Consider the following 144,179-nt stretch of genomic DNA (forward strand, 5'->3'; position numbering starts at 1 on the left):
CCAACAATCTATTTATTTGATGACTCCTGGGTGGTGCCAAATCCAGTCTTCCTTGTTCCTGTTGCCAAATGTCTGAGTATTGGGATAAGTGGGAGTTCTCTTAAGGTTTCTTCATCATACCATGTTGTTTGTCTAAAGGTATAAACCGTTAGCTTTCTAATGTGTTTTGGAAGTGATGTTATGTATGTTATCCAGGTGTTAAAGATACCCTCATAATTTAAGTCTTTCAGACTCCAAGTCAAACATGCAGCAGAACTGTTCACTTGAAAAACGAGATCGGTGCTTGGGCCACAATGGTTCAAAAAACTGTCCATCCAACATGGGGGGGGATTTCATTTTCATTTGGAAGTGGGGCGCTATACATCTCACAGGTCTACCTTGAAGTGAAGGAGCCAAAAAGATTGAATAATCTGTAAAACACTCATAGGAAGCAGGGCCAGGCCTGACTGGGCGGGCGCCCCAGGCAACCTGGCCAGCCGCGTTGACCCTCCACTGAGTGTACAAATTTGCGCTGGCAGCCTAGTCACTGCGCATGCGCACTGCCAGCTGCATCGGTGTGCATGCATGCTCACAAACACGCCAAGACGCATGAGCGCTGATAGTCGTGTCACATGGCACGCCACCCTCCCCTAACAGGCGCGCGTATACACAAAAATAACATAGCTCCAGACCGGACTAGGGTAGGTAGCAGTTGAAGGTACGTGCCGGGTGCCCCCCAAGCCTTGCGCCCTAGGCACGTGCCTACTCTGCCTACCCCTAGTTCCAGCCCTGATAGGAAGAGAAGTTTCAAGCTGGGTAAAAATAACCGACAGTTAGGAAGTATTTAAAATGACCACTTTCCCTTTTCCGTCAGATTGGCAATTACAGACCAGTCTGTTATGATGGAGTTTGATTGAAGCCAATGCTGCAGAGCTCATGGTGTTCTGGAAAAGAAAAAAAATAATAAATAAGTGCCTTTGTGTCATCTCCAAGAAAGTGATGATACAGCCCATACTGGTCTGTTTCAGTACTTCTGTACTGAGTGCTGGACATGCCAGTGCTGTGAAAGGATACGTGCTTGTAAATGTTGTTTTTGCCTGAATCTATAAATTACCTAAATAGTCCATTTCATTGTGTTAATTTTGAATATTAAAGTTTTTACAAATGATTTAAGGTCCTTGAAATTGAGACCAGATTTTGCCTATGTGTCCTTGGAATTAACAGGTTTGAATAGCAATGTACAAATATATGCTGTCTCACAATACAAGAATAAAGGCTTGAAATGTATAATATATATTATAAAACATTTATTTCTAAACTAAGCCACTGACATTACCCTCCTGTAGCAAGCAGATGCTTGCTTTCATGTTTTTTGAGTTACTACAAAATCCCTCTCATATGAGCCAATCTTCTAAGTTTTCTAGGGTGGAGTGAGGCCTTCAAGCTGAATATTTTGCTGTATTCGTTTCCCATGGTTGTTTCTTGGAAAACCAGGAATTCAGAAAAAATCTCAACAAAAAAGTAACATCAAAGTCACTTGTAATTCATTCTTTCCTTTTTCCTAACTGCTCATAACATTGCAAGTTTTCATATTTTGTTGGACATCCACTTTAAATAATGTGCATTATTTGTATATCTAGTAGAAAAGTTATAAATAGAACTTTTTGTGCCTTTATATAGCTCCACATTTATTATTAATAAAAACAAATATTCTACCAAAAAGTTATTTGAAAGAATTATGGAAAGACCATTCCCCATAGACCCAATTTTATCCAAATAATCCAAATTTCTAAAAATGTATTTTATTTTTCTCTGTAATAACAAAACAGTACCTCGTACTTGATTCCAAACTAAGATATATTTAATCCTTATTGAAAGCAGACTAGGCCTATTGGGTTTATTTAATGTTTTCATGATTTTCTAGCAGACTTAAGGTATGAAGATGCATATTACGGAAAGATCCGTTATCCAGAAAGCCCCAGGTCCCGAGCATTCTGGATAACAGGTCCCATAGGTGTACATTGCTGTAAATATGGCTGCATATGAAGTTATGTTTTACTACTCTATAAGAAAAAAACATTAAAGCAAATGAGAAAACTGCTTGAAATATCTGTACAAATCATTACAGATTTATTTAATTTTTACAGAATTTACTGTACAAGTGATACATTTAGTGATTTACTTCCAAAACATATGACCAGAAATCATGCAGGGCACTGAATGCTTCTGAAAATGCACCACTTACCGGTATTAAATACATCTGATTAAGTGACCAGTGTAAGATTAACTTGTTAAATTAAGTAACTATTCTGTTTTTTCTGTTGTTCTCACACCATTCTGCAGCAATATGTGCAGCATTGGATGCATCATAGAAAGAAAATATTACTGTGCTTAATGGAAATCGTTTCATTTAGCCATTATTTTTTTACTAACGCAGGAAAATATTGCAATGATGAGTATTAACTGAAAGTATTAATATTCAAATGATCTTTGGTTACAATAAATGTTTAATTTAATATTTTGCTCAAAATATATAATCTCTTTAACATTATATATATATATATATATATATATATATATATATATATATATATATATGTGTGTGTGTGTGTGTGTGTGTGTGTATAAATGTACATGGGAAAGGCAAGGGTAAATTAAACTGAGTAATATAAGTAGAATTAGGAAATTATTATAGGCTCTCTGTCTTCTGAAATGTTCTTGTAATGAAATACTTATGCATTGTAATTGTTCTATGTATTATTTGTATACTTTATATCTATTATCCCCATGTATTTTCCTCTGGGATTTTATAGGAGACTCTATTGAACACTGCAAAATGAGATTTAAAAAAAAAAAAAAAATGTAGTTGAGTTTTCCTTAAACATACACAGCTATCAGTAAAGTTAATACTACAACATATAGAAACATTATCAGCAGTTATAAACAAAACTTAAGCTTGTTGCACTTTTTTTAGGAATACAATATAAAACTTGTGATCTTCAAGTTGGTTTTTCTCAATTGCTGTCATGTAAGCCACCAAAAATAAATATTTCCAGTTTACAATGTAAACTTGCTTTATCACTGAAAGGCTTAAAGGAATGACAGAGTAAGAACCGAGGTGGGTTGTGTCCTCTAGAAAAATAATTTGTTCATATCTTTCTTTTTGAAAAGCTTTCATGAAAAGTTGCTGCTTGATAAAAATGTTCGGAATGCTCCAAAACCTGTTCATGTGAGTTTTCTTCAGAAAATTCCCTCGATTGACAGTTCCTAGTGTTATTAGGCAGAAGTTGGTGTGTGAAAACTGTTTGGCAAAGTTTCATGGGTTGCAGCACTTTGTGTTCCATTAGCAGCAATTACAGGCACTGGGACATACTGAGGTGTTGCATTTTTATGTTTTTTGGCACGGCTTTCTTCATTTGTTGTTTCATATGGTCCTGCAACACCATTGTTTTTTAAGCCAATAACATCACAAACATTCAGTGGTAAATCCTGCAACAAAAAGCAAACCAGAACTTTTACCAGGAAAATTGTGGTCAGCAGGTAGGCATCTTTTTATGCAAAAACTTATGCTTTTAGCATGGAGGTGTAAATTCTCACATTATCAGTCCTCAAAAATGATAACTTGATTAATCTAGATGGAAAGGTAAATTCTCAGTTGCACGTCACAATCAAAGATTTATTTAAGCTGACTGGAATGAATGTATTGTAGAGCACATGCTAGGAATGCATACACCCAGGGTTCTGGCTATTATGTTAGACATCCAGTCACTCCAGCCTTTATACATTACATTTTTGGCTAACTAACTATACTAGAAGCATTTTTTATTTTGCACAGCCTATCTATTTACTCAGTTTTTTTTGTCACACTGAACTGTTCCTTTAAGCAACTATGTAATGTATGTCTATAAAAAAAAACTCAATTGTTATTGAGATATTTACCTGGGAAATTAGCATTTCTTTGTAGAGCTGGAGTAAGAAGAGGCACCAGGGGAGGTAGTCGCCGACCAGTGCATTGAAACTAACCTTACCACCGTGTACTGGCAGAAGGAGCTTCAAAACTGACTGCATGTTATCTCTTAATTTGCATAGCTGTCCTCCCTATTACAACCTATAGGAAGTAATTGTTCTTCCTATTTATAAACTAACTGTTCTCTGTATTGTTACGGATCAAGCTGCCGGCCTGTGGGAAGGCGAGAGAGACAGAGTGAAGGTGGGGAGGTGTCATGCTGGGGCGGAACATAATTTATAGTATTGTGAGTTGTGCTTACTGAAGAGGACAACCCCTTTAAAGGAGAAGATAAATCATTCTTAAAACCTGATATTACTGACTACTGTATAGTTTCAACATTACACTTTGATCAAGACATGCAGCTTGAATGTATTATCATATCTTAGAATATAACTTTTTTATATTTTAGCTCAAAACTAAAATAATAGCTTTTACATCAAAAACAATAAAGAACTGCCAGTCCTACCCCTCCAGAGTGGCAAAAATATGCAGCCTACATCAAATTACCTTGCACTTCATCATCTGCAAAGAAATTGCTTCAGCTTTACTCAGAACATCATTAACATCCAGCTTCATGGAAAGTTCATTGATGTGCTAAATAACAAAAATGACAATAAATAACCGCCGGAGTGAGAAGGCAACTAAGCAGTGATTTACAATGATCTTGTAGTCCCAGTAATTTAGAATAAACATTTCCAAGATTTTGAAAAACAGTGCTGATGTTGAATGTTCACAGTTAATAATGTCTTTTCATTCAAATATGTTTAAATTTTAAATGTATACTGATGATGTTTGAATGGATTGGCATATCATAACTATAGTGTGTTTTGTGAGGACTTTGTGTGCATATTAGACAGCAAGAAGCAAAAATAGGAAAGTGAAATACAGGTAAACCCGATTTAACTGAAGATCAAAATTATAATAAAGTTATTAAAATAAATATATATATTTAAGGTCTGGTGATAGGTAACACAAACTCAAGAATCCAATGCAATAAAACCATGTGAGGTAGTGATGTGCGAGTCGACAAATGGTCAGCTTGCACCCATCCCTAATGCATCCCTTCATTATCCGCACCTGATCAGATCCATAGGTCCACGTCTATTCCTATATCTGTGCTCGACTGCCCTGTCTCTGAAGTCACAGAGGGGGCTGGGTGGGGCAGGGTAGGCACATGTCAGCAAATAGATGCAGAGCACAGATAGGTCATGGGAATGGCAGAAAGAGCAGCAGAAAGAGCTTAGGCCGAACCCGCACACAGCGCAAATATCTTGAGTGTCGGCACAACCCGCAGGTAAATGACAGGTCCCACAGGCTTCGGCCAAGCCCACACATTCATAATGCTTTTGATTTTTTATTCAAATTTCAAATAAAATGTTGGCATTGGTGCAGCCCACAAAAACTATTTTTTATTCTAAGTTGATCATATACAAGTCAAGGATGGTCTAAAGCCATCCATTCTGTGGAAAGGTTATACTTGAAATATCTATGCAATATAGCAAAAGATATAGAATAGAATAAACTGCAGTTTCAACTTGGGTAGATCTGTAAATAATATTTTTTGGTGATCTATATTTCCATTTTTTTTGCTCAGATTTGATTATACGACTTTTAGCCACATACCAACTGGTAATTAATATTATTTAATTTTGATATAATTTGTCAAATAAATACAAAGACTTTAGAAAATGACGCCACATACCTTAAGAATTTCATTAAATCCAAAATGTTGCTCCATTATTATTTGTTTTTCTGATTCCAGGATAGCACAGCAAATAAGCAGATGAAAATTCTGACAAGGCAAATCTGTCCATATAACCTGTAAGACAGGTACAACCTTTCAATTGATTCAAACAAAAAACTTGAATCACTAATACGAGTATGTATTGAGCTATTTAAAAAAAATGCTAAAATGGGCCTGGCCATGGATTCCTTTTCTCTTCATTTGTGCTATTTCTAAAAAAAAGATTGAAATTAAAGGACTCACATTTCATTGGATTTGTTCAGTAACCAGAATGAAAAAAAAATTAAATACATATCTCTCTCGCACAAACATATAAATATGTCAAATAAAATATTCCGTTTCTTAAGGTCATAATTTAGAAAGCACTGGAATGCTGATCTGATTCAGCTATTACTGAAATTTCAAGCAATATGAATACTAAAGGGAAGTTTAGAAACACATTAAGATAGCAGACAAGAGTTATGGGCTATGACAGATGGATTGGATGCTCTCTTCAAGCATATGTCAATCTAGTAACTGCATGGCAAACGGCAGCCTGTTTGCATGAGAGATGCTACATGAGTGCCCTCATCTGGAGCCTAGCACTAAGGACATTTTATGCAAGCAGGAAAATTCATCCATTACATCCGAACCTGCTTCTTTTTACACAAAGTGAAACATTTACACATGTATTATACACAGGCAGCAATAAAGTTTTGCTTTCTGCTATTTGCATGCAAATAATGAGATAACAATTGCAACATTTTTGATATTGTTGCACATTGGTAAATAAAGCCACATTTCCATTTGTGATTCCCAGACATGACTAAAAGATATGGCTGCAAATTGCAACACAACATTTTGCAGATTTTGTGTTTTAAACTAAACTGCTTTAACCATTATTACCACTATTATTACCTTTTACAATTTAAATCTTTAAAACCCTTATAATATGGTATTTCATAACAAATGCAATGCAAAACTGTTTCTAGAAAACAGGCTTCTGCACTGAAATCCATTTTTCAAAAGAGTAAACAGATTTTTTTATATTCAAGTTTATCAGAGAACAAGTCACATGACTTGGGGCAGCTGGGAAATTGACAATATGTCTAGCCCCATGTCAGATTTCAAAATTGAATATAAAAAAATATGTTTGCTCTTTTGAGAAATGGATTCCAGTGCAGAATCAGCACTATTAACTGATTCATTTTGAATTTTTTTTTCCCCATGACAGTATCCCTTTAAGGTCCCCATAGTATACACCTGTATAGCTAATGGAGGAGTATTGAAAAATAAATGCTCAATTTATTAACACATCTGTACTGCTCAATTGGCTTTGTGTATAGTTATATAAACATGGTCAAAAGTTATGTCTCTCTACACATGTAATATTAACAAGACCTGATTAAAAGGAAATGTTGACTGCTTTTATGGAATTTCGGGATTTAAATGTGTTGGAAATGAAAGGATGCTCCTTAAAATGGGGCCCAAAGTTATTCTGCAGATGGAGGGATATGGTTTAGAGGTCATGGCTAGTGATGAGTGAAATTTTTTTTCTCCAAGTTTCTCCTCAATGATGCCCATAGACTTTAACTGGTGAAAAAAAATTGTTGCACATCAGAAATTTGTCTTGCTTCAAAAAAAAAAAAAAAATTGCGCCCATAGACTTCAATGCATTTCAGGCAAATTTTCGACAAAGCAAAATGTGTCAGATTCGCCCATCACAAGTCATGGCAGCATCTAGTGTAATGGCTGTACCTTGTACAAACACACACGTAGCAACAACGCCATCAACAGAGAGACCCCTCTCTAAATAAGTCTTGTATAGTCACATAATACAAAAGACCTCAGTCAAAAGCATACCTCCCAACATTTTGCAAATAAAAAGAGGGACAGAAAATTTGCCACACGTATCACGGTGAAAAATTTTTGTCCACGCCCATTGTGTGACCACAACCCCTTCTTACCATGTTCATTTTACGAAATTTGTAAGGTTATCTCTGTGTTTTTTTCCCCAGTTATTACAGTTTTCTTATATTGTTACAATTACTTATGTGCTTATCTCAACTTGTAACAAAAGTATCTTATATGCAGCTGTGGCTGTTCTGGGCTCTCCGCCAAAAGCCAATTGAGTTAGAAACTTTGTTTCTTTTTCTGGCTGTTCAGTGCAGAGAAAAACGGGACTTTCCAGTACAAATGAGGGACTGCAGGTTGAGCTGTCAAAAGAGGGACTGTCCCTCTAAAAATGGGACTGTTGGGAGGTATTTTAAGCCATTTTGGATAATTGCGTTGCATTTTACCATAATACTTTTGCATAAGTAAGTCCTCCGAACACAGAATCCTGAATAGGTTATTTTCATATTTTACTGCACAATTTATTAACTGAATTTACTGAATTTATTAAATGATAACCGAGGCTCACCTGTTGTGGTACAATATAGTTTATACTTTTCATGATAACATTGTTAAAGTAAAACTATTAAACTACAAGTAGTACAACTAACATTTGCTTGCTCCATGGGAAGTGATTTTCATGCTCCATGCTGTGCACCTGTAAGAGAGTGAATTGTGTTTGGGTGGGTGAAAGGGTTAAAATGTTATTTGTGAATTATGTGATGTTAATGAGAATTTGTATGTAACACTGTGTAAATGGTTATTTCAAAAAACCACTAGGTGGCAGTAGAGTGTTATAGTTAGAAGCAGTTCTGTGTTCCAACCCCTAGAGGGAATTTCCCCAAACTGAGTATAAAAGGGCAGCCACACCCATAGTCAGAGGCTTTTTGATGGGAGGAGGCGAAGTGATGCAAGGGTTCGCTGAGAAGAAGAACACCAGCCCGGAAACAGGTAGTTCACTAGACAGGAAGTTTCAGTAATAGCTGGCACTAGGTGTCAGAGATAGGGAGCAAGAAAGGGTAGTCTTTTGCCCCGACAAGGAGCATAGTCGGATTAGGATCCGGGGAATAATTCCCAAGATAGGGTAATAGTGGTGAGGTTGTTAGGCAGGAGAGGGTGGAAGTAGAAGACTTCAAGTCCAGGTGGCTGATACCCGCCGGAGTGGTCAAGGGGCACTGGTCGAGTGTCGGATGATCGAAGCGGGGGACTGGTGGAATGGTGAAGGGGTGTAGTGGTGCACCAGATCACCGAGCCAGACCGATGAGGACCAGCAGGTTGTGAGTAAAAAGTAATCCTATTCTAAACGCTGGGTAGTAATGCACAGACTACTAAGTCGGAAAGCAATTGAAAAGTTTAAAGTGGAAACGACTGTTGAAAGGTCTGTTGAGATTTGTATCTGACTGCCAGTGACGTACCAGAAAAATAAACAAAGTTTCATTTTTTAAGAATTGGTGTTTTCGACTTCTTATGTTGGGGGCAGCGCCGATTCTAATGAAGATGCCGCCTGAGGCGGCTCCTTAAATGCCGCCCCTCCCCTCGCAGAAACACTAGTGCGGAGAGCGCAACTGCGCTCTCTCGCACTAGTAAAGCCGAATTTCCGGTTTCAAAACAGGAAATTCGGCTCTTTAAAGTGACAGGAGCGGCTTTTTGCCGCCCATGGAAACTCATCTGGCGCTGCCGCCTGAGGCGAGCGCCTCAGCTCGCCTCATTGGCGGAGCGCACCTGGTTGGGGGTCTGTGTCAAGAAATTCCCCTTACACACTTACATTGTTATTTTCTATTTATCATTTCTACTCTTTTATAAACAGTGTAATATAAAACTGTGAAAGTCATGTTGCATTAAACATTCATGATACAGAAGGAATCATATTAAGTTACATCTCTAAGATGGTTAAGACTTATGCCATACAGTATATGTATATATGTATCAGGACTAATGGCAGTACTCTTCAAAAAGAAAGAGAGCACAGTCTATACGTAGTAGACACGAGTATCCCAGTCACATTCAGGGCTAAATTACTCAATGATGGCATAAGTATTAGCTAAGAAGTATCAGAAATACTTATAGAGGTTGCTCCGTTTTTACATTTAATAGGATTCAAACAGTGACTTTCTTAGACTAAGACTGATCTATACATCTTGATTAGAGGATGGCAGCATTTTCAGCCTGAGAATATAAAAGAGTGGATTAATGCTGAAAAACAAGTGGATTAATGCTGAAAAATAAAAAAATAAAAATTCCTGTTCATTTTCCTCCTTGCCATCCAAACCACTGCAAAAAAGTTAAATTAAAAATAAACAGTTGTGTCCTTCCAACTAGTTTGAAGTATCTTTGCAAATGTATGAGTCTATGGAAGCATGTGTCTCTAAACAGTGCTTCATCACTCTCTCCAGCACTAAATATATTTATATATACATGCATGCAAAAACACAGATTTAGTTAAAAAGGCTCTGTCATGTTTGCAGCAACAGTAGACTTACCTCCCACAATCGTAGAGTATCTTGAAAATTAAATTCCCTTTTAAATCTGATAAGAAGCCACCGGAAACAGAAATACAAGTATCCAGAGTCCTGAGATTCTAAAAAAAAAATGGATCAGATAGATAGTTGGACAAGTATTGCAAGACATCTGGCAATGTAATATATCAGTACAGAACATAATTACCATTAAAAGTATTATTGTCAATCCACTAGTATAGTCAAAGGTAAATACAAACTGGTTGAGGTTGCTCAGATGCTTTTCTAAACAGACAATCTTTTAACTTTTAGTTCTCCTGAACTGTAAAATGGAGAGAATAAGCCTAATAAGCACATGCAAGTCTCTTGAATGGCACTAATAATTCAGGTTAATTAATGAAAATTTTTATCCTTAGAATAAATTAAATCTAGAAACACTGCATCAAATGTATCAGTGTCAGATGACCTCCATTACAATAAACAGATTGCTTTGCATTGGGAACAAATATATTGTTTACCTGGCATCCTTGTGACAAAGGAAAAATGCAAAACAAAAGGACATTATGCTGACAAATTATGGATTTACAAAACATATTTTTTGTATCATTTATTTATGCTGAGAACAATAATGGCACTTCCGTTTTGAGAGATTTATTATTAAAAACATTAGCTTGGTAAGTTAGGAAATAGTAGACTGAAATCAAATACATATATGGGATCCGTTTTCAGGAAACCCATTATACAGAAAGCTCAGAATTAGGGGAAGGCCGTCTTCCATAGACTCAATTTTATCCAAATAATCAAAATTTTTAAAAAAGAATTCCTTCTTCTCTGTAATAATAAAACAGTACATTTAGAGGCAAAATAAGCCTATTGGGTTTATTTAATGTTTACACGATTCTCTAGTAGACTTAAGGTATAAAGATCCAAATTATGGAAAGATTCCTTATCTGGAAAACCCCAGGTCCCTACTATTCTGGATAACAGGTCCCATAACTATACTGCACAATAAAAGAGAAAAAAATATTTAGTATTAACCTTTAAAAATGGTATCCAGTTCACAAAGGGCTCCTTGTACTTTTAAGACTACTGAACTATACTCTTTATCCTAGCTCAGTACTATTTTTAGCTTTGTAGCGAGGAGTTTATGAAGCATTCAGAGGAAAACATGTATATGCCTTTGATGCTGGCAGCTGAAATTGTATTATCCCCTTGACTAGTTCCCTTGTGCATGACTCAAGATGCTTGTCACTCCATTTACAGTAAAAGCTCTTTGAATCCATACTTACCAAGGTAACTGCAGAAACCACTGTCCAGTAACCGCAGCAAAGTACTCAAATTAACTAGCTGCAGCTTCATTCCTTGCATCTGCTCCTCAAAATTCTGATGCTGGAAAGATATGTGAAGAAATGGGTTTGGATAAGATGTTTGCTGGTTTTATGGGAGCTTGTTTTTTTGTAACAAGCATTAACATTTGTGTGCCTGCAGATCACACAACTAATTGACCGTTATTTGGGTTAATAACAGATATTAGTTCAAGTTCAACCCTTAAAAGCACCCCAGCACTTTCCTGAAAGAGGTAAATACCAGTAGCATCTTACAGTAATACCGAAAGACAGAAGTAAATGTTGTACAACCAGAATATCTCCTGATTCAGTTATATTTCCTTGATAAAATAAATGCATCCCCAACAAAAAAAAATTTAAAATGATTTATGCTGTAATATTTTTAAACTATTTGGTACTTACCATTTGATCCATGTATGATACAAAGCACCAAAAGGCATCTACTTCATTCTCCATAACATAGAGAACAGGAGAAAGCAAGTCACTCATGCCTTGCACATATCCTAAAACATAACAAAAAAGCAAATAGCAACTAGAAGTAAATATATGCTGCTTAAAGATAACAAAAGTAAAAATATGACCATCAAGTCAGACAATGGCTTCACACAATATTAGAAATGATAATTGAAATCAAAGTACCAATTTCTACTACAAGCCATAGAATGCTTAAAATAATGTAATAAATTCTACATTTAAAAATGTTTCATTTGCTTTATCATGTAATAAGAATGCTGCCTGTTCCTGCTTAAAGACAGATTTTACTTATTGCCACCAACTATTCAGTAACAGGTTGCTCTCTTCCTTTTGCTGCCTACACATGTAATGGCATGAGGCACAACTCCTTCCTTTTGCTGACCATTCATTGTGCAAGCTAGTGATTTCTGGATCGACACAAATTTGACCCACACCCGACCCTAACCCATCAGCTCCCAACCCACACCGACCATAAACCAGCCAGTACCTCCATTTATAGGCCCGTGCCCAACCCATCCATCTCTGGCATTGCAAAAGGAGACAGGGCAGGCGTGCACCTATAAATGGAAGCTGCCAGAGCCGAAAAACCGGCACAGTAAGGTCACGGATGGGAAGAGCAGAATAAAAGTGCACCCGTACCCACCGGTGACCCGCAAAAATGTGTGTGGGAGTCTGTCCGAACCTGCTTGACCTGTGGTTTTCACGCCATTCTGCACAGCATTAGCACACACCAAGGATTTACAGGTACCACAATTTCTTTTATATTGCATAACTTTATTAAGGCAAACTTTGTAAGTCTTTTGGACAGTATAGTATGTTGAACAATGTATATGTTATATGTTATGGGCCTTCATTACCCAGCACTTGTTAGCCCACGTGGGAAGTGCCAGGGAATAAAAGCACAAAACGCAAGCTAGTGTGTCGCGTTCCACCAGTGTTCTTTAATATGTGATTGCCATGAGGCACTTGATGCATCTAATTCCATGGACCATATGAAATAAATTTAAAAAGGTAGTGCATGGTAATCAAACTTCAAGAAAAATTAGGGTCGAACTGAATCCAGGATTTCAGCTCAGAAGACTTTTTGCAGGATTCAAAAAAAAAATTTTGAAACAGCTTGACCATATCTAATTCAAATCCTTAGTGTTGTAAAGCTCTGGAAAAAAATGTTTCTTTACAAATAATGTACTTTTTAAATCAAATATAAATTCAAATTATGGTTTAGTTCAGAAATCACCCATTTTCCAGAGAATCCCATATTCTGCCAAATCAAAAACTTGGATTTAAAAAAAAAATAAATGGATTTATGACAGTGCTCCGTAAAAGTAGTTTTTTTCTGTACTTTCTGTACAACACTGTTTATAAGATTGCAGAGTGAAAAAAGCCTTAACAAAGACATGCAGGAAAACAGGGAAGAAAAAGTCAGCTGGTTACATGTATTTTGGTAGGATGATCCTGACAAATTTCATTGTACCATGGATACGAGCACATCGGGCAGGTTTTAAAATTCAGTTGGGGTAATTTAGGAGTACTAATATTATACATGAAATTTTAATCTGACTATGACAAATACTAAACCTTGTGATTCTAGCTTTGCTTGCTTTTTCTCTTAATGTTAATGTTACACAGTTTGCCTATCAAAGGACCTTTCCCACAGAAAAGATTAAAGTATGTACGTCTTTGGCCAATCCTATAAAGCAATCTTTAAAAGTGAATAAAAGTTAAATAAAAGAAAGTATGCTGCTGCTAGAAGATAGAAAAATCCTCAACAGCTATACTAATTAAGTTGGTATCAGTCAAGGTTTCTTTTTCTTTTAAACTGAAAAACACATAAGGGACTGTAAAATGTAAAATACTGAAAAAATTCTCTTATGTCTTGTCCAAAGTGTGGTATCTAATTGCTTTAAAAAGACAGAGAGGGAGAAAAGAAAATGAATATCCACTACTTACCAAGATCAAAATCATACATACAATATGTCATTAAAATGTCATGAAGTAAATTTAATCCTGGATTATCCGGACCCTCGTAAAACTTGTTTGTTCTATCTGTGCGGTTGACATCTTTTTCTAATGTAAGAGATAAAGAAAATGACATTAAATATTTGACAGGGGAAAGAGAAGCCCTGCTCATTTTCACTAGAACTAGATCTTCAACATTCAGTGTGCTAGCCTAAGTACATCCACTAATCTTTAAAGAGCTTAACATGACAGCTACAGCTCATGAATGCCAGACAGAAAAAAAATTACACCGTGTTTAGAATTTAAAAGGACATTACTGCTTAAAGGAGAAGGAAAGGCATCATGCACTTGGTGGGTGCCGAATGTTAGGCACGCCCAAGTGATTGTATTGACTTGAAACCCCAGGCCGGTGCTCCTATCAGCAGAAAACTGCACTGGGCCAGGGTTATACCAGTGAGAACCATGGAGTGATCCTCTTCCATCTTCCACTTTCTTCAAGCCGCTTCACATGCGCAGTAGAAGTCGGCTATTTCATTCAACTGCACATTTGTTTGCCCCGGGAAATTTGAAGCAAGAAGCCGCCGGAAGAGGATCGTTCTGTGGTGCTCACTAGTATAACCCCAGGCCGGTATAGTTTTATGCTGATAGGAGCACCGGCCCAGGGTTTCAGGTAAGTCAATACAATCACTTGGGGGTGCCTAACATTTGGTACCCCCAAGTGCAGGGCGCCTTTCCTTCTCCTTTAAAACAGATTTTTGCATAGCTTAATGGAGAAATCTTAATAAAAAGAAGCACGTTCATAAATGAAGCACTGAATTTTACACTTTTAATTTGTCTTTTTAAGTTGGATTTATAAAAGGAAAATATATTTTAGGACATCAAAAGCACAAAAACTTTGTGCAATAATTTTCCAAACAGGGTAGAGCACCGCTATATCATTTCCCTCAGCAACTGTGTGCAACATACATTTTTAAATGGATAGCCCTCGAACTTAACTTAGTATGTTATAGAATGTCCGATACATAGCCAATCGGACCCTAGCAAATAAATAGCTACTGAAATAAAAAACTGGCTGAACAAAAAGCTAAAGCATTAAAAAAAACAAATGAAGACCAACTGCAATTTGTTTTCTGAATATTATTATTACATTGTACTAAAAACAATTAGAAGGCAAACTACCCCTTCAAGACATCTTAAGAAATGCTTAATGGAATAATAGTTCTTAAAGGAGACCCTGTAGAAAAAAACCCTGTACCCCCACCCCATGTAGACCCCCTCCCTCCTCCCCCCAGGGAAATGCCCCATACTTTATACTTACCCTCAGCGTAGATTCTGGGAGCAGACTTCACGGCATCCATCTTCCGGGTCCTTGGTAAGCTGACTAGGAGATCGGTATGTTGGATGTGCAGTTGGAGCAATTTGCCGGTTTTCAACAACTGCGCATGTGCTGAAATTGACGGAGACTACCGATCTCCCAGTCAGGGTTTTTTTTCTACAGGGTTTCCTTCTCCTTTAATTGAATATTTTGGTTTCTTGGTAAACAAGTATACTTCTTTGAGTACCAGTTATCTTTAATTTATCAACACAATGTGTTGCCAGTAAAAATGTGGTGTAAAACAGATCAACTTAGAAATGGAGCCATTAGCTGCAGCGCAGTTAAAAACATCACTTAAAGGAAAACTATACCCTCCCAACAATGTAAGTGCCTATAAAAATATAAATATTATAATAATATACTTTTAATATACTTTTTACTAGTATGTGGATGATCCCAAATAGAAAATTGCTATTTTGAAAACCCCCCCCCCTGGATCCAAGCACACAAACAAACCATACATGTTAGGTCACATGAGCCGTCTCCCACTTATTTGCAGCTGGTGGCAGTCCAACGTTATATCACATTTGAGGGGGACTACCATACATCAGGCCCCGTAGTCTGGCCCACCCCACAGCTTTGGGGTCTGCTGTATGGTACTTATGCCACTGACCTGAACCCTTGTGGTAAGGTATTGTTTTTACATTTGCCTTCGCCTTAAATGTGTTTGCCTATCTGTACACCTTCAATTTTGCACCATAACTGTTATAATCTAAAAGTCTCTCTTTGTTTACTGTACAATAGAGCCGACTCTTAAAAAAGTATACAAATATATATATATAGAAAAAAGGGATATTTGTTATTTTTAATAGACACCCATTATCGTTGGGTTGTTACTGCTGTCATTTAACCAAACATCCTAGAATCATTCTCATACATTACAAAAATGTACACAAACTGCTACACAATAAGAAAGATTAGAAGAAAAAAACATACCTATTAAACTTCTATAATCTCGGAGTTTGGAATTTCGCTTCTCTTGTTCTTCACTGACTGACTTCCACTGAAGTTTCATTCGAAAATACTCGTCTCTAAAGTAAACAAAATACATTTTAAATTTAAAAAAAGGAAGGGAATCATTTATATAGCACCACAGGGGATCAAACCAGAGTTTCTTGCATGAGACCCCACATCACAAGCTGACTTAACATCCAGCTAACTACTGATGACATGACCATACTGTGTGTTGCTGTGAATGTAGCAGACGGAGACTACCGATCTCTACTTGTGAAGGGACTTATGGAAATGATAAACAATCTATGTAATTCACTGTTTAAATGTGTAGAATCCATATAAAAAGGGATAATAAATAAAAAGAATAAATACATTTACAGTATCCTACGTAATCCAACAGAAAAACAAAACATCACAAATATGAATACCATGGTCCTTCGGAATGCTTTGTAAAGATGCATATGATAGCTCAAACTATGTGAAATGCAAAGACACCAGTATAGGAACGGTGCATACATATTGCCTTTGTGCACCATTATGGCTGCTGGACAGTGACCACTGGCTTATTGATTCCCAGCTCTTTCATGTGGAACCCATCAGATCTGGTTCCCCAGATGCCTAGTGATTCATCCATTCATAGTACTGTCACACTATCACTACCAACAGACTGAATCAATTAGGGAAACAGAAAGTATAGTACCATACGTGGATCTGCATGCTCTATGGATTTACATGAATGAGATCTGATCTGATCCCATCTGATGATAGGTTGACGCCAACTGGAGGGAACACAAATGGTGTCCTTCATTTGACTCATGTATTAAAAAAAGCTGCAAAAAATAAGCTGCTTCACTTCAACCTTGACCTACAAAATTAGAGCTACAACTAGGCTATGGGGCCGATTCATTAAAGGTCGAAAAAGTGAGTGTTATTTATAGCATGACTTAAAAATGTTATCACTTCTTATATTTTTAGAATTAACAATTGATTCACTAAAAGTTCGCTTAAGAAGTGATATTTTTATGTTCATTTTAGCTGAATTGTGTGCAGAATTTTATAGCATGCATAATTTTGTGTGATATTTTTAAGCATTTGATATAGTCACACATTATTAGTGCAATCTATAGCATCTAAGACATGTGATATCACTGGCAGAGTAGAAGACTCTTTTTACAGTTTTCTAGTCATTCCTTTCCCTGGGAAACTTAATATAATTCCATGACACAGAAAGTAGTGCTTTCTGGGCCTGCCCAAGGTATCATGAAAATGTATTAGTGGCTGTAGGTAAGTCTCCAGTTCCTCATAAGGTCACACTGGGCGATTCGGGGAGATTTAGTCGCCTGGCGACTAATCACCTCGTCTTTGTGGTGACCAATCTCCCCGAATGTCTTACCTCTGTCTTGCGCCGGCTAAAATGAAAAATCGACTGCAGCATGGCAGACGCGTAACTTGGTATTCCGAAGTTGCCCGAAGTTTCCTCGCTTATCATTTTAGCCGGCGCAAGTCAGAGATAAGGCATTGGGGAAATTGGTCACCACAAAGACGAGGCGATTAGTCACCACGCGACTAAATCTCCCCGAATCGCTCAGTGTGACCTTAGCCTAAAGGTCTTTAATTGCTGCCCAAAGCTGATGTTGTTTAGTAACGCCTACTCCTAGAAGGTGTTAAATTTCACAGTAATTATTGTACTATTTTATGCTTTTATCAGTTAAAAGATGTTAGTGAATAATGCGTTAGGATTAATTCTATTCTATAAATATTGCATTGCCATTAGAATACCGCTGTGCAGAAATGTAGAATTAACGCTTGCGATGTCTATTAACGCATGTGAAAATACTTTGATGAATCTTTCCTTGAATAACGCACAAAACTGTGCTTTAAGGCCTATCAACCTTTTGTGAATCAGTCCCTTAATATCCTACTTTTGATTGTCAAAACGCAGTTTGCATAAATTTGATTTTGGTAACTGTCACTGTAAAACACTCATTTTCATGCATTTATCATTTGTACTTTGAAGTACTATGAATGTTTGTATATAAGGATCACTGCATTTAAATGTCAGTTAAAGTAAACTAATTGGGTATGATAGGTAGTAGAGCTGGGATAATAAACAGCCTGTTCACAGCCCTCAAGCAAACAAACTAAGCATGAATTATCTTGCAGAAATGAAAGCATTGTACACACAGCTCTTGGAGGGAATTGAAGCGCAAGGTAAGCTTAACAGCAACATAGCACAACTCATCCCAATGACTTTCTGAAGTGCATATGGAACAAAAAAAAAAAAACCTGTCACACAGGCAGAGGCTAGATTTTTTACAATCACAATTTTTGTTAATTTTTATGGATTATTTGATTTAAGAAACGTCAGATATCAATGCTACATAACAATAATTTTAAAATATCAAATAACCCTACCAGCAATTTTTATCATTATACTGACATTTTAATGAATACTTATTTCCAAACATAGGTGTAAAATTGCAACGGCAAATCTCAACTTTAGGGAACAAATTGCTTATTGGCAGCTACTGGTACCTGCACTGAAGGAATGGTTACCTAAAAATGAATTTTCCTTGGCAGCTCTTTCTTTCTATACTCCTTCTGTCAAGAGTTGAATTGAAAATTCAAATTTGAAATTTGAATTTTCGAGTTTATTTTATGGTCAAAACTGTCGAATGCGACTAGGGAGTTATTCAAATTCAATTCTTAGATTTTTGAGACATATCGTACACTGGCCCTTTAAGAACTCGAATTCGACTATTCGCCACCTAAAACCTGCTGAATTGCTGTTTAAATCAATGGGAGACTTTGAGGTTTTTTTCATAGTTTTTAAAATTAGAATTGAATTCGATTTGAGTTTTTTGGTCAATCCTATTTACCCGAGTTTAAAAAAAAAAGATTTTTTATAAAAATTTCGAGTTCATGGGAGTTGTAAAAATAAATTCGAAATGTGACCCTTGATAAATGTGCCTCTAGAAGTCAGAAAAAAGGACTGATTGTAAGGCTAGATTTTAGAAAATTTCAATGTAGTAAAAACACCACTGCCACCTGCCATTGACTTTAACGGCAATCACCTGTCACTGCTCTCATAGCAGATTTTGGCCCCAAAATGTTCAACTGTTCATTTTTGGGCAGTGATAAGCAGATGCCACTAGAGTTAATGGTAGACTGCACACACATCTCTCTTGACATTCAACTGTATGCAATCGGCCTTCAATATAGTATTGTAGTAGACATGGCCCTATTAATGTTTGCTGGTTATTAGAACAGGGGGTAAGGGAAAAGTTAAATTGTGACCACTTTAAGCAAGTAGGATGAACCTTTACACTGTTTCATGAACACTCTCAATAGGGTTAATTTACGATTGTTTAATGCACTGCAAAGTCTAAAAGGCATTCACTACAGTGTTTGCATTAATGTAGGCTTACTATAACTCTGGAGCTTTATTAGGAGTTTCACCATAATTTATCATATGTTTGTAATGTTATACATTGCAAATGATACATTTCAAATAAAGAACACTTTTTCTTTGCCAAATTATTGTCTACACCTACGTTTTTCTTTTATGCAATTGAGCTCGTTCCTCTCTTGTACTGTCCCATGGAAAGTAACCCAGAAGAAATTTCCAAACCTCTTTCCTTAAGGCATGACAAAGACCCTGAAGAAAATGATATCAAGGTAAAGGGAATTGTATTCAAATTCATAAATGAATCATTAACAAGGAAGCTATTACCATTGTAGTACGTACACCTCTGTTTAGCAATAATGATCTCTGGCATGGGTACAGTCCCACAGGGCAGGATTCAATTAAAAGGAGATTTATGTGCTTACTATTAAATTCTTTTATTCAGATATGAGGGGGACACATGGACCATGGGGTGAAGGGACCTGCCCATCATGAGGAAGGACACTGATGACATCAGATACCTGTATTAATGTGGCAGGTTTAAACCACCTTGGGCAATAAACAAGGGACAGTACGGAGCACTGCCCTATTTTCATGAAAGACCAGGAAGGGTTCAGAACAGGATAGTGCCCCAGGTATGACACAACCATCTGTCTAGCTGGCCAGAAACACAGTCCATGTGAAGAATCACAATCCCACCTCGTTTTGTGGTTTCAAAGGTGGAATCCAGAAGGGTGGTCAGAAGCAAATTCAGGTCCCACAGCAGGACTGCATGCCTGAACGGAGGTGAAACAAGGGGAACACTCTGAAGGAAGGTCCAGACATCATCCGAAAGATTATCCTCTCTTGGAAAAGGACAGAGAGGGCAGATACCTGGGCTTTCAGAGAACCCAGTCTAACCTTCTGGAGACCTGCTTCACAGTAATCTGAATTCCCCAAAGGGCACTTCTTCAGAACTGCACTACATATGGTAAGTCTCCCACACCCTATGAAATACCCTAGAGGTAACTGGTTTGTGAGCTTTGAACATAGTCAGGATTACGTAGAAAATCCCTTTCACCTTAGCACTGCCGCCACAAGCTCCATCCTGTTATGGCAAAGAGTTGAGGATTGTGGTGAAACACTGGGCCCTCATATAGCAGCTGAGGGAACGAAGGAAGTGCTACAGGGGGCTCCAATGACAGGTCGAGAAGGTTAGAATACCATGATCTCCTGGGCTACTGAAGAGCCACAAGGATTACTGTCACTAGTTCTCTTGAGATCTTTTGTAGCATGTGAGGTAGCATGGGTGGAGGTGGGAATACATACGCCAGTCGAAATCGCCAAGGCATTGTCATGGCATCCACACCTTCTGCTACTGGATCCCGATACTGTGTTAAGAATCTGGGTACATTCTGATTGTGCCTGATTGCTATTAGGTTGATCTCTGGCTCTCCCCACCACTGGGACCTGAAAAGAGTCCTGGCACAGTTCCCATTTTCCTGGGTCCAACTGGTGCCGACTGAAAAAGTCAGCCTCCACATTGGCCACTCCAGGGATGTGTATCGCAGATATCTGAATGTCAGTCTTTTCTACCCACTCTAGAATGAAAGGCACCTCTTGGTTTGCCAATAAGCTTCTTGTGGTGCCCTGCCGGTTGATGTACACAACTGCCATGGCATTATGCAATTGCATTTGAACAGCCTGATTTCCGACAGGTGCTACCACTACTGAAAAACCCTGAGAATGGCCTGAAGTTCCATGATGTTTATAAGCATGTTTGTTTCGCTTGTTGACCACCAACCCTGAGAGGAGAGCCTTGAAACGTCAATCCCCAACTGGTGAGTTTGGCATCCGTAGTCATGATTTGCCACACTGGTTTCTGGAATACCCTTCCCTGATTCAGGCATCCAGCTCTCATTCATTAGCAATCCAGCTCTGAGCGTTCCGTGCAGATCCTAGGAGGGCTATTCTCTGGTGTAGCGAAGTTCCTGATTTCGACTCGAGCTGCCAAAGACAGTCCAAAAGCTACATAATAAAAATGATAGTTGCAAAATGCAAACCTGAGGAATTGTTGGTGCAGAAGTAAGATGGGGACATCCAGATATACATCCTGGATGTCCAGAGATGCTAGGAAGTCTCCGTGTTCCAGAGCTCTAAAGATGGTGCTAACCAACTCCATCTTAATCATGTGGTATACCACCAATTTGTTCAGAAGTTTGAGCTCTAGGATGGGTCGAAAAGACCCGTCCTTCTTTGGCAGAATAAAACCGTTTGAGTGAAACTCTTGAAACCTTTTGTGCGGAGGAACGAGAACAATCACCCCCCCCCCCCCCGTCTTGAGAATATAGTCTATCATGGAGAGGAATGCTAACAGTTTTGCTGTTACTTGATGATACCAGGTTACAACTGCTCACTCACTAAGGCTGATGAAAGAAAGGGCAGAGCCAACCGAAATAATGTGAATCTTGAGGAAGGCCTCCAGTTTTTTATCAGTGGGGTTCTTGGATGCTGAGGAATCAGTAACTGGAAGGAAATAAGCCTTGGCGAGAGACAGGGGCATCCACCACAGGTGGTGTGCTTCACTTGTAGATGTATTCCGTTGGAAAGGGATATTGTCTTGAAAAATGTTTGTTAACCTGAAATTTCTTGTCCAGTTTGCCACTGCTCCTGAACAAGAGTCTGCAGTTGTTCGTGGGCAGGAAAGACTGCTGATAACTTACATTGTCTCTTGAAGGAAAACTATACCCCCCAAACAATGTAGGTCTCTATTAAAAGATACTGAGTAAAACAGCTCATGTGTAAAACCCTGCTTCATGTAAATGAACCATTATCATAATAATATACTTTTCTAGTAGTATGTGCCATTGGGTAATCATAAATAGAAAATTGCCATTTTAAAAAATAAGGGCCGCCCCCTGAGATCGTAAGATTCACTGTGTACACATACAAACCACATGTAAGGTCACATGAGCCAATTAACAGACAGAGTTCTGCCTTTTGCTTCCACACTTCTTCCTGTTACAGTTAGTGTTGTAGTATTTCTGGTCAGGTGATCTCTGAGGCAGCACAGATAGAGTCACGAAATGGTGGTTCAAGGCAAGAGATGTAAAAGGGCAATATTTATGTAAATATATATTCCAGTTTGGTAAGATTCTTTAATATGTCATTCAATTTGATATAAACTATCTGTTGCTTAAGTATTCATTTTGGGGGTATAGTTTTCCTTTAAACAGCAATGAGGATTTTTTCTGAGCTGTATCCTCATCTTGAACACGTAGGGTTTCTAGTACTGCCCTGATGAGACCTTCGAGCTGCATATACAGTGTCCATCTCTCCTGAATCGGAGGCCACAGAGGAAGAGACTATTTTGCCTTCGCTATCCTCCTTGTCAGAGGAGGGGAGTGTGGGAGAGCCCTTAAGAGGCATTTTCCTACTGCTATGTACCTATTTGTACTTGGTGGCAGCATTAGGGTTGGTGGTCATGTTTGCTTAAATCTTGTCTATGGATGAGGCCAGTTGTGGTATTCATTGCAGGTTAAAAAGTGACTGAGACAGTGACACAAGTGTCTCCCTTGGGAAAAGGTCCATGGGAAGGAGCAGCTGGGGCTGCCATCAGTTCGGAATCTGCTGGACGGGAAGCCTGTGTCTGGATTGGGCTGCAAGCAGAACAGAGCTGATCTACTTGGCCTCCTGAAATTTAGTGAGGCATTTTTAGCAAGCGAAAAATGTAACCATGTGTTTAAGAGTGTCTGCCCCCCTCGGAGAACAAATCCCCCCCTGCTGGGAGTCTGTCCTGTTTGATGTCTGAAAAGCAGGAGCTGCAGCCTGGATGCCAAGGGAGAGTCGCCTTGCTGATTGTAAGAGGAACAAGAGCCACATGTGTGCCAGAGGAGCTGCACGCTGGTGACATCGTAGAAGGTGTGAAGAGAACCCGCGGAAGAGGAAGTCACTTCTGCACACCGTCTGCGCTGGAAGAGAGAAGGACATGTTGGCTAAAAGTTCCCTTCCTCTGGAGGAAGGTATATGGGTGTTGTGGAATTTGAGTGTATGGTACCTGTGCAGGCAAGGCAGTTAGGGATCGCTCTGGGCAGATGCTTTAATTTAGTTATCCAGGGGGTGCGCTGATGCCAGGCATTCAACTCCTCCCTGTCGCAGCTGAAAGACCCCTTTTTCTAGTGCCTGTGGCTTACCATAGTACAGCCAGGGAATCCTGCATATGGGGCTACCCAGGAGTGAACATACAAGTGTCTGACACAGCCTCACTCGTGGTGATGATGCTATGCATCAACCGAGGTCTCCTTTAGTGGGGCCTGCCTAGAGGCCAGTCCAGCCTCCTGGTATGAAGGACACTGAAGAAACAGGAGCCCTTTGAGGATGGACAGGGGATGAAGGGAGAGTAGGAGGGTCTTCAGCTCTGATGTCATCAGTGTCCGTCCTCATGATAGGGGAGAGCCTTCACCCCACAGTCCATGTGTCCCCCTAGACGTGGGAGAAAACAATGTTTTGATGTGATTGAAAGCATTAAAATACATCAAAAACAAGATAAAAAGTCTGTGGAAATGCACCCGCAATAAAAAGAAATAAACTGAAAAATACATTTGGCGCATATGTTTCACTCAAATATAATTCCAATTTTTCAAGTTATTTTCTAGATTTAATATAACATAAGTGCTTAGGGTTATGGACACATATGCATTAATTATAAAGAGACACTTGTATATGCAGTACTGTACAATCACATAAAACATTAATAGACAGAGAATAGACAGGGGACAATAAAATAACAGAACCTAAATAACTATAGATATTTACCTTAAATGGGTGGTTCACATCAAATGAATTATTAGTATGATGCAGACAGTGATATTCTGCAACATCATGCAAGTGGTACTCCTTTTTTATTTTTTGTAGTTTTTGCATGATTTAACTTTTTGTTTAGCAGCTCTCCAGTCAGAAATTTCTGAAGCTATCTGGTTGCTAGGGTCTGAGTTACCGTAGCAAGCATGCAGCAGTTTCAATGAGAGACTGTAAGATGAATGGAAGAAAGCCTGAATAGAAAAATAAGTTATTCAAAGAAAATGCTAAAATAGTAGCCTCGCAGAGTAATCATGTTTGGCTACCTTAGTCACAGACCCCATTTGAGAGCTGAAAAGGGGCAGAAGAGACTAAACTGGGATTGAATTCTAGAAGTAAGTAGCAGCAAGAGATAATTTCTTAAAGTGGGATATAGCAGGTGAAGAGGGATGGTATGAAAAGGTGGTGACAGGGAGAGGATCCAATCCTTAAAGAAGAACTCCCCCCTCAAAGAGAAAGTCCCCATCCACTACACCTATAAGCTTCCCTCCCTGCATAGTCTGCATTATTCAAAAAATGTCCTTAAATTTCACACCGACCTCTTCATGCAGAGTAGCGAAGCGGAGATCAGGGGTGATAGAAAGGGGCTAGTGGATGGGCCTCTCTCTTTGGGGGGTCTAATTTTCCTTTAATTGGTAGCCATGATAAATATTTCAACAGAGGAGGAAACTGTTCTCTCCCTCATATGTCAGAAGGAAGCAGCAGAAGGAAGAATAATGGGAGTAATGCCAATTAGTAGCAAAATGGCATAGAACAGTGTGGAGAAAGTTAGCCACAGAGAAAAGATGGTTCAAAAGAAGTGAAGGCTTGACACAGGCCTCTCTGGGTCAAATTTACTTACCTTTGAAGTTGTGCCAGCGTTGGCTTCGCCACACTTTGCCAGGGCGCCTCTTATTCACTAAAATCTGAAGTTGCGCTCAGGGAGGCGAAAGGTAGCAAAGTTGCGCTAGCGTTAATTCGTCAAGCAAAGCGAAGTTACGCTATCGATGCCTAATTTGCATACAACGCTAAAGTACAATGGACGTATATGTAGCAGCAAATACATTACACTACACTACACAAGCCTGGGAAAGCTTCATAAAATAAAATAGAGTTATTTTGCCCTATTCATGTGCCCACTGTATAGTTTAGGTGCCATATGTTAGGAAATGTGGGGGGGGGGGGGGGTAACCCAAAAAATTTTACAATCTTTTTCAGCCTATCACCCTTAAAAACAACTTCGCCTGGCGCTTGAGTAGGTCCACTTCGCTAGCGTATTTACACCAGCGCCCGTTAGTAAATCGGCGAAGTAATGAAATGACGTCACGTTGGCGAATTTGCGCTAGCCACTTCGCCCTTTAGTAAATTTGCCCCTCTGAATGAGTGGGAATTCCAGTAGCTAGGATATCGTTTAATACATGGGTAAGAGCAGGAGAAGCATTTTTTTAAAATTACATTACCCCTTTAAAAATCATGTTCTTAATGTGATCCACATTACAAATTCTTCCTTCATGGTCTACATGGGCTTCCCATTCAGCTGTTGACAAAGGATTTGTTCGATGAACTTCTGGGCGTGTTCCAACATCAATCTAAAAAAGTGAAACTGTAATCACTAAAGGCATAGCCAAAATTGTCACATTCCCACAATGAAAAAGCACTTCAATTTATTCTAAGATGTATTCTAAGCTATGTCGAGAAAGAGCAAACAAGGCAGAGCACAAGAGGATTACTATTCCAAAAGAGTAGCAACTGGTTAAAAAGGGGAGAGAACTTTGTTTGGGAACACAAATGATACAGAAAAATTGTAAGTATTTATTTTAAAAAATATTACTAGCAACGTTCTAATATAATATATTCTTCTCTATTCTCTTTTTTGACTGGCCCTGCAGCACCCATTTGACTCTTGGCAAGATTATCAGTTCTTTCTGCCTTTCTGCTCCCTGCTTTGTATAATGTGTGCATCGGAAAAAATCTGATTAAAATCACCCTATGTGAGTCTAATCTGAATGTCCGATTTAATCTACGTGGGAACAGTATAAAATGGTAGCTTTGAGTGCATGGATTTGCTGCCGCTAACAATATCACACTCAGATCACAACCAGTTTGCCTGCAAGAAGGCTACAGAAATCCTTTTACTTCTTTAAGTTATTCTGATGGGCTTTAAAAAATGAGGTATGCTTTTCTAAGTATGAAGAGGCAAATTCAAAACATGAAAGCTTCCATCTAATTTACTGAATCTAAGGGTAATAAGGCTACATGAAAAATATGATTGCGTTCTTCAACAAAGAAGATATTAAAGACATATACTATTTGACAAGCTGCAACATAGCTACTGTTTAGGAGATTAAAAAATACCTTAAAATATCAAAAGATTAAATACATTATGCAAACTACTATTTTAAAACAACTTTTACTGGGTACTGTCTCACTAGTGCTATAAGGAAAATTAATAATATATCTAACAATTTATATTTTAAAATGTATGTATATACAGAAAAATGGGTCCCATAACCGATCATCTCTGTATATTATAAACCTGAACTAGAGCCGCCATAGTGCATAATTTTGCAAGGGAATTGTCACAGACTATTTGTCTACAGAAAGACAAAATATTAATATAAAAATATTGATGGCTCCATTAACCTGGTCTTTTTGCCATGAGAAGGCAAACAAAGTCTGCACATAATAAGTAAAGTTAAAGTACCACCAGTTTTCAGTTGTATTTACCATAAGAAGCAACACACTAATCTTACTTATCCTAAAGCTTAAAGGAAATGTCATCTATAAAATGCACTTCAAAAAAAAATTAGATGCATGAGAGGGACAAATACCGCTAGAAGTCCTCCATGTAAACAAATACCTTCCATCCCTCTGCTATGGCCTACTAGGTTTAAAGATAAGGAGCACGTTTTTATATCTAGTGCTTCTAGGTGGACTAGCAGAACAGACAGTAGAATGTGAATTTCAGATTTTGCCCTGAAATATTAAACACCAAAATATTTCTTCATTAACACAATAAGTAAAGGTAGATGGTTCCTTGATTCAATGAATCTGTTAATTATAAATCAGTGGCATACGTTTTATAAAGATCTGGGTGCTCCATAAATGTAACTAGAAAGCTTGTCAAAAAACTAAAAGCTTGGGTCAATATAATCAACTCTTGCTTCACAAATACAGATCATATTACTTGAAGGCAAAAAAGGCAATGGTGAGGCTACATAGGTATTGGGAAATGCCTCTCTGTTTATAATCAAAAATCATGATAACTTTTACAGGGCAATTCAATAAGACTATGTATAAACATACATATTCCTCAAAACTACTCTCAATACTAAGGATAATTCAATAGGGATAGTTTGTAGTTCAAAGTACCCTTAAAGGAAAACAATACCCAACAACAACGTAGGTCTCTATAAAAAAAAAATATATATATCGCATAAAACAGCCAATATACAAAACTGTGCTTCAGCTAAATGAACCATTTTCATTAGAAAAACTTTTAGTAGCAAGTGCCATTGTATAATCCTACATGGGCACACAAATGTTAGATCACAGAAAAAAGGGCAATATTTACTGATATCTATATTGCAGTTTGGTTAAGATTCTTTAATAGGCCAGTTAATATCATATATCTGTTGGTTAAGTATTCATTCTGGGGGGTATAGTTTTCCTTTAAGTTGCACACTGAAAGCAATAGCTGCCATAATATCATCTGGGCTCTTCCCAAACCTGAAGCATCATTCCTAAAGTCTACAAAAAAAATAGAAATTGGGTAAAACCTCTATGTTAAAACAAAAATTTTCTGTTTGCTAATTTTGAGTAGGACACCATTTTTTAACAAGTTTGGTACAAGTTGCCACAGGATAAACTTTCGGTCTGTGAAATGTTGGTGACGCATAGAACTCTCTAAGTTTTCTTTGTTGGGGCCACATTAAAAACAGGAGCAATAAAACGATCCACAACAGTCACATGCAGTGCATTAGGCTAAAGGAACAGGGAAGTAGTTTTATTTCCATTTCTACTTTCAGAAAAACAAATAATAGATAGGATACTGTAAAACTGAAAAGCAACAAAACACAAATAAAACACTATATTTTAGTATTAGTTGTATTACTTTATATTGCATAACTTTAAATTTTACTTCAAAAAATACATATTTTATTTACAGTATGTTGAAGGAGAGTTTGACTTTTTTGAAAAACATTTAAGAAGAGTGCAGGTCAGCAGTCTATATATATTTGAAATAATGTATTGAAATAAGTTCACTTTTATAAAATTTACATAGAGATACATTACCAGATTATTGAGAATTTCTGCGTAAATAAATTTGGTAAAACCCAATTCATGAATCCTTAAAAACATACATTTGCCTTTGTCATCTAAAGCATTTAGTGCATCCTGCTCAGGTCACACTGAATGGGTTAAATGCAGAATTGTTCAGGAGTTACTGCTATGATAGCAATACTTACACGAGTTATTACTTCAAATCCAGATTCTTCCTGTTGGTTTATTTTTAGATCTTGGATTGCATCACCCAAAAACTCTGCCATTTCCTGATGTGGCCTTTGTTGAGTAACAGGATCAGAACCTCGTATGGTGTCATACAAGTAGTTTGTAACTTTGGAAAAGCTAGCCATGGTTGCAGTATATGGGTCTTTCTTTAATTTCTGCAAAAAGTATAATAATATTTGCATCACAATAAGTATAAACTTACAAAACAGAAAATGAAACTGAAGGAATATGAACCTGACATGATACATGATATCAGTTTAGTGATACAAGCTAAAAAAACAAAGCAAATAAGCCATATTATTATTAGCTACCAAAAAGAAAGCACCAATAGAATAGATGCCTTAATTCACTGCAGGCTGATGTCTATTTCATTAAGAGTTTAAAGGACAGCAGATTAAAAGATATTTACTTTTGTGAGAATATAGGTGTGTCTAAGGGGCAGATTTATTAAAGGTTGAATTGACATTTTGTATTTTCAAATTGTTTTTATGGTCAAAACTGTCAAATTCGACAAGGGAGTTATCCAAATTCAATTAGAGTTTTTTTTATCATACTCTGGCCCTTTAAAAATTCAAATTTGACTATTCGCCACCTAAAACCTGCCGAATTACTGTATTAGTAAATGGGAGAGATACAGTGATTAATTTGGAGTTGTTTGTAGCCTTCCTGACAAAACTCGAATCGAGGTTGGTCGAATTCGATTTGAGTTTTCCAGTCTGTAAAATTTGTCCGAGGGACAGTTGTGCTCACCACTAATTTTTAAAACCATTAGGCGGGGTGCAATGAGGCTGTGACCACAAAATACATATAGACAAATACAAGAGTCCTCTGCACTCAACCCATTATCAATATATTGAAGACAGAGACATTTTGTGCATACTGCTACTGAAAAAAACACAACTTTCCCTTGTTTGTTATAGTTATACAGGAGCAGTGACCAGCTCCATGTTGTAGCTCCCACCCTCTCCAACTATAGTCAGGTGATCCCAATGGTGTCTAATAAAAGGGCAGCCAAGTTTGGGAGTTTTACTTTGAAAGCAGCTAGTAAGTTGCAGTTAAAGGAGAAGGAAAGCTACGGAGGCATTTTATTGCCAATAGATTAGCTGCAATAGTGCAAGCTAGAATGCTATATTTATTCTGTATAATGTTTTACCATACCTGAGTAAAAAGCTCTAGAAACTCTGTTTGTTTAGAATAGGAGCTGCAGTATTAACGTGGTGTGACATCACTTCCTGCCTGAGTCTCTCCCTGCTCTGGGCTCAGATTACAGTAGAGAAGGGAGGGGGGGGGGAAGAGGAGCAAACTGAGCATGCTCTTGCCCAGGGCAATGAGGTTTAAGCTGAAGGCAGGAAGTCTGATACAGAAGCCCATGTGTACACAATAGAAGGAAAGAAATGCAGTGTTTCTTTTGACAGGGGACTCAGAGCAGCACTACTTTGGGGGTTTACTGGTATATTTAGATGGACCTTTCTGATAAGGCTTACTTTGTTTTAACCTTTCCTTCTCCTTTAAAACTTAGTCCCTTTGTAAAATGTATAATGAAGCAATAGAATTCTTAATGAATCAGATAAAATTGAGCATAGGACTGGCCAGATATGGGATGACTTTGACGTAGTTGGCTAGTTAAAATATAATGCAATATATGGACAAACAATCCCTGTTTTGTTTAAAGGGTAAGGCATTTTTCAGTAGCAGTATGCACAAAATGTCTCTGTCTTAAATATATCGATAATGGGTTGAGTGCAGAGGACTCTTGTATTTGTCCATTTTAATGTCGGCAACATATACATTTAAATTATTTCCATAAACACAACTGATTTTCACAACCAGCATTTAATACTTACTTGATATAAATTATATGTTGACTCTTCCAGAAGGTTTTCAAAAGACTGAGAAAGGCTTTTGTTCTGGCAATTGACCAAAAGAATTCTGCCATCCTGCTCAGATCTGCAAAGAAAAATCAGATGAACCTTCTTACTAGTTATAAACACTTTGTTTGCAAATATTGTAATACAAGTTGAAAAAAAGTGGCGATATGATTATGAGGACAGCAGTAAACATAAAGGTGTTTCAGTCTGGCAGCTTAGTGATCCTGAACGGGTACAATTTGCTAAATTAGAAACAAGGTTGACTGTTACCTTTGAACTTGTAGCTTATATATATTTGTCATCTTCTTCCTTGTATTATACCTCCGCCACAGGTACAAATTCAACTGGAAGCAATAGTAGTAGTAGCAAGGAATAGCCTATGAGGCAGGTTAACTGCTCAAAGTGAATTTTATTGTTTGCACAACATGTCTCGAGCCTCCCGGCTCTCTGTCAAGTGTGCTAAATTAGGCAGGTTTATTTGCTAAAACTAAATTTTCTGAATTTATGGGGAAAAGAATTGACTAAACACGAATCCCTTTAATTTACCAATAAAACTTCTAGAAAAATGTAAAACTAAAAGCCGCAACAAAATAGAGGGTCAATTAGAATTGTCAACCCAAAAACTCAACTTCAATATTTCACAACCAGAAAATAGAAAAATTCTTTATTTCTGGTGAACTATCAAATAAACAACTGAACTGAATAATTTTGGAATGTCGAACAACCCTATAGCATATAAACAATCTTGTAAAACTTTACTTGTACTGAGAAATCTTCATCTTTTATTCAATGGATTCAAGTATGTATAAGAAAGCCATTTTTCAGTTTTTTTTAGAAAGCCAATATCTTCCCTTTCTTTTTTATCCTTGACCAAACCCTCACACTTGTAATTTACAATTATCACATGTAAGATTTGTAGAAGAATTTTGGTTGAAGAAAGTGAGAATTTTAGGACAGAAAACCATAAACAATGTTTACATGTAAGGTCTGAGACAAACATTTAAGACTTTTGTGACAGACAGGGATGGCCATGCAACGGTCATATTGTTACACAAGGTAATATAAAGTATTTTTTATCTGAGGATTGATAATGGTAATTCAATGTATTTTAATTATTCTTGCACAAACAAAAACAGATGGCATGGAGAATACATTATTGAACCAAAATTCTTACTAAGTAAGTCAAAAGACTGAAGGAGGCTGGGTTGGAAGTATACGGTACATGGAGTGTTTAAGCTAAAATTGCTGGACACAAGCAAAGCTCACAAAAAAAACATATAAAAAGGATGTGTTTTTTTATCCATTTACAAATGGACAAAATGATTACACATGTACTGGCACAACCAAACACATTTCAAACTGAATCATGTGTTTGCAAAGTAATGTGTACAGGCATTGGATCTATTATAACAGAATGTCTGGGACCTGGGCTTTTCTATATTTGGGTTACAGAATACGAATAACCTGAAGCCATCAAAAAAACATACAAATGTTAAAAAGCCCAACAGGGTTGTAACTTACAATTGTAGCAGGCTAACATACATTCTAACAAACATCCATTAGACAAAATGCAAGAAAAAAGCCAAACACACATGAATTCAAAAGCACCTATGTAAGGGGCTGGCCATAAGTGCTGCATCATAAATTTTGGCAGTGCAAAGGTCTGAAAGCTCTTCCATTTGGAATATGGATACACATGTCCCTTAGAAAGGTCACAATGTAGCTTTTTTAAGACCCGAGAGTGCGGACATTGTTGTTCGATTATTGTTTATTTTAAGACTGCACCCAGGCACTGGCGGCTAATTTTGATGTTATATTAAAAAAAAAAAAAAAAAATTAGCAGAACCAACCGTTTATAAGGATATAATTTACAAGATATTCATGGCTTTTGTGTATTATATATACACACACACACACACACACACACACACACACACACACACACACACACACCATACTGTACCCAAGGAGCTCACAAGAAGAATCTTTTTAACAGATGACGAACAGCAAATAAAATGTTAAATGGAATCTGTGTGCTTTATAGATCAATTTATATGAACTGATCAAAATAGTAAAATAAAATCATCTATAAATTAAGGAAACAAAGCAGTCAAAAATATTTTCCATTTGAAGGAACTCATTTGCGCCACTAAATCAAAGTTTGCCACCTTAGTTTTGAAATCTGCATTTTCCATTATTAGGCAATAAAATCCTAAAGAGATTTTAGCTGTGATTTTATTGCAGGATATAAAACCTGTTTCTAGACATGACGAGCATATAAACAAAAATGAAAAGGCAGATGAACATGCTGTTACTGCAGTGAAAAAAAACCTATAAAGCTTATTTTGTAGAAATTACTGGAGAATTATAAATGCCAGGAGAATTTAAATGCTTTAAGGAAACTAAAGAACATACTAAAACTTACACATATGTGAAATAACAATTTTAAAAATATAATAAACACTAAGCCCCTTTTAAATGTGCAATAAGCAGTACATATGCAACTGGTAGCTGCTCTTCCACACATAATTCATTAGTTTTGCCACAAAAAGTAAAGACAAGACAGATAACGGCAATATTAGAGAAAGACATGCTGACCTGCCTGCATTAGAGAATATGTTTATTTTGGTGCACAGCTCTATTCTAAGTCAAATATTACTCTCCTGAACTAAATGCAATCACACTGATATAATCAGCAATTTTTTTGCTTCGGGGATAGAATGGATTTTTCTATTTCGCTTGTACTTCTACTACCCGACTGTTATTAAAGATTGAGATATGATCTTTAATATGTTTTATCTATTAACTTTCAACACAACAAGATGGCATGGCATTATGAGGTGAGAGGAAATCAAACATGAGATTTTCATGAATAAAGTCAGCAGGCACATAGCAGCAGAGGGGTCAAAGAAAGCCTAAGTAAAAGCAGCAGGCATTTTTCATTGATACTAAGCAGAGTAAAATTTATGGCAGGTTTGTTCTGCTCGTCTTTTGGGCTCATCTCAATTATTATTATAATAATTAGTAAAGCAAAATCACGACTTAAAGGTAAAATAACAAAAGAATAATTTAGAAATGTAAATACAATTGCAATTCATAATTAGATGTTTAAAAGGAACTGTCTCAAAGGGATTCTGTGATGGGAAACCATGTTTAAAAAAAAAAATAGCACTCCGACAGAATCCTGCATTAAAATCTGTTTTTCAAAAAAGCAAACAGACTGATGGCTGAAGGTGCTCTCAGCCATGTGACTTGTGCTCTGATAAACTTCAGTCGCTCATTACTTTTGCAATTTGGATTGATATTACCCCCCTCACTTTCCCCTCCAGCAACTTATCAACAGAACAATGCCCCACCTAGTGGTAAATATGAGAATAGCACTGAAAAGTAAAACACCCAAGTTTGGCCATGACATTGAAGGGGTGGTTCACCTTTAAGTTAACTTTTTGAATGTTATAAAATTGACCAATTGTAAGCAATTTTGCAATTGGTCTTCATTATTTATTTTCTATAGTTTTCGAGTTATATGCCTTCTTCTTCTGACTCTTTCCAGCTTTGAAATGGGGGCCACTGATCCCCATCTAAAAAACAAGTGCTCTCTAAGGCTACAAATGTATTGTTATTTCTACTTTTTATTCCTCATCTTTCTATTCAGGCCTCTCCTATTCATATTTCAGTCTCTTATTTAAATCAATGCATGGTTGCTAGGGTCATTTGGACCCTAGCCACCAGATTGCTGAAATTGCAAACTGGAGAGCTGCTGAATAAAAAGCTAAATAACTCAAAAAACACAAATAATAAAAAATGAAAACTAATTGCAAATTGTTTCAGAATATCGCTCTCTACATCATACTAAGAGTTAACTCACAGGTGAACAACCCCTTTGAGTAGGAGAAACAGTAGCTTAGCTGAAAGCAGTTCCTTTGAACGGTGCTAGCACTTTCTGAAAAGCACAGGATCAGGCACAATTTAAATTTATTGGAACAAGAATACAATTTTAAATGGTTGAATAAGTTATTTGCAATAACCCCAGTGTAATTTAGTAATAAAATCCACAGCATAAAATCATAACAGAATTCCTTTAAGCGTAACTTATATGTATAAGATTGTTCAGAATTCTCCAAAATATTACTGTTTTCCACAGTGTCTAATGAAACAAACAATTCTTAAATTATTGACCACTTTGCTTCATCTCTGTAGGTGCATACCTCCCAACATTTTGGAAATAAAAAGAGGGTGGAAAAAAGTTTCAGCATGTTTCCAAATAATTTGTAATAGCAGCTCCATGTTGTTTCTGAACACTGCCACTGCAATTACTGTAATATTATTGTTCCTAGTCATTACACTATCCCTTTCATGGAAATAGCAAATGCCAACAAGGGCTATTTAGAAAACTCCCATTATAACAATTAGGACAAATCCTATAGCAACTCTGTATTTGCCTATAGCCACTCTGTATTTCACGTGTCTTGGTATGCTTCCTTGTCCTTTTTTTTTACTTTTACTTTATTATGTGATAAGTATCTTTCATCTTGAGTTTATTAATATGGTTCTGTTATAATGAATATAGCTACAAAACAAACATCAGCATCAGTTTCTGATCTTCCATAGACATGATCATTCCAAGTTCCTTTGCGAAGACAGAACCATAAGTGCAAACAAACGCACTTGCTTTAGAAAAATAACTCTAATCTGCAAGTGCTATATTTCTAAGACTGCATACATTTTTTTTGTACCAAGAATAACAAAACAGTTTATTTAATTTCTGAATATTATTAGTTTACAGTATTGATACCTACACCTGAATTGAAAAAATAAGTGCTTATTGTTATTTATAGTTTTATACCACATCTACAATTTTTGTAATAGAACAAAAGGCCTAGAGCTTCAGCTGATACTTACTCACAAAAGATGACATGCTTCGCTAGGCACTCAAGCAGAAGTTCGCTTCCTCCTTGATGGAAATGAAGAGCTGGAAGGACAACATCATCCTTCAAGCAGAAAACAAAATAAGACCACCCCATGCCTTCTTTGTTCTGTTTAATTGACTTCAAGTCTGCCAAGTTGAAGAGGAATGACCATTTGCTCTGGCTATTTAGGGGACTCTGAACACCTAAAGAACAAAAGAAAAACCACAACCTTATGATTAATATTATATATATATATATATATATATATATATATATATATATATATATATATATATATATATATATATATATATATATATATATATATATATCTATATCTATATCTATATCTATATCTATATATATATATCTATATCTATATATAGCATTTTTATAAGAAACCAGACTGTATGCAGTGAAATTCTCCCTTCATTTACTGCTGTGGATGGGAATTGTCAGATGGTCCCTAACTGCTCTGCAGGGAAAAAAAAAAATCACACTTCAGGAGGAGCCCCTGCCTTACTGTAGAGATTTGGATTGGATTTTATTTTTGCCTTTACATCTCTTTACTGTTTCCAGCTCCAGCGACAAAGATCATGGAGCCAGATTTAAACAAATAAACTGGGATTCTATTTGGAGGATTATTTTGCAGCAGCCACTGGTTCTGCAGCAAACGTTTGGAAAACGTTTGAATTAAACAATACAAAAACTATAAAATCCACATTAGATTACATGACTACACAGGACCCAGTGCAGTCTGTATATTCTGATTATTAATCAGTCTCGCTGTATCAGCTTCTGGCTTGTGATATTTTGATAATTTATGACGATCCCTAAGCAGACCACATTGAGCATGTGCACAGTCTTGGTCTTGCAAAGATTTTTAACAAGGTTACAAGATGGTGACCTCCTGTGGCCAACTTTGAAAGCATAAATCATCTGTTCGATTGGGCTTGTGGTTCTTTTTCAGAAGATATATATATATATATATATATATATATATATATATATATATAGTCCAAAAGGATGTATGAATGAAAGAAAACAAAGTTTTATTGCGACGTTTCGGCTCTGATACTAGAGCCTTCCTCAGGTCCTGAGGAAGGCTCTAGTATCAGAGCCGAAACGTCGCTTTCTTTCATTCATACAAGTCCTGTGTGTGCGGTTTTTCCAATCCTTGTACACATTTATCTTAAACCTGCACCCAGGCAGTTGGCCTCTGTTTGTATGAGTGCTCCAGTCCGAGGACGAATATATATAGTGAATATATATATATATAGTGAAAAAGGATTGCGGCACTCACAGGGTTTTAGTGAAAAAACAAAAAATGTTTTATTATTAAGCCTCAACGTTTCGATCCCCCACAGGGATCTTCGTCAGGAGCAAAAACAAACAAACATCCAGTACCCAGCACCCACAACCCCCCAGAGGTAAAGGTGCTGGATGTTTGTTTGTTTTTGCTCCTGACGAAGATCCCTGTGGGGGATCGAAACGTTGAGGCTTAATAATAAAACATTTTTTGTTTTTTCACTAAAACCCTGTGAGTGCCGCAATCCTTTTTCACTGCTTATTTCCCATGCTGGCACCCAATATATATATATATATATATATAGTCTCAGAGTATACCGGTACTCACCATATAGCAAATTGAATCCCAGGTGCTCCTCGTTATAATGTATAATAAGGAGAAATATCTAGGAGCACTCATGGATAAATTCAAGTGTCTTTATTCCTAACAATGGTTCAAGGTGAACCAAAATGCATAGATGTGGGGGATTTTGTGAATACCTGAATAAAGACACTTGAATTTATCCGTGAGTGCTCCTAAATACTTCTACTTATTTATTTATTTATATTAATATATAGGTATATGCATATATGTGCATTGGGGTTCAGTTGGAGGTTGAATTTGATGGACTGTTTTATAACTAACATTTTTTTTAACTATGTAAAAAATGGTCAGGTCTAACTACTTTTAATGGCTTTAAATACTCTAAGACCATGATTATAATTGCTGCTTCTATAATAGACAGATATTTCAGCACTTGTTTTAATTTATCGCTTTAACAAGCCTTAAAGTGATACTGACACGTTCCTATAAAAATCATAGAAACTTGTCAGTATGAAGTAAATGCTGCACAGGAAATATTTCCCCTCAAAGCCCCCGCAAAGCCTCCCCCAGCCCACGCAAACCCTCACTCACCTGACCCTACTAAAAGATCTCCTCAACCGTTTCATACATCTTCCGTTTTACTTCACTGACGCAGGGCTGGGGGCGGCGTGATCCTTCCATAGGCGGATTACTAATCAATACAGGACTTCAGCCTATGGAAGGATCGCTCCGCCCCCAGCCCCTGTTCTGCAGATACATTTTGATAGAATGTCTTCAGTGGCTAGGGAGATTTTTTTTCCAATTACAAAAAAATTAATATATAGGCCTATATATATATGAATAGGGCCCTGGCCTTGAACTTTCCCTCCACAATAATATCCACCTGACTACAGTTTTACAGTCTCAAAAGCATGACACTGTCCCAGAAACGATTCTGTAATTTTCCCCTACTTGTTACCATCACAGCAAAAAAAAAAAAAAAATGTAATTGGACCAACTTTAAGTTTTAAGCAGTGGATGAGCTCACCTGAGCTAAAGTGAGAATAAATATAACGCATTTTAGTTTCATGAACTAATGCATTTAATCAATAGTTACTTTCCTGTAATAACTGAAGATTGTAATAGACAAAGCCTTAGCGCCACTGATATCTAATATGAATGTGTTGCATGCTCGAGTGAGATTAAAAACCATGCTGGCATATCTAAGAAAATAACCTTTTGGCCTCTATCAAAACAAGCTTAAAAATTACTACAGCTTATGCCCAAGTGGCTTAATTAATAATCTTATATTTTCAGACAAATGCCAGCGAAGTAGTGAACAAGATTTGGAACAGCAATTTTCTTGTACAATAATTCAAGGTCTAGTACTGATTAATTTATGACTGGAGTAAAGTTGTTAAAGGGATACTGTCATGGGAAAAAAAAACATTTTCAAAATGAATCAGTTAATGGTGCTGCTCCAGCAGAATTCTGCACTGAAATCCATTTCTACAAAAGAGCAAACAGATTTTTTTATATTCAATTTTGAAATCTGACATGGGGCTAGACATATTGTCAATTTCCCAGCTGCCCCAAGTCATGTAACTTGTGCTCTAATAAACTTCAATCACTCTTTACTGCTGTACTGCAAGTTAGAGTGATATCACCCTCCTCCCTTTTTTCCCCCCAGCAGCCAAACAAAAGAACAATGGCAAATAACCACATAGCAGCTCCCTAGCACAAGATAACAGCTGCCTGGCAGATCTAAGAACAGCACTCAATAGTAAAAACCCATGTCCCACTGAGACACATTCAGTTACATTGAGAAGGAAAAACAGCAGCCTGCCAGAAAGCATTTCTCTCCTAAAGTGCAGGCACAAGTCACATGACTGGGGGCAGCTGGGAAATTGAAAAATGTCAGGTCTCAAAATTAGAATATAAAAAAATCTGTTTGCTCTTTTGAGAAATGGATTTCAGTGCAGAATTCTGCTGGAGTAGCACTATTAACTGATGTGTTTTGAAAAAAACATGTTTTCCGATGACAGGATCCCTTTAACATTTTATCATTGCTTCTCCGAGAGTTTCACATTGCTTCTCATAATGAAATATTACAATATGAACACATAGGTTGGTACAGACAAACAGTTACAAAGAAACTCTAAAGTGAATAAAGCTTCATTTAAGGTTAAAGAAGTATGCTATATGCCTCTAAGGAAAAACTTTGCCAAGTGAAAGAAGTCAACTGGAGCAAACCTGATTTTCAGATTTATTTTATATACCTTATAGAGGTATTCACATTTTTTTCAGATCATTTGGTCCTTTTTTCTATTCATACTTTTTACAATACGAAATTTTAATGAACTAAATGACAATTGTGGTTTTAGAGTTTGTGAGTTTAGTCATGGTTTCCAAAACCACTAAAATTCGACTTTTAATAAAAAGCATCCAGAACATTGGGGTGCCAGTGTATGTTATCTAATCTACAAAAGCATTTAACACAATACCACACAACATTTTGGTCTGGAACACAATATTTGTACAGAACTGGTTGAAGGATGGATAACAAAGAGGTTGTAAATGAAAACATTTTCTACTGGGACTAGTGTTGTAAGTGGTAGTGGAGGGGTTTGTCTCTATTGCTGCTGCTGCTGCTGCTGCTGCTGCTGCTACTACTACTACTACTACTACATTATTTCCATGCAGGATGCAGACACTTAAATCCTTATAAAGACCATTATCTTTTAGTCTGTTATTCTGCTAGATTAACACCTGAAAAATCAGAAATAATACATTTAGGGTAGGGGCAGACGGGCAGATTTAGTAATGTATAGTATTAGGTATTAGGTTTCTGCATACACAGGGGCTACTGTTTGAGAGAAAAGTAGGAGCCACTGCCTAAGCTCACTCCATAGGAGATAAAATACAACACATGAAAAACAAATAAATGCAATGGATTGTTTCTTTATACTGACCTCCATTTGTAAATTGCTTTTTCTTAAAAGACACTGTGTTGACCATATCCCACTCTGCTTCATAACTGTTCTGGTGATCCGTTAAATGCATTCCCCTCTCCTTTGTAGTTGGAGTCCACTCTACAACCGAGCTTGAATCCTAAAAAAGAAAAACCCAAAACATGCACTGTAGATATCAAATGAACTCTAAAACCAATTACTTACTGACCACCTACAGTACACAAACTCTTCTCTTTATCTCTGGAAACATTTCTATTCATATATCTATTCACATACCTGCCAGAGGACGGCTATTAGGATGCATTTAGTAAAAAAACAAGTTTTCCCATAATAGTATATGCTAAAAAATGTCAATAGGTATTTATTTGCACTGCATGCTGTCACTATATAAATGTGACCATCTGTATCTGTCATTACACACAAATTATTACAAAGAATGTATTTCTCCTCATTTTACTTCTAATGTTAAAAATATACACTGATTCAAATTATACCTTTACAGCACAAAGGATATTAGAGGAATCCAGTGTTTCTTCTAGTGGTCGCCAGTCTACTACAACTTCCTCATCCTGAAAAGAAGAAAGTATGACCAGTCACTTAGGGATAGATTTGTAAAGATTTGAGATTGTGTCTTTTCCCCATTCACAAAAAAAGTGGCAAATACACAAAGTAAATGAAAATTGTCTAACAATTTTACTTTATTTCCAAGCTTATTAAAACATTTGAGATTTCCTCATTGAAAAAGAATGGGACAATGTAATTATCTTTTGTGTGCAGTTTTTCTTCCACAAAAATTTAAAATGCACATGTGGAAGAAAAAACAAGACTGTGGTTTTTCCCCACAACCTTAAAAATTGGTAAATAGGCCTCTTATTGTTGCATTGAGAAAAGTCAATCGGATGGCTGGTGAAAAATCTTTATAAGAAATACACAGCAAGTCCAGTTGATTTGACTTATTACTACAGAAACACGAGTTTCATATTATATTACCTATATATATATAGTTTATATTATATTACCTCTTTCCACTGCTATACAACACTACCTCCTTGCCATTATTTACACCTCAAAGTATTACTGGTATAGGACCTGTTATCCAGAATGCTCGGGAACTGGGGTCTTCCAGATAATGGATCTTTCCATAATTTGGATCTTCATACCTTAAGCCTATTAGGAAATAATTTAAACATAAAATAAACCCAATAGGATGGTTTTGCTTCCAATAGCGACTAATTATATCTTAGTTTGGATCAAGTACAAGATACTGTTTTATTATTACAGAAAATATAAAAATAATTTTTTAAAATTTGGATTATTTGGATAAAATGGAGTCTATGGGAGATGGCCATTCCGTAATTCGGAGCTTTCTGGTTTCCAGATAACAGATCCTATACCTGTATTCGTTTTTGCATATTTAGCACGCACAATTTACAGGCTTAGTTAATTCTCTATGTTTATTTCACAGAGTTTAATATAGCCAAAGCTCTGTTTTGTTTTCAGAGGTTAGACCTGCAATGGCAACAAACATGAGTTCTAATGCATTTTAATCTCCCTCGCAGTGCAGGTGCCCAGAGGTCTGTGTCAGTCTCTCACATTCTAAAAACATACAAACAGGTTATATATTTGTGCTATGTGGGGTTGAGGTTTGCGCAGACACCAAAGTATATATATTAAAGCTGCACCACTGGTTTTTGTGGATCCACCTGTCCACTATGTTCAAATGTGAATATTTTAGGGTAGGGTGCGCTAATAAATGCTGAAGAGGTAGTTCACAGGAACCTGGATAGAGAGGCAATATATAGAGTAGTACTACTCTATATATTGTCTCTCTATCCAGGTTCCTGGGAACTACCTCTTCAGCATTTATTAGCGCACCCTACCCTAAAACAGGTTATATAGTTCCTGATAAAAATGTATGTTATTTGAATATGGCAGGAAATTGTAAGCACCACAATGGCAGGGATGTACATGAATAATTTGGACCTTACATAAAAAAATAAAAAAAAGAGAGAAAAATAATAATTGTAGGCTCTCAATTACTTATTTTTTTTTTTGCTAAATTTGAAAATGTTATTGGCAGTGTGGTTTATCATGATTATATAAAGATAAAACAATACCTTTTCTATTACACATAAAATTCCAGGGATTAAAGTGTCTTGCCCCTCGATCTTTCCACAAGATGAATGTATGAACACCCCTTCCTGATCATAAACAACCTAAAAGGGAGAAAAAAAATAAGACAATGGCATTTTCTGTTAAGCCATGGGTACCATTGGCCCCCATCTTGACCTCAACAAATATCTTCCTGTGTCTGGTTTGTGATACAACCCATATACTACTTCTATAATTCTAAGAAAAGCCACTCAAACAGCCAAGGCATTGCTATCCATATATAAAAAAATAATGAGCTGGGCATAGATATCAGATGAGCGGATGTAATGAGAAAGTAGTGGCTGCATACTTGATGATACATGATGTTTAGCTTCCCCTATAACTAATAGTATCCCTCAAAGGTCCCCATAAGTATTGTTTGGCTTGTTAGTGACTGCTGCCAAGTCTATTTCTTTGCTCTGTCTTAAAGGAGATCTATCTCAAAAATTCTAACTTAATATTAGCTTTAACTCACTGAAGTAAGAAGATGATAAAAATAAGTAAATCAAATTTCTTATGCAATGTTTTGGTGGTTCAGTGGATCATATAATATTCACAGACCTTAAATAATTTAAAAAATCCCTTCAAGTATTGACACTAACAACTATTTAGGTTTGAAAAAATATAAGAAAGTACATTTTGTCCCCCAGAAACAATCGACTTAAATACAATACTGTGGCTCTTTAACCCTTCCATTGAGATCAAGGGGCATAAATGAATCACGTGGCTCATTACTTGCACCAAGATCAGGAGGTGTTACTTAATCCTACACACACCAACTATATCACAGTAATTTATTTTTATATGAGCTGACCTCCTATCTTTAACTATATGAATTGTTTAAATGGAGGAGTCCCCCAACATTAAAAATATGCATACTTAAAACAAAATCAAGTTTGTACAAATCATGATTTTATGGGTTTTAAATTACTGCTGAATGATGAGCAGAAGTAGCAGAGTGGTTGAGACATAAAAGCTAAACAAAAGCTAACAACCCAAATTAAGTTTTGTTTTTGTTTTTTAATATGTATTTTTATAAAATCTGACATTTTTTAAGGAACAGACCAGCTCTGTATTAATGCATGTCACCAAGTAAGATTTGCAATAAAAATATAGAACTGCACATAAATATTAAAGACAATTAGGCAAGTATAGTGCCTACATGCTTTAATCTATCACCAACCCTCTGAATGAAATGCCAAGTATTTATGTATTATAGCAGCATCAAGTAAAACCTTGTCAAGTATCTAGAAAAAGGGATTCTGACAGCTTTCCCACTTAGAAGGGTGTGTCTCAGGAAATGCTGAAACGGTTTGTGAAATAAGGATATGGAGGTGAAATATAGAGCCATTTCTAAAAGTCCTTGACTTAAGCCTTTTTTAAGTATATTTCCAGGCTGGATATTTGATTTATCTCTACTCATTACACAAAAAAACCTTAAAGGGATACTGTCATGGGAAAAACCATTTTTTTTTCAAAATACATCAGTTAATAGTGCTGCTCCAGAAGAATTTTGCACTAAATTTTTTTATATTTAATTTTGAAATCGGACATGGGGCTAGACATATTGTCAGTTTCACAGCTGCCCTAAGTCATGTGACTTGTGCTCTGATAAACTTCAGTCACTCCTTACTACTGTACTGCAAGTTGGAGTGATATCACACCCTCCCTTTCCCCAGAGACAGCCTAATAACAGAACAATGGGGATGTAACTAGATAGCAGCCCCCTAACACAAGATAACAGCTGCCTGGTACAGTAGATATAAGAACAGCACTCATTAGAAAAAAACAGGTCTGACTGCATCACATTCAGTTACACTGAGTAGGAGAAACAACAGCCTGTAAGAAAGCAGTTCCATCCTAAAGTGCTGGCTCTTTCCGAAACACATGACCAGGTAAAATGACGTGAGATGGCTGCCTACACCAATATTACAACTTACAACACTTGCTTGTTCAGGAATGAAATTTTATATTGTATAGTGAATTATTTGCAGTGTAAACAGCGTAATTTAAAAATAAAAAATACATCATAAAAATCATGACAGAATCCCTTTCAGGATAATGATAAACCAACCAAGTAATTATGCCACTCTAAATTAGGCAAAATCTATTATATTCAATTGGAGATATATTCATGCCTGCCAACATCTGAAAAATGTAAAGAGAGACAAAAACCATCAGTGGTGCAGTGGGCAGCAAAAAATGTACCCATTAACGCCAGGGTACCCAAACTTTTTGCAACAAGGGCCAGATTTGGGGAGGTGAAAATGTGTGGGGGCCGACCATTCAGCCTGACATTCTTTGAACCATTTACATTAAATTACAGGAATCAAGTAATCGTAGCAGTAATATTTGGGCACATTAGGTGCTAACACCTTCAGCACACAGACAGCAGTATAGACCAAGTGGCAGATCATCTCACTAATGTGCTTTAGTATTAATGCTCTGGGATTCCTGATCGCACTGTGCTGGGGGCCTCATTATTATTAATTTCATGATGGAGGCTGAGGGCCGGTGTAAATTTTAAAAAGGGCCGCAATTGGCCCCCGGGCTGCACTTTTGACATGCATGCCCGAATTACCATGTCAATTTTACAAAATTTGGCAGGTTATAAATGTTTGAACACATTTATGGGAGTTTTAGGGTGACGTTTTATGTGTTTTAACAGTTTTGCTAATGCGGATGAAATTGCACTTTAAGCTGTGAGTCTCAGTTCACCCAAGAGACTTGTTTATCTTAAATAGTTACAATTGTATCTTTGCTTATCTTAAATTGTCACAAATGTATCAAAGTACAGCTACTCAGTGTTCTGGGCTCTCTGCTGAAAAAAAACCTCTTATTTAATTAATTAAGCTTCAGAAACTTTGATCGCCTGCACTGAAACCAAAAAAGACACAAAGTGAAACTCCAGACATTTCAGTAAGAAACCCAGGACTGTGGGCTGAGCTGTCAAAGAGGGATTGTCCTGCAGAGGTATGTATATTTGCTCCAGTGTCAGTCAGCACTCCTAACACTGAGAAACTTTTCAGATGAAAAGTTGCCAGTACAAATAGCTCTATAAAATCACCAGCATGAAAATGCTAGAAAATATCTCTACAAAAATGATTAACCATGTTTCGGGAGAGGAAAGTAAGGTAGAAATATGTGCTCTCTGGAGCAACCTGTAAAAATCACAAGCTGCCATGGATTAAGATCAAATTTAAATTTCTTAGTAAGGTTTGTGGTTTCCTCTTCCAAAAAAGAGACTGGGTTGCAATTAGCAGAAATCTTTTCTGTGGTATCAGAAAATAAATTCCACTTGAAAAATGTTATCTACTTCTGATTTAATTTGTTAGGCATGTGGCTGGGTTTTCCTAATTGTCCTGCAATGCTAGCTAGTATCAAAAAAGTACACAGTGTACCACCAGATGGTTTTTGAGGGAGATTTGAGAAAGAATACCATGGAATTTCATGTCATGATCTTTAAGGTTATTTCAGAAATCAAGGGGTCTATAATTGTTTGTCCAAAAAGTAACAGAAGCGGTCTGAAACATATTTATATATTTTGTTAAAGGAACATTAACACCTAAAATGTATTTTAAAGGAATGACTGTATAATGTACTGTTGCCCTGCAGTGGGAAAACTTGTGTGTTTGCTTTGGAAACACAACTATTAAACTCCTTCATGTAAATAAACCATTTTCATAATAATATACTTTTTTTAGTAGTATGTGCCATTGGGTAATCATAAATAGAAAACTGCCATTTTAAAAAGTAAGGACAGCCCCCTGGGATCATATGATTCACAGTACACACAAACATACCAAACAAATTACACTTGTTAGGGCACATGAGCCGAATAACAGACAGAGCTCTATCTTATGCTTCCACACTTCTTCCTGTTAGAGTTGTGGTATTTCTGGTCAGGTGATCTCTGAGGCAGCACACAGACCACCATGAGCACTGCTGTACTGGCAAACAATGGATTATGAAAATATGTTGGTGGCTTCTACACTAGGAAGAGTGTCTGCACTTGGAATACACTGCCCAGAGAATTTCTGCACTGTGTTGAAAGCTGTCTTCCTCAAATAAAACACAGCTCACCTCTTTAATCTGCCCCCTACAACATGCCAATAAACAGACTACTCAATTCAGGAATAAGGTTCAAGAATTTGTGGAAAAAGCTGACGTGTTTCGCCGTCTGGCTTCTTCCAATGAGCGATGTCCTTACTTCCGGATAGTTGCTTCTTTTACCCACAATGTTCCAAATCTGAAAACATTATTGTTCCCACAGCATCTTTCCCTCACAACATGTCTATCTCCTAGTAACATCCTGTATACATTGTTGCAACATAGTATCCTACATAAAATACATTGTAACCTGAAACCTCTCATGTTAGAAAGGCTCTAATAGTAAAATCAACGTTTAGGCCATGGACAAACTTGTTGTAATAAAAAAAAGAGGCTAAAGGACTCTGATCACCAGACGGATGCACTGCACTGATTTTAAAGCGGTTTTAAAGAAGAAACTTTTGAGTGTAATCTTAACTATTTATTAAAATTGTTTAAACGCTTCCACACGTCGCTTCATTTTACCCACTAAGGATTCGAGAAGATTAAAAGTGAACCGGAACGCTTACCTATCTCAAAGCCTGCCTTTAACTTACTTCTTGTAAGTATGATCACCTGCCAAACTCACTAGGAAACAGATTGTGGGCTCTTGTGCTTCAACTACAGCTAGACACCACAGGTGCAAATTTTAAACATCTAATGCCCTGTGTTTATAGGGGACTGTATTTCACAGGATAAATAAACCTTACGGTGGCACGCAACAGAATTTGGGTGTGAATTAGTAAAAGTTTTTAAAGTGTATTTGAACATTCCATTCATAAGTACTACACTATATTATTTTTCTGGTTTTTTTTTCCCCTCAATGGTTTTTTGAGATATACAGCAATCTCTCTTTGAAATGTATATTATAGTAATATAAGTATAGATATAACACAAAAGTATAAGGAACAAAAAAAAAAAAAAAAAAGAGCATTTCCTGATAAACGAAATGAAGCACTTCAGGGACTGCATTAATACTTAAAGGAAAACTATACCCCCCCTCAAATAATGTAGGTCTCTATAAAGATATTGCATAAAACAGCTCATATGTAAAACCCTGCTTCATGTAAATAAACCATTTTCAGAATAATATACTTGTTTAGTAGTATGTTCCGGGTAATCATAAATAGAAAAATTGCCATTTTAAAAAATAAGGGATTGTATGATTCACGGTGCACACAAACGTACCAAACAAACCATACATGTTAGGTCACATGAGCCAATTAACAGAGAGAGTTGTGTCCTTTGCTTCCACACTTCTTCCTATTACAGTTAGAGCTGCAGTATTTCTGGTCAGGTGATCTCTGAGGCAGCACACAGATCATTAGGAAATGGTGGTTCAAGGCAAGAGATGTAAAGGGGCAATATTTACTTAAATATATATGATTTAAACTATCTGTTGATTGTGTTCCTTTTGAGGGTATAGTTTTCATTTAAACACCAGGGCTAATTTTTGGACAACGATAAGGTATCGCTTTGCGTCCTCACGCTGTAAACTCTGTATTTAACGACGCATGTATAGTTTGTCCCTATTCCAATATCCAGATGTTAAACATCTAGTGTCTCTCTTCCATGTTGCTCACTGGCCTGTCAGAAAAACACACAACGCTGTTCAGCTTTTGAAATAATGTTTATGGGTAAACGCTGATCTCTCTCAAGTCGCTCCCCCCCTGATTCTATATCTTGGGTGCAAGGGGTAACTATGCTTCCCTGTTTTCCTTACCTTTCCTTGGCCAGGTGCCGCCATCTTTCCTACGAATGTTTATGATGACGTCGCGCCACTCACGTGCCTGCCAAACATTGGACCCAGACAGTAGAAAATACGCCTGCGCAGTGACATTTCGTGAGGCACGTGGGTAGCGTCAGCAGGTTAGAGTGAGTCAGGGGCGGTAGAGAGTTTGAATGAGCGAAATAGTTTGTACTGCGTTGGCGTAATGTCGCTTCTAAACTGTCTGCGTACTAGTTTAATCTAGCATTCTGCTATTAACGCTGGTTACAAGCAGAGAGTGCCTGTGTATCACGCACAGCACGTTTATGCTCACAATTCACCATACATACTTTTATTTGTGGCGTTTAAACCTTCTCAAAGGAGACCTTTAGTGTAAAACATAAGAACGTACCAGTGCATTATAAAAAAAAAAGGAAGAATTGTGTTTAATACAGTAGTGTTTCAGGCTGATTTATTGAATATTTCTGCAAAAACCCTAATAATCCCTCCCTTTTCTTCCACTTCCTGCTCCCTGAATTCCCAGGCTGTGCAGGGGAGCCGTTGGCTCTCAGCTCACTGCACTGTAGGACAGGAACCAATCAGCAGCTAGCAGGACCTGATAGGAAACTGAAGCCTGTCTGTGCTTGTGTGACTGCAGGGCTGTGATTGGCTGTCCCCCTCCTCTGTGCTTCTGGTTAGGACACACCCACCCCTCATTTAAAACACAGACAGGGACCAGAGAATATTTATAAGGAGCTCCAATAAAGGCTGAAAAAGATCGAATTTTTTTTGGGGCTACCCTCCTTCCCCCCTACATTTCCTAACTCATGGCACCTTAACTATACAGTGGGCACATGTGTAGGGCAAAATAAAAATTTTAATTGCTGTTTTGAAGGTTTCCCAGGCTTGTGTAGTTCTGCTACATATACCTCCATTATAACTTCAATGTGGCGCTGTATGCAAATTAAGCATCGCTAGCGTAACTTCGCTTTGCTTGGCGAATTAACGCTAGCGCAACTTTGCAACCTTACGCTTCCCCTGAGCGCAACTTTGGACTTTAGTGAATTTACGTAGAACGAAGTGTGGCGAATCGGACGCTGGCGCAACTACGAAGCTTAGTGAATTTGCCCCCATGAGTTAGGAAATGTAGGGGGGAAGGAGGGTAGCCCCAAAAAAAATTTCGATCTTTTTCAGCCTATCACCCATAAAAAAAGAAAAAACACCAGCGTTTTTTGGGACTGAAAAAATTTGAACTTTTTTTGAAGCAATCCCTATCTACTCTATTGCACTTCGCCTGGTCTGAGGTGGCGAAGGAAGTCTGATGTAAAAGGTAGGGTTCAGAATTCCTGCGTCAGTGAATTTGCGTAGTTACGTCCGTTGCGCAAATTCGCCAGGCATAAGGGTGCAAAGTAACACTAGCGAATTTACGCCAGCGTCCCTTAGTGAATCGGCGAATTAACAAAAATGCGCTACGCTAGGGAATTAACACTAGCGTTAGGCACTTCGTCGTTTAGTGAATTTGCCCCTTTATGTCAAGGTGTAAACAGACCTCTACAGAGTGATTTCAGTGCTTTGAAAAAGATGCTAAATAACCGATTTCATCACTATACACCAACTTGAACTTAGAATTTAGCAGGTGCATCATGGAACTGCATTCCCTCATTCCTCCGTGTAGACTTAGCAGGTTAAAATGAATGGCTGGAATTTGCTCAGTCCCCAAGTCTTGGGTAGTTTTGGCTTTAAGCTTGGGGATATTATTCTTATGGAAGACAGATCTCTCAAGGTTTCTTGCAGACTGCATAAGGTTTTCAGGATTTCACTGTATTTTGCTGCCTCTACTTTCACAAACCTTCTTAGGACTGATGCAAAGAAGCATGATGCTGACATTACCATGCTTCAAAGTGGGGATGTGTTTATGACAATGTCAGTGTTTGGCTTATACCAGCATTGCTTTTATTCTGATGGACATAAAGTTCAATTTTGGCCTCACCAGACCATAGCATCTTCTTCAAGGAGACTTGGAAGTCTACCAAATACCTTCTAGCAAATTGTAGGTGGATTTCCTGTTTCAGTCTGCCCAAGCTCTGCCATGGGGGTTTATAACTTTTTTCAGTTGTTGTAGGTCTCTTGGTGGCCTCTTGCTTGCTTACTCACTTTTGGTTGAGCATCCTCTGTTCTAGGCACTAGTGTCAAACTCTTTCCATTTTCTACTGCTTAGTGTAATGGTACTCTAAGGGGGTTATTTATCAAAATCCGAATTTATGTCATTTTCTTTCTCGGACCATATTCGCACATGTTATTTCTCCTTATCAATACATTTTCCTAAAAAGTTTGAGTGCAGGAAAAAAAAAAAAGTGAAATTGCACGAAAATTTGAATTGTGTGAATATTTCAGATTTTCCGGCCAAAATCCCCCCCCCCCCGCCCCGCTGTTAAGTATAGTAATTTCCCTGTTTCCTATCAGCAGTAGTCAGAGCAAGTAAAACGAATGGGGGAATTCACTGCATACAGTCAGGTTTCTTTTAAAACGGTACACAGTTTTTTTAATTAAAGTATATTGGAGATGGGTTTCTTTTTCATTAAATAAAGTAAAAATTTGATTTAATTTTTTATGCCTTTACATCTCCTTTAAGCCAGATAGTGTGCTTTGGGCTACTGTAACAAAGTCTCTACCTAACTACAAGAAAATTACCCAACTTTATGGCATAGCTCATGCATGACGCATTTTGATTGCACACAAAAAACACACACTCCCTTTCATTACAGTGAGGGTTATCACTCTGCTATGAATGATTTATTCTAGAACGAATAACAAGTACACTAGTGGTAGTAAGAAACCAGAACTTTGTTGTTTGCTATTTCCACAAAGTTATACGCCTGCAGATATTAATATACAAATTCCATAATGTGGAAGCAAGTGTGTGCTTACATCTAGGACAATAAAAAAAAAAATACAGAATGAAAAAAGGAGACTATAATTTCAGACTCACATTACAGAACATCTCTACACATGGAAAAGCAGATAAAATATTTAATACGTAATGTACAGTGCACATTTACGAGATCAGCTTACAGAAATGGATGAAGTATAATCAAAGTGTATAGTTAGGACTTGTGCAAACCTTGCAAATAAAAAAAAAAAAAAAAAAAAAATAGTATTATGGTATCTGCCAATAAAAAAAATATGAATTTTAGAAGGAATACAATTAGTTTTCAACAAAACACAAAGGCCTGCAAAAGTGCATACCATCCTAATGTGTATAAGTTATTAAATAAGGAACCGATTTAAAAAGAATATAAATGAAGCTTTAAGTAGGTCTTTTCTACATGCATATTATTCCTCATTAAAGAAAAATAAACATATGTAAAAAGGCCATTGGTAATTGGTCAGTAGAAAAACACCAATTCTCTGGTCACAAACTCTGCTTATTTAAGCACTTTGTTTTTGCTTTGTTATGGGTTTTTTTAAAACACTGTTGAATTCTATTATTCCAATGAAAAAAAGAATGTGACTTGGGATATGGCAATCTTCCTGATGGGGCAAATATCCACACAGTTTATGTAATTATCCAGAACAACATCCACCAGTGCTCTGTGCCTGTGGTTCGTCATCAACAATTTGTACTCCTCGTCTTGAAGTTCCTGACTGGGTTGGGCCATTGCCTTTTGCTCTTTCATCTGTTTGTGCTGTTTCAATCATTCCTAAGAAAGTGAAGCAGTACATGTAAGTAATTTTTAATAAAATGAAAATAGTAACGTATGCAGTGTATCAGTTGTAAGAGTAGTTTTATTACTCTATACTTCATAGCCACAACTACAATAGCTTGCATTGGTGAGCAATGGCACCCATAACATGGGAAGCAGTATGTGGACATGTCATAAGTATGCATTTGCAAAAGCAGCCTACACGTACTGCTTACTCAAGGCAGATGTAGATACTGGGATCCCTTGTGCCTCAGTCACAGTACAAGACACAACCAGTACAATGAGTGGCGGTGGAGGTCAAGAAAAAATATAAATTGACAGAACAAAGCAAGACAAGCAAATTAAAGAAAAAAGGTGCATTTTCTGAAACCTCAAATAGTTGGGACGTATTAAAGGGGAAAAAAAAAAAATCAGCAAAAAGCTGACGAGATTGTATAGAAGACAGTGGGACTATTCTCGAACAACTTTTTATTCATCAAGCTTACTAAAACATTCAAGTTTTTCAGCTAAATTGAAAATGATTCAGGTTCATTGAAAACTAATGGTACAATGTGATTTTTTCAGGAAGGCAAAAGCTGCATAGGAAGAAAACAAATACATTTGTATACCTACTTTTACAAAGATCAAGGAATAATTCTTCAATACCCTTATTCTGTTTGGCAGAAGTATGATAGTGCTTTGCTCCGACAGATTCCGCATATCTTTAGAGAAACAAAAGAAGCCTGTTTAAATTTAAGCATGTGAACTAATATGAACTGTACATGAACAACTAGATGCAAAAGAAACTTACGCTTCTGCTTCTTGAATGGAGACATGTCGCTCTTTTTCCAAATCTACTTTGTTACCTATTTAAAGAAACCCATATATAACAATCTTTGGCTTGGCCACAAAAACAGAAAACCATCACAATTTTGGATATTAGGCTTTCCTAGTAATTAGAATAACAATTATTTGTAAATATATTTGAACACAAGTTGCCTTTCTATAAGCAACAGCTGTGCAGCTTTCCATATCTGAAGAGATTACAGTTGTTGCTAGTGGAAAGTGGCCAATTCTACAGGCCGTTTCACCTCTAATTTTGTGGGATACTTTCTGCTGTGCTATTATCTTTTAAGTCCTTCACCAAAATAAAACCACTTTTTTCATAATGAAAGTTAATTTCCCCTATACATTCATTTAAAATGTTTAGTGGTTTTAAAAATGTACAGTAAATGCTATTGAACGCCGTGTTGTGTTTCCCTCTCTTCATTGGGTCTGACACTTAAAGGAGAAGGAAAGGTAATTTTTATTACCTATCTTAAACTGTTGCCTGATCACACCCCATATGAGCCGCTATAGTGTCACGAGCCAATTTGCTTTCCGGCACTTACACCGTGCCATAGAAGTTTTTCCCCCGTTACAAAGCTTGCGGCCATGTTGGCCATATAGGCGTCACATCCTTTGTCTCCTCGTTTAAAGTGCGCATAATTGATTCCTCCACCATGGCCTCTTGCGTCATGCATGCAACACAATCGAAGGCATATTGTTTTCAGTGCTGCAAGATATGCTCAGGCAAGATCACGTTGTTATAGCAACACATAGCAATCATTGCTATTGGCTGCAATAGCAGCACAGAGGGCTTTACCTGCTAAGCATCGCTCACATGGGGGAAGTAAGGCAATGATGTGCGCATGAGCAGGGCTTGCAGAATTTCTTCTGCGCATGTGCGAGCCCTGAAAGCGCCGGTCTTCTGTATTCCATGCACCTAGCAAAATTTTTTATATTGATCTCTGAATACAGGTAAAGGGAACGACATACAGAGCCACAATTATTGTAAGTAGTTTTCCTATTTGTGGCCAATATATAGAACTTTGGTTTTTACCTTTCCTTCTCCTTTAAAACAAGACTTCCCCTCCCCTTAAGCAGCAGGCATGCAATATTGTTACAGCAGTAGGAGTAAGAAATGCAGAGAATGAACCCGGCAGATGTATATTACTTGTAATAGCAATTATATCCTGAACCTTTTAACCACTAAAGAATGCAAATTAATGTATTTCAGAGAGTTGCCTAAAATAACATTTTCTTCCATCCTCCAAATATGGTGCTGATTGTACGTAATATGGGAAATTCTTCACTGGTCGCCTTTTTTAAAAAAAAAGTAGACCCATGCTCAAAGAGCATATTTAATATTATCTATACCACTTAATCTATATTTGCTTAATGACAACTAAGCATATTTCCCTCAGGTTCTTTAACATATATATATTTTTTTAATTTTAACTTTCCAGGCTTTAGCAATAACTTGATGTTGGCACAGAGTCCCTGCACAGCACATACAATTATGTAGCCACGACTGGCAATAGGGGTGTTTAATAAACTCTGTTTTATGTCAGACAGCATTTTCTACCATAACACACCATGTGCCATTAACACCCAGGTCTCAAGAGCAGGCTAACAACCAGACACAAAACATAAAAGAATGGGCCAGGGGTCTTGGGCCTGTTAAGATAGAATAAATTAAGTATATAACCAAATACCCAAAACTACCTCTCAAGAAATCCTTAGAGCAATTTTGCAGCCAAAAAGAATTTGAAGGATAACAGCATTTAAAGTAGCTTTTAAAAGAACAGTAACACCAAAAAAATTAAAGTGTCCTAAAGTAATACAAAATATAATGTACTATTGTGCTGCACTGGTAAATTTGGTGTGTTTGCTTCAGAAACACATTTATAGTTTATATAAACAAGCAGCTGTGTAGCCATGAGGGCAGCCATCCAAAGCTGAAAGGGGAGAAAGGGCACAGGAAAACCAGCCGATAACAGATCTCTGTAGTATACAATGGGATTCTTCAGAACTTATCTGTTATCTACGATGTGTCTTGTGCTTGAATGGCTGCCCCATGGCTACACAACAGCTTGTTTTAATAAACTAAAATTGTCTTTCTGAATCATCTAACACACCAGCTTTACCAGTGCCGGGCACCAGTGCATTATACGGTCTTTCCTTTCAAACATTTTCATTTTTTGTGTTAGTGTTCCTTTAACTGTAATGGAAAGTAATATGCACAATCTACTAACAATAAAAGTTAAGAATAGGTAAATTTACAACCTACCTACTATACACAAGCAGATCTCATTCCCCAGCATTTTCCTTAGCTCCTTCACCCAGTTTTTTACCTGGAAATATAAGTATCAATTAAAGCATTTCCAAAAACAGAGTGTGCATATCGAATTATTTAGTTGATGAAAAAGCATGTCTGGTTAATGAAAGAGTGTCTCCTCATATATTGTAGAAATAATTGCAACCACCTCATTTTACCAGAGCTAAGCCCACTGCCTGCAAAGAACAACAAAAAATGCTCTCATTTGAGGGGACTTCAGCCTGTCCTTAATGCTGCATCGTTAAAGAGTGTGCAACTGCCTACAATTAAGTTCTAGGTAAAAAAAAAAAAACAAACGAAAAATAAAATTGGAAGCAAGAACTGCACTTTATTTCTTTGAAGAATGACAATTGTTTACATAATCCAGGGCTTTGGAGCCTGTACATAAATCCTTGACTCAGACTCATTTGACAGAGGTACCTCTGTTTTTTCAAGGAACAGTAACAGCAAAAAAAAAAAAAAAACACCAAGGTGTATAAAAGCAATTAAAAGATAATGTACTCTTGCTCTGCACTGGTAAAGCTGTTGGTGTAGCCATTGGGGCAGCCAGTCAAGTTGTAAAAATGAGAAAAGGCACAGCTTACATAGTGCATAACAGATAAACCACTATTGTATTGGACTTATCTGTTATGTGCTGTGTCACCTGTGCCTTTTCTTATTTTTCCCAGCTTGAATGGCTGCCCTCATGGCTACACAGCAGCCTATTTATATAAACTATAGTAGTCTTAATGAAGCAAACACACAGCTTTAACCAGCACATGCTAACTATATATGTACTAATATATTTTCCATTCTAGCCAAAGTTCAAAAATATAAACCATATGTTTTGGTAATTCTATACCAAAATCAAAGTTAAACTACATATCCCAACAACTGGAAAACCAAGTGGCTTCTTCAGTTCAACTGAAGTGGTAGGGAAACACCCGGCATTTAAACTCCTGAGGGCAGTAAAGTCAGCAATATCCAATCAAAACGGTTCCATTGAACTTCAGTTGGTGAAACTCACAGTGATTTTCATTGAGAAAGGTGTTAATCTTCAATGTACAAGTGTGAATTGTTGCGAAGCCACCGGGGTAAGGATATCAAAGCAGCTTTGTACGTGGCTAACTAGTGGTGTTGCAGGTCCCCTCTTTTCAGGGATGATTTTTCAACTTTAACTTCTTTCACATCTCTTTCTGTCCTTTCTATCCAAAATGTGCACATTGTTGTCCTCAAAGGAGTGTCCCTTTTCGTTGAGATATAGATAGACTGCCGAGTCTAGTCCTGAGGAATTAGCCCTTATATGTTGGGCCATTCTCTTACAAAGCGGTTGTTTTGTCTCCGCAATGTATAGATCGGAGCACTCTTCCCTACACTGGGGAAGACTACAGTTTCAGCCCGTTGTGTAAAGTCCTTATAACCCCCTAGTTTATGTACCAAAGGGTGATGGGAATCAAACAAATACTGATAGGTGTGAGTGGGTTTCCTCTATGCTTCAATATCCAGGTTTTCCCTTTCATTGATAACCATTGCACAGTCCAAATATGCCAGTTTGTCGTCTTTCACATCTTCCCTGGTGAACTTGATGTTTCTGTCCACAGAGTTTATGTGTTGAGTGAAAGCTGGAACATCATGTGCTTTAATTTTGAACCAGGCGTCGTCCAAAAAATGAAAGCATTTTCAAGTTATTAACATATAATATACTGTTAGCATGCAATGGTAAAAGTTGTGTGTTTGCTTCAGAAAGGCTACAATAGTTATTAACAAGCTGCAACACAGCAGCTTGTTTATATAAACTATAGCTGTCTTTATGATGCAAATGTGCCAGTTTTACCAGTGCAGAGCTACAGTACATTACATTTTAATTGCCTTGATACACTTTCAGTTTTCGTGTTACAATTCCATTACAAACAGAGAAGTCGGAGTTGAAGGCTTTATATATCTTCTCCACACCCACAGCCCTGTTAAGCTGAAGTAGCAAACATTGTATAATCAATATGGTATGCTTTTTTTTTTTTTTTTTACACAGAGCAAAATACTGTGTCTCCAAATTAGCATAAACCATATTTATTTACTCAAAAAACTATTGGTGGTCAGATATGAAAGATTTACTCGTAAATACAAGTTTTTTTTTAGAAAGCATACATATTTGAAAAACAAACCTGCCTTTCTCGAAGGAGGAGGTTTTGTAGACGGAGTTGGATACTATATGAATAAATATTAATAGGTTGCTAAAGTATGTATATTAGTATGAAATATATTTCAATGGCAATTCATAGTACACAACCCTCCAAAATAGGCAAATTAATGGTTATCTAATAGACTTTTTGGGGGATGTGCGCTGTATAGTTTGCCAACAAAACAGTGCCAGGCTAAGTTAACTTGGCGTCCCAGGCAGACAGTGCGATCCTGCAAGGCCTGAACTAGGGGCGCACAGACAGAAGAGGTACAAGCCCACCAGCCCCACGCTATTGCACCCTAGGCACATGCCTCTTCTGCCTACCCCTACTTCCAGCCCTGCAACAGAAAAAAAAACAAATAAATAGATACCTTCTGGAAAGAGTCTTCATCTGTAATGTCATAAACTAATATAGCTCCATTAGAGTCTCTGTAGTAGATAGGACCAAGTGCATGGAATCTTTCTTGGCCTGCTGTATCCTATACATGGAAAATGAAAACTAAATATCAAATGGAAACAATATAGTTTTATCACTTCATTAAATTCTTAAAAAGTGGTTCTATACCAAAAATAAGTGAATATCATACTCATATTTTTTATTTTGATCATTATTTATTATTATTTGCATTATTTTACTGCGGCTTACTTTATTCTTCTTTAGTGCTTGCTAAGCCTGCATCATCATGTCTGGAGTTAGTTAAATAATGGTGCCCAGACATGGTAGGAGAGAGAATGTACTTGGATGATATAAGTGAAAAAATGCAAAAAAGTGGGTAATAAATCCCCCACTTTTAGCATAGATAGGAAGTAAAAAAAGATTCACCTAAAAAAAAAAAAAAACCCAAAACATACATACCCAAATTGCAAGATTCACTCTTTTTCCTCCAATATTTAGCTTCTTTGTTAGAAATGAAGCCTAGAACAAACAAGATAACTGTTAAAATAATTAACAAACCATACCAAGTTACACATTATTTTTCGAATTCAGCCAAATACTAAATCTTTTACTAGAGATTTGGATGAATACAAAATCAAATCCAAACCTTAATTTGCATAACTGTGAGAAAAATTGTATTGTTTAACTATCCTGCTGCACTAAAAATGCCTTACAACAGGGATTGTTTGTCCATATATTGCAAAATATATATATATATATATATATATATATATATATATATATATATATATATATATATATATATATATATATATATATATATATACACATATATACACACACACACACATATAGACTTTGACAAATTGCAAATATATTGCAATATATGAACAAACAATCCCTGTTTTGTTTAAAGGGTAAGACATTTTTAGTAGCTTAAGGCACAAAATGTTTCGATGTCCTAACACACACCCCACATAACTACAGTAGAAGCAGTAGCACTTGCAAAATGTTTAGGAGCAAGATTTTTTTATCTCAGCATTTATTAAAGTTATGCATGTTCTGCTGTTTAAAGTCCTTTTTGCTTTAGCACCGAGGCAGTTATGTGACGTTATCTAATCTTTTTGGCTACAGTATATCGAGATATGGGAGTGTCTGCAAGTTGCCAGAGCTAAATGTGTTGTTATTAACAGAGTTTCATGAGCCTTCATTATGGAGAATGATAAAAATGACTTCTTCTAGAAGCAGGCTGTCTTCTATTACAGGTATAGAGCCTGTTTTGCAGAATGCTCAGGACCTGGGGTTTTCCAGAGATCTTTCCATAATTTGGATCTACATACCATAACTGTTCTAATAATCACAAACACTAAAGAGCTTTGGTTCATACATACATATATTTGTTTCACAGTACAGTTATGTATCAATGCATATTTTAAAAGGAATGTCATTTTAACTTGGGGGTGCCAAAAGTTAAGCACCCCCAAGTGATTGTATTGACTTTCCCGACACCATGGGCCGGCGCTCCTATCAGCAGAAAACTGCACCAACCCGGGAGTTCTGCCAGCGAGCACCACGGAGTGATCGTCTTCGCTTCGTCATTCTTCAAATTTCCAGGGGCAGACGCATGTGCAGTAGAATGAAATAGCCGACTTTTTAGTTTAAGTTCGACTTTCCACTCTACTGCACATGCACAGCTGCAAGAAGAAGAAGCAGCAGGAAGAGGATTGCTCCATGGTGCTCGCTTGAATAACCAAGGGCTGCTGCAGTTTTCTGCCAATAAGAGCACCGGCCCGGGGTGTCCGGTAAGTAAATATAATCACTTGGGTGTTCCTAACTTTTGGCACCCCCAAGCAAAAAAATAAAATACTTTCCTTCTCCTTTAAAATAAGTGAAATACACCTATAAATGAATTACCCAATTCAAGATCAAGTTTTCCTAGTTTTACCAACTTCCTTGAATTGCCATAACAGACAGAATATTGAGCCTCGTTTTATAAGACCTAGTTATAAAGCTAAATTGTTCACACAAACATCCTGTGAATGTCATAACCCATCTATGCAAGAATCTGGCTCTCCTGATCTGTTATCAACGCCAGAACGTTTAGTATGCTCAGAGGAAACAGCTGCCAATATTCATTACTTTGCAATAAAGCTAATTGATACGATTGCTTTCAGAATACATACGTTTTTACAATGTCAAGTTTGTTTATTGCTACCTGTTGTATACCATGAACAGAAACTAATCACTACCCCCTACAGAGTTTATTATCTATGCTTATGTGATTTATAAGACAAACAGGACAATATGCCAAGGTCACAAGATAATAACACTGGACACTGTACTGTTCTAGAGCTTGGCATGTAGAGAGACAACTTACTAGTAGTGGATTAAAAATGCCATTACATATTTTCCATTAAAAGAAGTTGGATAACTTATGAGCTGTAGCTGTAATTTTGCATCAAACTGTCCATTAACCAGTAATATAAATATAATGTTGAATAAATAAATAGAATATGCTCTAACATTTTGGGACTTTATACCTTATGGAAAACAGGCTGCCATACAAACTATCAGCTATAATGCATTAAATGAAACCATTATGCTTTGGACACAACATATTAAAGACACGTGCCTGTTCTCCTTGTTTGCCAATGTTTGAAGGTTTCACAGAACTACAAACTTAAATGAATTACCCAAATCCTAAAGTCCCAAACTATGCGCATATTGATATGTGGCAGTTTTGATTAGGTAGATATTTCTACAGGAATAATGGAAGTGCTGTGGATTTTTTTTTTTTTTTTTCTGCAAGAAAGTATCAAATATATTCATTAGGCTACAACTATTTAAACTTCATAAATAATAATTTTAAATGGAAATTAAAAATAGAGAATAAAACACTGGAAATGAAGTGTTCCAGTTGGACTAAACTTAAATTAGAGATGCAAGCCACATGATAATCTGAAATACATAAGTGAAATTCGAGCCACATCACGTGAACTGCTAGTGTTCTTTACAGCATGACATTTCACCCTGCACCTTCCTGCCAGTCAGGGTTGCCAGGTTGGCAGTTTTCCAGCCAAATTGGGCTACTAATTTAAAGCCCAGGTGGGTTTTGAAAGTACAAACTAGCCAAGGTACAGGTTTGGGCTGCTTTTTGGGCCTTTGGTTGGTTTGTACTTTGGAAACCAGCCAAAGTTTTTCTTTGCCCTAATGTACCAAGCCTGCGTCTCCCAAAGCATGTTGGGTAATATTGTTTTTGTTTAACGACTGCCATGTTTAATGTAAAACTGAAATACCCAGCATGCAATGGGCCGACTTGTGTAGAAGTCAGGAGTTAGCAGATTTTGCATTCTCACATTTTCCGATGACTTTCCTCAATTTGCCAATTTTGGGGTAAACATCCGCTGTCAAGAGGTTGAGCTGTTTTATCAGTTTTTATTGAAATTGTATATGTATTAGGGCCTTATGGGGGCCCCTATACCTCCTAGGCCCCTCTGTGTAGTTAAGCACATGGTAACGGCAAATCTGTCCCATTTTGCTTCATGGAAAAATATGCAAAACAGTGAAAATTTGAAAAAGGCGTATTTTCACATATATTCATTAATTTTATTTTACACTTTTTTCCACTGCACATATTGTGCTATTTTCAGGTCACTTTTGAAGTGCCTCTTGGCTAGTTTTGAGCTGGTTTTGTAGCAGACTTTGGCTGGTTTTGAAAATTAGACCTGGCAACCCTGCTGCCTGTTGAAATAACGAAACTTACTATGATCTGTAAACGCAGGGCACTAGCAAGAGAACAGGAGGATCTTCTTCCATCCAGTCTCTTGACATTCAGCCTTAATCTTTTAATGTAACTGTACTCTGTATTTATTATTGTAATGACCCCCATTTGATCCATCAATCTACTGTTCTGCTGAACAGCGCTGTGTAGAGTTATTTAAATAAAGATATATACAACATGGTTACTGAACCACACCTGTTGTTACAGCAAGGCTGCATGTGTGTAAGTGCCATACAAATAAATTATTCACAGTAGTAAAATATACACACAGTATTAAATCCACAGACTGTTGTTGAACTAGTAGAGTTGTAGTTCAATAGTGCTGGTATTCTGTAGATAATGGTGCATCCCTGCTTTCCATCTCATTTCACCTGCACAGTAATACACTTGCACGACTTTTAGGGTAAGGCCAGACATGGAATTTTTACGCTGTTTTTAAAAAAGGTCCGTCTGAAAGCTACCACTGAAACGAATAGAAAACGCACTATGGCAATTCTCACAGAGCGCTTGCAAGCTGAAATCTGCCACAGGACGCCAGTATTGGTGTTTTTAAACAAACGCCACTACGTCAAGAAACTACCAAATCAATAGACTATGGAATCTGCAAGTATGAAAACACACTTTAAGTAAATACGCAGCGTATTTTAAATACGGCGTCCAAATTCTCGCGAGATGACGCGTATACGGTTTTACGGCCGGTTCCGTAATTACGTTGTGTATTGACGATCATTCCTGCTCCATTTTGCATGTAAATAGTTTTTCTATTCCCAGCCAGCGGAACGATGGGGAAGGAGAACAATGAGAAGTGCATGTTGGGAAAAGAAACCTATGAGCTGAAAACCGCATGTCGCGTGTGGTTTCAGCGGCGTATTTATGCCCGACTGAGCTTTTTTTAAAAACGCAACGTAAAAACATTGTCTGGCCTTGCCCTTACTCTCTCTCCAGAGGTAGATTTGTGACTACAAAACTTTCTGTGCAACGTTAACAGCAATATCCAAATGTTCTTCCTGCATGGTGTCGAACTACAACTATTGGTATTCTCAGCCACCAGCTGTCACTGGCTGCGTGAAGCTGAAACATCAGGAGAGTTGCATTTTGCACAACAACACTTTACTACTACTACTACTACACTAGGTCCCAACAAGCCCTTATTTATTTTCTATAGATAAAAGCAAGACATGACAGCACTAAAGTAACGCCTGGCGCTGGAGCATCAGAGAAACAAGTGCAATTGAGCCGTGTGTGAGCGCCTGACAAGCACGACAATGCCGCCGTCCATACCTGCAGGGTAGTGATGTGCTTGTCGTTGAACTTGTTCTCACAGTAACGCAGAACCAGCGAAGTCTTCCCCACGCAGCCTTCTCCGAGCAGCACCACCTTGAACGAATAAGTCTTACTGACCCCCGCACCTCCTCCTCCGCCAGCCGCCATGGACACAAACAACAAGGAGCCCAGGCCGCAACGAAGCAATCACGCAGCACCGGGCTCCCGCCGAGAGAAGCGCCCCTCTAGTTTAGACACGACTAACAATTGTCAGTGAGGCTTAACGTGTGTCAGGCCAAGTGATCAATATATTTCTATCCGCCTTATTAGTCTCTAATGGCGACTTCTTCCTCTTACGTCACTTATCACCACGTGATGTTGCTGTGATGCCGAATGTTGGAGTGTGACTGCCAGGAAGGCGTGTGTTCGCTTGACGCACTTCATGATTATTAATTGGCGGGATTTTGTATTCTAACACAGTTCTCTAATATCGTACTCACGAATGAGGGAACAATGCATATTATTAAAGTTACACCGGCTTTGTAGTCGTTTTTAGATTTAGTTAACATTTCCCAAATTCCCATGGTGTAGTAAATCCTGCCATTGTACCTTCTACACAGATAGATGGAGAACGCTGTACAGTGGTGGGGTTACTGGAGGCAGGGTTGCCAGGTCTAATTTTCAAAACCAGCCAAAGTCTGCTACAAAACCAGCTCAAAACTAGCCAAGAGGCACTTCAAAAGTAGCCTGAAAATAGCACAATATGTGCAGTGGAAAAAAGTGTAAAATAAAAAATTAATGAATATATGTGAAAATACGCCTTTTTCAAATTTTCACCGTTTTGCATATTTTTCCATGAAGCAAAATGGGACAGATTTGCCGTTACCATGTGCTTAACTACAGAGAGGGGCCTAGGAGGTATAGGGGCCCCCATAAGGCCCTAATACATATACAATTTCAATAAAAACTGATAAAACAGCTCAACCTCTTGACAGCAGATGTTTACCCCAAAATTGGCAAATTGAGGAAAGTCACCGGAAAATGTGAGAATGCAAAATCTGCTAACTCCTGACTTCTACACAAGTCAGCCCATTGCATGCTGGGTATTTCCGTTTTACATTAAACATGGCAGTCGTTAAACAAAAACAATATTACCCAACATGCTTTGGGAGACGCAGGCTTGGTACATTAGGGCAAAGAAAAACTTTGGCTGTTTTCCAAAGTACAAACCAACCAAAGGCCCAAAAAGCAGCCCAAACCTGTACCTTGGCTAGTTTGTACTTTCAAAACCCGCCTGGGCTTTAAATTAGTAGCCCAATTTGGCTGGAAAACTAGACAAGAGGCACTTCAAAAGTAGCCTGAAAATAGCACAATATGTGCACTGAAAATAAAGTCTAAAAATTAAATGAACATATGTGAAAATAGTCACTGTTTTACTAATTTTTCCATGAAGCAAAATGTCAGATTCGCCGGTCACCAGGGGTGTAACTACAGAGGGGGGCCCAGGAGGTATAAGGGCTCCATAAGACCCTAATACAGATACAATTTCAATACATATTGGGAAAACAGGTCAACCTCTAGACATTTTAGAGGCTAGCAGAGTTTTGACCCAAAATTGTCTAAAATTGAGGAAAGTCACAGGAAAATGCGAGAATGGGACTAGAGACTGGGGTACAGAGCCCAGAATCTGGTATCTCTCGACTTCTACACAAGTCAGTGCCATTGCATACTGGGTATTGTAGACTTACATTAAACTTGGCAGTTGGTAAATTGTTAAACAAAAACTACATTACTCAACGTGCATTGGGAGACACAGGCTTGGCACATTAGGGTAAAAAAAAAACCTTTGTCTGGTTTCTAAAATAAAAACCAGCCAAAAATTTAACTTTTGATCATTTTAAGTATGGTGTTTAAGGTATAAGGTAAAGAGACAGTACATGATAAATTTCGATATTCGAATTTTCGATTTTTTTTTTCAAATTTGAATCGAATTTGGACTATTTCCTAGTCGAAGTACAAAAAAAATAGCTCAAAATCCGAATTTTTTTAATTCGAAAATTCACCTTGACCTGTAGTATTTCTGGTCAGGTGATCTCTGAGGCAGCACAGAGACCATCACAAAATGGTGGTTCAAGGCAAGAGATGTAAAAGGGCAATATTTACTTAAATATATATACCAGTTTGATAAGATTCTTTAATGTGCCACTTAGGGGCAGATTTATCAAGGGTCAAAGTGAATTCGAGGGAATTTCCAAAGTAAAAAAATTTGAAATTCTAAGTAATTTTTTGGATACTTTGACCATCGAATAGGCTACCAGACTTCGAATTCGATTCAAAGTAAAAATACGTCAAATATTCGACCATTCGATAATTGAAGTACTGCCTCTTTAAAAAACTTCGACTTCAATACTTCGCCAAATTAAACCTGCCGATGTGCTATGTTAGCCTATGGGGATCTTCTAGAGCATTTTTCTAAGTTTTTTGAAGTCGAATAACAATCGTTCGATCGATAGATGGAATATTTTCTTCGATATTCGAAGTCAAAGTGAAGCCATTCGATAGTCAAATTTCGAAGTATTTATCACTTCAAAATTCGACCCTTGATAAATCTGCCCCTTAATATGAAGCAGAGCCGGGCCAACCCGGCCAGGCGCCCTAGGCAACCTGGCGGGCACGGCACCGGCTGTTCACGCATGCGCAGAGGCGCATTTTCGTGAAAGTTTCACTCGGCAGTCTGGGAGAGACAGGACCAGACACGGGGTAGGCGACAGAGCAGGTACGTGCCTGGCGCCCCCCCCAGCTTTGTGCCCTAGGCACGTGCCTACTCTGCCTACCCCTAGTTATGGCCCTGATATGAAGTAAGAAATATGTTGCTTAATTATTAATCTTGGGATTATAGTTTTCTTTTTATGGAACCATTGTGATTGGATATTTTTCAGTTGAGTTATTTTCAGATTGTTCACCATAAACAAAGACTTTTTTCAATTGCTTACCATTTTAACTTTTTACTGTTTTCCCAAAATTGAAGTTGAATGTTCCTGTCTCTGGTGTGTCAGTCTGGCAGTTCAGTGATTCAGGAGCATTCTGAACTGTTACTATTTGCTACATTTAATTAATACATTTAGTTTATATATTTCTCAACAGTATCTGTGGAATATTAGCAACTATTGTATCAATTCTAACAGCTGCCTTTAAAGGGGTTGTTCATCTTCCAAACACTTTTTTCAATTCAGTTGTTTTTAGATTACCCCCCAGAAATAAAGACTTTTTTCAATTACTTTCCATTATTTATTATTTACTGTTTTTCCAAAATCTAAGTTTAAAGGTGAATGTTCGTGTCTCTGGTCGCTCAGTAATTCCGGTGCAGACTCTAAACTGTTACAATTTTGCAATATTTAGTTGATACATTTCTCAGCAGCATCTCTGGAGTATTAGCAACTATTGTATCAATTCTAACAGCTGTCTGTAATGAAACCCAGAGATTCTGTTCAGCAGGGACAAAGATAAGAAATGTATCAATTAATGTTTCCACTTAGAACAGTTTACAGGGTCGGCAACCCCCTCCCAGAGCTGCTTCAAAAGGTTAAAATTGACACATTACACTTCAATATTAGAAAAATGGTCACACACAGAAAATAAAAAGTCATTGGAAAAAGTCGTTATTTCTGGTGATCTATCTGAAAACAACTAGTTGTTTGAAGTTGAACCACCCCTTTAATGAAACTTAGGGATTCTGCTCAGCAGGGACAAAGATAACAAATGTCTCAACTAAATATTTTAAAGAGACGGCAACGCCCCCCTCAAAAGAGCTGCTTTACAAGGTGAAGTGTTTTTATACTGAACTGTTCCTTTAATACAACATTGCAGACCAACTCATGCAGACCTGTCAACTTGCCCAGAGTTTTGCTCCAGACTGGGTTAGAGTTGGGTAGTAGCTGGGACTTTCATTTCTGTTTTCCGTTTAATGTCTCACTTCCACTTTCTGCTGTGGTCCCATCCTCCTTGTGCATTCTGCATCTCCACTTATCTTATTTGCTCTCTATAAAACCCATTTAGCATTTTTCTTCTTCTACTCTCCTCTTCACCCTTTTTCCAGTTCACATCTCATATATCTGAACTTGCTCACTTCTGCATTGTTTCCAGTCACCATAACCTCCAGTTTGCCTCCACCATTGCATGTGTTCTTATATTGCTCCCTGTTCACCATTGTTCTAAATGTTGCTGTACCTAAATGTTTCTTGAGGGTGGGTGCATATAATATAATACTAATTCTGCACTACACGTGTGTTGCTTTTTGCATTATGTGGATTCTGGACAGGGATTCAAGAAGGAGCATAACATGTAAGCTCCTGCAAGTTCCTCCAATAAGTAAGAAGCTTCCACATGCTGCACAAAGGGAAGGATGTTGTCACAAATTAATCAGTCGCAGAGAAATTACCCACAAGCAGCCCAGCTTAGAACAGGAAGCCAGAAGAGCATTTGATATTTTTTTTGCTATTAAAGGTAGGGGTAAATTATTTGCAAATCATTGTATTGTTTTTATTTATATTACATTTTTTAAATGGGGTTTTGCATACCTACATAAAGGAAAGCGCTCAAGATTTTGGGGCCTTGTACAAGTTACTTATTTGGGGGCCCCCTATGAACATGAGTGTGCAGTAACTACTTTTTGACAAGGCCCCTTGCATGCGCTACAGAAACAATCATTTGGCTGAAAAGCAGGGTGTAACTATAGATGAAGAAGAAACTGCTGGGGGGGGCAGGACCTATAGGGTACCCAGTGAGATTTTGACTGATAAGCAACTGTGATGTATGTTTATAGAAAATGGCATGTTCCAAAAGTGCAGGGGCACAATATCTAGTCTTTACACTGCTGAAAAAATAATCTATGAGATAGCTCATATAATAAAGGAAACAGATCGCAATATAAACAGTTGATGCTAGTCTATAATAAGTAGTTCATATAAATATTCCCAATAATTAATGGGTAAGAAGTCAGCCAGTGCATTAGTAGTCAGTGGCTTTTGCCCAAAGTTTAACCTTCCTGCCCCTGTCACACATCCCTGTATTGGCATTGCTTGATACAGAAGTTAAATGAACTTCTCTGAAAGTAATGCTATTTTTGCATAAGTTGCATAAATTCCTCATAGGGCACCTGCTGGGCAAAAATATTATCCCCAACCAAAGGTGTGGGCTAATAGAGCCCACACTCTGGTTGGGGGTAACAGTAGTTTTGTTTTTTTTAAAAAATTGCCCCCTGCCAGTGCTAGGTCACCCACACCAGGAGGCAGCTCTCAGTACGAATGGCCATGTTGAGGCACACACAGGTGCATAATGAGCAAATGCCGCAACTTGCTCATTATGTGCATGCTTGTGATACAGAAGTGCATTATAATCTTGCACTATGCAAGACATGGCCCCTGCTGTTACCCCCAAACTGAGTGTGGGCTCTATTAGCCTGCACCTTTGGTTGGGGATAATATTTTTGCAGGTACCCTTTAAGTTGTCAAGCAAGATCATGAGGTCCTGACATTCTGCCCACAATGCTCTGCCTTGACACTGCTTAAAAAGCTAGTTAAGTGAATTTTTCAGTTAATCGCTTAAGTTTTAACATAAAATTAACCACAATTTTATTCTTTGCACTATACAATCAGGCCCACTTTTGGCACAGAATCTGACTGAGCATAGGACAACAGTCACTGATGGGGTTCCTGCTTGCAGCACTAGGGTCTGCAAAAAAATGTTTGACCCTAAAATGGTCCCTGCTCTCCCTTAAATCAGGGCTGAATGCTGAGCTGTGTACAGGGTCGGACTGGCCCATCTGTATATCAGGAAAAACCCAGTAGGGTGGTCCCAGGTCATGCTGGGCCCTACTCACTACTCACAGCCTGCCTTCACCACTGCCACATGTTGCCCTGCTCGGCTCCCAACAGCGCACAGCCCACCTTCCTTCTGGCCCTGCCATTCCTTCACCCATCATCCTTAGGGGCCCCCTGCCACCCACTTAACCTGCTGGGCCCGCCGCTGGCTGCCTACCGTGGGACAGAGAATTCCTTTAGAAGGAAATAGAAAAATATGGATTCCACAGTGGAATGCGCAAACCCTTTACTCTGCTTGGCTGCCCGGTCATCACCCTGCTGGCCCACCCTGCCATGCGCATGTCACCTTGATAGGCCCACACACCCATCAATCTGCTTGTTCCCCTATGCATCATTCTATTGGGACACGTGCCTGTTGCACAGTGTGTGACTGCACACACAGCCATTTGCCATTTTTAATTCCTTTGCTGGAGGCAGAGGGGACAGGGAGTATGAGAAAGAAGAAATTAGTGCATTAGGTGATGCTTCCGAACTATTCATTTTCTGCAATGATCTTCCTGGAATGTCTGGGGTTAATATGGCGATTGGCCATTTCTTATTGTGAAGTCCAGGGTTAATATACTGATTAGCCTTTTCTTACTGTTATGTCTGTGGTTAAAATGCTGATTGGCCATTTCTTACTGTCATATCTGGGGTTAATATTCTGATTGGCCATTCCTTACATGTATGTCTGGGGTTAAAATAGTCCTTCATTCCCTTGTTCATTGGGAGAGGAGCTAACAAAAGATGTGAAGGGCAGTGACCACACTTCTGAGGGCCCTTAGGATAAGATTCTCTGGTGGGCCCCAGGTACCCCAGTCCGACACTGGCTGTGCTTTAAGCTTTGTGTTTGCCCACATCCTTTCAGTTGCAGACTCCACTACTGTGATCACCAACCAGAAGCATGCACACGCTTAGGATTGCCACCTTTTCTGGAAAAAAATACCGGCCTTTAGTGATATGCGGGTCGAGAATTTCTCGACCCGCACCAGACCCTAACCCGCCTGCTCCCTACCCGCATCCGACCCGCTGCTCCCCTTTATATATAGACCCATACCCGCCCCGCAGTGACGTCACAAAATGGGCGGGGCAGGCGGAAGTCTATAAATTCCGGTGCTGGAAGCCGGCAATACTAGGTCGCGGGCGGGGAGAGCAGAAGAGCTCAACCTTGATGGACCATATATAGCTAAACATATATGGCTAACACATTTATGTATCATACAGGGTTAACACTGTTGGACTATTTGCAGTGTGTGCAAATACTTGGTTCTGACTTGGTCACAGTAACCTTCAGTTAGAGACTTCTCCTGGTGCATATCACTGATAAGCCACATTTAATGAGCATATACTTTCTTAGCCAAAAACTAATTATGTTTTCTCCACGTAGTCTATTTTTTCATAATACGATGTATTTCTCGTCATTATAATGATGCTTTTCTCATCATCACAATGGAATGTCTTTGTCCTTTACCTTATAAATTCTCTTACCGAATCTTAAATAAACTGAGTTTGTTTCTGACTTACCTACCTGTTGGTCTGTTTCATACAAACTCCCAGATCTGCGTGCCTGGAGAGACAATCACAGATGATCTACCAGTGACGGTTCAAAGCGAGTGCACTCATAGCTACAAGTTCTAAATAGGACGGTTCCAGTTATTGCCCTTTCAGTTGGTGTCAAGAAGTGGGATCGGCTGGAAATAGCATTTGGAGCGGTAAGTAGAATGTCTGTCTGAAAAGACGATTTTTTCCTTGCCCTCCACTATTTCCAAAAACCGTTTCCCCGCCTGAGGGGTGTATAACAAAGTTGTAGCTTAAATGGTCTCAAGGTAGAGACGGTTCAGTTAGCCCTAGGACTTAAGAGTAAGCCAGGTGTTGCTGGAGATCATTCTTTTCTGACTGTGTTGTCTCTCCATGCATTAATGTACCATTAAAGGTATAAATTCTACCTCACACAACTTATTCTCTTTCCTCTTTTATCTATTCATTTCAACACTATAGAATTGTTGTATGTCCTTCACTTTGTCTTTAATACACGTGGAAAGCAGCAATGTGGCCAGTCCCGCTGTCTCACAGGTGCTCCGTCCACACACCTCAAATCTTGTAAACAATCAAAAGTGGAGAACAGAGGAACAAACTTGCAGGATAACTGCTAAAGTGCAATTTTATTATAGTCCACACAACATGTTTCGGGCCTCACAGGCCCTTTTTCAAGTGTGAAAAAGGGCCTGTGAGGCCCGAAACATGTTGTGTGGACTATAATAAAATTGCACTTTAGCAGTTATCCTGCAAGTTTGTTCCTCTGTTCTCCACTTTTGATTGTTTACAAGAATTGTTGTATGTGTTTTTGTCTTACTGCAATTTTGAAAGGTATTTCACGTATTTCTGTTGTTTATCATTTGTTTTATTACTTTATGTAAAGTGATCGCTATATTAAGGGATACCTCTGTCAGTTGATAAGGTTTTGCTGGGACCCTCGATCCCGAGACAGCCCGTCAATTGTCTTGATTTATTGCTATCACTTTACTTGTTATGTAATGTGCTGCTAAATCTATTAACCCTAAAATTGTGCACAATAAATGTGAGGATATTAAGAAACATTCGCAGAGCTGCTGAGGGTATTGTTGGGACCTTCAGTTCTTGCTTTATCCTTACTATTTATTACACTCAAATTCAATTGAGTGTTATTCTTGCATTAAGGCATTAGACCTCGTAACACAATTGTCAGGTATTGATGAGACCTTGTTCTCGTACAGCCTTATATTGTGTTCCTGATTTGCAAGTACACTCAACAGCGACCTCTTGCTCTGGTGTTGGAAAATGGGTTCTAAGATTTCCAAAACATTGCCAAAACCCTTGCCAAATGAAACATGTAAGCAGTATGTATATCGCTGTAGTCCAGAAGAAGGATTTTTTGTTGACCCTTGGGTAGACAATATTGCAGGTTGGGGGGAATCTTTGAAATTAGATAAACCTTTCCCCCGAGATGGTGCTAATGCTCCTTTTTATATGAATATGGTTCAGGAGATGTGTCTTGAAGGAGAGGGTGACCCAAATTGGGATTATACATATATGAAACCAGGTGCCGAAAATTGTCTTAAAATAGCCCCAGGTTGGCACCCTGCCCAGACATTACCCAAATCAAACAAATCTTCTGCCCTGACCCAAGATAAGGCATCCTCCTGTACTCAAAACAAATCCCGTAGTCTAACTCCATCACGCACATCTTCCCGTGCACCATCCTACACAGCAATATACCCATATTTAACCGATACTGTCCGTTCCAAAGTAGTAGATACGGTTGCTGCATGTGACGAAGACATTTCTATGGCTGTTGCCACCGTCACACGTCCCGTTGCTAATCCCACTGCACCTCCACCTCCAGCGTCCCCTCAAGTAGTCGCACCCCCTCCCCTCTCCCACAGCATGTCTATATCCTCTGAAAGCGTAGCTCCTTCAGCTGTGCGTGAAGCTGAAGCTGCTTCGGCTCTAAATGATGACGAGGACAGTTCTGATATAGTGCTAGACCTCTCTGAAATTCCTAATTCTCCCCGCATTACTGAGGGGCAGTATCAGATCACCTCCTACAGTAATACCCCTGACAAAAATATTATGACCCTTAGAAGAACTAACACAAAGAAACAAACAAAAAAGTACTACCCTTTTCTTACTGTTGGAGAACAACTCATAATGAAACCTTTGAGTTCCAGTGAATTGCAAAATATTTTGTCCCATGCACCCGATCCCAGGAAAAACCCAGGTGCATGTCTAACTTATTTAAAAAGAATGTGCCAAGGACAATGTATGCATCAAAATGACATGCGCTTGATCATAGATGGCATATTGGGTTATGATCTGGAGTCGGGATGGGATTGGGCCAAAGTACCAACCATAAGTGTTCCCGTAGATAATGCCCTAATGAACACTGCACAATACCCATTAAACACCACTGCAGGCTTAAATCAAATGTGGAATGAGATAGAAGTGGAAATGAAAAGTTTATGGACCGATAGACAGTCTATGTCTATCGCTCTTGCATGTAAACAAAAACAGAATGAGTTAGCAAGTGATTTTGTGAAAAGATTTTTTAAAGTCTGGAAAGAGGATGCTTCCCTCTCTTCAGAAGGTAATATGTCCCAGTTAAAAGTACAAACATGCTTGGGTAATATGACCCCTCAATGCAGTTTGGCCACTAAACAGTTAATCTCTGAATGGCCAACGCTTACTGCTGCCGATTTTTATAAACGGGTCATAGAGAAGGAAGCCGCATGCTGTTATAATTTGTCAAACAAAGATGACAAGAAAGTTCTTGGCATTTATCCCGAAACCACTACTACACTTCCCGAAAATACTACCACTCCTGCCCCGGTTAATGATGCCTATTGGTCAGGACAAAATCAAAATCAACAATCTTCCCAGTCACAACCTAACTTTAATCAAGGAAACGGTAGGGGTACTCGATACACCTCTTCCTGATGTACCTAATGTTTTTGTAGATGGTTCTTGGTCCAGGCCCTCAGATACAGTGTACCGAGCTGCATATGCTGTTGTACAGTTACCAAACATCGTCTTAGAAGCTGAACCCATCTCTGTTAACTCTGCACAAGCTGCTGAACTTATTGCTCTCACTAGAGCATGCATTTTGTTTAGCGGACAGCCAGTTAACATTTTCACGGACAGCAGGTATGCTTTTGGAGTTGTTCATGATTTTGGTAAGATTTGGCAACAACGAGGATATCAGACCACAGACGGTAAACTTATTGCACATACACACCTCATTGACAACTTGTTGCAAGCCATACAACTTCCTTCTGATATTGCCATTGTACATTGTCGTGCACACACTTATAAAAAGGATGATATTTCCTTAGGCAATGCCCTAGCAGACGCTGTTGCTAAACAAACAGCAGTTGAATCAACTGTTGTTCCCATCTTCCTTCATACCCCTCCACAATGCCCAGATGACCAAATGTTAAAACATCTTCAAACTTTTGCCACTCAAGATGACATTGATTTCTGGACCCGTGTCGGTCTTTCTGTGGATAATCATGGGTTATACTCTCTAAATGGCAAGGTAGGCATACCAGAGGCAAGTCTACCATTACTAATATCACAAGCACATGGCATCGGACACAAAAGCATAAAATCGGCCTTATCGTGGCTTCAACAATATTTTGTTGCACTAAATCTGCGTCGCCATTGCACACATTTTGTTAAGACATGTATTACGTGTCTCAGAGCTAATCCTGGAGGCACTCGCACACACCATCAACACTTGCCACCACCAATTGCTCCTTTTTCCCATTGGCAAGTTGACTTCACACACATTCCTAAAACAGGTAAAGCTCAAGAATATCTTCTTGTTTTCACTGATCATTTTTCCAGATGGGTTGAGGCATTTCCTACTAAACATGAAGACGCCCGTACTGTAGCTAGAATTTTTGCTTCTGAGATTGTTCCTAGGTATGGATGTCCTCAACAGGTTAATTCCGATAATGGTCCCGCCTTTGTCAGTAAAGTCTTCCAGGAGTTAATTAAATGGTTACAGATTACCTGGAAATTTCACATTCCGTATCATCCACAGAGTTCAGGTGTAGTGGAACGAATGAATAGAACCATTAAAGAAAAATTACTTAAAGCCACCAATGCTACATGGAAGAATTGGAAAGCTTTTCTTCCTGCTGTTTTAGCTGAAATACGCATGACCCCACATTCTACTACAAAATTATCACCATTCGAGATAGTCATGGGTCGTCCTTTTCCAACACCTTGGGTTAAAGGTCCATTGGTTATTATGCCAGGTGATTTAAATCTCATTCAGGAAGAGTATGTACGTAATCTTATTGCCTCATTGAATGGCATCTATGGTGATGTGTCTTTGTCTTTTCCTTTGCCTCCTCAGGAACCAACCCATACCTTCAAGCCTGGTGACAGCGTTCTTGTTCGACAAATCCATCGTTCCAAGAAAGGGGGATTCCCGTTTGGCTCACCCACTACAGTCATCGCCATTACAAGGACGGCTGTCCTAACCTCTGCCATCGATCACTGGATCCATGCGTCGCGAGTAAAGTTGGCACCATCCCTACCAAGCCAAGATGCCGTCATCAAAGGTTCCTCTTCTTCACCGTCCATCACAAATGACATCCATCCGGATATCGGATCGCAAAAGCACCTTCCATGCCACATTTTGCCTTCTTGGGATTTTCCTTTTGCTGTTCATCCCTTGTTTGATATTGTTTAAATGCATCTATGAACCGTCCTTAGACAGTCCTTTCAGTTCCTTATGCTATCATCATGACCAACATAACAAGTCTGGCAAACACGGTTCCCTTGGCAACAATATGCACCAAATACCTAAATTTTTAGTCCACCCGATCACTGCAACCAGAAAAATGTTTAAACGAGCACTCTCCCTCAGGAAGGACAATTTGTGGGAGTATATTGCTAAAGAAGTATTGAACACTACTTTTATGTGTCTTGCTGATGTCATGAGTGCACATGAACTCATAGAGACTTGTTTTATAGCCATCCCTACACCTACCACTGTTTTAACAGCAACCTTCCGAAGAAAATATAATGACTCAGAGGTTGATGATTCAGACATTGCGACTCATATACCCATTTATGCATACGTTGCAGATCAAAAAACCAACTAGAAGACTTAGGAAAGACTTTCTCTCTCTTATCACTCATCAAATTACTAGGGGTGATGTGTGTTATAACATGACTTGCAATATTAATGATATTCCTGTATGCTTACAAGCTCAAATTGATACCGAACGAATACGACCACCTGTGTGTTCTAGAACTATAAAGGACTGTACTCACATATTAACTAATATGCAATGTAATCATACTATTCTTTCTCCAAGTTTAGAGAGACACGTCCCACTACCTAAAGGATGGTTCTTCTCCTGTGGTAATACCTCATTTACTTATATCCCTGCTAACATTTCTGGGGGACCTTGTGCACTTGCTAGACTTGGTCTCACCATCCCTACGCATGATATATTACATAATCAAACGCTATCACGTTTTAGAAGGGAGTCACCGTATGAACAACTTCCTCCTGATTGTGAATCAAATTTGCATTTATTTTCTAAATCTGAAATCAGAGCTTTGGGTGCTTCCCTGGTTGGAATCCCGGGCTTAACTATATATCAAGGACGACAAATCAATAAAATAGCTTGCATTATTGTTAAAAGCATCAATGCCACTAGCACAGCCATAGCTAGCTTATTATCCGATTTTGGCGATGTTAAAACTGCTGTGTTACAAAATAGGGCTGCCATTGATTATCTGCTTTTTAAACATAATCATGGTTGTGAATACTTTCAAGGTATGTGTTGTTTTAACCTTTCTGATCATTCCCAGGCCATCAACCAACAACTTGGCATTTTACATAGCCTAGTCAACAATATTACCCAACATAAAGATCAGGGTTGGTGGGATTGGCTCACTAGTTGGTTGCCTGATGTTGGTGGTTGGGTTAAGACTGTTATTGAAGTAGTTTTACTTGTGATTTTTGCTTTACTCATCATTCAATGTGTACCTTCACTCATATCTATGTGTCGTACCCATCACTAAAGTTTTTCCTTTTTTACACTATTTTTATACCTATATTTTTATATGTATTTTTATACCCGTAACGTATAAGTATTTTTGCCTCTATTCCTTTTGTAGTCACATTCGTGACTAAACGGGGAATTGATGGACCATATATAGCTAAACATATATGGCTAACACATTTATGTATCATACAGGGTTAACACTGTTGGACTATTTGCAGTGTGTGCAAATACTTGGTTCTGACTTGGTCACAGTAACCTTCAGTTAGAGACTTCTCCTGGTGCATATCACTGATAACGAAAAAGCACACCGGCACACAGGATTTGAAGCTGCAGGGCAAGCCCTTGCAATTTTTTAATGCAGTGCAGGTGCCAAAAAAAAAATTGCAAGGGCTTGCCCTGCAGCTTCAAATCCTGTGTGCCGGTGTGCTTTTTCGTATCCATTTGAGAGGTTTGCCGATTCCTTTATCACCGGGCACCAGGTACCACTATATTGGACGTCTGTCGTGGGTGTGCGATTTCCTCTACAGCTACCTGAGCATATCACTGATAAGCCACATTTAATGAGCATATACTTTCTTAGCCAAAAACTAATTATGTTTTCTCCACGTAGTCTATTTTTTCATAATACGATGTATTTCTCGTCATTATAATGATGCTTTTCTCATCATCACAATGGAATGTCTTTGTCCTTTACCTTATAAATTCTCTTACCGAATCTTAAATAAACTGAGTTTGTTTCTGACTTACCTACCTGTTGGTCTGTTTCATACAAACTCCCAGATCTGCGTGCCTGGAGAGACAATCACAGATGATCTACCAGTGACGGTTCAAAGCGAGTGCACTCATAGCTACAAGTTCTAAATAGGACGGTTCCAGTTATTGCCCTTTCAAACCTGCCTAGCGCAATTTGTCCAGGGGTCGGCCCGAACATCACTACTGGCCTTCCTATATTCTTGCCGGTTTTCCTATTAATAATATTGGCATCAAGCATAATTTTTACAGGCCAGGCCGGTAAAATTCCTGGCCAGGTGGCAACCCTGCTAATGCTCCTGCTTGAAATCAGAGCAGTATAGACTCTGACACCAGGTCTGGACTGAGAATTAAAAGAAGCCCTGGCATTTCAGGTACACAGAAGCCCAATCACCCCACACAGAGGCCCAAACAGACCCATCTGCTAAATAGTGACTTTTTATGGCACCTTATAGCAGCCCCTCTGGCATTTGCCAGAAACCTCATATTGCCAGTCTGGTCCTGTCTGACACCACTGTGGCTGTCCACTCTACTGCCCAGCTTTGCATTGGGCCCTTATATAAAGGGGAGCAGGGACCCCGTTAGGAATATGTGTCCCCTATATCTCACAACACTGCAAATGTCAAATGAGGCCAGGCCGGGACCCTCCTGTTCTGTAACTTCTACAGCAACAATGTCCGGCAGCTAAACATAAACTGATGAAATTCTAAATGTACAAGCTGTGTTCAGGGTCTGTTCAGGTATAAATAGTGCTATAAATAGTAGTTATCCATATCATCAATGTTGTACTTGTAAATTCTGAATATTCTTTAATCACACTCCTGCCTTTCTGAATGACCGCGGAAAGCCACATGATCACGTGATAGGCAACCTTTTGGAAAGGGGATTCCATGCTTCTCTAGTTTTATTAACCCGTGACGTAAATCGGACGGGCAAATCTCGCGAGGCTAGGGTAGAGCACAAGCTGTACGAGAAGCTGTGTGCCTACAGCGAAGGCCCAGGGGTACTTGCTCGCCATGTCCGACCCCGTGGTACGAGCAACGTCCCCCAGAGAGGAGGGAGAACTGGAAGATGGAGAACTAAGTGATGATAGCGTTAGGCCCGACAGCCCTTTACCAGTCAGGCACAGACCGAGCTTTCTCGGCTACTCTCACCAACACCGGCCCCGCCCGCAGAGGCCGTCTCACGGCTACAGGCCCAAGGAGCAATACCGGCCCCCGCTCCGTGCACAACAGCAGCAGCAGCAAGGAGACAGCAACCAGAGGCTTTCCTTTTGGGAACGCAGCCACGATACATTGGGTCGCTTCCGCTCCCGGGGTTGGGCGGGCCGTGCCCGAGGTGGACGTTTCTGGGATGGGGGCTGGAGAGACAGAGCGGCGAAGCCTAGTGGCCAAAGGGCGACTAGCAGTTTTGCTAGGGGAGACCCGTCTCCGAGAAAGCGTATCCTTCATATATATTTATGTTTTATATGTTCTCTCTTATCTGCAAAGCTGCCCAGGACTCCTCTGTGTCCAACTCACAACTATGTATTTGTCACATTGTGTGAGGGGGAAGTGTCAGTGCAGGAGAAGGGTTGGAGTGTATGTTTAACAGCCTTGGATATCAGTTCCTTCAAACATTTAGACAGATTGTCTATGCACATTGTCAGCCAGTGCATTGTGTATTAGTAAATGCTTATTCCTAGTGGGAGATAAAGGGGTAAATTTATCAAGGAGTGAATTTCCGCCACTAGAGTGAAATTCCACAGCTCTCAATTCATTTCTATGGGATTTTGAAAGGCGTATTTATCAATGGGTGAAACTGAAAGTTCACCCTTTGATAAATACGCCTATAAAAATACCATAGAATTGAATGGAGAGTGGCGGAATTTCACTATTAACTTCACTCTTTGGTAAATATACCCCAAAATGTCATGTCATTGCCATGTAATCTCCAGGACTTTAGGTCACTGGGAATTCCTATATTCATACACCTTGGGCTACATCCTGACTCACCCTGTTCATTAGAGGGGTGCGTCACCTTCAACCAACTAGTTGTTTTCAGATAGATCACCAGAAATAAAGACTTTTTCCCTTTACTTTCTAGTTTCTATGTGTGACCGTTTTTCTAATATTGAATTGTAAAAGTGTCATTTTTAACCTTCTAAAGCAGCTCTGACAGACAAGGGTCGCCAAATCCCAAGCTGTTCTAAAATGATAAATTTAGTAGATACATTTCTTACAGGTAGTTCTAAATTGATACATTTAGTAGATACATTCCTTGCAAGCAGTTACAATTGATACAATAGTTGCTAATATTCCACATATGCTGCTGAGAAATGTATCCGCTAAATGTTGTAAAATTGTAAGCGTTTAGAATCCGCAACACCACCAGAGACACGAACATTCAACTTTAAACTTAGATTTTGGAAAAACAGTAAAAAAAATAAATAAATAAGTAATGGAAAATAATTGAAAAAAAGTCTTTATTTCTCGGGAACAATATGAAAACAACTGAACCAAAAAAAGTGTTTGGAAGGTGAACAAACCCTTTAAGTATTTCAGTAGATGTGTAAGGGAATAGGAACGCCTCTTTATTTCCTGCATTTAAATGGCCTGAACAACAGAACTATAGGCCGGTGGCTGTACGGTGTATAACCACTTCAATTGTATCCATCTATAAGGCCGGCAGGCCAACTGGTTAGATACCAACAAATATGGACCAGTGAGTGACTGTCTAAAGGGACAATATACACCTATAAAAAACACTCTTGCTAACACTGAAAAAAATGTAATTGTTTGCTTTTATAACTTTCAACACAATCAAATTATTTAAGCTACAATACAACTTTTAGCAAGTGTGTTTCCTATGCACTGTAAGCAGTGGACTGGTCCTTAAAGGAGAATTAAACCCTAAAAATCAATATGGCTAAAAATGCCATAATTTATATAATGAACTTATTGCACCAGACTATAGTTTCAGCTTCTCAATGGCAGCAATGATCCAGTACTTCAAATTGTCACAGGGGGTCACCATCTTGGAAAGTGTCTGCGACACTCACATGCTCCGTAGGCTCTGAGCAGCGGATGAGAATCTAAGCTTAGGTGTTGTCGCAAATTATCAAGCAGAAAATGAGCTTGGCCTGTAATATAGGATGATGCTACAGAGTAGATTATTAAATGCTGTTGCTAGTTGCACTGTTTTCTGTGCTGCCATTTAGTAATTATCTGTATTAATTACTAATCAACCCTATATAAGAACATTTGTATTCTATGTGTACTGTATATTTTGAGTCAGTCTCTAAGCTCAGTAAGTGTCAACAGCACAGAGCATGTGCAGTGAATCAGCAGAAAAGTAGATGGGAGCTACAGAAACATATGTGGAGGCACATATATTTATTGCTAAAGTGCCGTGGTTTCCTTGGGCTGGTAGATAAGCCCAAAACACAATGTACAACATTTCTAGCCTATATCTTTAGTTAGGCTTTAGTTCTCCTTTAAGTGCAGTGTCACATTTGGTGTTTTTTACAGTATATATTTACAGGATATACCAGTGGAAATAAGGCTGATATGCTTCTGTCTGTTTTGTCTTTGTCATGCACTGACGGGCACAGGCCTTTCAACGTTCTGGATTTTGGTGCAAAAGACACGGTTTTCCTGTTTCAGCACCAAATCCATCCTGTGTGCATGCTAGCAGGTTGACCTATGCCTGTCAGTGCTTACTCAAGACGGGGAAATTCAATTGCCTTTTCTACTTTGTATGCTATGTAGGTTTATATGTAGTAATTTATTTCTTTACTTATTTATTTAAAAAGGAATTTGTCCTTGAACAGAATCAGTGACTGCAAATGTGCAGTAGATAAAGTGTTTTTTTTTTTTTTTTCAAATATCTCATGCAATTTCAGTGAAGAGAGGTACAGTCATAAATTGCACAATCTTGTTGTAATAGCATGGTTTTTAAGATGACCTCTTTAGTAACAGCATTAACATTACAAAATGGTGGGATGGGGCAGTGGATGAATTGTGTACATGTATAGCTGTTTTCTTGACAAACGTTTCAGCTAAAACGACTATAAGATCACCTAATAGGAAATCAGGTCATATATCCAGAAATGAAAATTCTGCAGAGGAGAGCTTTGAGGATCTTTTATTAAAATACAAACAGATAAAACTTGAACTTGAATCAATTAATAAAGATGAGAAACTAGCATTGAGTTTAAAAGAAGAAATTGTTAAAGGTGAAGCTAACGTGGTAGAAAAAACAGTGGAACCTCCAGTGCAAGTAGAGAAAAGTACTGCTGAGAATGCAGAAGCAATAGCTCCTAAAGATGATAAACCCCCTGTGAAGACTTTTCAGGCCTTTGAAATCAAGCCTCTTAGGCAAAAGCTGAAGCCTGTTACAGAGCAAAAGAAGCAAAAAGTTATCGAAGAAGCCGTTGAGACTGAAATCACAAATGATCTCATAAACCCCAGTCAAGGTATTTTTTTATACATATTATAACAAGCACCAATAATGCATTATTACTTAAATGTTTGGGCTATTAGAACTGTGACTTTAAAAGACAAGGAAAGCTTAATTCACTGGACAGGGGGGTTGCTACAATGCTGGGCATCCCTCTCTTTTCATAAAAACAATTTTCACTGCCTGCGTGACATTCTAAAAACAGGATTTTTGTTACTCACCGTTAAATCTGTTTCTCTGTAGTTGAAAGGGGGACACAGGGACGGATGGGGTTAAGCTCCACCCATGTGTATAGAAAACGGATCCACACAGACACTGGTTAATGCAGAATGTCAAGAATGTTTGGTGGCTGAATAAAAGGGGATACTCCCCGACTGCATTAACCAGTGTGTGTGCAGATCCGTTTTCTATACACATGCGTTGCTAAGGGACCCGGCCAGGTCAATGGAAGAAACTCACCACCGGTTACAGGATTGGTGAACTACAGGTGTGCGGTAGGAGAAATTACCCTCCACTTGCAAATTAAGGAGGCGTGCCAGAGTAGGCTTAACCCCGCCACACTGAACACTCTAATCAGTTTGTTCCAAAAGCTGCTAACGGTAACCATATAACATAACTGGCAGTAACCAGGGGAGTATTCAAGGGTGACCAAACGGTCCAGGTTGATGGCTCGCCGACTGGCGGGAAGCCCTGTGTCCCCCTTTCGACTACAGAGAAACTGATTTAATTGCCTGTTTGTCGTCGTAGTCTGACCTCTGACCAGTTCTTGGCCCACAGAGTTCTGCGTGCTGCTACAGATAAGTCTGAGGTGCGTGCTGTCAGTTGTGAGGCATATATGGTGGAGTCGCAGAGGCAACTTGCTGACTCTGTGATAGTTTGAACGGTTGTTACTAGCTCGTCCCAAGGAACGCCATCTTGGATGTCTCTAACCAGGGATTCTGACCAAGCTTGTATGGCTCTGGACACCCAAGCTGAAGCCAAATAGGGTTGCAGTGTCGATCCAGCAGAAGAAAAAATTGCCCTCAGGAATCCTTCTGATCTTCTGTCTGAAGGTTCCTTAAATGCCGCTGTGTCAGTGACAGGTAGCCTGGTGGACTTGGAAAGCCTGGACACTGGCGCGTCCACTGCAGGTGGGTTAGACCATTTGTCAACCAGCTTCTTTGGAAAGGGGTACAATCTGGTGAATTTGTTTGTGGCCTGGAATTTCCGTTCAGGTGCACTCCATTCATCTTGAATGATACTAGTTAACTGTTCATGATCCGGAAAGCAAAACAGAGGACTTGTGTTGCCTCTTGACTTCTGTGACAAGTTCAATATATCAAGCACTCCCTTAATAATAGCATCCACATCGTGGAGAGTATCGTTCTCCCTGCCTTCCTCTTTCTCCTCTTCCTCATCCTCCGAGGAAGGAAGTTCACCCTCTGACTGTGCTGTGGAGGGAACCTTCCCCCCCGCCCTAGTGAATAGCCCCCCTGACCTACCTTCTGCCATAGTATAGAGAGCGTGTGGGGGAAAAGACCTAGACTCTGGTCACAGTGGAGGGAAAAAGCTGAAGCTGCTGCCGTGCTACCAAGATATTGAGTGCAAAATGGCCACTGGACGCATGCGTTCCAGCTTGTGCGCATGTGTAAGGCGCACTCCCACAGACTGACGTGAAAAAACATCGCAACGAAACAGCGCGCCCAGCGCTGGAACGCAGATGCGTTCCAAGACACGTGCGCCCAAGGTATAGCAGTCAGCCCTATACCACTGTGACAGGAGAATGCGCAAGGCTGCGCATAGCCAAGGAGAAAGTAGGAAGGTAGGAAGATATGGCAGAGGTCTGGTTCCAGGGATACGAGAGAGAGGGCTTCTGACAGCTTGGGGGGGGGTCCGAGGAGGGTGTATGGGAAAAACGGCAGTACAACCGGTCCCCAGGCAAGGCCCAGTAGGCACTTATGCCACTTACCCCTCACACCGGCCAGACCTTCTGTCCTGGTTTCAGCAGTGCAGGTAATCGTCTGGGTGGTCGGTATAGCCAAATGGCTAGGATTTGACCACAGTGTTGTTCACCTTGTAGAGGGCTAACCATTTTACAACAGGTAACCGTGTTGTAGGTCTCAACCCGGGTGTCAGCCTCAGGCTGACCGAAGAATCCATCTGAGAGATGGGTGTCCATCCTCCCCGGAGCAGGACTGATTAGAGAGTTCAGTGTGGGCGGTTAAGCCTACTCTGGCACGCCCCCATAATTTTAATTTGCAAGTGTCCTGCCTCCGGAGGGTGGAGCTTAACCCCACAGGTCCCTGTGTCCCCCTAAGACGACAGAGAAAGTTACTTTTCTACTTGCCCCTCTCTCCCTGGTGTTCCTTGTGAAGAATTTGTCTTGTATGCTCCCAGTAGTGTAACAATGGAAAATGTTACTCTGCTGCTGAAGCCTGAATGGGAGAGGGGCATTTGATGCTTAAAATGACCAAATCGTCTCACCATTGGTGACTGCGGGAAAGGTCCACTCCTTCCTTTCACATAAAACTTAAACCAAACACACTGTAATGTTTAAAAAAAAAAAAATGTATACAGGATTGAAATACTGTAATTATGTCAGATCAACATGGCTATACATGTCTTATCAGTAGTGATTAGTGCCTTAAGGGCAATGATGCACAAGGAATTTTGTCTCCACTGTAAAAATGGCATCACTTTCAATAACCTAAGACTTGTCGCAAGTAAATTATTTTATGTGCAGCTATTTGGCTTGATTGCCAGAAAATGTGATGCCATCATTTGGGAGATCTCTCCCACAGTAAAGCAAATTTGACTGCCGTAGATAAATCTTCCCGTGTACCATTGCCCTAAGTCACATTTATAAAAAAAAAAAAAAAGGTTTTTGGTCACGTTGATGGCAGCCTTATGGGGATGATTCAAGTGTAATCCACGTAATAACCATCAGTCTGATTGTGAAGTATGTTGTTGGTCTTAACCATCTTGATTTTCATTATGGTGATGTATCAGATGTAGTGATCACATACCAAATAGCCACCCCAAACATTCATCACTCTGCTGAGCTCTGTGTATAAACAAAACTTTTGTTAGGCTGTGAGATTAAGTGCCGCCCATTATACAGACGCTTTTCATTGCATTGGATTGCTGATTTGTTTTGTTTAAGTCAGTAAGTAGAATTTCAGTTTCAGATTTTGTCCTGTTAAGTAAAAAAACAGAAACCCTACATATTTCCTAATTAAAACCATAGGTAAAAAGTATTTCTGAACAAGCTTTTCTTTAAAAATATGTTGGAAAAAGTGGACCCTTTAAGTCAATGCATATCTGTTTCTCCTTTCAGATTCTTCTGCTGTGGAAGGAACGGTTTCCTGCGATGGTAACATTCCAAAAGAACCTAAGGTATATTTATTTCAGAAGTTCCAATTTTTTATTTTAATATTGAAAACATCCATGTATAAAGCACATTCCCCCTGCCACCCCCCCCCCCCCCCCCCCCGAGTAATGTAATTAACTTGCAGTGATTTAAATGTTAGAGGTGGAGATGTTCTTTTTGGGAGATTTGTTGCGCAGATTTACTGTGGGCAACAAAACTCTGTCTGCCTTAGAATTTCCCCTTGCCTATAAATTTCTTTCGTTTTTGCTTAGTGTGCTCAGAAGGCGGATATTCCCGATACAGTTAAGCATTATATTGCTTGTCTAAAAGGGCACATACATTTTATATGTACACTTATACTGCTTGCAAACATTTGTGTATCTCAGTGCCTCCGAATTTGTACTTTGCTGTTTTACAAAGTGTTGTGGTCAACTCTTAGGATTTAATGTTTTGACCTGCATAGTATTGTGTCAATAATTCTGAGCATGTGTGAGGTGATGGAGGGCTATCTGTTAAGTGCTACAACTTTCCTCCAGTTGTTTGGTACCAGTCAGTCAGTTTTTTTATACTGTTTTGTGTCAGTTCAGCACACTAAAGGCATACTGTACCTTTCCAATTCAAAATAAAAATTACATGGTAAAGTTCCATAATGTTATTAATGAAATAACTGACTGATATGAATTGATCTCTGCCCCTCCAAAATTTAAAGGACAAAGTGACAAAATGGCTTGATTTTGCAAACTATTATATTATATATTATAATTAAAATGCATGAAGTAAATTAATACCTGGAGGGTTCTAGCTGTTTGGTATGTTCAAAGAGACAACACCTTCCGAGTAGTATATAGAACTTGATTTACAGGAAAGACCATTTTGAATTGTGCAATTGAACTACAGTTAGCAGCTGTTTAAAACTTCCTACCAGGGAAAATGTTTCTGTCAAAACCAGGTATTATTGGCTTTCTACCACTCTATTAATTTTGTCAGCTGCGACCGTATTTCTTTAAGCGAGTATTACCTTGGCATCTGAAGCTGTATGGACAGTTCCAGCTTTCCAGATGCCTATGTCCAAATGTTTTTGTTTTTTAGCGCTTTAGCTTTTTTTTTGTTCATGGCTGTTTTAATTTGCAATTAACACAATAAAGTGATTTGCTATCATTGTTTTGCAGCACTGCAACTGTGTTAGCAAGGTGCTGAACTCCATGAAGTATGCTGCTGTAAAACTTCTTCAGTGTGGATAGGGGTAGTTGTTATCCATACACATTTAACCGTAGTTTTCTCCTTGTTGCCATATAACACCACAAATTTATTATATTTCAGAAACCTGTGGAGGAAGAGGAAGAGTTGTCCGAGCTCCATTTGAGATTACTTGCTTTACAGTCTGCAAGTAAAAAATGGCAACAGAAAGAACAATTGGTTATGAAAGAAAGCAAAGAGAAACTCACGAAGCCTAAAATAGAAATTCAAAAAGCTAAGACTGTACCAAATTCTGTAGCAAAGAAAATTAACAGTCCAGGTTATGCAGGTAGGGATGACCACATTTTCTACTGTTTCCATATTGCATTACTGCTGTACAGATAAATTGCATCTTTTTATATTGTGAATCTTGTATTAAGTGTTCCTCTGTCTATAAAGCTAAACAGGAGATTCGAAGGCAGAGGACAAAAGCCTGGAAAAAGTTGCAACAACAGAAAGATGAAGAACGACATAGAGTGGAAGAAGAAGAGAGAAAAAAACAAGCCGAGGAAGAGGAACGTAAAAAGAGAGAAGAGGAGATCCGAAAGATTAGAGATCTGTCAAATCAAGAGGAACAGTATAATCGTTTCATGAAGCTTGTAGGAGACAAGGCCAGACGTAGCAAGGTGATCAATAGCTACACTTAAAATCCAGAGTATACTGAAATAGGATACATAGGTGGTTATTAGTTAGCTAGTAGTAGGATTGGGAGGCAATGAACAGAATAGAGATGACTAGGGATGGTAGGAATTTTGTTATACAGGAATGCAGTTGATGTCTGTATTACCATCAAACCAGGCACAATTAACAAATAATATTCTACCATTAAGTGGGATATATAACTTCATTAAAACTCCCTTTTTTGTTCCCTGTTTGATTCACTGTAATTCACTGACTATATTTGCTTGATAGATATTATGATTGCTTCTGCTTGATGGTGATAAAAATGTGAGTGGAAATGTCAAATTTGCAGCAGTGACAAACTCACCAAGTTGCCCATCCCAAGGGATTAAATTCAGTAAGCTGTACCCTGCATTATTAGTGTTTTCATTGGTGCTTCTCGTAGCCAGTAACATATTTCATGCACTTATGTATGTATATACATATCATTTATTTATTTATTTTTTGTTCATTCAGTCTTTAGATACAGATCAAAGGCGATCTGATAAACAGTGTGCAGAGAGTGCCGGAGGAATCTACCAGTATGATAACTATGAGGAAGTTGCAATGGACACAGACAGTGAAACAAATTCCCCAGGTAAATTATTGCCTTTGTTAGAACAGGGCTTTAAGTCAAGGCATCCCTCAGCCCATCAAACTATCGGTTGTTTATAAGTAAAAATTAAAAGTTGAAAAATTCCCCATGGCGTACCGTGAATCAATAGCATTTGAAAACCATTTATTCAAAAGGATATAATTTCATAAACGAGTTTCTAGGAGTGCATATACACCTTTATTCAAATCTCTCTGTAACTAACCTTGAAGGTGGTTTTCCCAATGATTGCTCATGCCCTTATATAAGTTCAGTTGAGCAGTTTGGAAAACACTGCTTTAGAGTTTAAATTTATTTCCTGCCAGCCTCACTATACTGACTTAGGAAGTGCTAAAATTTTAACATCCTTCTTTCAAGGTACACTTACTTTAAGCAAACTTCAAGCATGATTTACAATTAAATTCTTATTCTTTTAAGAGAGGTTGAAACCTTTTATTATTGTAATGTTATATTGGCCTCCTACTAAAGAATTACTGATATAATGTTCTGATCTAAAATCTTCTTTGATTTCATTACTTCCTTCTTGAATTTGAGCTTTCTTTCCTTGCTCAAAACTTTAATCTAGGCCATACCTTGTGTTCAAGTCAGTGTTAGGATTATTAAGGTACAGATATTTGAGTATACATTCAATACATACATATATTGATCCGTACTATTAAACGCATATTGAATAGTATGGCATTCTGCACCTTTATTGTTTCAACATGAAAATAAGTGGGCTTTATGTGCTAAATTGTATTGTTTTGTTTGTAATTTTCAGTAAGACCTCATACAACCTTTGTTTTAAAAATAGACTCATCGCCTGGACGACATCCATATGCTAGTGATCATGCTATTGGATATATTCCATCCGTATTGTGTGTAACCGAACAATTTCATTCTGGAATACTGGTAAGTCTGACATTTGTAATGTTCCTGCTATTCCTACAGAAATATTCTACCATTGGTATTCAATTATACTTTTATAACTATTAATAGTTTTTTTTTATATAAGTAATTTATAACACCACATAGATTTCAGTTACAGCTACAAAGAGATAACAGAAAAAACAGAGTTTCCAGAGCATGCTTTAATTAAAGCTGGCCAATTATATCATAACCACTCAATAAGGCAATACGTTTGGCCGCCTTATTTACTGAATGACTTGATCAGGACCTTTTGCTAGTTGCATGATAAACTTAATTATTAAAGTGCCATGTGTTAAAGTTGCACATGCAGTTAGTTGAACAGATTTACAACCATCCTGTTCTCGCCATTACGGGAAAAAAAATTGTCTGACATTAGTTTCTCATACTGACAGGTGTTTGGGAGCTAGTTAGGTCAAAATTGGCTGACATTATTTACATATATATATGGAGAAATTTACCAAATAAGAGTCACTTCATATGTTCTGTATCAGAGCTCTTCCCAACAAGCTTTAAGCTCAAGAATGTTCCTAGGGCCCTGTAACTGTAACATCAGCTCTCTGCAGACTGAACAAAGCCTTACAAATTCTCCATCTGATGCCCTGCCACTTCTGGCAAAAGAAAGGTAAACCGTGAGATAAAAGGCATGTCTGTGACAGAAAAGCTACCAAGGCATCTTTCAATAATACTGTATATACAGTTTCCAGTGTTTATTTATAATGTTAGATTTTTTTTTAAAGTGCCCTCAATGGTGTTTGAGAACACAGACCCACTCCAGACTGCTCTTACTTCCAAGATCTGCTATATATCTTACTACGCATACATGTCTGTTTGAACAAAAAAAGTTGAGGCTTTAATCAGATTCTACCCTTTTTGATTGCAAAGTGTATAGTCTGTGGATTATAAAAATGTACTCTTACTTGTATTTTAGCAGACTTTTACGAGACCTTTATCTTAAAAGTGTTTGTTGTCTTTACAGCCTCATGAGTCAAAGCGCATATTTCAGAAAGCTAATTTTAGCGAATCTCCTGAAATACCATTGTCGCCACCTCCACTCCCTCCTGAAGAACCAGAGCAGCCTCCAAAACCTCCTTTTGCAGATGAAGAAGAGGAAGAAGAGATGCTGCTACGTGAAGAACTACTAAAGTCTTTAGCAACTAAAAGGGCTTACAAACCAGAGGTAAGCTGACATTTGAGACCTATTGTGTTTGTAGGTCTATCTGTTCAATCCATTAAATCATTTTTTGAAACAGCCTATACAATATATATTTAAAATTTTAAATGGAAGATTTTTTTGTGCATATAAATGCACGTTTTTAAAGGGGTCGTTCACCTTTAAATTACATTTTAGTATGATGTAGAAAGTGGCATTCTAAGACCATTTGCAAGTGGTTTTCATTTTTTATTATGTGTTTTTTTGTTTAGCTTTTTATTCAGCTGCTCTCCAGTTTGGAATTTTTGTAATTTGGTTGCTTGGGTACAAGTTACCCTAGCAACCATGCATTGATTTGCAGAAGACTTGAACATGAACAGGAGAGGCCTGAATAGAAAAATGAGTAATAAAAAGTAGCAATAACAATACATGTGTAGCCTTACAGAACATTTTATTTTTAGATGTGGTCAGTGACCACCCATTTAAAAGCTGGTAAGGCCAATTGAAAAGCTACTTAGAATTAGCCATTCTATAACATACTAAAAGTTAACCTAAAGATGAACCACCCCTTTAATAAGTGATCAGCTCTGATCTTTAGTTGAGTTCTTTAGACAGTCACTAGGTGAGCCAAGGAGCATCTAAGATCCCACTCGTGCATTTTCTTTAGATGCTTTCTTATTTTAAGCAGGCTTGAGAAGATAAAGTTATCTGCCAGAGTCCCCAAACTCCATCGTCTTTCTTTTTGACCCTAAATTGGCTGTCCCAAGAGAAAAGCTACTGGAGTTGTCCTGCCAGCATTCTTTAATCTCCTTCCATGTTTGTTCTATCTGTTCTCTTCATGTCATATTTTTAGTTTTTATCTTCTACATTTAAATTTTCCTTTTCCGCTATTTTATACTGTGCTTTTTTTCCCCTTTTTTATTTGTAATTGAGAGATGCAAGTATTGTTATAACCATTGGCTTGTACAGTGCAAAGGTCCACATTATCTAATTTATTTTCGTCCGTTTATATTATGGACGGCAAGTTGGTGGAAATGAGGGAAATACAGGTACATTTAAGTAGGGTACTGCATTAAATTGTAGTGCAGTTGGGTAGGAGGTTATTTGTTAATATGTCTGCCCTACATCACTATGGCAATCTATGCTCAATGACACCCATAACTTATGAGACTATGTAACCAAAACTATCTTATCTTCAGAACTGTAAATTATATATTTTATGTATGTGCCAACTTGTCAACAAACTATGTAAAACAATAAAAACTTTGAAACAAGAAAAAAAAGTCTGCACTACCCATTGCAGCCTTAAAGGGGATATATCATGAAAATGTAGTATAACAGAAATAAACTTTCTAAATATATTCAATTAAAAATACTGTACCGTTTATGTAATAATCAAGTTACTCTTCACTATCTCATTAGCAGGAATTTTTCTCTTAACTTGCTGTCTGGGTTAGGTTTTGACAGGTAGGTTTAACATTCCTTTTAGGGTGGCTCCCTTTCCATCAGAGCTGGTCATCATAAAGGAGTGAGCTCGAATGCATCTTCTAGCCAAAGGGTGCAAACCCCCATATATTACACCTAACTATCAATCAAAAACGGACTCCCACCTACTGCATGACGTGAAAAGAAAGAGGTTGCTGAGGACAGTGAAGAGTAATTTGGTTATTTTATTAACAGTACAGGATGTTTAGAAATGTTCTTATTTCAGTAAGATGAAGCGTATATTACATTTTTATTTTCGTTCGACCCCTTTAAAAATGGTGTTCGCTTTTTAATTATTTTTTTGTAGGCTAAACTGAGACGGTTTGCAATGAGCATTTTTATGGTTCTTAAATTTATTTAATTTGGTCAGCAGCAGCCCTGGATTGCATATTTTACTGTTCAACTAAACCATTTGGTATTTTTTCATCTCTGTGACAATGCACATGTCATTATGGAGATTTGCAGCCTGTGAGTAAACCTTTTATTTTGCATGTGATGATCTCATTTGTTTTATTAGGAACCTACTAGCCACAGCCAGCCTTCCTCACCACCTGTTCTCAACAATATTATGCCTGTGCCTAGGATCACACTAACATCCACTAGTATTAACAGTGCCTCTCATCACCGTAAAACTACTACTCAGATAGTCCGAGTTCTGAGACCTATTAGACGTGCAATAAAGGTAAGACATTTGATGTTCTTAAATAAATTTAAGGTCAAAAAGCAATTAGGTTACACTTAATTTATTGACAGACTCACTATATATATGTATATATATGTATGTGTATATATATATATATATATATATATATATATATATATATATATATATATATATATATATATATATATATATATATATATATATATATATATATATATATTAAAAATTTACAATACAAGTCTGATATTAGTATTTTAGATATAAATTTAATATCCACATAAAAAGCTGTGCATTCTGTAGCAACATTGAATAATCTTGTAATATCCGTACAATAATCCATTTAATATAATGCCTGTTAATAATCATGTCCTTTCTGTAAGTAGTAATTCGTTCCTGTCTGTAATTTGATTTTTTAAATTGGCGAGATTGCCCAGCCATATGTTTGTCTATATATGTGCAAAAAACCAAGAAGTTTAATCCGTAAGGTATTTTCGTTGATAACACCTTAGAAGGCTCTTATATTTGCTGAAGTAGAGAGCCATCACAGCACTATTATTTTACCAATATGTTATACATGGTTGTTTTATTATTATTTTTATTATTATGGAATCTGACACTAATGTTTTTCTCTTCTGTTCACATTTCAGCTTCCAAAACACAAGTCCGTAGTTGTGACACTAAATGCTTCAGATGACAGTGATTCTGATGGAGAACCAATCGACACAAATCATAGTGTTTTTGGAGGACTTGAGTCCATGATCAAAGAAGCAAGAAGAACGGCAGAGGTGAATAAAAAATATTTGGCTTTTATCCCTTAAAATATAGCCAAACATTACAGATAATGTTCAAGGGAACTCTTAAAATTTATGGGAAGTCTTTAAAATAAATCAAATGTATCTGTTTGTTGTCTAGGCTTCCATGCCAAGAGCACAATCAAAATCCGAAAAAGAAAATGACCCCATGAGGACACCAGATGCACTACCTGATGACAAAAAGATAGAATACAGACTATTGAAAGAAGAGATTGCCAGGTATTGTACCCATATAAAACCAATCTACAAACTCAGGGGTGCAAGGACTGTGCTTTTTTTATTGTATTTAATAAAATAATGTGCTTTCTGGGGGTTTGGTTCAGAACGCCCACCAGGTTTTTTTTATCAACCCGTTTAATATTTAGTTGAAGGAGGAGATAGGCCTACGACTTTTTTTTTTTTGCAATTTTATATTACATTTTGTAGGGGTTTAACAGTAAATGTAATAAGAAAATTAGTCAGACTATATAGTACCATATAGTAAAATTACTGGATGTATGTATTTGGGTCTGGATGAAGGTTGAAGGTAAATCAACAAATAGTATTTTAAATTCGCCTTTCCAGATTTCTAGTTATTTTAAAGTCATGTTTAGATGTAATTGCTACCATGCTTATAGTTATAAATTGCAATGCTTACGGTTATAAATTGTAGCAAAGTCAGGTCATTACAGACCTATAAATAAGCATGCAAGGCATTGTGGGAAATGGAGTGCTGGCTAGACCAGATTTCTGCTACATTGTTTTAAGATTCAGAACAGCAAAGCATAAATTTACAAATCCTTCTCTTAAATTTGAAATGTATGTTGTTAAGTTGATTAGTTACTTTTCTTTTATGTGACCATATTATTATTCGATACACAGTGTTTACTTCCTAAGCAGTTTTTTTGTGGGCAACTCAGCCAAATTTGAAGGTAGATTGTAACTTTTGTAACTGACAGTAGGAGGCAACAGTGGCAAAGATACATACAATATTCAGTTAAGCTGACTGTGTATTGGCATAGAAAATGAAACTCCTCTTCTGTCTGTTTAGTCGGGAGAAACAGAAACTGTTAAAATGTGAACAGTCCAAAGGGTCTTTATCTCCAGCCGACTCTGACATGGAAACAGAAGGAAGTAGAAAACCAGTAGTTAATACAAAGATCTTGGAAGTTGAAGCAAAACATAAGAGACATATGTAAGTGTTTTTAATTTTGCTTTTGAATTGATATGTGTTATTTCATATCTTGATTTGCAGTTGTGATGATTTTACAGATTGTGATGCAGTTGTGATGCTTTTAAAATTGAAAACTATCAATCTATTGCAGCAATAAAATGTATGGATCTGGCCTTAAAGGGGACTTGTCACTCGACATAATAATCTGTATAATAAAACGTGGGGGGCATTCGCTTCCTCATTCTGGCGCAGACACAAGTTTTGGGGTGATGCAAACCTTGGCTTAAAGGGATTCTGTCATGATTTTTATGATGTTTTTATTTCTAAATTACACTGCAAAAAATTCACTCTACCATAAAAAAATTTAATTCCTGAACCAGCAAGAGCATTTTGTTTTATTTATAATATTGGTGTGTAGGCAGCTATCTCAGGTAATTTTGCCTGGTCATGTGCTTTCAGAAAGTGCCAGCACTTTAGGATGGAACTGCTTTCTAGCAGGTTGTTGTTTCTCTCTTTCTACTTAATGTAACTGATTGTGTTGCAATGGGACCTGGATTTTCTTAGATCTACCAGTAAGATGTTATCTGGTTACATTCCCATTGTTTTGTTGTTAGGCAAGGGAGGGGGGATGATATCACTCCAACTTGCAGTAAAGAGTAACTGAAGTTTATCAGAGCACAAGTCACATGACTGGGGCAGCTGGGAAACTGACAATATGTCTAGCCCCATGTCAGATTTCAAAATTAAATATAAAAAAATCTGTTTGCTCTTTTGAGAAATGGATTTCAGTGCATAATTCTGCTGGATCAGCACTATTAATTGAAGTGTTTTTTCCCATGAACATATGCCTTTAATAATTGTCCACAGAATGGCGTCTGCCTGTTTGCTGTAATTTTAAATTTCAGCAAGCAGGAAACAAGATCTGAATAATTTACATAATGTAAGGTTTGTTTTGCTTGACAAAACAATAGAAATTAATTTGGAATGATTTCTTAGGGTAACAGGTCCACTTAAAGGTCAATCAAATAAAGATGCTTTTTGTCATCCAGTATAACCGTTTTCACCTACAAATAAAAATGTAAATATGCAAGTAGCTAAGTCTTACTCTACTGAATTAGCTATAATAGTATTCATAGTTTGGCCTAGAATAGTGATCCCCAACCAATAGCTCGTGAGCAACATCCAACCCCTTGGATGTTGCTTCCAGTGGCCTCAAAGCAGGTGCTTATTTTTGAATTTTAGGCTTGGAGGCAAGTTTTGGTTGCAAAAAAATCTGTACTGCCACAAACTCCTGTAGGCTACCAATCTACATAGGGACTACCAATAGCCAATCACAGCCCTTATTTGGCAGTGCACCCCTAGGAACTTATGCTTCTGTTGCTCCCCAACTCTTTTTACATCTGAATGTTTCAGCAGCTATCTGGTTCCTACAGCCTTAATTACTCTTGCAACCAGGCAGTGGTTTGAATAACAGGCTAGAAGATGAGTAGGAGAGGGCCTAAATTGGAAGATTAAAATTGTAACCCCACAGAAAAAGTTTGAATGCTGGAAAGAGGCTGAAGAGGACTAATAACTAAAAACAATTGAAAATAAAATAATCCGAAAAGTTTCTGGGAGTAAGACATTCACTGCACCTTTTAAAGAAGTTTGTCGTGTTACATGTCCATTTATGAGACTTGCAAGGCATAAAACCTTTTTTCCCTTTAGTTGAACTTAGCATTACATTGTCCTACAGTAGGTTATAGTTGTAAAAATGTTTTTAAGGAGTTATCAGGGTGGCTTAATAGGAAGTGGAAATATTGCTTCAAATAGAGTGCAGAGGAAAAATAGAAATGTTGGGAAAACATTGAATTTTCTTTGACATCTTGGTGCTGCACTCGATTAAGTCTGCTTAAGTGTATTTATTTTATTATTTTTCTTTTTTTAACAGGATGCTATTACTAAAAGATGAATCTGTCCTTAAGCATCTCTTGCAGCAAGAGGCAAAGAAAAACGAATCTATTAAAACAGCAGAGCTTAAGATTACCAGACTTACTGAGCAGATGCAAGTAACAGAAAAGTTCCTTAATGCAAATAGAATGTTTCTTAAGAATCTTCAAGAGCAGGTACAGCTTATTGGTTTGTTCATTTGGATTATTTTAAGGCTCGGTTTCCCATCCCCAACATTTATTAATGTTCAGAAATTTCTTGAATTTGCTTTTCACCATAGATTACCAGAGTTCAGCTTAGAGTTCAGGAGAAGAAGACCCTTGCGTTGAAATACAGTGAGGAACTTGCTCGTACGAAGGCACTGATTAGTCAGGAAATGGGAAAGCGAAAACTGGAGCAAAAAACAACTGGTGTAAGTTTTGTAATTCAATGAAAATTTAGTAATACTTAATGCAAGTTAATTAAGTAAACCTGTGCTTGTAGTGGCTCACAAGATATGAGGTGTACAGATTTATTGGGACAATATACCCTTCTTTTTAAGTCATTGAAACCTATTGGCTAGCTGGAGGTCAGAAATGCTATTAATGGTTGCTTTCATACAGGTTTTGTGTAGCCACAAAATTCTTTAAACTTTAGGAGCACGGAGGAAAGGTTACTTAAAGTCTGGTCTGTTGTGTAGTACTTAAATGGATTTAGGCGGTTTAGGCAAAGCTCTGAAATCTCTAATTTCCATGGGACTCGTATTGCCATTTCTGCAAATCTCTTGTAAGAATTGTTTTAAAAACAGCAATTGCGCAGGAAGCTACTTAAAAGGGCTGTTCACCTGTTTAAAGAAAACTACTGTTACCCTTAACTAAAGCGCGGCTCTATTAGGCCGCACCTTTGATTGGGGATAATATATATTTTGGCCACAGGTGCCCTTTAAGTCCGGCAGCTCCGTAATCCAGATAAAGATTCTGAACAATATGCTACATTTAGTTGATACATTTATGAGCAGCACCTGTGTAATATTAACAAATATTGTATGAATTCTTACATCAGGGATCAAAGATAAGAAATGTATCAACTAAATGTCTCAATTTAGAAACATTTACAGAGTTGGCTGAAAGATATTAGGTGAAAAATGAAACTTTACACTTTTATTTATAAAAATGGTTACAAATAGAAAATTAGGGTGAATTATCTGAAAATGGAATTGAAAAAAATGTGTATGTTTTAGTTCTGTGGATTGTACATTGTAAACAAAAATGCAGTTCATGTCTTGGTTTTTAATTAGTCTGTTCTGTGGTATGGCTTTTTTAATAGGCAAATAAAATCTTCAAAAATGATATAACAACCAGTCCTGTTCGGGAGTCTGCTGAGGCAATTGCTAAAGAAAAAAAGCGTTTGCAGCTATTGGAGCAGGAATATGCCCTCAAGATTCTAAAACTGAAAGAAATGCAGTCCCAGAAATTAAAAGAGCAGACCATTCACCATCACCCTGTGATAGAAGAGACACCTGAATTTGTTCTTCCACAGCCTTCACTTCTTGACCTTTCACAAGACAAAATAACCCTTGATGCAGAGGAAAATGATGAGGATGAAGAGTTGACTGTGTGTGTTAAAGAGAGGAGAAGGTCATTTAGAGACAACTCTGTTACAAAACCAAACCTGAAGCATACCGAACATACTCCCAATAAGGACAGTTTAAATAAGCCTTCCATAATGAGTCCAGACAGTTCAGAACTTTTCTTAGGATTAAAAATTGAGGAGTTGAGAAGCCTTTATTCCAACACCCATAAATTGGAAGAGCTGCTTTTAGAGTTCAGTGAACTAATATTGCCTCAAGAAAAGTGTACTTCAGGAAAGGTAATTATTTGTTAAAAATCTGTTTATTTGTTGCTAAGTGATTATTAATTTAACACTTTTGTGTCCTTTCTTTAGGAAATACCTGTTGATGTGGATATATTTCCTGCAAAGCAGACAGACACTCGACCATTGCCATTTGGACCATATAAAAGTCCCCTTCTTGTTTTTAAATCCTACAGGTAGGGTTAGCCTGTTACTGTACTGGTAATTGTAAGAGTATGATCACAGAAAGAAGTGCAATGTAAGATGATAAATAATGTTAGGACAAGGCAATCGGTGAAAGGTCAAAGCTTACACAAGGCTTAAAGGACAAGGAAAGTCTAAAATAGAATAAGGTTAGAAATGCTGTATTTTGTATAGTAAACATAAGCATGAACTCACTGCACCACAAAGCCTAATCAAACAAATGATTTATGCTTTCAAAGTTGGCCACAGGGGGCTGTCATCTTGTAACTTTGTTAAACATCTTTGCCTGACCCTGCACATGCTCAGTGTGGTCTGGGCTGCTTAGGGATCGTCATAAACAAAGCTGCTTGAATTCTGCATGGCTGTTTAGTAAGGTGGGGGCTCCCCCTGCTGTTCATAAGTATGATTGTTTCCCTACTCAGCATTTAGGGACCATCTGACAATTCCAATCCACAGCAGTAAATGAAGGGAGGATTTCACTGCATACACAGTCGGGTTTCTTATAAAAACGGTACATATTTTTTAATTAAAGTATATTTGAGATAGGTTTCTTTTTCATTAAAGAAAGTTAAAATGGGATTTTATTTCTTTGCCTTTCCTTGTCCTTTAATGGTAAAATTAGCATTTACCCAATTACCCATCATTTTGTTTCTTTGAGTGTCCGACTTGTATCTGGCTTATATAAAAAAAAAACTAATCACTAACTTGTTGTTTTGAGTTACTGCCCAGGTGCAGTAAGCATTTTTCTGCTTAATGAAAATTTATCACAACAAGGATGCCCAAAAATGAGATGCTAGTATAGGTTTTATAGCCATATTGCCATTTAGGGTTTACATATAGAGGTTGCATCACCAATTTTTTTTAATTACGTTACTTGCAACTGACCTTGCAATATCTGCACAAAGCATATTGAATTAAAGACATTGTCATGATTGTCAAGATTTTTACCCACCTTGCTTATTGATCATTCTAGATACAAAATTGTAATTTTCTCTTCCCTAGATTGGGGGACACAGGCACCATGGGGATGAAGATCCTGCAGCTTGGATAACTGACCCTAAACTGTTAAGTGACTCCTCCTCCTGCTCTGGGCTTCATCCCCTGCCTCCTCCTGTTCAAGTCAGTTTCTTTTTAGTGTCATCAGAAGGATGCACACTACACTCAGTGGCTGGAGCAAGTGATTATAACTACGGTTAATAGTCAAGTCACATTTTGGGTCAGAGAGTTCTACATTCTAGTACCTCCCCAGCCTTTGTAGGTGTCTAAACAAATTATTGCTAACCTTAGCCTTCCCACTCTTCCAAGGACTGCAGGGTTTCTCCCCATTCTCCCTGGCTGTTGTTCCCATTCCATGGAGGTCTGCACCAGCCATGTAATTATTACTTTATTAATATTAAGTATTAAAACCCTTCCTCACTCGCTACCACAGCCGGGACCTCAGATCCCCTAATTCTTCTTCTTTTATCTCTTGCGCGTAGTAGAAGACGAGTAAATACTTGTGCACCACTGACCAGGTCCTCTGGTAATGGCAGTTACTCCACGCCTCCCATGACAGGGAAACTATGAGGCGCATCGCATCACTTCCGCATTTGTTGTGCGTCTACACAAGCAGTGAACTCCCGCGCGTCTCTTGTTAGCTGCGGGCTTGGCGGCTGTTCTCCTTGGCACACACAAAAGGCAGATCAGGTTTTCTTATTGCACACTGCAACACTGATAGGGCTAAGGGGAAAAGTGTAACCTGTGTCATTATTCTTCCAGATTCTGCGGGTCCCTACAGTCACTGGAGGCCGTTTTCATATCCCCTGCCTCTCCCTCACTAATATCCAACAGGAATATATAGGAGAATAGTAGGAGCAGACACAGCAGAGGAGGCAGTTTTTGCAAAATCCTCTGCATCTGCGCATAACACACAATTTGGTGTCTTACTTAGATATGCCTTATGCAAATCAAAATTTCCAGCAGCTTCAGTTCCTGCCTGTGCAGCATGAAGGTCAACCTCTAATTCTAAACAAACCCCTCCACCCACTAATTTAAACACAGCATCACAAATGAGCTCTGACTCTGAATTGGTGTGTGCTCTCTCTCATTTGCCAGCCTACAGCATTTAGCCCACATCCCTGAGACACTAGACAGTCTTACAACATCTGTCCAGCACAGCCACATGACAGTCGTCCAATGGCTCCCAAGCGTCCCCCCAATTCTCTTCCGGGACCCTCTGATGAGCAGGATTTTCCATCTGATGGGGAGGGACAGATCAGAAACAGGATCCTGACCCCAAATCTCCAAGAATGCAGAAGGAAGTGGAGGAGACTCCTGCAGGTAGTACTTAATATTGAGGATACCACTGCCACCACTGTGCCAAGGAAGAACATTCTCAAGAGACAAAGGAAAAGTTCTTGTATATTCCCAGCATATGAACAACTAGACAACATTATCAAGTCTCAGTGGAAGAACCCTGATCATAGGGTACAAGTATCCAAACATTTCACACAGGCATACCCTTTTCCCCAGGACTGCATAGATCTCTGGTCGTCACCCGCTGTTGTCGACCCACCAGTATCCAGGCTGCCTAGAACTACTACTATTCCAGTGGCTAATCAGCTGCATTTAAGGACCCAATAAGAGGCTTGAAGGTTTTTGTAAGGCAACCTTTATGGCAGCAGGTAATCGCTTGGGTTGGCAAAGGCGATGGAGGTCTGGGTGGAACAGGTAGCACAGCTCCTTGGATCTGAAGATCCCTTGACCGATCTCCTACTTTCCCAGATAGAAGACACCACAGCCTACATTTGTGACGCATCCCTAGACGGGGCAAAGCTGGTTACCGAGGTTCTGCATAGTCTATTGCAGCCTGTCGTTTTTTATGGCTAAAGATGTGGTCGGCTGACTTAATTTCAAAGAGATCCCTAGTAAGTCTACCCTTCCAAGAAAAACAGCTCTTCGGAGCTGAACTAGATAAGATCATATCGCAGGCAACAGGAGGCAAGAGTACTCTACTCCCTCAGATCAATCCCAAGAGACCTTCCCTGAAGCGTAGGCCCTTCATTCATCCCTTTCGTCAGGCCAGAGGACAAGAACACAGATGGATAGACCTAACGCGAACAACCATACACGGTACCATAACAAGCAGGAGCCAGTTGATCCTCCTCAAAGGGGCCTGCCAAAGCCTCCCAGGAAAAGTCTACTTCTGCATGAAGGCACGCCCTCTCCCGAAGGGATTCTCTTAGGCAGCCGCTTAAGATCCTTTCAGGAGGTGTGGACAAAGCAAGTCAAAGACAAATGGGTCCCCCAAATAATATCCCAGGTATATTTAATAGAAATGTCCCAACACCCCTCTTGCAGATTCTTAATTTCTCTGATTCCCGGGGTCAACCCCAAGCGAGAAGCGTTCCTAACAATCATCCAGGAGCTAGCAACTTCAGGGGCTATTCATATTCAGCTGGTTATGGAGGGAGAAAAGGGGAAAGAGTTTCTACTCCGACCTTTTCATTGTGCCCAAGAAGGATGGATCTTACAAACGGCCCAAGGGCAGGAGCCAGGGCTTCCAAGATGACAATTGCAAAGTGGATATGCTCTACCATCATCAGAGCCTATTCAGTGAAAGGTAGATCACCTACCTTTAAAGTCCGAGCTCATTCTACACACTCAATCAGCACTTCTGGGCAGTTCGGCACCAAGCTTCTATTGAGCAGGTATGTCGCGCAGCTACCTGGTGTTCTCCTCATACCTTCACGTGATTCTACAAGCTGCATGTACAAGCTTCAGCTGAAGCCAGCTTCGGGAGGAAGGTGTTACAGACCGTTTAAAACTGAACACCTTAGGGATTACTGTGTCCCACCTTCAGGTTGCTTTGGGACATCCCCATGGTGCCTGTGTCCCCCAATCTTGGGAAGAGAAAAAGGGATTTTTGTACTCACCTTTAATTCCTTCTCTTCACCTACATTGGGGGACACAGGCCTTCCCTCCCTGTTGATATTCTACATTCTGACTGCCTCTGCAAATACAAGTTACTAGTTCTCCATGTTAGGAGATTTTTTTCAAATTGCTATGTTATCTATTCGTCAACTGACTTGAACAGGAGGAGGCAGGGGATGAGGCCCAGAGCAGGAGGAGGAGTCACTTTTAACAGTTTAGTGTCCATTCTCCAAGCTGCAGGATCTTCATCCCCTTGGTGCCTGTTTCCCCCAATGTAGGTGAAGAGAAAAGGGATTTAACGGTGAGTACAAAAATCCTGAGTCTATCCCAAGGCCAGACATAGTTTTGAATGTCAAAGTTCATCTCAATCTCCATTTGTATATTTACGGGACTAGCAGATGCAAAAGTTCAAAGACTACTTAGTAGTACAACTGCCGTTTATTAAAATAAGCTGTTTAAATTAAAATTCAGGTATAGGGTACTTATTTGCATAGCAGATAACAGATGTGCTTCAGTTCTTGCTGAATAAGATAATCATGTACCATTCATGTCTCTCTAGAGTTGTAATATGACATTTTTTCTCATACTTTTTATTTACAAGAAATAGTTTATTTGTAGTTACTTCATAAACAGATACAAACTGTAGAAATCACCTGCAGTGTCTGTAATCTTATGTCTGCAGAGAATAGTTTGTTTTCTTCTACTTTATTCACTTAAAGTGATACTTTGCCATCTCTTACTCTGTAAACCGTTTAGTTTTATACAGTAGTTGATAAATTTCTTATCTTTGGTCCCTCTAAATAGTTTTTTTTAGAAATGCATCTATTAAATGATGTGAGGTTACTAATATTCCACAAATGTATCTGTGTATCTAATGTAGCAAATTGAGCTCGATCTGCACCTGGTTTACTGACATACTAGCCTGGAACACCAAGGGGCAGATTTATCAAGGGTCGAATTGAAAATTCAAAACTGCCAAATTGAACACCAAGGGGCAGATTTATCAAGGGTCGAATTGAAAATTCAAAACTGCCAAATTCGACTAGGGAGTTATCCAAACTCGATTCGAGTTTTTTTTTAAAAAAAAAAATTCAAATTCGATTTTTGAAATTTATCATACTCTGGCCCTTTTAGAATTCAAATTTGATTATTCACCACCTAAAATCTGCCGAATTACGGTTTAAGTCAATGGGAAAGGTGCAGGGATCAAACTGGAGATGTTTGCAGCCTTCCTGACATTCAAGTTATTTTCGGATATAATACTCAAATCGAGTTTGATCGAATTCGATTTGAGTTTTCAGGTCGTTTAAATTCATCCGAGTATTAAAAATTTGATGTCTGTGTGCTGCCTTAGAGATCACCTGACCAGAAATACTACAACTCTAACTGTAACAGGAAGAAGTGTTGAAGCAAAAGACACAACTCTGTCTGTTAATTGGCTCATGTGACCTAAGAAGTATGGTTTGTTGGTATGTTTGTGTGCACAGTGAATCCTACGATCCCATGGGGCGGTCCTTATTTTTTAAAATGGCAGTTTTCAATTCATAATTACCCAATGGCACATAGTACTAGAAAAGTATATTATTATGAAAATTTACATGAAGCAGGGTTTACATATGAGCTGTTTTATGCAATATCTTTTTATAGAGGCCAACGTTGTTTCGGGGGTATAGTTTTCCTTTAAATAAACTCGCATGAATTCGAAATTCGCCCCTTGATAACTATGCCTCCAAATAGGAAAAGCTAATTTTTAGAAAAGTCTTTATTTCTGTTGTACTATTTGAAAACACCTGAACTGAAAAGTGGAAAGCGAAAGTTATGCAGAATTCATCATTACATTTGAGCTGTAATACCACAAGATGGTGCTATTTCACCATTCTTAAGTATACTTTTTTTTTTAATGCAAATAATGAAAGGACCTCGATTGATGTTGTACGGTATATCCTCAGAATTCAAGAAATTGAAAAGTTTTATATGACTGTATAGTGACTAGAATAGTCAGTTTAATTGTTGATACATGAAGTTAATTTACCCACATTTTTTCCCTTTTATATGTTTAACCTTTCGCTCTTTTTTTTTTTTTTTTTTCCCCTCTCCATTTTAAAAAAATGTGTCCCAGTAAATTAAGTAATGAGTTATTTTCATATTTAATGCAATGGCTAAAATATTCCCTATACAAATTTAAAATTTGATACTTGTTTGGCAGATTCAGTCCATATTTTCGAACGAAAGAGAAGCTGCTTCTGAGCTCTGTATCCTACAGTAATATGATCGAGCCCAAAACCTTTTTTTGCCGTTTTGATCTAACTGGCACATGTAATGACGACGATTGTCAGTGGTGAGTTGTTGTTTTTTTATTGCTATTCTTTGAATATCTGCTATCTTACATATTTTCGTTTTGAGCAATGCAGATATTCGTGACATTAATTAATTGTGTTGAATTTGCTATCTAGGCAACATATGCGGGATTGTACCCTCAGCAGGAAGCAACTTTTTCAAGACATCCTCTCATATAACCTAGACCTGATTGGATGCTCTGAGAAAAGCACAGATGAAGAAATTCAAGCTGCTACCGGTAAAGTTTATTTGCTATAATCCTTATGACATTACCTAAAAAACTTTATTCATGTATTTATAAATAAATCTCTAATCCTGACATTTTTTCCTAAATCTAGATATAAAATGTCATATTCATGGTGCTATTTCCATTGTATTGAATTCTTATCGTTGTAGCCATGGGAAACGCACATTAAAACTTAAAATATTGTCCAGTTTCCAAAAATAATTGCTGACGTGTGCTTACAGCACTGTAATAGAAACGGTATGTTAAATCCATACGGTTTCAGAACCAAATAATGTATCATTATTTAGCATTTCAAAACGAACAAAATTTTAAATGCGGTAAATACCTTCTTTCTTAAGTTTATCATTTCAATTCTTTGTATATCTTTTCAGAGAAATATGTTGACAAAGTTTTTGGTGTGAATTGGGATCGAATGTCCATGGACCAGATGTCTATTCTGCTTGTTAGTTATGTCAACGAAAGCAACAAGCACAGTGAGTGTTCATATTTTTGGTACTAATTATGTCAATACACCAGTGCTATTATAATATATAATTCAAAATTTTGCCCTTTAAACACTTGCTTAATTACTAGGTTTATATGAATATCTGTGATCCTTGCTTCCACTGCAAAAGTCTTCACCCCCTTGGCATTTTTCATGTTTTGTTGCCTCACAACCTGGAATTAAAATGGGTTGTTTCAGAGTTTGCACCATTTCATTTAAAAAACATGCCTACAACTTTGAAGATGTTTTTGTTTGTTTATTGTGAAGCAATCAGACAAAATAAAAGAAATCTTCAGCGTGCATAACTGTTCACCCCCCCCTAAAGTCAGTACTTTGTAGAGCCACCTTCGGTGGCAATTACAGCTGCAAGTCACTTTGGATAAGTCTCTATGAGCTTGCCACATCTTGCCACTAGGATTTTTGCCAATTCTTCAAGTCAAAACTGCTCCAGCTCCTTCATGTTGTTGCTGACCACAGATTCTCATTTGGATTGAAGTCTGGACTTTGACTAGGCCATTCCAACACATTTAAATGTTTAGCGAGTGTTGCTTTAGCAGTATGCTTCAGTTCTTTGTCCTGATGGAAGGTGAACCTCTGTCCCAGTCTCGAATCGCAGGCAGAATGACACAGGTTTTGATCAAGAATATCCCCTGTATTTAGCACCATCCATCTTTCCCTCGACTCTGACCAGTTTCCCAGTCCCTGCTGCTGAAAAACATCCCCACAGCATGATGTTGTCACCACCATGTTTCACTGTGGCAATGGCGTTCTTGGGGTGATGGGATGTGTTTGGTTTGCGCCAGACATAGCATTTTCCTTAGTGGCCGAAAAGTTCAATTTTTTTTAACAATTCTTTTATTGAGCACACAAAAGCATACAAAAGCATTGTCACATACATTTTTGGAACAGGTGTACAGTATGCTAAAGGATGCTTATACATGGTCTGTAGTTAGTTACTTCAAACAAAAATAAACTGTGCAAAATAAAGTAACATAAATTATAACAAAAGGCATGGTGTCATTCTTCCCCACATATGAAAAGTTCAATTTTAGTCTCATCTGACCAGATCACCTTCCTCCATACATTTGGGGAGTCGCCCACATGCCTGTTGACAACTCAAAACGCGCCTTCTTATTTTTAACTAACTTTTAAGTAATGGCTTTTTTCTGGCAACTCTTCCATAAAGCCCAGCTTTATGGAGTGTAAGGCTTATTGTGGTCCTATGGTCAGATACTCCAGTCTCTGCTTTGGAACCCTGCAACTCCTTCAGGGTTACCTTTGATCTCTGTGCTGCCTCTCTGTTAAATGTCCTCCTTGCCCAGTCTTTGAGTTTTGATGGGCGGCCCTCTCTTGGCAGGTTTGTTGTGGTACCATGTCAGAAAATATGTGTTTATACTGACAGATCATGTGACATTTAGATTGCAAGGGGGTGAATACATATGTACATGCCAATTTTCAGTTTATATTTATCTCATGTCACTTCACCAACTTAGACTATTTTGTGCAGATCCATCACATAAAATAAGATTAAGAAACATTTAAAATACAAGTTGGAATGTAACAAAATAGGTAATAAGCCAAGGGGGTGAACAATTTTGCAAGGCAATGTATATACATTGATCAATAGTAGATCATTCAGCTTTTTCAGGATTACAAACATTCATAGCAATAGATTAATTTGACAAGGCAATTAAGCTTCTTTATTTACTCAAACTGAGGTTTGTTTGGTGTGTTACAGTGCCACCCCATACCACCTATAAAGAAAAAAGAAAATGGAAGCCAGCGTACTGGAGAAAACCACTTTCAGACACGACCAGCAGCGATGAGGAGGAGACCTTAAAAGCAGATAGTTCTGGTAAACCTTTATTTATGACCATTTTTTTTTTCCCCAAAAAACATTTAGCAGTTAAGTGTGAACAATAATACTGCATCTATAGTATAGAACTCTACATTCCAGCAAGTGATTGACTGTTAAATTTGGCAGAGGCAACAGTAATTCCTATTATATGCTTAATTTTCCTCTTGTCGATTTCCTTGTGTTGTTTAGATCAGATCCCATAAAGTTAAGGAGAGAGGTTTTAGCACAAATTATATATAAACAGTCAGGAAAATCTGTGGCACGACATTCGTTTTCTGCCACTGGTTTAAAATAGAATATCAGCTGATTGACCTGGTCTATAAAAAGATGGTGGTTCCAGTTACCTCTAGCATTTTGGTCAAGGATTATTGAAGCTAAACGTAACCAAATACTCAGTATTTTATACTTCCCTGAATACATTTGTTATTCCTGTAGTAACTCATCGCAACCACTCATCAGGAAGCATTTGCTGGTCAGCTGTTAAAAAACAAAACACCACATGCGAATTTAGCATTTATTACATTGCTCCATTTCATTGCTTTTTTATTTTTGCAATAAATTGTTGCCTATCTATTTTTAAGCAATGTACAGCATAAAACCTGTTTTTTTTTTTTTGTTTTTTTTTCCTTTCCTGCTTTATCTGAGAGAATGTTTTTATTATCTAGTGCATTCTTCAAATATCAAAACCAGGGTGCCCCCTGAAGATGCTGTTGTCACTCCAAACGATATCAGGTATTTCACTAATGAGACCGACAACATTTTCAACCTGGAAGCAAGCGTGCTTGAAAATCCTCAGGATATCCAGCTTTGGGTCAAGCTGGCATACAAATGCTTGCACCAGAGTGAAAGGTAGGTATTTTTTTTTACATGCCTTTCTAGTCTAGCAAACTTTGTAAGTGGGAGAATTATTTTGCCTAGTGAATGAACGTCTTTCTTCTTCTGTTCAGTGCTTTTTTATTTTTCTTAATTTATCTTGTAAAACCTACAAGCAGATCTTTGTATTATAGCAGCCAGGAGAAACTACCTATTATATCTTGTTATGTAATTTGGCTGCATTTGATAGTAATAAATTTCACTGCTGCATCTGATGCCAAAATATGTTGCTATACATGAATGCACTGATTATTCTTCTTGACCTCTTGTATTGGACTATTCTACATATATATGCCTTTTGTATTCCATTTGGCATGCATTTGTATAATTAGTGTTTGCTTTCTTGCACAGTTCCCCTTCAGAGTGTTTGGACTCATCATTAAATGTACTATCCCGTGCACTAGAACATAACAGAGAAAATTCAGAGATCTGGTGTCATTACCTAAAGCTGTTCTCTAAAAGATGTTCTAGAGAGGAACTGCAAGAGATGTGTGAAACTGCTGTTGAATATGCTTCCTCATATGACATTTGGTGGAGTGTAAGTATGTCTTACAATTGTTTTAGACTTTTCAAAAATACATTTGATTTACTTCACTGTTGGTGCTTTTTGAACCACTTTTTTGTGACAAATGACTTATGCACAAAATTCATAAAAGAATAGTGCAGTCCCCATACAGTCGCTACCATTATGCTTATTCATGTATTTCCCCACTGACTTTTTGCCTTTCAGCTTACTCCGCCTGCCTCCTGTTCCTTTACAATTTTAGTACTTTATTTTTCCATCTCCACTGCCTGCAGCACCTCTCTGCTAAAGAATATTTTTGGTGAATCACACTGAGGTCTGTCTACTGGGCATTGTAGATGACCTTGTTAGGCTAAATAAAATCAGAATACTGTTGATCTGTTTAAAGCTATGCTAAAATGTTTATAGCCATTAATGGAATGAGCCCCCTAGCGCCAACTGTACAGCAATGGATTGACTTAGTCAATAAGGTACTCCCATTAATAAAACTCCTACCTGGCAAGAGGATACCCAATGAAATTCAAGCCCCTAGACTGATCAGATCGAATACCACTCCACCTCCAGATGGCCTCCAATAATAGTACTATTTACTTAAGGTCAGTTCTGTCTTACTTGTACAAAAATGTATTGTAACCTGTTTGCACACTCAATGAAATTGCCACTTAATTACCACCTGGAACCATGCAGACCCAAGTATGCATTCCTTAAAGGGGAACTATTGTGAAAATGAAAAATGAATGTACGCTTCCTCATACTGAAGTAAGTAACTTTCTAAATAAAATCATTTAAAAATTCTGCATTGTTTCTGAAATAATCAAGTTTATATTCACTATTGCTCTCTCAAAAACAGTTTCTCTTCATTCTGTCTTCATGCAGGAGTTGGGTGTCAGATTGAGTCATTGACCGTGCGGGGGGCTACAGTACAGAATTTTTAAATGATTCTTATTTAGAAAGTTTCTTATTTCAGTATGCTGTTATATTAATTTTTCATTTTCGCGATAGTTCCCCTTTAAATAGTCTATAATTTATTTATGTCCTGTGTTACTGTTTTGTTTGTATACAAAACCAAAATAAAACCTTTCAAAAATATATTTTGGCTGACCAGATAATCACAGTCATTCTTTTGGTGACCAAATGCTGGGATTTCAGAGTGCTGTTCAATCATACACAGCAGTCCCTGCTCTTTGTTGCCTTAGTCTTAAACATGTAAGTAGTGAGCAGTTTGGCAAGCATTCACACTGGGTGTTCGTTTCCCATTCACTTGCAAGAGTCTGAGATATATGGACAATTGCTATATCATCCACTACTAGGATACAGGACGCTATAAGAGATAGACTTCTACCCAAGCTGCTATACCCCCCCCCCACAGTAAAACTGAGTAACTAGATTTTATAGTGTCCTCAAGGGGATCAAGACCTTACTCTCTCCCTGTTCCCACATGGAATTCTTCCCCCTTAATTTCCTATCCTGGACTCCTTTGCATCAGTTCCTCTAGGCTACCTCCACTTGCCATCTTGACATCAGACACAAACACTTCCCCATTGATCAGGATTCAGGCACAAGGGGAAGTAGACCTCTCTGTCTTACTTGGTAGGTAGTCTTTCTCATCATAATCCCACTGGCACTAGGGATACGAACTCATTAAGAGCATCGACATTTCTGGCTGTTCAGGAACTGAGGCCGCTGCTGAACTAGTATGCAGAATCTGATCATTAATTTGACAAGAAGGTGGTGCAGTATGCAATGGTTTAATTCTCTGGCATTGCTTCTTACTAACTATGGGATACAGCTTTGGTATGCAATCATGTTTCCTGTGTCCCCTGATTATTGCAAGAGAAAAGGGTGTTTTGATAACTTGCCATTTTTCCCTTTTTCTCTTAAATCACCTGTTGCACACAGAGCCTTCCTTCCTGGAAGCAGTCAAATTCTAGGTTTTCTCTGCCTTGTAAATAATTTATCTGGTACAAAGAACACATATTCCATTTCATTCCCAAAGGGACCTGTGAAGGAAGAGTTCAAGTGGAAGGGATGCAGCACTACGGAAATATGCACTACAAGTATCCATCGGAAGTCCATCTATCTGCAGTGCATGTAGTTTAACTATTCTAGAGTAGTGTTATTAAGAGCATTTGTCTATAGGGACACTTAAAATGACCCCAATTTCCAGTATGTTAATTAAGAGTCTTTACTTCCTGTAAAAATAAAATTTGTAATTTTTTTTTTTTCCAGTATTTAAGTTTGGAGAATTCCTTTGATGGGAAGGATTCTGTATGTAGCAGAACACTGCAATACCTAATGGACAAGGTAGAGGAGGACAAAAAGTCAGATCTTATTTCTTTGCAACTTTTAGAGATGTTGCTCTATCGGGTGCATCTAAGTCTGATCACAGGAAGGCTGCAAAATGCTCTTGCTCTTTTTCAGGTATGTATGCCATCTGTTTGATGATTGCTTTAGGTTTGCATATTTTACTTTTCCTGAAATTGCTAATGCTCTTCTTCATGCATATTATTGGCCCTGAGGTGTGGTGAATACATATTAAGCATAAAGCATTCTTTTGGAATCCCTTAAAGGGGAAAGTATTGCAGAAATGAAATGTAATATGTTTCATCTCTTGGAACTAAATATATTCAGTTACAAATGTTGTACCGTTTCAGAAATAATCAAGCTACTCTTCTATCCCCCTCAGCTTCATTTCTCCATTCATTTCATGCAAGAGTTAGGCAGAGTTTGACAGTTAAGGGATGAGGAACTCAAATGAGACTAGGCTTATATTAAATTTAATTTTATCATTCGTTTAAGACTCTTACTCTGAGTAAGGTTTATGTAACGGATAAAAGAGGCAACCACTCATCTCCCCTTACTAAATCACATTAACTCATACATAGAAAGCCTAGTATAACAATGCCAGAAATCTATTTTCTCTTCCCTGCTGGGACACGGGCACCCCGATAATGAAGGTGTGTTTTTCTGCCTGTTACCCAAGTGACCGCAACTTGGAGGATTGTCTTAGCCAAAGCATCAAAATGTTTGATTGATTGACCACATAGCCTAGCATATCTGTTGTTTGATTCTCTGTGCCTCGATATCTAATAACCATTGCATCACTGTTAAATCAGCCATCACTCTGGAGAGAGGAGGAGACAAGCACCCTTTAATACTCATTGCTCAAGGAACAGAATGATCCTGTACTAATTGTATTTGGTATAATGGTTTCCATGCCAAGCTGTTTAGAGCCTCAGTGAGCTACCTCCTAAAGAACTGGAGTGGAAACAGTCCCGCCACAGGACTTGGCAAGCAGACACTGTGGGGATAGAAAAAGGACCTGATCAAGGAGTCTAACTTATCGATCCCTTCAGGAATGAAAAGGGATTGTTTCTTTATAAATATGTTTAAAGTGGAAGGGATACAGCATGTCTGTCTGGGCCATGTGAGCTTGTAGCAAATACAAAGTATGAGTTTTTAGCCTAACACCCGAAGTTAGACATCTTCAGCCATGTTCAGTGAGCAAGGGCCTCATAGATGCTCTACCAGGATCTGTAGTGATAGCCTAGAAGAAAAGTTGCTCGCTGACCCCAGGAGTGGTCGGGAAAGGCCTTGAGCGGTCATTGTGTTCAAAAGGCCTCAAAAACATTTTAAAAGAATCCATCCTCCTAAGATGACACTTGAAGAAATGGCAGGATGGAGGAACACTCAGAGGGTGTCTCTTTTAACTCCTTATGAGCATTCATCTAGCTAGTTGGCATGGTTTTAGCTCTAAGAATTCTGTTTTGTTTTTTTAGCATATATACCTTTTTTTTTAAATAATATTAAAAGCTTCTGTTTTACTATGCTTTACAGAATGCTTTAAAGTGTCCTAACAAGAAGAGTATAGCAGATCACCTTACCCTGCAGGATCGCTGCTTAGCATGGCTTTCTTACATTCACCTTATGGAGTTCAATAGTCTACCTGCTAAATTCTATGAACCAACAAATACAAATCCCTCAAGAATAGTTAACAAGGAACCATTTTTAATGCCTTGGCTGAATTCCCAAAGTGTGACGACTGATCCTGCCATGCTGCTTGCTGTTTTTGAAGGTTTGTCAAAAAGCTTATCTGCTTGTATTTGCCTTATGTTCATTTGCATTTTTTTGAAATTTTACAAAAGTAAATATTTTGTCTTTTGCTATTAAAATCAAACTTTTTTTCTTTCTGCATGCTTACTTATCAATTTTTATTGCTGCTATATAAAGATCTAGATTTAGTCTTGTGTTGTTGAAAAAGCTAAATAAAAATCTTACTACTTACTTAACTTATACTATACTTATCGGCCAGGCATATTTTTGAATGCATTTAGAATAGCAGGTAGTTAAAGGAGAAGGAAAGGTTAAAACTAAGTAAGCCTTATCAGAAAGGTCCATCGAAATATACCAGTAAACCCCCAAAGTAGTGCTGCTCTGAGTCCCCTGCATTTCTTTCCTTCTATTGTGTACACATGGGCTTCTGTATCAGACTTCCTGCCTTCAGCTTAAACCTCATTGCCCTGGGCAAGAGCATGCTCAGTTTGCTCTTCTTCCCCCCCTCCTCCTTTCTCTACTGTAATCTGAGCCCAGAGCAGGGAGAGACTAAGGCAAGAAGTGATGTCACACCACGTTAATACTGCAGCTCCTATCCTAAACAAACAGAGAGTTTCTAGAGCTTTTTACTCGTGTATGGAAAGCATTCTGCAGAATAAATATAGCATTCTAGATTGCACTATTGCAGCTAATGTATTGGCAATAAAATGCCTCCGTAGCTTTCCTTCTCCTTTAAGAAGTTCAGAATCTCTCTTTCTAAAGGGACAGAGAAAAAACCTTTATTGGTACAGCCTAATGCGCTCTACGCATGTTAGAAGAATAATAGCTTTAATTAAAACTTATATTGCTGACACTGAAAGAATTTACGGTGGAGAAAAAAAAAAAAAAACAGCACAAAGATTATTATTAAAAGAGCTACGTTTCCAGTAGTACGTAGGAGAGAAGGAGTATCTTATCTGCAATTTTTATTATTTTATAAAGTATAACACTTTATAGAATTATTTACAAAAGTGCTTAGTGTGCAACAAAAATGTCTTTTTAATGGTATGTATGGCTAAGAAGATTAATTACCCCTTTGTTATACTTTATTATGAATTATAGGAGCCCTTCTCCTTTCAGCATTATTTAGGCTATATTCACTATTTTAAAGCTGAGATATTGCTGCTTTGATATCCGAACTGGGTTGCTGGAGGTTAAGGGAAAGTGTGTCATACAGATGGACTGTACCTATACTCCATGTTTATTATTTCATGGCTATTAGTGCGACTTTGTTTACAACCTTGCGGTTAGATTTCACAACAAGAACACTTCATTTATTTATTATTTTGCTCACTCAGTAGTTGTTTTGCTTTGATAATAAATATAATTTAGGTATGTTTTGGGGAAAAAATTTGCCCCTTTACAATTATCCCAAATGTATCCCAAATCTATCCTGTTTGTTTATCTAGCTGGCAGCAATTAGGCTGTTCACCACGGCTCACTATAAACATGAAAACTTCTATACAGTTTGCCAAAAGCATGAATCGAAAGTAGCAGTCACTGCTACTATAGGTATCGCAACTGGTTAGTGAAAGACACACACAGCACATTCTGTCTTCCACACCAAGGAAATGACATTAATTTAGTCTTTTTGTCAATTTCTACTAACAGAACTAGTGAACATGATCACTGACAAAAATAGGTAAAAGCTGTAAGGGAGAAAAATAGATTTTCACATTGTGTTTGTGGCAAGTGCAAAAGTACTTGCAGGAGAAATAAAGATATAAACGTTGGTGATTAACTTAGACTCCTGTGTACTTCTGTAGGAGTTCATTCTGCATATTTATTTTTTCTTACTCTTTGGTCTCTGTTCAGAGTGTGCATGTGCAGTACAGAGAAAAGCTGAATTTAGGCAGTACAATGAAAAACCATCTTTTTGCTTCAATGCGCACTGGCTTGTTGCTGAAGAATATCACACCAGATTAGCTCCTACAGAAGCTCCTGTGTGCAATTTACAGCAAACAGGAGCACTGATCTCAGATAAGTGATTATGGGTCTCAGATAAGTGATTATGATCTTTAGACATTCTAGCTTATTTTTCAAGGGAAATCTGGTTTCCTGTATTCCCTCACCTACCTATCCATCAAACTTGTAAACAAATTCTATATACCAATTCAGAACATGGATAAAGAAAAGGGGGAACACTCCCAATCCGTAGTCTCTCTTGTTGTGCTGCTGAACCTGCACCCATCACCCCCCCCCCAGAAGTGTAATCAATCATCAGAAATGTCTTTACACGGAGCACCAGCCTACACTTGACGTGTTTCGTGGCTATCGCCACCTCCTCATAAGCAGTCAGTCCAACAGACATGCATAATAACCAATATAATATTTGACGTGTACCTAAAAAATTATAATAGAGAAGTGGAAAAAGAGTACAGTAAATCTAAATTTAAATAAAACATGTTAATAACTATTCACGATTTAAACCCCCATAGGTTTCTGTGGTCTTAAGCTGATGTATCCAAAACGGTTCTATTTCGGATAATACCTTATCCTTGTCCCCTCTTTGTACATTTAGTTTTGCATTTATCAATTATCTGAAAGGATATATTGGGCACCTTGTTATATTGCTCAATAATATGTTTAGCAATTGCTCACTTACAGTCGCCCCTCTCTACTGCAGACAGCTGTTCCAAAAATCTCACTCCTGCACAGCATGATGTTTTGCCCACATATTGAACTCAACAGAAACAGGTGGCAAGATATATTACCCTCTTTGATAAGCATTTGAAGTATTGAGTAATATTGTACTGCCGACCTGTGCAAATACTACAAAATACAGAAGAAATTTTAAACATTGTACATGCCTTACATCTATTGCGGCCACATTTATAGGTGCCCTTGTGTCATATCCAAACTGGCTTTGTTTTCAATTCTTTATCATTGTAAAGCCTAGGGGATAACCATGATACTAACGATTTCCCCTCACGAAAAACAAAAGAAGGTGACTAATCTAAAACATCCCTTAAATGTGGAACTTGTAACAAAATCCCCCTATGCACCTGGATAATTTGTTGTATAAATTGGGCATCCTTAGTGTATACTGTACTGAAAAGTAATTTGTAGTGTTGTACTTGCACTCCTCCTCGTCTCAATGTTTTATTCCTCTGCTTGTTGTACTTTAACAAATCAGACCTATCTCGAGACAGCCCCATCATAGTCAAGCTTGATATCCTTTGCATACCAATTCCACTGACTTTTTATTGCTTCTACCATTAGCTGCTGTTTCTTCTTGCTGTGATGAAAACTTGACAGCTGAAGATGGAATAGAAATATGTCTACCTCTTTATAAGAATATGATTAAGTTATATCTTCTGCTCAGCAGGTGAGAAAGGAATGCCTTCAAATTTTTTATTTGGGATCATTAAACAATATTAGCTGTTTTATTATAGCAAATTGTCTTGTGTTGGTTTTGAATGTGTGTAGGATCGGTACTGTACAGGAATAATAGTAGCCTTCTCTTATGCTTGAGAACAACACAGGAAACCGGGTCATTTCTGCTCTGCTTAAAATTTCTTTGCATGGGGAGCATGTAACAAAGTTAAACTACACGGGAACTATAGCGAACATATAAACTTCAGCATACTAAAATAAGAAGCTTTCTAAATACAATCAATTAAATATTCGGCATTGTTTCTGAAATAATCAAGTTTATATTCACTATTCCTCTCTCTGCATCTGTTTCTCGTCATTCTCTTTTCATGCAGCAGTTGGTTGTCATATTCATTGACCGTTAGATCTAACATATCTTATAGGTATGCTGAAGCTTGTATCAAATTTTCATTTTCGCAATAGTTCCCCTTTAAGAGACTTCTAACTTTCACTAGAAAATAGGGTTTTTCCCATTCCCTCAGCTGGTTTGAAGTGTATTGTTTACTAAAAGGACCTACAAGGGCTAGCACAGTTTTATCCTGCCGGACAAAGAGTGCTTAGTGTGGGGCTAAGGAAAATAATGTACCTATTGGCTGGAGTCGTTTACTTAGGATGCAGGGCAGCAGTGACTCAATAAAAACACTAGTGCTTGGAACTCTAAACATGCTAAGGTGCTCACCTTAAAGGTATTTTCTTAGTTACTCCATTTTCTGTCAGGGCTTGTAATCAGCCCTGGCAGAAAAGTGCATGGGGGAAAAAATAGTAAAATTGTATTTTCTAAAGGTGGTAGGGATGATGTGATGCAAAGTATGCAGCGTGGGCTCTATAGTTTATCCTACTGACCAGCCACAGGCATCTACTCCCCACTGATTTTTCTATTGCGGAAAAGAAAAATTGCTGGGGTCACACAGATGTGCCATACTTTGTATTATACCCATTGTCCACAGCAGGAAGACACTCTGCAGCAATTTCCCACATTAATGTTTCTTCTATATTTCCTGAGAAATGTAGTAATGGCAGAATATCAGGCAATAACTTCACTATATAGCCATTGGCTGAGATCCTCAAGGTATGCTAGATTCTGCTAAACAAAAGCAGTTAATAAATCTAATAAACTGTTTTGTATTTCTTCTTTTAAGACCGGATGAAGCTGTTGAACTATGTCTGCAGCTGCTGCAGTCTTCAATGGCTAACTGTGACATTTTAGAAGCTTTGTCCTCTGTGTACGTAAGGATGGCACAACCAGAGAAAGCTGTGGATGTTTGGATTACTGCATTCAGAAATAACATTCAGAATCCTAAGATTTTCTACTATACTTGCAAGTTCCTAGTTTCACATGTAAGTGCTTTAGCTGTAAAGAGAATATATTTGGTAACAATTACTATATTCATATAATTCTACCTTTGTTATGATGTTCATTTAATGTCTAGTGTGCTAGCATATGCAGCTCCTTATAGAGTGCTGCATAATAAATAGCAAGTAATGCCCTGGTCAGAATAAAGCACAAAACACAAGTGTTGTGAGGTGGTAGTGCTAAACATTTTTTGTATCTAATTTAGGTCAATATTAATTTTGCAACTGATATTTTGAATCCATAATTATTCCTTTGCAGAATCATCTAGTCCATATGCCCTCCATCATGAACGATTTTATCTCATCATTCTTTGATACCTTTGATGAGGAACATAGCCCTACAGACCTTCTGAGGTATGCTATAAATTCTATAATAAACAGTTGACTCATGATTCACAATGGACATAGCAGACCTCCCTTTTCTTAAGGTGCAACCATCTCCAAATTTCTCTTCATAACGAAGATTTAGAATGTTCATCTGCCATCAGATGACTAAAGGTAAAACATTATAGGTAAGGTATGGCAGTTTAAGGTTGCACTTTGCCACCAATAGTAGCTTCTATTTATTTTGCTCATTATACGGTGGCCTGTTAGTTAAAAAAAATATATATTTCACACACAACATTTGCATGCTGTTTAGTAATAATTCAGACTGCTGTAGGTCATTAGAAGAACTGGCAGCTCCATGGTAAATACAAGAAGGGAGCAAAACAGAGAAGTCTTCTAAAGCCCAGATTTTAAAAATAAACCGAATACCTTGTCCTGAAAATGTATTTTTCTCCTCACTTTCATGTTTCTTTCCCCAGATACCTTTTAAATTTTTCAGTACCTCTAAATTTCAAAGCTCCAGCTGTAAAGGCATCTTTTAATGGGTCAGTTCTGCAAATTCCATACATGTGGCTTGTGTTTTGGTGAGTGTTTTTTCATGTATAATATATGCTCGTTAACCATTCTATCAGTTTCTGGCCACATTTAGCATTTCCACATTTCAAACAGTGGATGGTATTTGGGTGCTCAGTTCACCAAATCTGCCATATACATTAACAAATTTGAAAAGCACAGGTTTTGGCTAGTAGATGCTACACCACCTATCTGTCTCTGCCTATGTGTGTACATTACCAATGCGCTTATTTAATATTGAGCATTCCTTTTTATATACAGTTTATGGCAGTCTATTAATTCGAGCACTGCAGAGACTGTAGAGGCTTATGAGGCAGCACTGGGAGTTGTAATGCAACAGGAGGTGCTGCAGAGACTTTGGATGGAGTAAGTAATTCATATAGTTAGCTGTTATTAAAGGCAAGTCTCTATGTGTAAATATGCCACAAACTTTAATGGGTATCTTTTCTTTTCAGTTATCTTGTTTTTACTAACAGCAAAATTGTGGGAGCCAAAAATAAGGTTCAAGAAGCTAAACATTTTTCGGATTTAGTTAATAGATGTCTGATGACTGTCCCTACAAGGCATCTTGTTCCTTTTAGCACATCGGATTACTGGACCAACTATGAGTTTCATAATTCGGTAAGGGGTGGAAAAAATTCAATATGTGGATTATGCATAAATTGAATGCTTAATTTTTAGGGGCTAAAACTTTAGCGATACCGCCACATTAAAGTAAAAATGCTACTGGGTTCTTTTGATGGATGTCTATGTATGTAGCCTTTGAAAGCCCATAAACAGCTACTTTATGCTTAGTGCAGTGATATGCCCCTACTGGAATAGGGTTTATAGTGTCTCTGTACAGACTATATGGGTAAACTTATGGCCTCCATACACGGGCTGATAAAAGGTGCCGACAGACTGAGTCAGCAGCTTATTGGCCCGTCTGTGGGGCCATCCGACGGGCTTCCCTGATCGATATCTGGCCGAAAGACGGCCGGATCTTGATCGGGCAGGTTTAAAAATCCCGTCTGATCGCGGCTGCATCTGTGCGTTTATGGGCTCCTGCGATGTGACCGCCCGTATTGGATGCATTATTATATGCCCACGATCAGATCAGCGCGATTTTCGCCCACCTCAATGTGGGCATTTAACCAAACGAGTGGAAACCAGTGGCTCGTGAACAACACAAACCCCTTGCTCCCAGTGCCCTCAAAGCAGGTGCTTATTTTTTAATTCTTGGCTTGGAAGCACATTTTGGTTGCATAAAAACCAGGTGTACTGCCAAACCTCTTGTAGGCTGCCATTCAACAGAAAGTACCAAATAGTCAATTATAGCGCTTATTTCACACTCCTGGAACTATTCCAGGTAAAAAGGACTGGACGCACACGCACACGTACACGTACACACACACACACACGTTGTCCCTGTTTGTGTCTATAATATTTTTTAAGTAGTAGTTTTCTGGTCATGCCTCCAGCAGTTTTTATGTAAAAAAATCCCCACTCCCCCTAGCAGCTTCCTTAAATTAAAAACACATGTCTTAGGTAGGTCACAGGACCTAGATAAAGGAAACCACAGTTGGAATAAATATACGTGCAGCTCTTCATTTAAATATCCTTTGTGCAAGTATAAAGGGAATATAAAAAATATGCAACTGTTGCCTTTTTCTGAAATTAACCATTGTAGCTGTGTGTATAAGCTCTGTGCTATCACAGCTATCTTCTCTATTCTGCTGCTGCTGAACTTTCAAAGCTCTACTGAAGCAATTACATTTATTTGTGGTCTCTCTGGTGTAGTCTGCCAAATAAATAGATGAATACACACAATTCTGACCACTATTCTGAAACACAAACAAGCTGCACAACTCCAAACCTGTGTGTTTTAGGCTGAAAGATCTGTTACAGGCCACTCCTTTTTTTTTATATGCACAAAATCCATTGTGCTGCAACACTTTCCATTATTTGGCATGAACTTTTATACATAGTATTACTGGCATAATATGCACAGAATTCTTTAAACTGTATGAATTAAACTGTTCTTTGAACTGTCTTTCTGGTGGGCTATGCTCAAATTTGTACTCTTAATTTCATTGGAGGTATTATGCTATTATTATTTACATTGTGTCACTGACCTGTGTGTAGCATACACAAAAATATTTGACCATTACCCCACATAAGCAAGAAATGCAGAGCAAAGCGTATTGCAAACAATATATACTTGCTTGCATTAGCTAAGCAGTGTACCATTTAAGGGAAAATATTCATTTCTCCAGGTCTGCTTGGGGGACACAGGGACAGTGGGGTATAACTAGTACCACTAGGAGTCAGACACAGCTAAGAAAAAACTGACCCCCAGCAGGTGCAGCTTAACTCAGTTTGCTTTGTGTCCTATGGAGAATAGGACATTTTTTATTTGTCTTTTATTTTAATATTTTTTAAGAGTGTGATCAGCTAAAACTGACACCATGGGATGACCAAGGGCCTCTATGCTGCGTAGCGTTTACCCAACTGGCATTTCCCAATGGGGGATCTGTTTCTGGGTTTTTTACCAATGCTCTTGGTAATGCCTCCTTGTCATTCAAGGACTCCATGCATAAGAAGCTAGAGAGCCTCCTAAGATCAGTGTTTTCATCTTCAGGCTCCTCGCTACGCCCTGTCTTAGCCTCCGCCTGGGTAAGCAGGGATATCCAGGCCATGACCGCTTCCCTTCTTTCTACAATAGAGTTGGGGTCACCTCGCCATGAGCTTTCCCAACAGGCCTCTCAGATCAAGGAAGCAAACAACTATGCGAAGCCTCACTAGATGCTGCTCATGTAATCAGCAGATCTTCGGCACTTGCAGTGGCGGCTCGCAGGTCTCTTTGGATGAAGCTATGGTCAGCAGATTTTTCTTCCAAGAAGTCTCTAACTTCCATCCCCTTCAAAGGAAAACTTCTGTTTGGCCCCGACCTGGACAAGATTATCAGTCAAGCTACAGGTAGCAAGAGAACTCTTCTACCCCAACCAAAAGCACGTCCCTCCTTTCACAGGGGCAAGATTTTTCGTGGCTCCCAAGCCAAGACTACGAGATCATCCTCTCCAAGGCAGTCTTTCGGGAAACATGGGGACGCTTCGGCCATAAGAAAAAGCAAACCTGGCAAAACAGGAAGCACACCACAAAGACCGGGGACAAGAGCACCTCGGCATGACGGTGGCCCTACACCATCAGACATGACAACAATTGGGGGACAGTTGGGTCGATTTGCAGAGGAGTGGCTCTCACTCGTTCACGACGCCTGGATCCACAAAGTGATATCTCGGTGCTACCACCTAGAGTTCTCCTCTCCCCCCCCCACCGGTTTTTCCAGAATTCCACAAGAACCAAGCAAACATGCAGCGTTCTTAAACATCATTTCAAATCTCATTCTTTCAGACGTCATCACTCCTTTGCCTCCCGGGGAATTATTCAAAGGATACTACTCAAACCTCTTTGTGGTCCCCAAAAAGGACGGGTCATTCCGTCCCATTTTAGAAAGGAGTTGTACAAATTCATTCGCCCAATATGATTCAAAATGGAGTCCCTCAGATCAGTCATCGCAGCCATGGCTCCAGGACAGTTTCTGATCTCCCTCGACATCAAGGATGTGTATTTACATGTACCCATTTTCCCCTACTCATCAGAGATACTTGTGATTTACCTTCCAAAATCACCACTATCAGTTTACAAGCCTCCCCTTCGACCTAACATCGGCTTCCAGGGTCTTCACCAAAATCATGGCTGCAGCCACAGCAGCTATCCGCAATGCAGGAGTATCCATCACTCGATCTTCTAATCAAGGCTCCTTCTCGTCTGGAGGCTCAACGATCACTCAAGGTGACTACTCCAGAAACTGGGCTGGGTCCTGAACCTGCCCAATTCATCGCTAACGCCCAGCCAATCCATGATGTTCCTGGGCATGCAGTTCAACACTCAAACACAAAGGGTTTCCTTGCCTCGAGAGAAGGTACTTCATCTTCAAGGTTTGGTCAGCTCCCTCCTAAAAAGACCCCGACACACAACCAAGTTTTGTATGAAAGTGTTGGGGGTCATGGTCTCTACCATAGAGGCAGTTCCTTTTGCCCAATTCAATTCCATCTCCGAGAACTCCAATAGAACATTCTGGCAGCGTGGAAGCGAAAGTCTCTACTTCAGGAGATTCATCTAACTTGCAAAACGAGGACATCCCTCCTATGGTGGCTACAGACCACTCATCTCTCTTCAGGCAGACCACTCAGAGAACCCCTGTGGCGCATACTCACGACCGACGCAAATCTTTTCGGCTTTTCTTCTCGAGTGAAGATCAGAAAAGAGATTACAAATCAATCTGCTCGAAATCCGAGCGAGTCGTCTGAGCCTGGCCCATTGGCAACAGGATCTGGCGGGGCAGGTCATAAAGATACAGATGGACAATTCCATGGCAGTGGCCTACATCAACCACCAAGGCAGCACGAGAAGCAAAGGAGCTCTAAACGAAGTGAGGCTCATTTTCCAATGGGCCGAGAAACATCGAGCCCTCCTGTCAGCCATATACATCCCAGGCCTGCTAAATGGGTAAGCAGACTTCCTAAGCAGACAGTCCTTAGACCCGGGCGAGTAGTCACTAAAGGCGAACTCTTCCTCGAGATAATGCAGAAATGGGGAATTCTGGAGGTGGAACTCATGGCGACTAGACACAATCGGAAAGTTCCAACCTTCCTTGCTCGATACAGGGATCCTCTAGCCTTAGACGTTGACGCTCTCATGGCGGATTGCCAATTTCAGCTAGCATATGCTTTTCCTCCTCTTCCACTCATTCCAAGGATTCTCAGAAAACTGCAGAGAGAACAAACCACTCTCATACTCATAGCACCAATTTGGCCTCGATGCTCCTGGTTCACGGACCTCCTCAATTTGTCAGTGGCAGACCCATGGCCTCTTCCTCTAGTGCCAGACCTCCTAACACAAGTTCCAATACGACACACAAATCCAACCAACCTAAATTTGACGGCATGGCTCTTGAGGCCCAACTCCTGACGCAGAAGGGTTTCTCTAAGGCCGTAGCTCACACTGTGCGCTGCCCAGAAATCAGTCTCCGCCAAAGCTTATCACAGAGTCTGGTCCACCTATCACCAGTGGTGCATTCTCCACAAAGCAAATTTCAAGGTGTTTTCAATTCCAAACATCCTGGAATTCCTTCAAGAAGGCCTAGCCACCAAGGCTACCATTTCCCGTCGGGTAAAACAAACGATTCAACAATCATACATCGCACAGGGTTGAACTCCTCCAGCCAGACTCACAGCTCACTCCACCAGGGGGACGAGTACGCCCTGGGCGTTCAGAAACCAAGCCTCAGCAGAACAGCTGTGCAAGGCAGCTACGTGGACCTCTGTCCACTCTTTTTCCAAATTCTACCATTTCGATACCTTTGCGGCTTCTCACACACGCTTTGGCAGAAAAGTGCTTCAAGCTGCAGTGACCACTTAGGCCTCATCTCCCACCCGGAGTTATAGGGGACAGCTTTGGTAAGTCCCCACTGTCCCTCCCAAGCAGACCTGGAGAAAAGGAGATTTTGTGTACTCACCGTTAATCTCTTTCTCTTCAGTCACTTGGGGGGGACAGGGCTTGCCTTCCTGGATTGAGGCTCTCTCTCTCTTTTCCCGTCAGACATATTACGGGTACCTTTTTTTCCAATTACCGTTCATAGATACATTGCTTTCTCATTACGGTTCACGTTATGTTAATTCCTGTTGATTTTGTTACAAACTGAGTGGAGGCAGAGTCAGTTTTTTCTTAGTTGTGTCCTGACTCCTAGTGGTACTAGCTATACCCCACTGTCCCTGTGTCCCCCAAGGGACTGAAGGGAAAGAGATTTAACGGTGAGTACACAAAATCTCCTTTTTATGCTTTGTTTAAGTGGCAGCTGCCAAACTACATTCTCTGTAAGGGAAAACAATTAAGATATTTTCTGGAAAGAGGATAGCAACATTTGAGAGAAGGTGGTAATTCTATTTAATATAACTGCCCCTTTAATAGGTTGCCTTATCTTTAATTTCCAGCACTATTTGATTTTTGCAGGTTATTTATTTTTACTTGAGCTGTATACCAAAGGCACAACATTCAAAAATCTTGGAACAGCTTTTAACCATGATGCCTACAAATCTTGGACTTGCACTCAGGTCAGCTTTTCTTTTCTTCACTTGTGTAAATGTCTCTTCCTATGTAATTTTAAAAAATGACCGTAAGTTCTATGGATACATAAAGATAATACTGGGAGAACAAAGACTTCTATAAAGTAATTCATGGTATCCAATAAGCCACACAGTTTCAGACCTATTTTACTTTGAACATATTTACAGAATGATTATGGTGTTAATCTTATTGCATATTTATTTACATCATGTACCACGCAGAATTAGACTAATGGACTCAGAAAGGCTAAAAGCTGATGAGACATGATTTTTCTGGCTGTAGCCTACTCAACCCTAACATACCCAAAATTTCATTCTCTCTGCGAGTTCAAGATTTATAGTTTTTTTTTTTTTGTTTTTTTTTTTTATAATTTTTTTCAACAACTGCCAGCTGATTTGTTACAGGGGAACACCTAAACTGGCTTAATGTTTTTGTTGGTCAATAAGAAATTCTATGCTACAGCTCCTTCTCACTTTGGTTATTACTGGCTCTTTGTGGCCACCAGCCCTTATTTACAATATTTATCAGTATTATTTTGCCATCCATGTGGACTGAATATTTGGTTTAAAGGAGAAGGAAAGGTTAAAACTAAGTAAGCCTTATCAGAAAGGTCCATCTACATATACCAGTAAACCCCCAAAGTAATGCTTCTCTGAGTCCCCTGTCAAAAGAAACACTGCATTTCTTTCCTTCTATTGTGTACACATGGGCTTCTGTATCAGACTTCCTGCCTTCAGCTTAAACCTCATTGCCCTGGGCAAGAGCATGCTCAGTTTGCTCCTCTTCCCCCGCCCCCTCCCTTCTCTGCTGTAATCTGAGCCCAGAGCAGGGAGAGACTCAGGCAGGAAGTGATGTCACACCACATTAATACTGCAGCTCCTATCCTAAACAAACAGAGAGTTTCTAGAGCTTTTTACTCAGGTATGGTAAAACATTCTACAGAATAAATATTGCATTCTAGCTTGCACTATTGCAGCTAATCTATTGGCAATAAAATGGCTCCGTAGCTTTCCTTCTCCTTTAAGGCACGCCAGGTTTTCTGTGCCCATCCTTACTTCCAATGCCAATTTATTTATTTAGCTAACATACTTAGTTAACTTATTTACCGAACCAAATAAATATTTCTACATATTTAGCACCATGCATTCATTCTGTATTCTGTTTCCCTTTAGCAAGTAGGCAAACTTATGACGTTTGGCATATTCATTGTCATTTACCTTTCAGGGTACTAAAACAGGAATTGGAGGATAACAATAATCAGAATGTGAAAATGCAATCCAAGATGTTTACATATAATTTCTCAATGTGCCTGCCCATCTGGAAAATGTAATGTACAAATTCCTTATGTGTTTTGTTTTTCATCATTAATTTTTTAGCATGCAGGTAATGATCTCTAAACTGCTTGTGTGCTAGTATGTGCTGTCGATTTTTGAATGTTTCTCTTTCAATGGAATATGCACCAGTCTGTTCATGCTGTTATATGGTTATCCTTCTGCTGTGTTTTGCTTCAAAAAATGTACTTATAAATGCTATCATTATAGAAATGCACACACTCAAACAAGCCCCTTGATATGTTTATTTTTTTAATAGAGCCATTGCAGTGGAAACTTTTCTAAAAGGACATAAAGAGGTGAGATTAATATTTGTTTCTGCATACTAGAGAAGCAGCTTGCCTGTTTCATGACTGTGAAGTAGATATTATTCTGCCCAACCTAGTGGTAGATCTGAGAATAACACTCAATAATAAAACACAAAAGCCCCCACCACATCTACTCCAGTTACATCAAGTAGTAGAAACGGCTTATCTAAAAGCGGTTGTGTTATGCAGTGCTGAGTCTTTCTGAAAGCACAGGGCCAGGCAAAATGAACTGAGATGGCTGTCTACACACCAATATTACAACTAAATTTAGATTTATTGGATCAAGAATAACCTTTATATACTATCCACTTGTGTTGTACCTTCTTTTAATTTTATTTGACACTAACAATTAAAGAAACAGTAATGGCAAAAACAAGTTTTTTGAAGTAATGAAAATAAAATGTACTGTTGTGCTGCACTGGTACAGCGGGTGTGTTTATTTCAGGAACACAACTATAGTTTATATAAACAAGCTGCTGTGTAGCCATGGGGGCAGCCATTCAAGGCTGAAAAAGGAAAAAATGCACAGGATACACAGCAGATAACAGATAAGCTCTGTAGTATACAATGGGATTCATCAGAACTTATCTGTTATCTATTATGTATCCTGTGCACGAATGGATGCCCCCATGGCTACATAGCAGCTTGTTTATTTAAACTATAGTTGTTTCTGAAGCAGATACACCAGTTTTACCAGTGCAGGGCAACAGTACATTATGTATTTATTCCTTTAAAACACCTACATGTTTTGGTGTTTCTGATCCTTTAATGGAGCAAAAAAGATTGACACTTAAGATTGATTAGACTTTAGACTCTAACATTGAAAAAAAACTGCTTTGCTTTATAATAACTTCAGAATCTATAAGCACCAGTGTATGCATTCATTGAATCTGAATATAGAAATGTGTGTATTTGTGTTCCAGCTGTATTCTATCTATTCTAGGCAACTTTTATTTTTATTTCTTGACCTTTCCACTAAAATGACTGGCAAGCTTTGCCATCATTTATTTCCCTCTCCCTGCCAGTGTAATTCGTTTTGTTTCTTTTTTCCTCTCCTTCTCTGAAATGCACTGTATTTTACAGGTCCACCAACTTTATCAAAGAGCCCTGCAGAAGATGCCTTTCTGTGCTGCCCTGTGGAAAGATGTAATGCCTTTGCTTGTTCTTTCTTTTTGTTCATGATTGGGAGGGGGGGTTGCTATGTCCAATAATGCTGTGAATGTAAAGGAACTGTTCAGTGTAAAAAATACAAACTGGGTAAATAATTTTTCTAATATAGTTAATTAGCCAGAAATGTAATGTATAAAGCCTGGAGTGACTGGATGTGTAAACATAATAGCCAGAACACTTCTTTCTTTGCAGCTCTCTTGGTTTCCACGGATTGGTTATCAGGCAGTAACCAATCAGTGACTTGGGGGGGGCACAACTGTTTACTTTTGAATCTGAGCTGAATGCTGAGGATCAATTACAAACTCACTAAACAGTTATGTCCCATGTGGCCCCCCCTTCAAGTCCCTGACTGACTCTGAATTAGAGATCTGAAAAGCAAGAAGTAGTGTTCTTGCTATTATTTTACACATCTAGTCACTCCAGCCTTTATACATTACATTTTTGGCTAACTAACTTTATTAGAAACATTTTTTTATTTTGCACAGTCTATTTACCCAGTTTTTATTTTTATACTGGACTGTTCCTTTAAGAGTAAGCTTTAATATACTGCCTCCCCTTCTTTTTCAGCAACTTTTGTTTGAAGCATCAGGAGGAGGTAAAACAGATAACCTGAGAAAACTAGTTTCCAAGTGCCAAGAGGTTGGAGTCAGCCTAGATGAGCTCTTAAATATAAACACAGAAAGCAGGAGTCGCTGAACACTGGGTGCAGTCAGGCCAAAATCTTATTTTTTAATACCAGATTGATAAGGATTAGCATTTAAGTGTTTGCAAGGCAATTCTACTGCGGCTCAAGCTTTTTTTGATTTATACTGCCACTTTCAAACTGGAGAAATGAATTCGGCCTGCTTCTGGGCCCAACAAGATTGTCTTTACATCATGTACGTAAGTATAGCTCATCAGTGACTGCTGTTTTATTGTTTCTGTCTGTGTTTATTCTCCTCCCTACCCCATCCATTTATTTTGCAAAACCCCCTTTGTTGTGCTGTTCCTAACTTGCTTGACTCTCTCACTGATGCCTGTGAGACCCCGTGTCTGGTAATAATTAGAGGCTGCTGTTTACACTACAAAAGCAAGCGGTCTCTCATTCAAAATCATTCACGATTTGGTCAGTTCGCATTTAAAAAGAATGGGATATTCAAAATACATTTATTAGTTTAGTTAAAGTAAAGAGCAGCAGGTCATAGGGGAGACCTCTCTGCTAAGGCCATCAGTCTGCTAATTGCACTTGAGGGTTTTTCTTTTCCTTATTTATTTTATTTTGTTTCACATTTCTACATTTTGGACTCAGCTGAGACTGTTAAACTTGAAGATATTGCAAATGCCAGTGCATCAGAACTGAAGAGCGGTCAATTACAATGTGCAATTCTTTTCTTTGTGAATTTTTAATTTATAATAAAGTTTAACAGTTTAAAGTACAGTATATAATGAAAATGTTTTGTATTATAATACTACCTTGCGTAGTATTACAACTGTTTATACAATATTTTAAATATAATTACTTTAAAAAAATAAAAAAGCTGTTGTGTGTTTTTAAGCGTGGTTAATACATATGTTTGTGGCAATGTACAACTCAAAGATACAATTACCATTCCTTTTACTCGACTTTATTACCCATCTCAATTTGGGTTATTGGCTTTTTCAGCCTTCTAAGCTTTTCATATCTCATAATCTCAACCAGCCCATTCCAATCAATATTTGTGTGATGTTAATCCACTTATACTCTAAAAGGTTACTGAATGTAATTCTGATTAGAATGGGTGGATCGGACAATATTCATTGTTATAGCACTAATATTTAACTTGCTATAATATTAAACACTATAAACTACAGAGGGATAAGCAAATAGTCTGATTAATTTAGGGTGTGCGGGAGTCCCTTTCAGTTCATGGCAGGAATTCTAAACACAAACTTACAGGCAGTGCAAGTGCTTAAAGCACAGCAAGTATAATTTTCTCTTTACATGTAGAAATTACTTGCATTAACTGCAGTGCTTGACTGGTGATGTCTTGTATAGCTAATTTTACTATTTGCCCTATGAAACCCTTTTGGGCTTTTCCTTGCATTTCCTTTATGATTAGGACAAATTGCTGATCGTTGTTATTGGCAACATCACGTGTGCAGTTTAGCACATTTTTTAGTATATGCACCTGACTTCCTATTATGTTTATTTGGATGTAACCAGAATTTTATTTGACTCACACCCAGTTGTTCCTGTTGATGAGGAACACGCAGACATAGTTCAAAAATTAATTTTGAGTCAGACATAAGGTCAATTTTATCAGGGACCAACTAACTTGGCTGTAACAGTGTGTGGGGAAACCGGAGAACCCAAGGAATTTTACACAGGAACAGGGAAAACCCATGTGTGAAGCCCCCGAAGAGGAAGCTTAATCTAAGTGTTTACTTAAATTATATTTCTACATAGCACATAATTTACTAGTAGATGTAATAGAAAACCAACAGACCCAACAGTCATGACCTACATGCTGCTGATTCTGTGTAATTCAATCATTAATCGAGGCTTGTTCAAATAATAGCAGTGTGGAGTTTAATAAGCGAGGACATTCATTTGTGGGAAAAACAGGTGTCGGTTACAGCCCTTATGTAAGGAAGGAAGACAGCAAATGTTGTGCATCCTGGTTATAGTGCATTTCTCTCTGAAAATCTGAATAAAAGGGTTGTTTCAAACATTGTTCAGAAGAACAACATACTTTCATTAAAAAGTTGATTGGAGAGGGAAAACATAAAGAAATGTTGAAAAGGATGGGCTGCTACGCTCAAATGACCCAAAACTCTGAAAGACATGTTGCAACAACAAGGTAAACTACTATTCAAATGGATATAAGAATAGCAAAGACAAGCCAATGATCAGCTCCAGGAAGATCAAAAGCCATAACATAGAAAGTTTACCTGCCTAGCTGCTAGTTGATCAGACGAAGGCAAAAGACCCCAATTTGAAGCCTCTCCAATATTCCTCAGAGGGGGGAAAAAATTCCTTCCTGACTCCAAGATGGCTGGATGAACTTGTGTTCCATCTAACATAACCTGTATTCCCTCCTTTGCTAACCCCTTCTTAAAGCTATCTAATGTATCAGCCTGTACAACTGATTCAGGGAGAAAATTCCACATCTTCACAGCTCTCACTGTAAAAAAAAAAAAAAAAAAAAAAAACCCTTCCAAATATTTAGCTGGAACCTCATTTCAACTGAAATGGGTGACCTTGTGTTAGTTGGAAAGAGCTACTGGTAAATAAAGCTTTAGAGAGATTATTATATGATCCCCATTATGGATTTGCCTAGTGCAGTCCCATTAAGGGTATAAGTGGCTTGGATACTTTTACATCCTATGTACACGACTTTACATTTATCAACATTGTATTCCATTTGCCACTTAGCTGCCCAGATTGCCAGTTTGTCAAGATCCTCTTTCAAGGATGCCACATCCTGGATGGAATTAATTGGGCTGGATAGTTTTGTGTCATCTGTAAACACGGATACATTACTTAAATACCCTCCCCTAAGTCATTAATGAACAAGTTAAATAAGTGGACCCAATACCGAGCCCTGAGAGACCCCACTAAGAAGATCATGTACAATTAACATCCACACTATTAAGCCCAACAGTCCTTCGTTAAGAAAGCAATTGTTTGTGGTGCACAGTATCAAACACTTTGGCAAAATCCAAATAGATCATATCTACAGCTCTGTCCAGTAACTTACATCAAAAAAAGATATCAAATTTGTCTGACATGACCTATCCTTTATAAAGCCATGCTAATTGCTGCTAATGCCATTCACCAGGACAATATTTTGAATGAGAACTAAAGCTTAACTAAAGAAGGGGCTTTATGTTTTTGGATATTATGTTTTGGGCTTCTGTACCAGCCCAAGGCAACCACAGCTCTTTAGCTGGGAAGATCTGTGTCTCTGAAGATGCCCCAGTAGCTCTTCGTTTCTGCTTCGGGACTGGCTCACAATATACAGAACACATAGAATATAAATGTCACAATATAAGGCTGAGTAGTAATTAATGTAGATAATTACTATATGGCAGCACAGAAACCAGTGCAATTTAACATCAGAATTTAATAATCAGCCTTGTAACATCAGTTTATATTACAGGCCAACCTAATTTTTTGCACTTACCCCCTCCTTGCACCCATCATGCACAGCAAACATCCAAGCCTTAAAGAGCATGTAAAGGCAAAAAAATAAAATCCAATTTTTACTTTCATGAAAAAGAACCCCAATATCTCCTAAAGTATAACCTTACTGTATGCAGTGAAATTCCCCCTTCATTTACTGTTGTGGATAGGAATTGTCAGATGGTCCCTAACTGGTAACTGTACTATTACAATTAGAAGACGCCTATGTGAAGCCAAGCTATCGGCAAGAAGCCCCCGCAAAGTCCCAGTGTCGAAAAAAGTTTGCTGCGGAGGTTACAATTTGCCAAAGAACTCATTGTCTGGCCTAAAGAGAGATGGCGCAACATTTTGTGGACTGATAAAAGCAAGATTGGTCTTTTTGGGTCTAGGGGCCGCAGACAGTTTGTCAGATGACCCCCAAACACTGAATTTAAGCCATAGTACACTGTGAAGTATGGTGGCACAAGCATCATCATAAGGTGATGTTCTGCTTACTATTGTGTTGGGCCTATTTATCGCATACCAGGGATCATGGATCAGTTTCAATACATCAAAATACTTGAAGAGGTCATGTTGTCTTATGCCAAAGAGGAAATGCCCTTGAAATGGATGTTTCACCAAGTCAATGACCCCACACACACCAGTAAACCAGCAACATTTTGGTTCCAGACCAACAAGATTGACATTATGGAGTGGCCAGGCCAATCACTGGACCTTAATCCAATAGAAAACTTGGGGGGGGGGATCAAAAATGCAGTTTCTGAGGCAAAACCAAGAAATGCAGAAGAATTGTGGAATGTAACAGGTCTCCTGGTCTCAGAAACACTGCTTATATAACTAAATATTAGTTAAAGTAATTCAAAGGAAAGCAAAATCTAGAAACCGGTTTGAGTTTGGAAATAAGAATGCACACATTGCTATTATTTGGAAAAAAATACATAACTGAAGGCAACAAATCTCCCTAAAAATGCTTCTCAACCAGCAATAACCTGAAGTCACCCAAAGTTTCCTTGCAAGGCAACTTAGCAATAAGGAAGCAATGCATAGGTTTTACCACCAGTGATTTCAGTTATTGTCAGGGGGGGAGGACTTTTGGTAAACTTGTTGCACATAGTTGTGCATTTTTATTGCAGATGACAAATCTCCCTGTTGGCCATTACCCTTATATAGCACCCACAGATTAAGGAAAACTTATTTTATAATCTTGTCAGAACAGAGGCTACAGAGGGATCACCTAACCATTTCTGACTATATCCAGGACCCAAGCATCTCTACCATGATCTGGCAGATTTACAGGAGTTTAGCTTCCTGGCTGAAGACATTTACTGTTCGTTCTGAGAATTTGTGTTGTTTCCCAACATACTAAAAGTTACAGCTCCATACCTTAAGTGTCTATCTTTTAAGTTTTCTAGGGAAATATGAAAAAATCCTCACCAATTTAAACCTTTAGAAACTGCTTTTCGAATCATTTTGTTATCAAGGCATTCTAAAAGATTTTGGATTTTGAAGGCAATGTTAACATATCTGCCTTAAAATGGCATTTCCCAATTTGTCATGTTAGTCTGCCATTCTGTGAGTTATCCTCACCTTCTAAAGATGGGCACTTTAAAAGGAACACAACATTCAAAAGTCTCACTAAAAATGTAAATAGGTGACATATGTAAGTGACTACTACAGGAATGGTAGACTTATAGCTGCTTCCATTAGGAAGCAGTTGGATGCAAATCGTCAGTAGAACAAATAGAGTACATATCTCTATACATATTGGCTATACCCCCAGTATTGCAGTCAGGACAGTTTTTTTTTGTTGTGTCTTCAGGAGGTTAGAATTATATTTTCCCTTATGTGCTTTGGTCAGTCTGATATTAGCTGATGTATGTATGTATATATATTTTTATTTATATAGCGCTGTACAAAAGAACAATATATTATGGAACAAATGGATGATAAAAATAAATACAAAGTACAGCAGCATTTGATATTACGGTAAGAGCTACATGTAAGAGTAAGGTGATTCTGCACTGCAGGGCTTGCAATTTAAGTAGGTGAGTAATTTCAAGATATTTAAATGTTGCATGTTACAGTGAGTGACCTTATAATACAAGTAGCAGAACTTGGTCAGGTGTTATGCGAGTGCTTCGAGAGGTGGTTTCTGAGTTTATATCTGAGGTGACTGAGGGAGGAGTATTTCCTGAAGAATTCAGGGATGGCATTCCAAATGTAAGGACCAGAAAGGTAGAAAGGTTTAGGGAAGGAAACAGCAGTAGGAAGACCGGAAGAAGGAAGAGTTGGAATCTGTATAAGGTTAGAAACAGTAGAGGAACAAAATTATTTAACCAAAGGATAAAAGAAAACAAAAATTAAAATGATGGACTGCAGCAGGGCTCAGGGTTTGGAGAGTAGGCATACTCTCCTTCAAATTGGGAAAGTTTAGTGGCCACAAGATAATGAGGAGAAGGATGTCCTTAAACCAAACAGTGGGCATACAATCTCTAGCTTGCAGACTTCCCACCTTGGACCACATGCAATTTCACCCTCTTCTCCCTCCATTCTCCTGCAGAACACACTCATGCTGACACAGGGTGTTTGGAATACGGAAGTAATGTTCAGCCTTTCCTTACTATTAACAGTGACCAAACCTAAGCGTCAGTCATGTAGCCTCTTCTTATACAAGGGGGAAATTCGAAAAGGATGGGCCAAAAATGAAGTGGCTTTTAAGCCCACCCCCCAAAATTTGGGGAGCACACATTCGCATACAGGTCAAAGTTTCGCCAACACTATATTCAAGAGGGTTCTTGGTGCGAGGTGTGTAACATGCTGATTCCGTCCAATAGCATTCTCTACTGTGCATGACCATCGGGGTTATTCTGCATCTATGCAGAAAACAGACACACACTTTACTAGGTAGTCTTCTCCTTTATGCTGCTGCTCATCCTCCAGCAGGTACCAGATCAGTGAGATGAGAAACACACTATTGTCCCAAGAACCACATTGCTCTACCAGTGAACCACAACTCATTCTGGATTTTTCTTTTTACATCATACTACCCTTACTATGTCTGAGGGATCCAGTAAAAGCCTATTTGTCCGGGCAGACCCATCTTCTGCACCAATTAAATTACTTACATGCGCTAAGTGCTTCCTATGGGATACATGAACCTGCTTTGCACAACAACTGGACCGAGGTCTGGATCTCTTAGGTCCTGCACCCCACCCTGGTTCAGAGGATACAATGGGCCGATACAAAGAACCCCTTCCAAAGGAGCACATACTCCCTAGACTTTTCCAATTCCTGGACAAGCTGTTGCCTTTGCTTGATAAACCTTTTAAGAGTCCCTTCCCCATCAGAGGAAGAAAGTGAAGAGGATTCCTTGAACCCTTCATGTTTCCAACTGAATCAAGCCTGTCTGGTAAGTTATCCTCCAACCTAGACCCCAAAGATTGTGATACTCAGAAATCATTATCTGAAACAGTGGACTCTCTCATCTGTGTGGTTCACTAACGATCCCTGGATACATAAAATCACGACCCTGGGTTACCACCTGGAATTCTCTTTCCTTTCACCCTCATACTTTACTTAGTTAAATTCCTCTCTCGCCATGAAACCCCGAAGTGCAAAGCCTACAAGTGCATAGTTCCCTCTCCCTCAGTGAAGGAGAGAGATGGCAGTGCCGGGAGCCCCTCTCCTCCACCCCCAGACTCTGAAGATGAGCATAACCTCTAAGAAGGTGAACTATGGATCAGATCAGGCTGTGGATTCCTTAAAGAAGAAATAAGCCCAAAAAATTAATATGGCTAAAAATGACATATTTTATATACTGAACTTATTGCACCAGCCTAAAGTTTCAGCTTCTCAATAGCAGCAATGATCCAGGACTTCAAACTTGTCACAGGGGGTTACCATCTAGGAAAGTGTCTGTACCACTCACATGCTCAGTGGGCTCTGAGCATCTGTTGCGAAGCTGAGGTTAGGGGTTGTCGCAAATTATCAAGCAGAAAATGAGGTTGTTCTGTAATATAAGCTGATGCTACAGGCCTGATTATTAAATTCTGATGCGAATTCCACTGGTTTCTAAGCTGCCATGCAGTAATTATCTGTATTAATTATTAATCAGTCTTATATTATGACATTTATATTCTGCATACTGTATATTTTGAGTGGGTGTCTAAGTTCAGTAAGTGACATCAGCACAGAGCATGTGCAGTTGATCATCAGAAAAGAAGATGGGGAGCTACTGGGGCATCTTTGGAGGCACAGATCTTTACTGCTAAAAGGCTGTGGTTGCCTTGGGCTGGTACAGAAACCCACAATATAATGTACAACATTTCTAGCTACTTCTTTAGTTGAGCTTTAGTTCTCCCTTAATTTTATTGCTTCTAGAAACTCTTCATCTTCAGACTCGGAAGCCAATTCTGACTCCTCTAAAGCTGGCCATAGATGCAAAGATCCGATCGTACGAACCATCATACGATCGGACTTTCCCATCTCCCGACCTGCCACTAACCATTCAGATCAAAGTCTTACCAGTCAGTTTAGTTAAAGAACAGATCAGCAATGTTCTGCCCCTGACATAAATCGTACGATATCTATGTCCAACCAAAGCTGGTGACAGTCTCCCACTGAAAATCGTACGATCGGCAATACACACAGAGATATTATCGGCAGCCGACAGAAATTTTCTAACCTGTCCGATTGACCAAACGACCGATCTCCGCCGGACGAAAAATGTCGGGACTCTCCACACACGGTCCGAAAATCGTACGAATCCTCGATTCGTACGCTCAGATCTACAACCTGGAGTTCACCTCCCTTCTTCTTTGCCATTTCATTATGTCCAGGCCTCCTCTGGAACCTTTCAAGCACAAGGCTTTTCAAGCTGTGATCCAATCTCCAATCTTCTCCGTACAGAGAGCGGTTCAAGGGCTGCTTTTTAAACTTCTTTGTAGTCCCAAAGAAGGACAGATCAGGTCGCCCTGTCCTGGACCTCAATGAGCTCAACAAATTCATCCGCTCGCAGAAGTTCAAGATGGGGACCCTATGGTCTATCACCACATTGATGACCCTTGGACACTTCTTGGTTTTCCTCAACATAAAAGACGCGTATTGTCATGTACCCATTTTCCCTCCCCACCAAAGATACTTGCACTTTGCCTTCCTAAATCATCACTAATAATTCAGTTGACACCTCAACCTGGACAACTCTTTTCTAATTCCAAGCCAAATCATGATGTTACTTGGGATGCAATTCAATACTCATGCAGTGGGTTTCTCTTCCTTGATTCTTCACCTCCAATCACTGGTAAAATCACTCCTGAAGAAAGCAGTTCACACAGCCAAATTTTCTGTGAAGGTGCTGGGGGTCAAGGTCTCTACCATAGTGGCAGTGCCCTTCGTTCAAAACAACAACAGAGAGCTGTAGTGGAACATCTTCGCAGCCTGGAAACAGAAGTCCCTATTTCAAAAGATCCGCCTATCTGCTGAAACGCGAGCATTGCTCTTCTGGTAGCTAAAGACCAATCACCTGTTCCCAGGCAGAGCAGTTGGGGATCCTCGGTGGCACCTACTAACTCCCACTTCAAGAATATTCAAGAAACTACAAAGAGAACAGACCACATTCTGATAGCCCCCAGATGACCTCGGTGGACCTTGTCTTTGGATCTTCTCAACAACTCATTCTATCCCAAGGTCTGATTTGACTGTGTGGCTCTTGAAACCCAGATCCTAAAGCGGAAGGGGTTCTCCTATGCCGTGGTACGCACAATGCGGGCAGCCTGCAAACCCATCTCGGCCAAGGCCTACCATAGAGTATGATCCACCTATCAGCAGTGGTGCCTCCTGCACAGAGTGGATTTTCCCTGCCCAGTCTCCTTGAGTTTCTTCAGGAGGGCATTTTAATGGGTTTCTCCTTGGGATCTGACAAATCTCAGGTTTGAGTCTTATCAATCCTCTCCCAGTAACATTTGGCACTACTTCCAGACATCGAAACCTTTCTGCAAGGAGTAACCCATCTGGCTCCCCTCTTCCAAGCACCGGTGCCCGTGTGGGATCTTACCTTACACAGGGTCCATGACATTCGCAAGTTGGACTTCACTGCTTGTCCTTCCCTCAGGACGACATCCTCCATTTCTCACTTACAGGTCATTCAAAGAGCCTATACTGCAAAGGGCCAGATGCCTCCACATAGACTCAAGGCCCACACAGAGGAGCAGCTGTACAAAGTAGCTAAGTGGACTTCAGTTCACTCCTTTATCAAATTCTATCATTTTGACACCTTTGTGGCATCTGACACTCTCTTTGGCAGGAAGGTGCTTCAGGCTGCTGTGCAGTTAGGCCTCTGCTTCCCTCCCTATTCTAGGGGACAGCTTTGGTACATTCCTACTGTTACTGTGTCCCTCAAGCAGAGAATGGAGAACAAGAGGACATTTTGTGTACTCACTGTTAAATCTCTTTCTCTTCAGTCTCTTGGGGGGCTCTGACTGCTGGGGGATATAGCCAGCAGAGGGGGGGGTATAGCCAGAAGAGGAGGAGCTAGTTCTTCTTTACTGTTGTCTTCTGCCTCCTAGTGGTTCCAGCTATACCCCACTGTTCCTGTGTACCCCAAACGACTGAAGAGAAAGAGATTTAATGGTGAGTACACAAAATCTCTTTTTTCTCTATATAACACTGCTCAAATACATTACTAGTTGCTCCAAATGTATTTGAACTCTAATTGGTTACAGGTGATCATCTACTATGTAATGAGCTAAATGTTTCCACTATGACAGCTTTCTGCACTTTCAGAAATGCGTTTCAGGAATTATTTCAAAAGGTGGAAAAGCGTTAAACAGAGGGAATAGATTCTAGTACTCAGGGATGAAAGTAAATGTCAATTATGTTAATACCATAACTGATATGCCAGGAAGCACGTGAAGACTTTCACTCAATATGATTTGAAAGCTGCTGAAGGGCTACGTTGCTTCCACCATGTATTGTTTTTGGTATGTGGCTTAGTTATGCTTGCTCTATACAGCAGAATTCAAAGCCTGTTTATACTGTATGCTTTAATCTGTGCTCCCTTTGTAAAGTTAAAAGATTTTCATCAGCTATAAGAGACCATAGATCAACTAGATGATACTAAATTGCACATACATTACTTTCCTTAACACACACAATTGGGCAATGCATGTCACACTTAAAGAGCATATAAAAGTCAGGAGAAAACAATTATAAAAATGTATTCAATCCTATAAGGACCTCATCTGGAAACATACAAGCACTATTTGAATATCACATTGAATAAGTAGTATCAATTCACTCAATCTGTTCTGATGACCTAACAGCTGAAGACAGTTCTGACATGTGACTATACAATTACTTACCCCTTAGTAATAGATTTGTGGATGTCAGTACAGTAAGCTATAATGAAGGAAAGTGTATCAGGTCTGTCATTCACTGAGCAATTATAGACCTATACAGAAAGTTAGATCTAAAGCCAGTAATAATTGAACAGGAAAGTGATAGGTAATACAAAGCATCGAGGAAAGAAGGCGGACTAGTAGCAAATCAGCTTTATCTTATTTTGAAAGTTGTAACAATGGTAAATTATTTTGTGCTACTAGGTGGTATATTATTATGTGCTACTATGTGTTACATGGTAGCACATATTGCCTAGCCCATCACAAATTATAATTATTCATTTATACTATTGTTGAAAAAAAGTTGAAAGCTGCATTTGAGAAATGAGGATTTGGATGGTGATTTAGGTATGGAACGACCTCTATTTGTCAGGTTGGAGTTAAGGGGATGCTCACATATAAATATTAATATATTATGAGCATTACACCATTTTTTAATAGAATTACAGGTATTTGTATTATCAATTTGCAGGCTTTTTTTTTAATTCTCTTTTCTGCTCCTAAAGCTTTTTAGATGAATATTACATAAATGAAAACACATTCATATGGATAAATAATCCAAAAGCGGGCTCAACTGTTGAAGCTATTTACTGTTTAATTGAGGTTCATTAAGGTGTTGCGCTAGCCACTATATTGGTGGTACCAGGAATATTTCTCATCATTCTAGCACAAGAAATTCTCATATGTCTATACAGATATAGACTCTCCTGGTAAACGTTGCAATGTGGGACCCCCAGGTCTAAATAAAGAGCTAATTTCAAATATATCTTATAAATTTATATTTGAATCAGATGTAGAGTCTGTGTCCACAATCAGTCCTTGAAGCAACATGAAATATTATCTGGGGGTGCAACTGATGCCAAATAGTATTTCTGCACATAGAGGGTGAGGAGTTGTGGCTCGTAGATCAGACAACCTGCAACATACTGACACTAACCAGACTGCCTGCCTGGAAGGCAGAATTTGAGAAGCTGGAGATCATAGAGATATCAAAGATTAGATAATTGTTTGTAGCTATTGTGTTTTCAGTACTTGTGAATCCCTATACTAGAAAATAGATTCTGTTAGCATGGCCTGTTGCCTGTTATCCATAGCTAGTTTGCACCTTATTCATAAGTTGTGCCACCCGTTGTGTGCAATAGGAACCCTTTTATTCCTATCTGCGAGAGGAAGGCATAACTTACAGGGCTCTTTGTGGTTTGCTAATGGCAGGGTTGAGCAAAACGTTACTAATCCAGGATAGTGTTTGTAACTAAACTGCTAGCTGGAAAGGGGATATAATGATGCATTTATTCATAACTTGGTTCCGGTAATCTTTTTAGTGGTCCTGGACCAGAATATGCACAGCTAAGTTAAACATTTTGCTATACTGCACATGTGCCAGTCCTAAACCACCAAAGAGATACAAGGAAACAAGTAAATTACTGGGTTGAAGGCTATCAGTACTGGGTGACACCTATGGTCAATATCACTTTGCTTGTCCTGAAAAGAAGAAACACCTGGAGGAAGCCGCTGCTCACCCAGAAAAATTCTGCTCTCCTGTCCCAGTGTTGCTGGGTGATACAAAATGTGAACTGTTTGGAGAGAAAAAAAGTTCTGCGTGCCAATACAAAAACCTCATTGCAGTATGTTAGATGAATGGTTTGGAGCTGCTTTAGGACTTGGACAGCTTGTTATCATAGAGGCTACAATGAACTCTAAATTGAATCAAGACATTTTATAGAAGAATATCGGGGTGGCAGTCCTGCACCTGAAGCTTAATAGATAATGGTTTATGAGACATGACAATAAGCCAAAACATAGGCGCAAGTATACAATGGAAATCTCTCTTTGTCTGCCTGCTCTGGTACTGCATAATTCCCACAGACTTTCACTAAAACATAGAATCCATGTTGCCAGGTATTCAGTACTGATGTGCTGGTTTTGCCTAGTTTAGGACAGGGAGGACGACATATTGTTTATATTTACAAAATTCTCATGCTGGTACCAGTATAAAATGTATGTTTTTAAATGCAAGAACTCTGGTAAAATGGGAGAGCTGGAGGTGCTGGAGGTAAAATATGATGTGATTGGTGTGGCTGAAACATGGCTAAATAAGTCACATGACTGGGCAGTTAATATCAGTGGCTATACTTTGTTTTGGAGGGACAGAGGCAATAGAAAAGGAGGAGGGGCATGTCTGTTGTGCAGGACTTAAAAGCTAATATAAAGGAGGAGGCGGCTGAAGCCTTATGGGTGGAGCTCTTTATTTATTGTAAAGTGTCCAGCAAATTAAAGGAACAGTAACACCAAAATAGGAAAGTATAATGAAAATAGTATGTACTAATTGCTGTACTCGTATAACTGGTGTGTTAGCCATTCAAAGCTGAAAAATGAGAAAAGGCACTGGATACACAGCAGATAACACATAAGCTCTGTTGTGTACAATGTGATGCTTCAGCACTTTTCTGATCTATTGTGTATTCTGTGTTTGAATTGCTGCCTCCATTGCTACACAGCAGCTTGTGTATATAAACTATAGTAATGTTTCGGAAACAAATACACCAGTTTTACCTATGCAGGGCAACAGTACATTATATAGTCATTCTTTTAAAACACTTACTTTTTTTGGAGTTACTATTCGTTTAATTGTAGGCGTATGCTATATACCCCCTAATGTAAGTCAAGAGGAGGAGGCTAAGCTCCTGATGCAAATAGTCTGCTAGTTTGGGGAAAGTAATATTAATGGGGGATTTTAATTACCCAGATTTTGACTGGAGTACTGCGAGAACAGTTAATGAGAACAAGTTTATACTCACGGGTATCGGGCCGGCCCGCACATCACTACCCAGACCGTATAGCAAATGTGCAAGTAATTGACCATAGTGACCTAATGTGATATTATTTAGCATTGATGCAAAAAACAAATATACACTGAATTTTAGAAAAGCTAATTTTAGCCCCTTTATGGCTGCTCTTCAGAGCATAGATTGGGGCTTTCTTCTAAAAACACAGAAAAGAATTGCTTGTCAGTGGTGGTGACTGATACATTAGATAGCTTTAAGAGGGGGTTTGATGGCTTTTTAGCGAGGGATAGAATACAGGGTTATGGTCCGGACTGGCAATCTGTGGGTTCTGGCAAATACCAGAGGAGCTTCTATAAGATGCCATAGAAGGTCACTATTTAGTGGGCTTGTGGGGGCTGTTTGGGCCTCTGTGTGGGCTGATTGGGCCTCTGTATACTGAAAATGCCAGGGCCTATTTTGACTCTCAGTCCAGACCTGGTTATGGAAGATAGCTCATAGTACCAGTTGATCCAGAGACTGGTCCGATTGCAATCCTGGAGTCAGGAAGCAATGTTTTCCCCCTCTGAGGCAAATTGGAGAGTCTTCAAATGGGATTTTTGCCTTCCTCTGGATCAACTAGCAGAGCAAACTCAAGGTTCCGGTCACAGGCAGGGACGGACTGGGGGGGGGGCGGGCCCATCGAGGCTGCTTTCTTTGCCCCCCCGCAATGGGTGTGCGCATGAGCACAAGGTTTTTGCCACCCCCCGCATATGCACAGTGTTTTCAGGAAGAGAAAAGAGTGCAGATGTAAATACAAGGTGCGCATCTGGGCAGTCTTTTTCCCGGTGTCCCGCCAGCCCAGTCCAACCCTGGTCATGGCCCACTCTTCTGCCTATAGCAGCTGCCTTTGGCTTCAGGTGGAGCCCTTTGCTACTCAGATGCCACCAGGTCTTATTGTGGGAGAACTAGGGAAAGAGTTCTGGGCAAGCACGGGTACCACACATAAGCGGAAAGGACGTGTGAGCAGTCAGTGAGGAGTGAACAGGCAGGGTCAATAGCAGACTGGCAACTCTGTACCAAATAAGATAACAGAAGCAAGGTCGGGGTCATAGGCCAGGGTCAAACCAAACAGAGCGAAATTGAATTCCAAGGAATAGTCAAATACAGGCTGAGGTTAGTACAGGTGGCAGAACGACAAGGTCAGAAACAGGCATGGGTCAGGAACACGAATCAGACTAGAAAGAGCACCCAGGAATTACAGGAATAGACTTTTACGTTGGACAATGAGAATTGTTAGAGCTCACTTTCCACAGGAAGGCTGCCCTGTGGAAAGGTATTAAATTGTAGATAAATGTTAGGAAAGTCTTCCTGAGCAGGGCACAGAGCAGAAAGGTTGCCTGCCTGTGTTAGGAACTCCCAGAGGGGCTGGGGTGCTGCCTGTCACTGCAAGGAGCAGAGGGAAATCTGACCAGGTGATTGAGATTGAGTCTAAAGTGATTGAAGTGTTGCCAGAAGGTGAGACAGGCCAGAGGCTGGTGAGCTGATATCCCTGGAGGGGAGAGTCAGCAGGGCTTAGTGAGAAGCCTGAATATTCCAGAGTGTGGAAACAACCTGCACAGTGTTGGACCGGGCCACCGGGTGGGCCCAGGTGTCAGTGGGCCCTTATGCTGCTAAACTTTTTGCCTATTTCAAGGCCATTCCCTATTTCTATGAGAACAAAGAGGCTAAATAGATGGAATAATTGATTATAGTATGTAAAGAAAACAGACTAGGAGAATAGAGGTTGATTGAGGAGATGAAGAATATTAGTAATGAGAGTGGGCCCCTGGTCTAAGGTTTTATGGTGGGCCCATGGTATAAGGTTTTTTGGTGGGCCCCTGGTGTTCCAGTCCGACAAAATGAACTGTGTTCCAGTGACTTTATGCTGGGAAGAGTTTGCCTGAATAAACCTGTGTTTTTTCCTGAAGACGCTGTGTCCTTGTCTTTATGCTCATGATCTTACGCTTACCTGACTACCATTGCCAATTTCCCCCAAAAATTAAGTGTACAGGCAGCCAGTTTGTCACATGCCCTAAATTGATTTTGCTGTAGGGCCCAGTAACTTTTAAATTTGACCAATGTTTATATATCTGTTATTCTGTTATATTAGAACTGTGTATATCAGAACAAGATGCTGTCTTGATTTTGCTCTACTTGGATTTGGGAACTTGACTTTCTAAATGGCATTTTTCATGCCTGCCTGTCAATTAGTCTTTCTTGCAGAGCCCTGTAGCTGTATAACCTGCAAATAAAATTACACCCAGTACTTAAAATCCTGTTTAAAATCAGAAGGGTTAGGATATATTTCTCAAACACCAATCAGGGTTAAGGGCTTCTCCTGAAAGCATCAGACTATATATATGTTGATATTCATGTATCTTGGAGAAATTTGTGCCAGTTTGCTCATTTGTAAGATATTTATGAAACCATTACGAAGCTATATTTTGTTTTTAGGAAACACCCATTTTTATTACTTTGAATACTTATAAATTCATTTTATGTACTTGCATCCAAAATTAAGCCTTTCAGAATAAATTGTATAAATAGTCAATTTCAAAGAATTCTTTGAAAAACCCTCTCTGAATTCAGCTGAATTAAATATCCAGAATGAGACTACCTGAAGATGATAAAGTTGAAAGACGACTGGAATCTGCAGACAGTAACTTGGAAGTGTAAAGATGTTAGCTGAATAAGTAATTGAGCTTTAGGGCATAAAACCAAGAATTTTGATAGGGCTGAATGAAGCCATTATCTCCTGGTGCACAATTCCAAACTTTGTCATGGAACATTAGCCTTTTCATCTGCGCTTACACTTTTTTTTACAGGACTGTTTTTTTCTCTTTGGAAACTAGGAATCTAGATTTAACAACTATGTTACCATTTAAAATATGATGGAGCCTTTTGGCAAGGCGTAAGCAGCAGCCAAAACACACTGTCAATAGGAAAGTATTCTACCATTTACTTAGACTGTTTCTGTTTCACTAAAGAACGGAATGTTTTAACAAACCTTTTAAATTTCAGCTAAGTTTAGAATCTTAAAAAAATGTTAGATGTAACAAACAAATCCCGATATGTGTAAGTTGTAGAATTTTAACTTAAAACAGAGTAGACAATGCTGTTTTGCAAGAATCACAGTTTTTGCATCTGTAAAACATTGATACCAAGTATTATACATCTGTCAAAGAAATAAGGAAAAAGTGTGGATTCATTATGGTGACTGAACCTCCTCATAATGAGAGCAGCTTTCCCTCCATACTCGCTGCTTTTTCCCATTTATGGAATGAAAATTGGTTCCATCTGGGACTGTGATCTGATGACATGGACAGTTGTCAATTTAGTACTGAAACTGAACTAAGAACAAATTCTTTAAAGATGACCCAATACCTTTAAGTACATATGGTAATGATTTTACTGCACATGCAAAAGGAACCTTTCTCTTAGCTCTTTTTTTATTTATTAGGTTACTGAATACGCTAATGAGAACAATTTCTATTAGTTATTCTAGTTTTAGAACTTGTGTAAACCTAGTATATAAAATAAAGTTTTTCTAACTGCATTTGAATTAGGTGCATGTTTTCAAAAGTATGATAGATGGCAATAATAACCTGTGCCAGGAAAAGTGCTAGAGAAACATTTTTGGAAAATGTTATTTGCATATAATGGC

The 144,179-nt window shown here is 38.6% G+C and overlaps 3 protein-coding genes across 3 annotated transcripts; 1 reads left to right on the plus strand and 2 right to left on the minus strand.

Moving 5' to 3' along the window:
• Positions 1–2,086: 2,086 nt before the first annotated feature.
• On the minus strand, positions 2,087–48,357 carry tbc1d15.S (TBC1 domain family member 15 S homeolog). Its single transcript, XM_018255951.2, has 17 exons — positions 48,206–48,357; positions 42,360–42,458; positions 40,737–40,811; positions 40,243–40,381; positions 35,672–35,882; positions 30,746–30,848; positions 28,859–29,056; positions 25,850–25,978; positions 19,723–19,826; positions 16,151–16,245; positions 13,831–13,947; positions 11,809–11,909; positions 11,350–11,449; positions 10,085–10,182; positions 5,691–5,807; positions 4,496–4,582; positions 2,087–3,468 (listed from the first exon to the last, which is right to left on the minus strand). The coding sequence occupies exons 1-17, from the start codon at positions 48,227–48,229 to the stop codon at positions 3,256–3,258; spliced, it is 2,010 nt and encodes a 669-aa protein (XP_018111440.1). The 5' UTR covers positions 48,230–48,357; the 3' UTR covers positions 2,087–3,255.
• Positions 48,358–50,944: 2,587 nt separating this feature from the next.
• rab21.S (RAB21, member RAS oncogene family S homeolog) lies at positions 50,945–63,029 on the minus strand. The gene is made up of 7 exons (XM_018255952.2): positions 62,651–63,029; positions 58,048–58,107; positions 57,563–57,670; positions 54,986–55,049; positions 52,685–52,739; positions 52,507–52,595; positions 50,945–51,891 (listed from the first exon to the last, which is right to left on the minus strand). The coding sequence occupies exons 1-7, from the start codon at positions 62,798–62,800 to the stop codon at positions 51,755–51,757; spliced, it is 663 nt and encodes a 220-aa protein (XP_018111441.1). The 5' UTR covers positions 62,801–63,029; the 3' UTR covers positions 50,945–51,754.
• A 14,685-nt stretch (positions 63,030–77,714) lies between these two features.
• LOC108713147 (zinc finger C3H1 domain-containing protein) lies at positions 77,715–127,588 on the plus strand. Its single transcript, XM_018255953.2, has 35 exons — positions 77,715–78,248; positions 80,848–81,264; positions 84,565–84,623; positions 85,918–86,122; positions 86,233–86,459; positions 86,971–87,091; positions 87,900–87,997; positions 88,992–89,192; positions 91,168–91,332; positions 91,962–92,099; positions 92,227–92,345; positions 93,157–93,300; positions 95,210–95,384; positions 95,489–95,620; positions 96,514–97,056; positions 97,132–97,235; positions 103,361–103,492; positions 103,608–103,729; positions 104,110–104,211; positions 105,961–106,077; positions 106,746–106,929; positions 107,305–107,491; positions 109,706–109,897; positions 111,314–111,551; positions 114,791–114,896; positions 116,083–116,281; positions 116,556–116,650; positions 117,103–117,207; positions 117,458–117,562; positions 117,652–117,817; positions 123,251–123,351; positions 124,589–124,690; positions 124,955–124,994; positions 126,087–126,149; positions 126,741–127,588. The coding sequence occupies exons 1-35, from the start codon at positions 77,825–77,827 to the stop codon at positions 126,867–126,869; spliced, it is 5,757 nt and encodes a 1,918-aa protein (XP_018111442.1). The 5' UTR covers positions 77,715–77,824; the 3' UTR covers positions 126,870–127,588.
• Positions 127,589–144,179: the final 16,591 nt, after the last annotated feature.

The sequence above is a fragment of the Xenopus laevis genome, chromosome 3S (assembly GCF_017654675.1).
Source record: "Xenopus laevis strain J_2021 chromosome 3S, Xenopus_laevis_v10.1, whole genome shotgun sequence".
Taxonomy (NCBI): domain Eukaryota; kingdom Metazoa; phylum Chordata; class Amphibia; order Anura; family Pipidae; genus Xenopus; species Xenopus laevis.

Excerpts from the sequence above, each read along its gene's own strand:
- tbc1d15.S (XM_018255951.2), bottom strand. The coding sequence starts at position 48,229 with ATGGCGGCACCTGGCCAAGGAAAG. Across the intron at positions 30,849-35,671 it reads AAGCATGTCATCTTTTGTGA|ATCTGAGCAGGATGGCAGAA; the intron begins GTAAGTATCAGC and ends TTTTCTTTGCAG. Across the intron at positions 29,057-30,745 it reads CAACATATAATTTATATCAA|AAATTAAAGAAAGACCCATA; the intron begins GTAAGTATTAAA and ends TACTTTTTGCAG.
- LOC108713147 (XM_018255953.2), top strand. The coding sequence starts at position 77,825 with ATGTCCGACCCCGTGGTACGAGCAACGTCCCCCAGAGAGGAGGGAGAA. Across the intron at positions 87,998-88,991 it reads AATTTCATTCTGGAATACTG|CCTCATGAGTCAAAGCGCAT; the intron begins GTAAGTCTGACA and ends TTGTCTTTACAG. Across the intron at positions 117,563-117,651 it reads CTGCAGAGACTTTGGATGGA|TTATCTTGTTTTTACTAACA; the intron begins GTAAGTAATTCA and ends TTTTCTTTTCAG.
- rab21.S (XM_018255952.2), bottom strand. The coding sequence starts at position 62,800 with ATGGCGGCTGGCGGAGGAGGAGGTGCGGGGGTCAGTAAGACTTATTCG. Across the intron at positions 55,050-57,562 it reads ATGAAGACTCTTTCCAGAAG|GTAAAAAACTGGGTGAAGGA; the intron begins GTATCTATTTAT and ends TTATATTTCCAG. Across the intron at positions 52,740-54,985 it reads GATCTGCTTGTGTATAGTAG|GTAACAAAGTAGATTTGGAA; the intron begins GTAGGTTGTAAA and ends TTCTTTAAATAG.